This window comes from Lissotriton vulgaris, chromosome 11, assembly GCF_964263255.1.
Source record: "Lissotriton vulgaris chromosome 11, aLisVul1.2, whole genome shotgun sequence".
In the NCBI taxonomy this organism is placed as follows: domain Eukaryota; kingdom Metazoa; phylum Chordata; class Amphibia; order Caudata; family Salamandridae; genus Lissotriton; species Lissotriton vulgaris.
In genome coordinates this window covers 1,032,298,857-1,032,443,035 of record NC_141699.1, presented here as the reverse complement: position 1 = coordinate 1,032,443,035, position 144,179 = coordinate 1,032,298,857, and positions in this window count along the sequence as shown.

Genomic DNA, 144,179 nt, shown 5'->3' with positions numbered 1-144,179 from the left:
AAAATTAGTGAGAATGTTGTATTATGCAAAGAGTCCAGCAATTATGCTTAAACAATTATGTGCTGCTCTTTTGCATGGTTCTGAAATAGATGTGAAGAATATTTGTGAAGAAATTGAGTTTTGTTACTTTAGTAGTAAAGATGAGAATGTTCAAATTGACCCTGAAGTAGAGAGTAATGTGGAAGATAATGTACAGGTTTACAGTACAGATAATTTTCAGAAGGAAATTGCCACGTTTCAGATGAAATCAAGTGAGAGGCCTAATTTCACTTGTGTTTGTTGTCGACGGAATTATTATAAGAATCAGACTAAGGTAGTGGATTTATATGCAAAAAGTGAAAGGGAAAATAATAGTGAATGGAAGGATTTTGCCACATACTTGATGGTAGAAAATTATTTTGATTTGGGATCGGATCAACGTGTGTGTACTTATTGTTGTAATAAATTAAACCAAAACCAGATGCCTGCTAGGGCAGTTCATAATAATCTGGAATTGGTTGAGATTCCTTCTGAATTGAAGGATTTAAATACTTATGAATCTATTTTGATTCAAAGTATTCATCCCTTTCAGGCTATTGTAAGAATGGAGCCAAAGACAGGGAAGTTGCCTCCAGCAGATTTACAGAGAGGATTAAAGGGAAGAGTTGTTTATTTGCCTTTAGATTTGAATAAAAACATTAACACAATTGGAGTAGAAGAAGTGGAAGAGGAACCTCTGGTTATCTTGGTTAATGGGGTTCCGACAAAGAATAAGAAAATATGGCAAGATTTAGTGGATGTTAGGAAAGTCAAAAAGGCAACAGTGTATTTGAAGAAAAATAATAAGTATTATAAGAATGTGTATGTTGCAGAAGAGGAAGTAAGTGATGAAGAGGATAGCGATTTGTGTGCTGGGCAAATTGAGAAAGTAGAGGCCTCTAAAAGTGAAGAAATATATGAACATTATAGTGTTCATCCTTTGCATTCCAAGGAAGTCATGGGGAATGCTATTGAGTTGTTTCAAATGAAACAAGCCAAAGGGAGTCCCATTAGTGTTTGGGAGGAAAGTTTGGAAGCTCGGTGTTTCCCACAGCTATTTCCCACAGGTCGAGGAGGAAGATATGATGAGCGATCTCATCAAATTCCTGCGTCTGAATACCGGACTTTACGATTGTATGGAGAAGATCCTAGGTTTCGTCAATGCATTCCCTATTTGTTTCATCTCCTGTTTGAAAGCGATCTGTCTGGACTGTCATATGCAGTGAACCACATCTTGAAAAGTGGTATACAGATGCGAAATATCTCGGCAAGAGACTTTATGCATAAAGTTAATGTCCAAGATAGTATTTTGGATTCTCACCTAATTAATCTCATGGCGTGTCAGCGTGGTACTAATGAGTATTGGTATCGTCGTCATGGTGATTTAAAATGTATGCTGAGGAACTTAGGAACTCCGACATGGTTCCTCACTCTGAGCTGTGCCGAGTATGGCTGGGAAGACTTACTTGAATTTCTACGAGAAGCAAATGGAAATATTGAAAACATTGAATTCAAGACACCTGGAGAACTGTGTTCTTTGGATCCTGTGAATGTATGCAGGTACTTCAATCATAAATTTGAAGCTATGATGTCTTTCATCACAAATAAGAAGAATCCACCTCTTGGAGAGGTGTTGGATTTCTTTTGGAGAAAGGAGTACCAAGCAAGAGGTGCTCCTCATATACATATGTTGTTGTGGATCAAGGATGCTCCTAAATTTGGAACAGATCCCGATGACTTAGTGATGAATTTCATAGAACAGTATTCTACGTGTGCTGTTCCAAATGCAACGGAGAAGAAAAGCCTAAGAGAACAAGTTCTACGTTTCCAAAGCCATCGTTGTGGAAAGTACTGTCGTCGTAAATTCAGAAACAAGGACAAGTTCTACACCAAATGTCGTTTCAACTTTCCACGGCCGGTGATTTCTAAAGGAAAAGTGAACAGTTTGATGTCTTCACTACGACATAATGTGACGAGGAAATCACCCAAAAATACATACAATTTGAAAAGGAACGAAGAGTCCAAGTACATCAATGACTACAACCCAGTGATTTTGTCCATGTGGAATGCTAACATGGATATACAGTTTGTGGGTGACAACTGCATGGCTGTGGCTCGGTATGTGACATCTTACATCACCAAAAAAGAAAAGACAGAACTGAAGGATATGTGGGAGGACATATCCCATGAAAAGAGCCTCAGCAAGAAGTTGTATAGTTTCAGTCTGAAGATGTTGTCGCATCGAGAAATCGGAGCTTAAGAATGTTCAGATCGATTGTCTTCAGCAAGTCTCTATGCCAAATCTAGGAGTATCGTTTGGGCGAGTCTTGGTCTTGCTGCAACGCGAAATCGAGTTCTAAAACCTGTCCGGGAAATTGAGTATTTGGCGGAAAAGGAGCCAAACAGTACCGACATTTTGAAGACCAACATGTTGGATACATATTATCCAAATCGAAGCAGTCACCTTGAGAATGTTTGTCTATATGAGGTTCTCCAAAATTATATATTCAAGAGGAACATCAAAGAAGATATTGAGAAAGGAGTGTATGCTGTAATTGGAAGTGAGGGATGCCTGGTCAAGCAAAGAAAATGCCAATTAGTAAACCATCGAAAATTGAGTGGTGAATCTCCAGAAAGAAAGGAGTTTTTCTATTTAGCACTTTTGCAACTTTTCAAGCCTTGGCGTGCAGAAGAGGAACTGCTTGGAGATTTCCTCTGTTACGAAGACTCTTTTAATGCAGCCAAGGAGTCCATAGAATGTCCTGCTTTTCCTAAATATCAAGAAATGCTAACTTTGGAAATTGAGCAGGAAGCAACGATTGCAGCCGAGATTGCCAGAGACAGTTCTCAGGACAGTCAGAGTTCTGTTTCATTGAGTCAAGATCCACTTGGAGGACCTATTATCGAAAAGGAAGCTGCCACTGCTATGAATGAAGTGGAAAGAGCCATGGCACATGCTCAGGAGGATTCAGTTAACTTAGAAGACTTGGAAAAACAACTCAACGTTGAGCAGAGGAAAATATATGATGAAGTTACCAAGGAAATTGAGCATGGATTAAGTCATGAGAAGAAAGAGTGCTCATGTACGTCGTTGAAGCCTGTCCGACTGTACGTGAGTGGAGAAGCGGGAACTGGAAAGAGTTTCCTCATTAAAGCAATTTCTTGTTATTTGCAGGAAAGGACTAAGTCATCGCTGTCTTGTGTTGTCACCGCTCCTACTGGACTGGCAGCACATAACATTAAAGGTATTACTTTGCATCGTCTACTCATGCTGCCGGTGGAGCATGACAACAAATTACAATACAACAAGTTATCTGGAGATGCTTGCTGTGAAGTTTCAAGAGTCTTGAGGAAAATGAAACTACTTATCATTGACGAAGTAAGCATGGTTTCCAATGTCATGCTTGCCTTTGTGCATTTGAGAATGCAAGAAGTACTTAAAACTGAATATGATGTGTTATTTGGTGGCAAACACATCATTGTTTTCGGAGATCTTCTGCAGCTGACACCAGTAAAAGGTCAACCTGTGTTCAAAATACTCACACATGAAGATACCAGGAAGTGCCTAGGGAGCATTGGTAACGTCAATATATGGTTAAACTTCAATTATGCAGAACTGCATGAAAATATGCGTCAGGCAAAGGATGAAGATTACAAGAATATTCTACAAGATATTAGAATTGGAAAAGTGACCGAGCATGGGAGAGAAGCTTTAAATGCACGATTACTGTCAAATTTATATCCCAAACAAGAGATTGTGCCTGAGAATATTTTTCAGAAAATTACTGAGAAGAAGTCCGGGATATGTCTCATGCCAACTCTTGCAGAATGTGCCATCTTCAACAATAAAATGTTGAATTTAGAAAAGCAAGAGATTGTGAAACTTGAAGCTATCGACAAATTAGAGCACATGGGATCAACAATTATTTTGTCAGACAATTTGAAATCAAAATTGGATTCATTAGAGAAGACTATATCTAAAACAGCGGGTTTTGAAAAGACTTTGAATGTGTGTTTAAATTGCGGAATCATTTTGAGAAGGAATTTACATGTAGAAAGAGGTCTAGTAAATGGATCAATGGGTAATGTTGTTGATTTGGAGAAATACAAAAATAGAGATGGAATCGAATTTTTAAGAATTAAATTTGATGGCATTGAGGAAGTACAGCAAATTGGTCGTTGTTCTGCTAGGTTTTTGCTTGTTAAAGACTTATATGTTCGCCGTAAACAGTTTCCTGTTTGCTTGGCATATGCGGTGACAATCCATAAATCGCAAGGTTTAAGTGTAGACTGTGCATTGGTGAATATTGGCAGTTCTGTGTTCAAGGAGGGTATGGCATATGTGGCATTGTCACGAGTTAGAACTTTATCGGGATTGTACTTGATTGACTGTGATGTCACAAACATTTGTGCGGATCTAGATTGTGTTAAGGAATACAATAGGTTAAGAAGAGAGTATGCGCCACATTTGCCTCAATATCCTTTGTTTGAGAAACGTGTGGTAGGCCAGAAACGTAGAAATATCAGTAATAGTAGGGAGGTTGTTGCAAAAAGACTAAAAGTCAATGAACCGAAAGTTGTTAGCAGAAAGAAAGTGGATTCTGTTGAAGATGTTGTCGGTTTTCAATTTGAAAACAGTTCTGGTGTCAACTGCTATGCAAATGTAGTGGTTAATGTTCTCTTTTCACTAGAGAGTTTAAAAGAACAGATTGTGTTCAATTCGGAGCAAAGTTTATGCTGCTTGTTGAATTCTGTGTTAGAGAAATGTAGCACTGATCGAACAAAAGTAGAAAGTGTGTCTGAAGTTCGTTATCTGTTAGATGAATGTTCAGGTCAAACAGACTTCTCTGAAAATAATCAGCAAGATTGTCAGGAGTTTTTAATGTATATGCTTGATGTATTGCAAGATGAGGGTGTAGATGTAGATCACCTGTTTGGACTTTCTTATCAATGGCAGCATGACTGCGAGAACTGTATGGTATCAAGTACTACTAGTGTAGACTCAGAAAGATTTATATATTTAACTTTGCCAGACAGTAAATCAGTGTCCTTTAATAAGCTAGTAAATGCAGCGGATCACAACATGGAGTGTAGCCAATGTAAATGTGATATGATGTCAACATTATTTATACGTAGATATAGCCAGTATGTCATTTTAATGATCCAACGATGTAGGCCTGATGGATCAAAATTGTCAACTTTAATAAAAAAATTTGTGGCTTCTCAGCTGTCAATATCAGGGAGGACTTTTGTAACTGTAGCAATTATCTATCATGATGGTCCATCGACAACATCAGGACATTATACAGCTTACTTAAAGTCTGGAAACGGCTGGTCATTCTGTAATGATTCCGTTGTAACTTTCAAAAAAAAATTGCCGTTTGACCTTAAAAATTCTTACCTGGTGTTTTTAAAACCAAAATTTTAAGTAGAGGGAATGTAAGTCTGCAATGCTGTCTAGATTAAAAATCCAACTGTATAAACCTGATGCAAGTAAGTCTGCTTCATAGTAAGCAGTATCAGTGTCATAGGAAAAGGAGAACATGAGTGACAAAGAAGAGTAAGATATTAGTAGTCCAGGATTGTGAAAATAATCTCAAATATTTTATTTTTGAAAGTTGCGAAAATAGAAAATGTCGGGATTTGATTGGAAGAAATATAAGACTTGCGAATCGCGGCAACATGATTTGGCCTAGTGGAAACATGTGATAGAATGAGAGAAGTTTTTTTTTCTATGTAACATATTTTACGTATCGATGGAGGTTTTCTTTCAGAAAGTGGCGGGCTGAAAATATTTATAGCACAACAGAGTGGATGCTGTTTATAGGAGATCCTTCGACGTCATTGAAAGTAAGTCAATTTTAAGGAGTTTTGAAATCAGATTTCTTAGGTTGTATGGGTTTTTTAAACACAGTCATTTTGATTGTGTTTTTTTTTCCCCGCTGTTACATGATGAATACCTTCAAGTCACTGATTTAAGTGAAATTTGATACATTCTGAGAACAGCAAAAATAAACCATTTAACATGTATAATTAATGTTATGGTTTTTGTACTTATGATATACATTTAGAAATGTGAGGTACATATGGGTAAGCTGAGTCTTCTGTAAGTGTCAATTTTAATGCTTACAGTGCTGTACTTCTGGGTACTGTTTTTTTTTAAAAAAAAGAAAAGAGGCCTCACCTCAAAGAAAGCTCTTGAAAGCACACATCTTATTTGCATCCTAAAATAATCATTTTAAATGTTAGACACAATTTTATGATGGTTTCACATCTCTTTTGCGCTGTTATGGCATCACTATTGTGAGACATAAGCAATGCAAAAGAAGCATCATATTTCAAAATAGGCCTCATTTCATCAGCATGAAGATACTGTTTGTTGAAAATAAATATATTTAGGATTGTGTAGGGGTCGTAGAGAAGTAGAGGTTTCTATAAGTGTCAAAGTTGTTTAAAAAGTGTTTCTTCTTGAACCTTTTCCCTTCTTTTTTTCTAATTTTTAAATACATGTTTTAATATTTTTGGAAATGTTTGTTCTCTCTTTTACAGATTGAATGTATGAAAAATTTTCTTTAAAAATTAACAAGAATTATAAGGTAAATGTTTTCTACTTTTTTAACCTGCATTCCACTGCTGATGATGTCACTGACTATGTTATGAATGATGTAATAATTGGGCATATCTGTTATCTCGTTAAAAAAACGAACAGTAAGTTTAAGGATAGGAAACAGACAGTTATGTTACAAAAAAGACAGCTATAGGACGTAAACAAAAAAAACTGTTACTCGCAATCCACTGCTGATGATGTCACTGACTATGTGAAAAATAGTGTAATATATGACATGATCAGAAGTGAATTGCGGGTCACAGTATCTTTTCTTTACTCCCTATAGCTGTCTTTTTTGTAACATAGCTGTCTGTTTTCTTTCCTTATACTTACTGTTCCTTTTTTTTAAAAAAAAATTTTGGGTGCGCTCAAAGTTCGCGTACCGGAGTGCGAACTGGGAGCGAACTAATAGAAATAGAGCTTGGCAGAGTTCAAAGAATTCTACCAATTTTTTTTAATAATGGGGAGGTAGTTCTGAAAAGAACTTTTTTTTGTTTTTGTTGTTTTAAATTTTTTTTATTAATTTTCTGAACATTTTTTATATTTTTTTGTTTTTTTCTGAACATTTTGTATTTTTTTTTTTTTTGGGGGGAGGGGGGTAAACAAAAATGATTCATCGAAGAGGGCTCAACAGGAGCAACAAAAAAAAGAAGAATTTATTTTTGGGGGCGTTTTGGACATACATGATTTTTGATGGCTCTAATGATAAGAGTTATACTACTTTCGCGGTAGCATAATGTTTGATTGCACCTCACACAAACTTGTTTGACTTCCCCCATGTCCATTTGAATATTTGGGATCAGCTCCCTTGCTTCAGGTCCCGTAACTTCTGGCACAACCGATCTTCTGGCTATTGCTGGTGAATTCTGTTGTTCGTCTCGAAGCTGAGCTGCACTGTAGTTATTTGGGTGCCACCTGCTCATGTGTCTGTGCATAGTGAAATTCCCATAACTATATTTTTTATCCGTGCCTCTAGAAAGTCGTTCATCACAGATTCGGCAAAAGACATACCTGGCGTTCACTTTCTTTTGCCCTGGTGGAAATTTGAAAAATTGCCAAATGAAATTTTCCTTCCTGTTGTATTTCCTGGGCTCCTCAGGCAAATATTCAGACTCTTCCTCCTCTTCCCGCTCTTCCTCTTCTTGAAAGATTGGTTGAGTTGGTGGTCCTTTCTTTCCATGAGGAGGTGGAGGTGGTGGTGGGGGAACACTACCAGAAGCAACAATAGAAGCCATTTCCCTGGATTGTACAAAGGTCTTTCTCTCATCAAGATGAAAGTCAGAGTGAGGAAAGAAGGAGGGGTTTTCATCATTTGGGAAAAGCCAAAGTTCTGAACCAATGAAAAGTGTTAATTTTAGATCACATGACCTAGTATTACATCATTAGGAAACCAAAAGTGAAATGAACTAATGAAAAGTGTTATTATCGAGTCACATGTCCTGCTGTCTTTACGTTTCGCGCTTTGCGCCGCTATCCAATCCGCTTTCGAGTCCGCTAACTTGGCGCGTCGGATAACGTATTACGCGACAACGCAAAACGTCATGATAACGTAACAGTCACGCTTAAGGAGCGATTACCGGCTCGCGCACCAAGTCGCGGCTTTGAATTCAGCTAACGGGAAGCTGACCAGTTCGCGGACTAGGAGCGGAACAATTTTTTTTAAAAAAAAAATGTATAAAAAAAAGTACAATATATTTTATGATTTAAAGAAAAATACATTTTACAGATAGAAATATTAGCTTTCAAAAAACCATTGAAATTCAATGAAAAAACCATAGGTTATAGTCCATATATAGTTAGGAATTAGCATTTACAAAACCTTATTTTACTCGCATAAAACCATTGAAATTCCATATATAGTTAGATGCGCTAACTATATATCGCGCACCCGCAATCCACTGCTGATGATGTCACATATTACATCATTCATGACATGGTCAGTGACATCACTGATGACATCACTGATGACATCTCAAATGACATCTCAAATGACATCACTGATGACATCTCAAATGACATCACTGATGACATCACTGATGACATCTCATTTGACATGACTGATCACATCACTGATGATATCATTCATGTGATAATACGATGAACCTCTTCAGACTCTAATATAACCTTAGATACAATCAGTGTAAACAGACACCCACAGACTGCCACTCATCCATGGAGTTACTCAAACACCTAGTCAGTCATGCAAAGAATCAATCACACCTCCATTTCCTCAACTATACAGTTATACAAACTTTACTTATTCAAACATATACTAACACATATTTACTCTATTATACAATCCCTGATACAAGTTCACAATGATCCATACAGCCACTCACACATTCACTGGCTCTTATGCACAGTTATTTATATATGGCAACTCTCACATGTACTGTGTTTTACATATGTACTTACTTTGACATGTAGCACTAAGATATCCATTCACTCACCAATACACTCATGCACACAGTCAACCGCCCATACAGCTGTTTACACATGCACTTTTGAACCCATACATCTAGTGTATCAACTGCTCACACATCTATGCACAGAGTCATACATCTCCCAGCCACCCACACACACACTCAGTCTCCCATACATATACTTGGGCAACCAATCAATAATCCATATAGTTACTCATATAGCTACTGATCAACACATGCAGCAGTTTACAGAACAACAGACATAATGATGCACTTATTAAGACAGTTTAGTCACTAACCCGTGCACTCAGTGAGACACATTTAATCACTCACTCATACAGTCAGTCATGCACCCACTAAATCCTTCATCCAGACACTTATACATCCACTCATTCTTCAATATGTAAGACATGTTTTAACTATACAGAAACATACAGTCACTGGATGTTGTCATCAGTGATGTCATCAGTGATGTCACTGACCATGTCATGAATGATGTAATATGTGACATCATCAGCAGTGGATTGCGGGTGCGCGATATATAGTTAGCGCATCTAACTATATATGGAATTTCAATGGTTTTATGCGAGTAAAATAAGGTTTTGTAAATGCTAATTCCTAACTATATATGGACTATAACCTATGGTTTTTTCATTGAATATATATATATATATCCAAGTTCCTAGGTTGCTCCAAAGGGTTGCGGTCGGCCCCGTGGGAAGTGGCGTGAATGCCGGTAGAGCACGCCGGTAACTTCAAATGACAATACTTCGTCTCACAATTCACCACGCTCTCAGACACCAAGTAAACGCCAGAGATCAGCAGAGTCCAAGGGTGTTTATTGACACCTTACGACATGTTTCGGCTTGCGAGAAGCCTTGTTCACGTAAGTTTGTGCATCGCATCTGTACAGCGTAAATACTATACAACAACAGAGACAAAGGACTCAGGTCGCATGTCAGAGGACAAAAAGTGGTTCGGCCATATTGGAACGGTGAAATTATGCTGTTAATGCGTCTTAACCAACATAACAAATGCACATGTATATAATCAATGAGTCATGATCATGACAAAATATATATCTTGACAAATCAAATTAAATGCATATTATTGACATGTGCACAAAACGAGACAAGTGGAGTCTGTGCTGACACTCGCGTTAAATGGCCATGCTAGATCGTAAATGATGTATTGGAGGTGACCAACATGCATGGCACAGAGAGTAGAAGACTATCCAAATGGATGACAGTGTCTAAGCCAGTTACTAGGTGAAATACCTGGGTTCCCAGAGTGCCTACAGAGTTTTGCGGTAGGCGGCGAAGCGCCAAAGTTCTATCAGGCGGCCTGGTCATAAAAGTCAATGTCTGTGAAGTGAAGCCAGTGAAGGCGTGCTCTTATCTTATATCAGGAACGTGAAGGGAAGTTGACTGGTGCAGGTGCAGTGAAGGGTCTCAATCCCAGTGATGTTCCTGTGAATTTAAAAATAGCAGATGTTAAAATCTAACATGAAAAACAGCGTATGCATACCGTCAATAAACCTGATGGTAGGCGCTAGGAAGGGAAGATAAGGACATGAAGAGCATGTTATATCACAGTAAATTCAATGAGACAATAGCAGGGTGTTTAAACATAATCGTCCTTGAGATGAATTGCTAGTTCTTCATCATGGTTCAGCCCCCCCGGGGCCTTGGTTTGGAAATTGATTATGTGTCTAGATTCCCTCTGTCTCATTTTGAGGACACGGTTCCCACCCCTGGGATTTCTCTCTATTTGTTCCAGAATGAAAAATCTCATGAGGGTGGGGTCAGAGAAGTGAAATTCACTAAAGTGGCGTGCCACAGGGTATTTCGCATCCTTGTGGATGATAGCACGATAGTGCTCTAGGATGCGTTTCTTTGCATGGGCGGTGGTACTGCCAATATACCATAGTTCGCATGGGCAGACAATCACATATATAACAAACATGGTGTTACAAGTCAAGAATTGGGTGATCTCTTTCTTTAAGCCATTATATTCCACTTTTTTGACCAAAGTGCTACTCTTGCATGCTTTGCAATGCCCGCATGGGAAGTACCCCTTGAGGCCAAGGCCCTTGTTCTTGGAATAATCAGTGATGTCACTGCGGACACATATTTCCCTCAGGTTTTGGCTTTTTCTGTAGGTGATGCTGGGTCTTTCGGGGATCAGATTACCGATAATGCTGTCACTTTGCAGAATATGCCAGTTTTTGGTGATGATTTTCTGGATCTGCTTAGATTCCTTGTTAAAGGTGAGGATAAGGCGTGTGACACTGTCACTGGGTGAAATGTCCTCCTTGACAATGTTGCTGAGGGTGTCACAGCGTTTGACGGTGTCTGCTTTTTGTTTGGCCTTTTTGAGCACCCAGGCAGGGTAGTCACGCTGTTTGAATCTATCTAGCATGTCCTTAGCCACCGATTGGTAGCTGGCATCAGTGTTGCAATTTCTCCTTGCCCTCAGCAACTCCCCGTAGGGGATGCTCCACTTCAGTGGTTCAGGGTGGCCGCTGAGGGCCTATAGAATGCTATTGCCTGCGGTTTCTTTTCTGAATAGAGATGTGAGGATCTGATTGCTGACAATGTCAATTCTGACATCGAGATATTCAGCCATGTCTTTGCTTATATTGCTCGTCAATCTAATGTTCTTGTTATTAAGATTAAGACGATCAATAAAGCCAGAAGCCTGTTCTTCAGTGCCCTGCCATACCAGGAAGAGATCGTCGATGTATCTCCACCAGGTAATGACATAGATGAGATCAGCCATGTCATTACCTGGTGGAGATACCAGCTACCTGATCCCCGAAAGACCCAGCATCACCTACAGAAAAAGCCAAAACCTGAGGGACATATGTGTCCGCAGTGACATCACTGATTATTCCAAGAACAAGGGCCTTGGCCTCAAGGGGTACTTCCCATGTGGGCATTGCAAAGCATGCAAGAGTAGCACTTTGGTCAAAAAAGTGGAATATAATGGCTTAAAGAAAGAGATCACCCAATTCTTGACTTGTAACACCATGTTTGTTATATATGTGATTGTCTGCCCATGCGAACTATGGTATATTGGCAGTACCACCGCCCATGCAAAGAAACGCATCCTAGAGCACTATCGTGCTATCATCCACAAGGATGCGAAATACCCTGTGGCACGCCACTTTAGTGAATTTCACTTTTCTGACCCCACCCTCATGAGATTTTTCATTCTGGAACAAATAGAGAGAAATCCCAGGGGTGGGAACCGTGTCCTCAAAATGAGACAGAGGGAATCTAGACACATAATCAATTTCCAAACCAAGGCCCCGGGGGGGCTGAACCATGATGAAGAACTAGCAATTCATCTCAAGGACGATTATGTTTAAACACCCTGCTATTGTCTCATTGAATTTACTGTGATATAACATGCTCTTCATGTCCTTATCTTCCCTTCCTAGCGCCTACCATCAGGTTTATTGACGGTATGCATACGCTGTTTTTCATGTTAGATTTTAACATCTGCTATTTTTAAATTCACAGGAACATCACTGGGATTGAGACCCTTCACTGCACCTGCACCAGTCAACTTCCCTTCACGTTCCTGATATAAGATAAGAGCACGCCTTCACTGGCTTCACTTCACAGACATTGACTTTTATGACCAGGCCGCCTGATAGAACTTTGGTGCTTCGCCGCCTACCGCAAAACTCTGTAGGCACTCTGGGAACCCAGGTATTTCACCTAGTAACTGGCTTAGTCACTGTCATCCATTTGGATAGTCTTCTACTCTCTGTGCCATGCATGTTGGTCACCTCCAATACATCATTTACGATCTAGCATGGCCATTTAACGCGAGTGTCAGCACAGACTCCACTTGTCTCGTTTTGTGCACATGTCAATAATATGCATTTAATTTGATTTGTCATGATATATATTTTGTCATGATCATGACTCATTGATTATATACATGTGCATTTGTTATGTTGGTTAAGACGCATTAACAGCATAATTTGACCGTTCCAATATGGCCGAACCACTTTTTGTCCTCTGACATGCGACCTGAGTCCTTTGTCTCTGTTGTTGTATAGTATTTACGCTGTACAGATGCGATGCACAAACTTACGTGAACAAGGCTTCTCGCAAGCCAAAACATGTCGTAAGGTGTCAATAAACACCCTTGGACTCTGCTGATCTCTGGCGTTTACTTGGTGTCTGAGAGCGTGGTGAATTGTGAGACGAAGTATTGTCATATATATATATATATATATATATATATATATATATATATATATATATATATATATATATATATATATATATATATATATTTATTGCTCAGGATTCCCAGCAGGGAAATGAAAACGCACTCTCTCGTCTCGTTTTAGTTACAGCGGTTTATTCAGAAACCAGTACCCAACGCGTTTCGCTTCTTACAAAGCTTGTTCATGGGATGTTGAGCCAGTTTCTAAGTCCTCCTTTTACCGCACAGAGTCATGTGACTTCCTGTGTTATCAACAGATGCATGCTGGTTAATGTAGTGTCCACTACATTTTCATCACCAGTTTGCTCCATTGTATGTCCTTAATAAGTTCTTAAAGAAAAAGAGGGGGGGAGAGTGCATCTTATGGTATGCAGACCATATTGTTAACTCTTTAGTGAGTTGAATGATAGCTTATTTGTCTCTCCAATGAGACAATTAGATCGACAGTCTGGTGTCACTTGTCGTAGTTCGCAGTTGTTCTATTTGTCAACAATGTTGCCACAGAGTCAATTTTCGTACTTCTGTGTTTACCAGTTTTAGGTTTGTGGTGGTGTTATTCAGTTTAGAAAGTCTTACCTTGTGCGTCCAAAATAAGTAGCAAATCATCGATAAATCGAAGCCACAAGATGATTTTCGCATTCCATTGGTAGTTGCTGGTATGCCACGCCAGATGCTGTTCGAACCATCCCATAGTTAGGTTCGCATAGTTTATCGATGATTTGCTACTTATTTGGGACGGCACAAGGGAAGACTTTCTAACATACTTTGAAAAACTGAATAACCCCGCCACAAACCTAAAATTCACAATGGAAACCAGTCGAGAAAGGGTTACATTTCTGGATACAGAGATCTACATAAGAGATGGAACCATACAAACCACCTTGCATCGCAAACAAACAGCCACGAATGCCATTCTCCATGGAGAAAGTTTTCACAACAACAAACTTAAATGGAGTATTCCATATGGAGAATTCTTACGCCTCCGATGAAATTGTTCAGACAATGAAGAATTTCAGCGACATAGCAGAAATGCCATCAAAAGATTCAAGGCAAGGGGTTACCCAACCAAGGTGGTTGAACAAAGTCTGAACAGAGCATGTACACAGGATCGCAAAGAAATTCTGTACAAAACAGAAGAACAACAACGAAAAACCGACGTGATCCGATTAATAACTGCCCATAGTGCCGTAAACAACAAATTGTCCAAAATCATACAGAAGCACTGGCCAATCTTGAAGACTGATCCCACACTGGCACAAATCATAGTTGACCACCCCAACATAACATACAGAAGGGCAAAAAACCTGGGAGACCGACTAGTGAACAGCCACTATAAAGAAACACCAAAGATTGACTGGCTGCAACGAAAAGGCTTCTTCCCGTGCAGACACTGCAAAGTATGCAAAATTGCAAAACCAACGAAAAAATTGAAATCAGAAAAGGCATAAAATGTACAATACCCCAACACCTACCGTGCAAAAGCGCATATGTGATATATCTAATTGAATGCCCCTGCCAGAAAAAATACATAGGGAGCACAACCTTCGAAGCAAAGAAGAGTGATGTCACTGACCATGTCATGAATGATGTAATATGTGACATGATCAGCAGTGGATTGCGGGTGCGCGATATATAGTTAGTGGAACTAACTATATATGAAATTTCAATGGTTTTGTGTGAGTAAAATAAGGTTTTGTAAATGCTAATTCCTAACTATATATGGTCTATAACCTATGGTTTTTTCAGTGAATTTCAATGGTTTTTTAATAGCAAATATGAAAAGCTTTAAAATGTCAAGTACGTGGTAGGTAAAAACATTTTCGTGTCTATGCACGCTGATGTGCTTTGAACGCTGCCCCCCCCTTTTTTTCTTTTAGGAATATTCTCTCTTTGCAGATAGTGAAGGGTAGGTAACGCAGGCCTTTGCCCCCCTTGTAATCTGTCGTGCCTGCTTCTCTCTCCATTTGATTGATTGTTATCCAAGCATTTACTGTTTTAGAATTGGTTCTCTTTGGTTCATTCTCTAATAACAAACAAGCAAAGAGTCGCAGTACTCTGTTTATTCTTTGCAGATAGTGAAAAATCGTTTTAAAAAACAAAAGGAATCGAGCAAAATCAGTAGGCCACTAATGTGATCTCTTTTTGACCTCGCTAAAATAGAAACATTAGGAACAACCCCTCATGAGAAATACGAAACTAGTGAGAGGAACTGAGCTCAATGCCATGATGGCTGCAAGACAGCTCGGCTCCGCCACCCACCCCGTCCAAATTCTATCAGTTCCGGTGGAGCCCCAACGTGAACAGGTAGAGAAGAACTTACCCTCCCCTCTTTGACTGAAGGTTCTTGTTGCCTGTCCCTTCTGTTGTCATTTAACAGAACTTTTTGGACTACTGAAAGGGGTTGTGTTCCGACCGCTGGTTGGATGGAGACATTTTGACTATATTCTGGACCTGCGTTGTCGCGTAATGCGTCCGGAAGTACTCCGGTGCGCGAGGCGCAGCTTCCCGGAAGCGATCCAGAGTGCGGCGCGCAGCGCGTAACGTAAGCATAACAGGTCATGTGACTTGTTAATAAAACTTTTCATTGGTTCATTTTACTTTTGTTATTCTAATGATGAAAGGCTTGGTCATATGACCTAAAAATAACGCTTTTCATTGCTTTCGAACATTTTTTTTTCTTAAACATATATGTTATAATGTTCCAGGCTAATGTATTTTCCCGGAAAATTTACAACTGTCCTGCAAGTAAAATATATTCCTTTTTCGAGAAAAAGGGCGTTTCTTCGTCCCATGAGGGAGCCGTTGAGCAAAAGAGGCTCGGCCTGCTGTCTTAGTCGCTGATAGGCCTGAATATCAGATTCTTATCGATCACTTTATGTTGCAGGAGTAGAAAACACAACAGCCCTTGACCATTTATCTTTACTACGTTCCTGCGTATTATACCTTTTATCCGTCATGTAATTGGACTGCTTTATTTCACTTGCCTTTTACTGATTCGAAAACAGTGGCTATTATTCAAAACTTTACCAATGTAAGTACTACTACCATGTTTTGTTTTAAAAACATTTATTGTGAAAATGTCAGTATACAAATACGGGCCAATAACCACGTGGGCCGGCCACGGAGCAAACTGGAATCGTATATGATGAGGGAACATTTACACTGTAGAAGAACGTAACGGGCGACCCATTAGATTGCAAGAACTAAGGTGTCTAACAATAGCGGAATCGGTGGACGTACATTTTATAATTAAAGTACGACAGGGCCAGTTACAATAAAATTATCTAGATATACATTTGCGGGCAAGTACCATGGGTGACGTTAATTCGAACTTTCAATAGTACAGTAATCAATAACACATCAGAACTTAATATCAATAGGGATGTCAAAATGTTCAATCAATTCTCGTCCCCGCCCGCCATGTGCTTCAAAACTGCATACGTATCTCGTGATATCAAGGTTGGGCAACCAGTACACAACAAGGAGTTACGAGTCCCATTTATACCGGCGCCATTTTGGGCGAGGCCGGGCAGGTCCAGGATATAGTTAAAATGTCTCCACCAACCAGCGGTCGGACCAGAACCATTTTCGGCAGTCCAAAAATGTTCCGTTAAATGACAACAGAAGAAATAGGCAACAAGAACAATCAGTCAAAAGAGGGGACACTTTCGTGAATGGGGCCCATGCCCTAGCAGGCAAACGTCCGAGTTCCAAGGTGTCCCAGAGCCATTTTAGTGGACCAGGCCCAAATCCAAAGAGCTGGCCGCCATTTTGAGAGTCTTGTTGCAGCCGGCTATCGCTGCAGCACAAGAATAGCCGCAATTCAGCTAGATGGCGGGTGAGTCACTGTACCGCAAAAGCGGGCGGAACTCAGCTGAAAGGCGAGTGAAACGCTAAGTTTAAGTTTAAAGGAGTTTGTAAAGCGCCTGGTGACGCCTCCCGGCGTGTCCCCGCGCTGTGGAGAGAGTATATTATAAGGAGAGAGAAGGACCCAATCACAAAGTAAAGAGGCAAGTTTTCAACTTCTTTCTAAAAGAGGCCTCATTAATCTCTAGCCTAGTATCCAGGGGCAGGAGGTTCCAGTGCTTAGCTGCTAAAGTGCGGAATGATCTGCCTCCCATTCTGGCTTTTTTGGGACGGGCAGTTCTGAGCAGACCTATTCCTTTGGATCTGAGGGATCTGTTGGGTTCGTACAAGGATGCCAGATCCGACATATAGGCCGGTGCTCTATGATGGATTATCCTATGGCACCATAGCAGAGCTTTAAAAACAATCCTCTTGCTAATAGGTAACCAGTGGAGAGCTGCCAGAGAGGGTCGTGAAGGGGCTCTACGGGGAAGCCTTAGCACCAGGCGCGCTGCAGAATTTTGTAGAACCTGTAATTTCTTGATGTTTTTCTCTGATGTACCCAGGAGCAGTACATTCCCGTAATCAATCCGGGAAGTTATTAATGCCTGCGTCATGGTACGTCTGGAGTTGAGAGGCAGCAGGTCAAGGGTGCGATTGAGTGTTTTCATCACTCCAAAGCATTTGCCTACAGTTTTCTTTATGTGGCTATCAAAGGACAGCTTGTTGTCAACCCAGACGCCTAGATTCTTCGCCTCTCGGTTAGGAGGGGGCAAAGGACCCAAGCAACTGGGCCACCATTCTTTTGTCCATTTGGCCTCATTGCCTCCAATGATAAGGACCTCCGTTTTAGTTCCGTTTAGTTTTAAACAATGCTCTGTCATCCAAATGGCCAGCTTACTCATACAGGCATTAAAGTTATCAGCTTCCATGGAGGGGGCTTGAGTCAGAGATATAAGAAGTTGCGTATCGTCGGCGTAAGAGACAAGCTCCACGCCGAACGATTGCACCACCTCTGCCAGGGGGGCCATGTATAGATTAAACAGGGTGGGACTCAGGGCCGAGCCCTGAGGTACCCCCTGTTCAAGCAACACACTGTCTGAGAGGGAAGTCCCTCTTTGGACTTGAAAGCTCCTATTGATCAAAAAGGCTTTCAGCCATCCCAGTGCCTTATTGGTGACTCCGGCTTTGTTTAGACACTGTAGCAAGATGGAGTGTGCTACAGTGTCAAACGCGGCACTGAGATCGAGCATGATGAGGGCCATGGTCTTGCCCTCGTCTGCTCCCTCTAGTAGGGTTTCAGTGGCCCTCAGGAGAGCTGTCTCCGTGGAGAAATTAGATCAGAAACCCGACTGGGATTTATGGAAGACATTATGGGCTTCAAGGTGTTCCATGAGTTGAATCTTAGCAATTTTCTCAGCTAGCTTAGCCAAATAAGGTAGCAAGGATATTGGCCGGAGGTTATCCATTATGTCTTGGCTGAGGCACCCCACTGCAGATGAGGTGCCTCCACCTGGGGAGGAGGGAGAGGCCCGTTTGCGCTGCCTCCCCCCCCCCCGGGCACCCCACGCCGTCTTTCGGCGCAGCATTGTAGGATGGCCACACCAGTGAAACTTGCTGGACACCACCTCGGTGCCATCCGGATCTCGGCGCGTTCGAGTCACTGTACCGCAAGAGCGGGAGAAACTCAGCTGGACACGCCGTCTTTCGGCGCAGCATTGTAGGATGGCCACACCAGTGCGGCAACTTGCTGGACACCACCTCGGTGCCATCCGGATCTCGGCGCGTTGTGCTGCCTTCGGCGTACTGTAGCAGCAAGAGTGACCGCAACTCAGCTGGACACGCCGTCTTTCGGCACAGCATTGTAGGATGGCCACACCAGTGCGGCAACTTGCTGGACACCACCTCGGTGCCATCCGGATCTCGGCGCGTTCAAGTCACTGTACCGCAAGAGCGGGAGAAACTCAGCTGGACACGCCGTCTTTCGGGGCAGCATTGTAGGATGGCCACACCAGTGCGGCAACTTGCTGGACACCACCTCGGTGCCATCCGGATCTCGGCGCGTTGTGCTGCCTTTGGCGTACTGTAGCAGCAAGAGTGACCGCAACTCAGCTGGACACACCGTCTTTCGGCGCAGCATTGTAGGATGACCACACCAGTGTGGCAACTTGCTGGACACCACCTCGGTGCCATCCGGATCTCGGCGCGTTGTGCTGCCTTCGGCCTATTCGCACATCGGTCCGCTACTGACGCCGCCTCACAGGCCAACTGATTTTGTAGGCTTTTTATAGCCCAAAGCCGCATAACAGGTCATGTGACTTGTTTATAAAACTTTTCATTGGTTCATTTTACTTTTGGTTTCCTAATGATGAAATGCTTGATCATATGACCTAAAAATAACACTTTTCATTGGATTAAAACATTTTTTTTTCCCAAACGATGAAAGCCCCACCTTTTTTTTTCTCACTTGGCAATCCAAAAAGGTTCCGTTAGATGACAACAGAGGGGACAGGCAACAAGAACCATCACTCAAAAAAGGGGAGGGCAAGTTCTTCCCTACAGGGTCACGTTGGGGCTCCACTGGAACTCATCGAATTGATAGTCTACAGTGTTTCTGGATGTTTCAGACTGAAGCTGGCGTCAGCATGAGAGCACCACCATCTCGTAGCTCCGTCGTGGCCATTCCGCAAGCAATCATGGCAGCCGCTCCCCACCGGAAGCCTGCGGGAGTCGGGGGCCCCCAAGACTTTTGTAGAATCTTCAAGGCTGAGGGGACGCTTTAGAGAATGGGGCCCAAGCCCTAGCAGACAAGCGTCCGAGTTCCAAGGTGTCCCAGGGCCATTTTAGTGGACCAGGCCCAAATCCGAAGAGCCGGCCGCCATTTTAAGAGTCCTGTGGCAGCCGCCTATCGCTGCACCGCAAGAGTGGGCGCAACTCAACTAGATGGTGAGTGAGACGCTGTAGCCGCAAGAGCGGGCGGTAAACAGCTGAATGGCGGATGAGGCACAGTGTAGCAAAAGCGGGCGGAATGGCAACTGAAACGGTAAAGGGGCGCCCCACTACAGCAGACGAGCCTCCACCTGGGGAGGCCCGTTCACGCCGCCTCACCCCCACCCCCCCGGGGCGCCCCACGCCGTTTTTCGGAGCAGCATTGTAGGATGCCAAAACCAGTGCGGCAAGTAAAGAACATCACCTGGGTGCCGTCCAGATCTCAGCGCGTTCTGCTGCCTTGGGACTATTCGCACAACAGATCTCTACTGACGAGGCACAGTGCAGCAAAAGCGGGCGGAAAACCGCTGAATGGCAAGTGAAACGCTAAAGGGGCGCCCCACTACAGCAGACGAGCCTCCACCTGGGGAGGCCCGTTCACGCCGCCCAGATCACCCCCCCCCCCCCCCCCCCCGGGGCGCCCCAGGCGGTTTTTGGGAGCAGCATTGTAGGATACCAAAACCAGTGCGGCACCCAGGTGACATCACCTGGGTGCCGTCCAGAACTCAGCACGTTGTGCTGCCTTCGCACTATTCGCACAACAGACCGCTATTGACCATTGTTGCTTCTGTTTAAAAAATTTTTTTTAACATGTTTACTGTTTTTGTTGCGTTGTATATATTTATAAGTTATTAAAGTGTTATAATCCTACTACTTTGTCGTAGTGCTATATATTTTTAATGTGACACATAATTAATGCATGAGAGAGAGAGCGGGGGTGACCAGTGCGTGGGGGAGATGCTTGCGAGGGTGGGGAGCCATGCTGAGGATCGGCGGCGTGCAGACAGTGGGTTTGGTCAAGGCATCTAAAATGGCTGCTGTGCACGACAAAAGTGTGGCATTGGAAAAAAAGCAAGATGGCGCAGACAATGTTTATCAATACGAATTAATTTATAACAATTATTTTTAACAATATATTTACTCGCAGTGTCAAAATGGCGGTCAACACTTCCTGATTTCCTTCTAATCGAATGTTAACAGACGTCACGATCGCCGGCGTGCAGAGAGTGGGTCTGGTCAAGGCATCTAAAATGGCTGCCGTGCACGACAAAAGTGTGCCATTGGAAAAAAAGCAAGATGGTGCAGACAATGTTTATCAATACGGATTAATTTATAACAATTATATTTAACAATATATTTACTCGCAGTGTCAAAATGGCGGTCAACACTTCCTGATTTCCTTCTAATCAAACGTTAACAGACGTCACGCAGCAAAAAAAAAAAAACGCTCACGCGCAGCCGCTGGAAGACAAGTATCAACATATATGAGCATCCTCAGCCACCCTCAGAAAACATAGGGGGTCAGGATACGTCTCCCGTACCCCCTTATACCCATTTCTCACATTGTTTTTCCTCCATCTTGTAATTTAATTAAAACGAAACACAAAATGGCGAATTCCTGTTTCGCGTCCCGGTTCACTACCCGGTTTGCGAACCGGAAAGCGCTTCTACCACAAAAAATCAATATTTTTTATTTGCCCCACGGGACCCTTTAATAACCCCAACATCATTCCTAGGGGGTCAAGAAGGGTCTACCTTGCCCCCTTTCATTAAATTCCCCCTTCGTTTTTCTCCTCCTCTTGTCTCTCGATCCTACCGAGAGACAAGATGGCGGCCGCTCCGGACTGTTTAGAATGTTGGCAGACACCGGAGAGCCAATCAGCTTCGCTACGCAAAGTTCTGTTACGCAAAAAGTTCGGGAACCGGAGCGCTATCCGGGACGCTGTCACAGATATATCTGTTTTTTAAAATGTTAATTTCTCAAAATCCACTGGAGCACATATATTGCGACCCAGCAAAGGCACATCGGGCTAACAGTCCCTACAATTTTGCCAAGTTTCGTGCAAATCCATTCAGCCGTTCGAGCTAAAAGTGAGGCCAAACGCCCTATGGAAAACTCAATGTTACAAACGCGTTTTGGGACCCCCCTTTTTTCTCGGCCCCCCCTTGACGAAACCCCCCGAAATTTTCAGGGGCTGCTCAGAAACAAAATGTGCCATTTTACTGAAACTTTCAGCCGATTCCGTCCACAAACGCCAAAGTTATTAGACATAGAATTTTCAAAAGTCCCATTGAGAAAAAATCCTAACTATATATACCTAATGTGCTTCAGAACAACTATTTCGCCCTGAAGAAGTTCTGTTTTCAGAACGAAACGCGTTGGCTGTTTTTTTCCTAAAACGGATCATTAAATGAGCATTGAAAATTTACATCAAGACCCAGCGTCTGTGAGTGAAGCTACTAAGAGAGTTGTTTAGTCACTTCGATTTGGATGGGATTGACTTCACAAAGTGGTGCCTTTCCATATTGGATAAAAAATGTACTTTTTACCCCAGGTTTGGGTGATGCTCTTAGGACAGGGAGCATTTGGAAAGAGCACACTAGAATTTGAAGACTAATTTGTTTGGTGATTTCAGGATTGGTGCCTTTTTTCTCGATATGTCCACTGTCCGAAGTGTTGTTGCATAAATATATATATATGTATGTGAGCAAGAACACCCAGGGTTGTTCGAAACGCGTTGTTCTCGATCGCTTGCTGTGCCTGAATAAAGAACTTGAAAGGACTACAGGCTCGTCTGAATTCTTTGCTTACCAGAATTCTGCTGCTTCATATATATATATATATATATATATATATATATAGAGAGAGAGAGAGAGAGAGATAGAGAGAGAGAGAGAGAGAGAGAGAGAGAGAGAGAGAGAGAGATAGATATATATCTATATATCAATCAACAAAAAGGCTCGATTTTTGCTGCTCTTAGCAGCACTCTTTTCTGCGGTGCAATTCTCCTCGGCTGAGCCCAGCCGAATTTTATCAGCAAACGAATCCCTCCTCTGCAGAAAGGACACATGGAGCGCACTCATGAAAGGTTTTCTCAGCATTTATTAATCCAAATCACAAAAAAAGGTTAATCCACAGCCTCATACCAATGCTAAGATGTTTTGCTTTCCATGTATTGGTTTTTTTTGCCCTAATTTTAAAGTCACTCTTACTTTCAATTTTGTTTTTATTTATTGTACTAATTTTTTCACATCTTGCCACAATTAGCAAATCTGTATGAAATGATTCAAATAAGTCCACCAGAGAATATAGTACTGTAATAATTCCCACCAGAGGGCATTACTAACGAGCTGTAAAAATTTTAAATGAATTCAGCTCAATTGATCTCACTATATTAATTGAGGTGTTCAAAATTACCGGATTTGGTAAACCCCCTTAGAGGGGGGAAACATTAATGTTAGCCACAAATATATCAAGATAAATTGAGATCAAAAAAAGGGACTTGTCTAGAATCAGTAATCACAAGTTGCCAAGATAAAAACTACAGGGACCATAATGCTAATGGCCTTCACTTTTACAAAAAATGGTCATGTGACTTTTCAAATAAGTATGCCGGGTGGCTATTGAAAATCTAACCGTGATCAAGGTCTCATGGGGACCGAAACGCGTTGGTTTGAGACAGTGGATTAACCCTTTTTTGTGATTTGGATTAATAAAAGCTGAGAAAACCTTTCGTGAGTGCGCTCCGTGTGTCCCTTCTGCAGAGGAGGGATTTGTTTGCTTATATATATATATATATATATATATATATATATATATATATATATATATATATATATATATATATATATATATATATATATATATATATATATATATATGTAACAAAACCGTTATTCACAGTATTTTCCTCTCCAGAGAAGAATAACGCAGAGTAAGCCCAAAATTCGTGATAATTTCTCAGTGATTTATTTGTGCAAGTTGTTGCCAGCCATCCGCCATAGGATGTGTGTGGGAAATTGCTCCCACTCTCTGGGTGTGGACATTACATCTTTACATTTTCACTGCCCCTTGTCAAGCATTTTTAGCTGCTCCCCAAGTGCAGATGCAATGCTGGCTCCCTCTGGAAGTGGAGAGCTGGAAGGGACTGTGGGGTATTAAGGCTCCCCCAGCAGTCCCCAGCGCTGCAAAGTGGGTGCCCTGATTGGGTTTCAGGGCACCCAAGATCAAGTTGCTGTGCTCTGGGAGTGGTGTCCCTGGGGCCAAAATCACCCCAGGAGGGGGGCTGCATGTCCCCGTTCTTAAAAGTACAAATGATCCAAACTTCTAGTGCTTGGGGAATGCAAAGTAAGGATGCTTCTTCTTGTATTCCACATTAAAAAATTAAGTGAAATCCTTAATTAATAGAGGTGAATGCGTTGGTTATCTATTGGAGGGCAGTCTGATCGGTAGTGACTGTGACAAGTGGTTTCTTTCTTTTCATCTCCTGGTGAGAACCATGGTTCACACTTTTAATTACCCTGAGTTCAGTGGCAGCCACCGCAAAACGTAAGTGGGGGTTCGGTCGATTAGGGAAATAATTATAATATTAAAAACGTACCTGTTTTCGAACCTGCTGGCCGGGTTGATGCTCCTCTTCTCTCCTTGTGGTGTTTCACATCTAATGAGCTGCTCAATTCTACTACATGCATAGAATGTATCCAAATGTCTTATAAACAAACTCAATACTACAGAAAACTGTTTTGTTGTTTCCTAGGTATCTACTTACTTTGACACAAAAGATGTTAATGTAAATACTACATTTCCACCGATAAACAATGTTTCTTTTCTCAACAGGTCAATCTGGCACAGCACCTGGCCAGAACTGGGCCACTGAACAGGCTCCCACTCTACACCAGGATCAAGCCCTCAGTGATTACAACACTCCTAGAGATGTGGACATGGATGTCCTTCCAAGCATATCTGGTCAGCCTGGGCAGATGGCAACAGTGGGTCTCACTGTTCCCACAACACCTCCCACCCCAGCTTCAACAACTCAGCCAACCCCTGCCCTCCTAACTTGTGTACCTATCACAGTCACTAAGATCTTGTGCCCCAGTCCTAGATTCCGAGGTGACAATCATCAACCCAGTCACTGAGGAACTAGAACCCAGTGGGAGGGTGCAGCCTGGGCCAAGGGCACAGACTCATAGGGGTAGGGGTTGTGGGAGGGTAGCTATGGGCCCACTGAGTGAGGCCACTGGGGCCACTCACACCCAGGCAACAATCAATTAAGTCTTGGGAGCCTATTAGCACTCACAAGGTGTGATGGGCCAGGTACTAACAGAAATCCAGGAGATGAAGCAGCTTCAGAGGGACATACACCAGGAGCTGGCCACCCACAACACCAACATGGGCCAGCTCATTGGGTTCCTGCAGGACATCAACACCACCCTCTGTAGGGCTTTTCCATTACATTCTACCCCCGTCCTGTGGTCCAACTACATCTGGGCTATCTACATTGTAGCAGCCATAGAAAGGGAGGCACTGTTAGAGGAAGACATGTCTGCAGACACCCCTGTCTCAGCATCAGCAGATCCCCCCTTCCCCGCAGCAGGAGACATCCATCCATAAATCCAGGAGGTGTGGATGGTAAGTACCCACCACCACCAGTAAGAAAACCAGGGGCGTAGCTGGGGGAGGGGGGGCGGTGGGGGTGGTCCGCCCCAGGCCGCACTATTTTGGTGGCGGCCGGTGTTCCGTCGTTTCCATCTCCCCATCTGGCTGTGCTCCCCCCTCGTTTGTGCGCATGCTAATCAGTAAACGCATGTGCAGGATGCTCTTTTCCTAAATGCAGGTATTTTTGCACTCCCCCAGTGTTCTGTCGTTTTTGTGCACATGCGTGTCATTTCACACATGCGCACTAAGTAATTTGTCAGTCAGATTGTAATACCGTGGCAGCGTTACCACCACTACCAGTGATTGTGGCAGTTAACCAGCCTGTGAAGACACATAAAAAAATAGATTCAACATTATTGCTTAAAACAGTAATTGTTTGCCAACTTTACGCATGCCATAACAGTTTTTGGTCAGGAGCACGCACAAACAGCTGCAACGCTTTAGGGGAGGCATAGACATACGGCCAGGCACCAACATGCAGGTTATAGCTGTATTTATACCTCCCCCCTGACGTAGGGGGAGCACAAACCGACGAGGGAGCACATCTAGTTAGGTTATAGCTGTATTTGTAAGCTCCCCTCTGACATAGGGGGAGCCGAAAACTCTCCCATTGAAGGCCCTGGGAATCATTTTGGGCCAGCCCATACACTCTCACTGGTGCCATTAGGATTATGACATTCACTGCATCATCCTGAAGTACATTGCCTACCTGAAGGCCATACATTCAAGGTAGTATGATTGGGTGTGATGGCTGGGACAAGGAAGACTAAATGTAATGAAGGTTACTGTTAAGAAATTGGGCCATTTTCTCTACGCCCTTTGTCCTCATCCCAGTCTTTATTTATATGGAATACCAAAACAAGATCATAATTAGTCTTAAAATAAAGCAACCCTCAGAAAACCAAGGCCCAGATTTACTGTTCCTCATGAAACAGAGTGCTGCGTAAAAAACTGCCCCAGGTTCTTGAGAAATTGTTATAGATGACATACTTGTTAGAAGTATACGGTGTAACTGATATGGTATTCCAACTCTAGTCTACTGCAAACAGCAACAAAATCATTCACAACTCCAACTTTGAGTGCTCATGTATATTTATTAAAGAAACATAGTCCTATGTTGCTACATTGGTGTGCCCCCATCTTTTGATGTTTGTTTATGTATGACTGTTCCTTTTTGGTCATTTGTGTCACACCTGTGGGTAGCAGGGTGTTTGAATGGTGAGCACCACAACATTATGCAGACAATCCGTTCTATCAACCGTGCTTTTTTCTTACCAAACCCGTACTCTCTTTGAATGTGCAACTCGTGGCCCCACTACCATTATTATAGTTTGTACTGGCAGCGCCTCTCACTAAATCTACCGCTGTGGTATTTTCTGTTCTTTGTGCATTGTAGTGCTGCAGTTTTTTAGTGCTGGTGGGTCTTCATCAACTGAGACTTGACCTTTGAGGATTGCTCTATGCTTACGCCGCACCTTCACGCCCTTTCAAATGGAGTGGAGTAGAGAGTGGCGTGGTAACTTAAACCGTGCCAATCCACCCTTGCTGCTCGCCGTACTTTTTCCCCAGACCCTCCCTCCGCTGCCTGCCATGGGCGGCAATCTGAGGGATAGCCCTGGGCGCAAGAAGCTCTAGCTATGCCACTGAAGAAGCCTCACATCTAATTTCCTCCTGTGTGTCCAACACAATTACTTTGTGGACTATTTCTGGACACTGTTCCATTTATAATGCAGACAATTTGGCATCTACAACTTTGGTTTCATTCACCATGACTGACTTCTTCACTTAGAGGAAAATTATGGCAAAAGTTGTTTGGTATGGGCATAGATGTCCCCTTGGTCCACTTTCAAGCGCAATTGCCCTAGGATGTCATGGGCAGAGTAAAATATGGGGCGGATGGGGAACTTTCAGAACCAATTAGAATGAATAGTGGCGTCCGACAGGGGTGCGTGCTAACCCTCCTTCTTTTTTGTTAATATATAAACAATTTGGAGAGTTGCCTGATGAAGGGGCGATCGATGTGCCACAAGTGTGAGGGAGCGATCTCCCCCCACTATTGTATGCAGATGACTGTGTATTGATTTCAAGAACAGGCGTGGGCATGCAGACCCTCCTAAATAGATTTGATGATTTTATGAGTGGGTATGGCCTGCAGACCAACACCGCTAAGTCCCAGGTCATGGTGGTGGGGAAAGTCAAATGCAAAATGAGACCTTGCTTTAATAAAAATTAAAAACTAGCCCAGGTGTCAACGTGTTGCTACCTAGGCATTCCATTTGAGCAAAAAGGTTCTTGGACCCACCTCTTAGAGATGAAGAAAATGAGCTTTGATAGAACACTTGAGGCCCTATTTAGGTTTCCTAGGAAACTTGGTGGCAGACCGGCTGACTCCTTCATTAACATCTATACCCCCCAAAGCTCTGCTGTGATTCTGTACAGTGCTGGGGTGTGGGGGTTCTGCAATTCGTCCTCCCTACATAGAACTGAAAATGTATTTTCTTAGAAGATAATTGTCATCCCCTCCCCCACCAGCTTGCCTGCTAATATTTGTCACCGGGAATTGGGGCTAACCCCACTGACCGATGGCATAGGAAGCGTTCCTATTATGTTATGGCGCTTGATTTGGGTCAACGAAGAACTGTCCCTCAACTGGAAAATAATCCAAGATTGTTTAAACTTCAACCATGCTTTTAAAATACCATCGCTAATCTGTCTGGTGAGGAAGGATTTCTTTGAAACCCCCCAGCTTATTATCTCTGTGACAAAATCCCAACTAAAAAGAGATTTTTTTGAATATTCTAAGAGATCAAAGAGAATACAAGGGGCCTGATTCACAGAATCAAATTAAGACTCAATCCTAAACTTACTACTATTTTGGTATTCACAGAAAGCACTTACTCATTTCGGTATTCACAGAAGGCACTTACTCATTTCGGTATTCATAGAAGTTAGTAGTCCTAACTTTAGGACTCCTAAATGCCTTCTGTGAATACCGAAAGTCTTAAAATTAGGATTTTTCTCAGTTTAGTAGTAGTAAAGTTAGGACTCCTAACTTTAGAAATCCTAAATGCCTTCTGTGAATACCGAAAGTCTTAACATTAGGATTTTTCTCAATTTAGTAGTAGTAAAGTTAGAACTCCTAACTTTAGGACTCCTAAGCTGAGAAAAATCCTAATTTTAAGACACTTCTGTGCATGTACACCTGTGCCATGTGACACACAGACATTCCCTTAGGGCATGTGTGTGTGCCACATGGCACACAAGCCTGTACTTGGGGTGCTAGAAGGTGTCAAAGTGACACCCCCTGCACCCTTGCCGGATTCGGTATTTACCCATTTGGTAAATACCGAATCAGTATTTCCCATTGATTCATATGGGCTTCATGGCCCATAGGAATCAATTGGCAATACCGATTCGGTATTCACCAAATCGGTAAATACCGAATCATACAGATTCGGTAATTCTTAATTTAGAATTACCTACATCTGCCCCCTTCCTATTTACAGACTCTTAAATACCGAATCGGTAAAATTCGGTATTTAAGAGTCGGTAAATAGGAATTACCTACATCTGGCCCTAAATGTTGCTCATTTGAAAACTATAGGATCCTACAGTAGGACCTTCGCTATATAGTACCGGCAGGGTTCTGTTTCTATTTATACGAAACACTATTGCCCACTATCTTGCCGGTAATGATTTTGAAGATACCCCCTAGCGTCGGACTGGGAGGCCTTGAAATTAGTGGTGCGGGGAGAGTTTATAGCACTTGCAGCGACGTACTCTCGATTGCGCAAAGAGAAGTGCGTTGAGTTGGAGAAAGTGCCCCACACTGCTGAACAACCAAAAGCTTGAACGTACCCCCCACTATCCCTATTTGGGGGTCATGATAGATGATCAACTCAGTTGGAAGCAAGCAGTGAACACAAGGGCACTTCTATTTAGGAGATCAATTGCCGCTCTAATAACTTTCTCTCAGAGATTAGGCAAAAGACCACCAGTAGAGCTCCTCAAGATTTATAATGCCAAATGCCAGGCAATTGCAACATATGGTGCAGGAGTCTGGGGGTATACAGACATCAGCCCCATCCAGAAGGTGGAAAACACCTTCTTAAGATTTTTGTTAGCTACCCCCAAAGGCACCTCAACTTATGCAATGCACCTAGAATTAGCTATCCCTTACCTAGAGGATCTAATTAAAATAGAACCTCTGATGTTGTGGCGCCGCATTTGGAGGTCAAACAAAAATGCTCTGACACAAGCTATCATTGCAGACTCAATGAGTATGGACAATTCTGCAAAAATAAAGTGGCTTTTATATGTTAGGAATTTTTTTAATGATCTAGGCCTTGAGAATTACTATTTAGACCCGGCATCTATTACGGACATTTCAAAAAAAGATCTTAAACAGAAAGCACTAAGTCACCTGGAATCGTTAAGACTCGCATCCAATTCCTTAAAAACGGCAGTGATCCACGCAAACATGATCCAAGTAGCCTTCGTCATTCACCCGTACCTGGAACTCCAAATATCAACTTACGAGAGAATGTTAATCACAAGATTTAGGCTAAACACCTTTTTTAGAATGGTCACTTTTCCGTCACAAAATTGTTGGGACGCTATACTGCCGCCTTGTCCTTGTGACGGTTTATCAGCGCAGTCGAACTTGCATGTGATCCTGCTCTGCAAATACCATCAAGCCCATAGAAAGATCTGGCTTTTACCGATACTCAAATCTTGGGGATTGAGACAGTGCAGACCTGCTCTTTTAAGATTGCAAATGCTGGAAACAGTGAATGTCTGTTATTTCGTTAGTAGTTTCCTAAAGTGTATCATGAAACATAGAAAAAACCTCTAAAAAATATGTTATATCCATCACAAGCGGTACCTTGCACATTTTGATTAACCTTCTTTTTAATTATGAAATGAATTTTATCTGAAACGTTTGTAACATGTGTATTTTTACAGTGTATGATATTCTGTGTTCTTTTATGGTTTTTCCATTGTGAATAAGCCGAATAAAGATTTATATATATATACTATTTTGGTATTCACAGAATGCACTTACTCATTTCGGTATTCACAGAAGGCACTTACTCATTTCGGTATTCATAGAAGTTAGTAGTCCTAACTTTAGGACTCCTAAATGCCTTCTGTGAATACCGAAAGTCTTAAAATTAGGATTTTTCTCAGTTTAGTAGTAGTAAAGTTAGGACTCCTAACTTTAGAAATCCTAAATGCCTTCTGTGAATACCGAAAGTCTTAACATTAGGATTTTTCTCAATTTAGTAGTAGTAAAGTTAGAACTCCTAACTTTAGGACTCCTAAGCTGAGAAAAATCCTAATTTTAAGACACTTCTGTGCATGTACACCTGTGCCATGTGACACACAGACATTCCCTTAGGGCATGTGTGTGTGCCACATGGCACACAAGCCTGTACTTGGGGTGCTAGAGGGTGTCAAAGTGACACCCCCTGCACCCTTGCCGGATTCGGTATTTACCCATTTGGTAAATACCGAATCAGTATTTGCCATTGATTCATATGGGCTTCATGGCCCATAGGAATCAATTGGCAATACCGATTCGGTATTCACCAAATCGGTAAATACCGAATCATACAGATTCGGTAATTCTTAATTTAGAATTACCTACATCTGCCCCCTTCCTATTTACAGACTCTTAAATACCGAATCGGTAAAATTCGGTATTTAAGAGTCGGTAAATAGGAATTACCTACATCTGGCCCTAAATGTTGCTCATTTGAAAACTATAGGATCCTACAGTAGGACCTTCGCTATATAGTACCGGCAGGGTTCTGTTTCTATTTATACGAAACACTATTGCCCACTATCTTGCCGATAATGATTTTGAAGATACCCCCTAGCGTCGGACTGGGAGGCCTTGAAATTAGTGGTGCGGGGAGAGTTTATAGCACTTGCAGCGACGTACTCTCGATTGCGCAAAGAGAAGTGCGTTGAGTTGGAGAAAGAGGTTGGTGACTTAGAGGCGATACATAAGAGGACTGGCGCCCGAGGGTCTGGAGGGAGTTGGAGACGAAAAGACGCATGTTAAAGCATCTTGATCTCGACAGAGCTGCACATGCCCTACTGCGCTTGCAACACAAGTTTTACCTCAGTGGGGACAAGGGGGGAAGAATCTGGTGCATAGGTTGCGGGCGCAAACTCAGTTGACAACTATACAATCCGTTAGGGACCCTCAAGCAGTTGAGCAAGCCAATGAAGCCTCCATTGTGGACTCCTTTGGGCATTTTTATCAGACCCTATACAGGAGGGAGGACGCAGCCTCTGGGGTAATGGCAGACTATTTGGCGTCTTGTGGCATTACGCTCCTGCTTCAGACGTCGGCGGATGCTTTGGATTCAGCGATCCACATAGAGGAGATCATATCTACAATTGCGCTGCTAAGGTTAGCTAAATCCCCAGGGCCGGATGGCTTCTCTCCCATATTTTATAAAACTTACTGTGTGGTGCTGGGTCCTCTTTTAACACGTCTCTTTAACTCCTTTCTTGATACTGGAGCAGTGACTCCTTCCATGGCTGAAGCAGCGATTAGGGTCATTCTTAAGCCTGGGAAAGACCCTAAGGATTGCGGTTCGTACAGACCGATCTCGCTGCTCAATATTGATGCACAATTATTCGCGAGCGTGTTGGCTGGGAGGCTCAGCCCTTTAATGGATGGAGTCATTGATCTGGATCAAGCAGGGTTTATCCCAAAGCGGCAAGGGGGGATAATACCAAGCGGCTGCTCCACCTCATAGACTTGGTTCATCGCTCACGGACTCAGGCCTGCTTGCTTTCTATCGACGCAGAGAAGGCCTTTAACATGGTGGACTCGGACTACCTGTTTTGCTGTTCTGAAGGCCTTCCGGTGGGAGACAACTTCCTGCGCAGGGTTTGGTGCCTCTATGCGGCCCCTAGGGCGGCGGTGCGGGTGAATGGCTGTAAATCAGCCCTCTTCCCCATCACTAGAGGAACGCAAAAGGGATGTTCCCTATCCCCATTGCTTTTTGCGCTCTATATAGAGCCCTTCGCTCAGCGCATACAGTCCACCATAGGTATCACGGGGATTAAGTTTGGCGCTGACACCCACAAGATTAGCCTCTATGTGGACGATGTTATCCTGTCACTAACCCAACCTCATTCCTCCCTGCGGTGTCTTTCGGCGGAACTCCTCGAATTTCAAAAGGTAGGGGGCTTTAAAGTTAACTTCTCAAAATCACACATCCTTAATGTCTTCGTCCCTGATGCAGACGTACAGGAACTGCAGCAAGACTTTGCCTCTCAGTGGGTGCACTCCGATATTCCATACCTGGGTATCCGACTGTGCCCCTCTATTGCTAAAACGGTGTCCCTTAATTATAGGTTGCTCGCTGAACGAAAGGCCAAAGCCCTCTCTGACTGGTCCCGCCTCAATTTGGCCTGGTACGGGAGGTTGGCGGCGGTGAAAATGACTGTGCTCCAGCGGGTCCTTTACCTCTTCCAGATGCTACCTTTGAGTACCCCGCCGGGCGCTCTGCGGAAACTGCAGGGGCTTCTCAGTAGGTTTCTATGGAAGAATATGCGGCTGCGGCTAGTGATGTCCCTCGCTACTACCCCGAAAGCGGCAGGCGGGCTGGGTTTCCCCCTGTTGACGGCTTACTATCAGGCGACCTGTCTCCATTATATAGCAGAATGGATCAGGCCCTTGTTTAGCAAACATTGGAACTTTATGGACCAGACGGTGGTGGGTTGTAACATATGGCGGGAGTTGTGGTTGCCATGCAAACACAGAGCGTGGGGTCTTTACTCTTCTCCGGTGACCTCCCTGACCCTAAAGGCATGGGACCACTTGCACCAGCGCAGGGGGTGGACTACCTTTCCCTTCCCAATGACTCCTATTGTTGATAACCCGAACTTCCCGCCGGGATGCGTGTCCACAGCCTTCCATCGCTGGCGAGAGGAAGGCTATAAGAGGGTGGGCTCCCTCTTCGACCTGGATGGCCTGATTCCATTTGCCCAATTATGTAAAGGATACTTCCAGCTGCCAGAGTCTGATGCTTTCCACTATTCACAGTTAGCACACTGGGTAACCCAGCCAGCCAATCTCGCCCCTTGTCGGTGTTTAAAAAATGGTTAGTCTGCAAGAAGGATGACAGCAAGATCATCTCTGAGTTATACGCGATGATTCTACGCCATCCTAAGAAACAGAGTACGAAAGCGCAGGTCCGCTGGGAAAAAGAGTTGGGGCGTCCCTTGACGAGAAAGGAGTGGGGGCACAGCTATTACCGCATGCACCACACAGCTTCTAGCACTGTTGGTACAGAGTCGGCCTACAAAGTGGTTGCTTATTGGTACTTTACCCTGGCGCGAATCAAGGCGTGAAATGTAACGAAATCGGGTCTCTGCTGTCGGGGGTGTGGCCTTTCAGGGACTTTGGTGCACTTGTTGTGGCATTGCCCGAAGTTGGGGCGATATTGGAAAATGGTTTTGAATGAGCTAGATGATGCGTATCAGATTAGATTTCCCCGGGCACCTGAGCATGTGTTGTTGGTGCTTCCCCACCCCAAGTCCTTTCCCTTGCGCTCTATGAGGGGTAGACAGATTGCATTAGCTCTGCTAGTTGCAAGGCAGGTCCTCTTAGCACAGTGGGGTTCCCCGGTCATACCTGACCCTCTGGATTGGATTCAAAGGCTCTGGCACATTTTAGCTATGGAACGTCTCTCGCTGGGCATGGATGGAAAGGGCTCTGAATACGCAAAGCTCTGGGGTCTGTTCTTACAACTCCTTTCTAAAGATCTGTGAGAAGTGACATGCCCAAAATATCTACAAATTCTGCAACTTATTCCTTTAGAGCCTAGGGGGCTACGACTGCTGTCTGAATGGTGCTTTGATGAACCGGTGGGTCCTGGAGGTTGGGTGGTGGAGATAGAATCTGATGCGGAGCGGGGTGGGGGTGGGGGGGAAAAGGGGAGGGGTGTGTTTGTTGTCTTACTAAAAGTGGCGGCTATGGCGCTGGAGAGGCTGGTCTTAAAGCTCAAATCTCTTACACGCGGTCACCCTCCGGGTTGTAGGCCCAAACGCTGTGTCGTTGCCAATAGAGTACGCCCTGGCAGCAAGTTAATGTAGGCAGCTGGGCTGTGTACAAAGTTGCTTCCCCACACAATAAAAATGATTGACTCTAAAATTAATTTAAGTGGAATTTTGCATACACTTTGCACATAACGTATCTGCTAGTGCATGGCTTTCTGCATTGATGGGGCTAGGCTTAGTTACTCTGTTACCATGCTGCTATTTCCCAGATTGTACTTGAATAGGTTGATATCTACTCTCTTTTGTACATTTGCATATTTAGGAGATGCTTTGTTCCTTTTCTCGCATGGTAATTAATTTTAATATTTTTTTTATTTTAAATAGAATTTTGGGTTTTATATACCATAAGAACGGATAGCTATCTGATGTTTATGCACTTATTAGGATATTGTTTGTAATCTCATCCCTTATGCCGCAAACTTTTAACTCCATTTATAGCCAAATTGTTTACGTGTTGCTGTGGTAAATTTTATGATGTCATGTGGAGTAAGTCTTGTTATGTCTTTGTTATCTATAATATTATGCACGTGATCTTATGTGGACCTCCTTGGAGTTCCAAATCTTGAATAAAAATATTGAATTGAATTGAATTGAATGAACTATTTCAGAATATAGTTGCTTGTATATGTCATGCAGTTTGGCATTTATATGTACCTGTTAATCCAAGCCTAGTAATGAAAGGAACATCCTGTTCACTAAAGAAGGTACAGGCAGGCATTCAATTTTTTTGCATGTTTTTTGATAAGCCCGATTGCTGCACTTTAATTGTTTGTCTTCATTATTCCATCCATTATATGTCCTGCATAAACTGATAATTATTGTTTTAGAATGCTTTTAGTACTTTCTGGCACCAGATGCATCATTTCAAACAGTATCCTTCATATAAATGTATGTCAAAACAATGTTCATGTATAGTGGCAGACACAACATCATACCTGCCAACTTACAAAATATGCTCACCTTTGAGGAGGGGGTGGGGTATTTGAGGGGGCAGGGCCTGGTGTAGGGAGCTAATTAAGAGGCACTCTGGCCCTCACTGAGTCCCCTCACCCTCTCCCAACCCCTTCCCCCCAAAAATGGGTAATCGAGGCTGTTGCTGATGTATTGGGGTGTGTTTGCGGATTTTATGGATATCAGCTGCTTCCAGCCTCAAAAACGAGCTGTGAATCCACTATTTGCAGTGGTTTTCATCCTTTTTTCTCTGCCACATTGTGATTTCAGCTCCTCTCTGGGTGACCGTGTGAAGGGAGTCGAAATTGTGGGACACACGGTGACACTGTGTGAGTTGGCAGGACTACAACATAATAGTACCGGAAAGTTTGAAAAGGTACTAATACCTCTAAATTAACACATGCGCTCCAAGTGGTAAGGCAGAAAACATAAATGGTGACCAGCAATAAAGAGGAATGAGAATTCTGTGGAGTGTACAACAAATAATGTATTTTCTTCGTGTCATCATGACTGGTCTGAGTAGAGGGGGTGATGGGTCAGTGTTCCTTGTGGTACTATGAGGTCTATGTGTAGCCTTCAATATCATGGACCGTGAATTAATGGCCGGTGGGAAGTGGAGACAGCCAGTATTTAATTATTGCAACAAGAGTATGAAATACCTTCTTTGCCGACCACTTATATCTGATATCCAATTATTGGTCAATTAGGAGGAGAGGCAAGAAATGGGCAATTTTTGCGAAATCAGTGAACTTTTATTATTAAAGGGAATTTTGGACACCAGACCAAAAGTGGCTCATCCGGTGAATGATGTCACAATATATCCCAAAACCCCAGCTGACATCATCTAACAAAGTAACATTCTTCACTGAGAATGGTTGATGATTGTTAGAGAAGTCAGAATTGGAGAATTGAATCTATTCTCTAAAACAGGCAGCTCCTTTAACTTTTCTGGGTTCCAAGCTATTTATTCCTAAACTAAGAATAAAGTCGACACAGTCAAGGTTCAATATGTGAATGAACATGTGAGTCTCGAGATCTTAAGTTCTGGAAGAACAGCTTGAAAATGACAAAAATGCATGTTCTTCACTGATAACTGGCGCACACATGTTCGCATATAAATGCCATTGAAGGCCCTATTGTGAATGATGCATTTTAAAAGACATAGGGCCATATGTAGGTAATCTACATTTACCGATTCTAAAATTCCGAAGTTTACTCAACCACCACCTGCACCAACACCACAGGCAGCTGCACCACCAGAGCCAGCCACAACAGCAGAGCCAGCATCAACACTGCTGATTGAATCACCACCACAGCAGGCCTCACAAGAACAGTCAGCCTCACCAGCTTCAACATCACCGGTAGTGGTAAGGCTCAGGAGGCATGCTGTAGCCTCTCTCCATGTCATGGAGTTGTCCTCTGAGGAGACAAGGGAGGGTGATACGCCAACTGCTCCACTGGAGGAAACCAATGCTGGGCTGTAGTCCACCTCCGAGGGTGTGCACACAGGTGCAAGACGCTGCAGGGTCCGGGAGCGCAGCACAACTCAGCAAGGTGACCGGGTCTTCGGAGAGCTGGAGGCCAGTATGGTTGAAGTGCAGCGCCTGCAGGGGAAGGCCATACAATCAGTGCAAAGACAAATGCGGCACTTAAACCAAAACATGGGCAATATTGACAGGGGAATCAGCTCGAGGGCAGAGGCCATCGAGGAGATGGGAGAGGGAATGCGGAACATGTCCCAGTCCTTGATGATACTCTGTGACAAACTGGATGAGGACAGGGCAAGAAGGCGCAGTGAGAGGCAGTACATGGAGCAGCACACCAAGGCGGTGAACCGTCTGGCAACTGCCACTTCCCTGCTCTGCAGGCGCTCCGTGGCAATGCAGGAGGGCCTTATGCACTGCTGCACTGCTGTCACCAGGGGGATGGAGAAGGTGACAACCACACTGGAAGTGCTGCTGACCACCCAGTCAGCCAACGCTGGTGCACTAGTTGTGGGGGAGAGTGACGAGACCACCAGCAGGAGCAGCATTACCCCCCCTGTCCCAGACACACGGAGAAGCAGCAGGTGGCATGCTGCGGGCCCCGGCTCAGCAGAAAGTGAAGAAGGGCAGCTGCAGGCATCCAGCACTGTTGTGCGTGGGCGCAGACGTTAATGCTGCCCACACTTTTATGTACATATCTGGGGTGAAGTAACCCATGACTACCTATTAGGGTTGTCAGCATTTGGATTAGCCATTTGTTCTTTGTCATAGTGGCAAGTTATTAAAGTACGTCATGAACATGCAACGCCTGGCTGTGTCTCCTTACTTACTTACAAATAGTTGCGGATGATCTCTGCCCGTGTCTGTCTCCCATCTGTTGCTGGCGCCACTCCTGCTGTGTTGGGCTCAGGCTGTGCATCTTCATCATCATTGTCCTCAATATCTGTTAATTCTACTGCTGTTCCTTTCCTAGTGGCAAGGTTGTGCAGCATTGCGCAAGTTGCAATTATTTTCCAGCAGATGAGGGGTGAGTACTGACGTGTGCCACCGCTTTTGTGGAGGCAGCGGAACCTGCTTTTTAACAGCCCAAAGGTGCGCTCCACGACATTGCGAGTAGATTTGTGTGCCACATTGTATCGTCTCTCTCTTGGGGTTGATGGGTTCAGGTAGGGTGTCAGGATGAATGCGCGGACGGCATATGACCTATTGCCTATGTGGAAAGGAGAGAGCCATTAGTCACATGCACAACAACACCTACATCTGCAGTAACTATCAGGGTGTGTCAAAGTGTTTTACCTAGCAGGTATCCTTCTCCAAATTCCCCATCTGTCATGCGTGTGTAGATCACACTGTTCTGGAAGATGTAGGAGTCGTGGGTGCTTCCTGGGAATTTGGCCACGATGTCTGTGATTATGTTGGCAGCATCACAGATTACCTGCACATTTAAAGAGTGTATGGACTTTCTGTTCCTGTAGATGTACTCTGTGGCAGCAGGTGGGCAGATTGGGATGTGTATGCCATCAATGCAGCCGATTACATGTGGGAACTGTGCCATTTGGTAAAAGTCAGTCTTTGTCTTCAGCAGTTCCGCATGTGTGTCAGGGAAGCTGATGTAATGATGCATTCTCTGCATCATGGCCACCAGGAACTTCCTGAAGAAACGGGACAGGCAGCTCTGGGACACCCCACCTACCGCAGCTATCACCCCCTGGTAACTGCCAGATGCAAGCAGGTGTAGGCTACAGAGCACCTGCACATGTAGTGGTATGGCGTGCGCCATTGGTGTTGGGTGCTCCAGGAGTGGATGCAGGTCCCTTATCAAGTCCAGGATGGTGTAAGAGTGTAGCCTGTACCTTTCATGGATATCTACCTCAGTAAGTTGGAAGAGTGTGATCCACTATCTGTAGACTTGCTCCTCCCGTCTCCAGTGCCTCTCTCCTGCTGCCTGTAGCCGTAGCCGCCTTGCTATCACATAGAATGCTGCCATTCTGGTCACACTGTTGCATTTTGGGGCCTGTTTTATGGCCTGCACCTGGTTACCACCTGCTTTCACTCCATGGTAATTACCGACTCTTAAATACCGAATTTCATGAAATTCTGTATTTTCCAAATTGCCTACATCTCTGTTCTGACCGACTTTTTGCCCCTTTTCTTGAGTGAAGGTGATTGAAGGTGACTTTAGTCTGCTATCATTCTAATAGGAGGACTAGAACCTTAGACAGGGCCTATTTACAAGGCGTTTGCTGCAATCCCCTACCCTTCTTTTCAGTTCAGGGCTTATAAATCTATGTTAAGGGATAGATTCCTTAGTATTAGTAGTAATCCATCCTTTTATAAGAGTACTAGTATATTTCTGATGGAGTTATGCTTATTTCGAGCCTTGTAGGCCTCAAACGGGAGAGACTCCATCTTTCTTTCTGCCTCGGCAGCTTGAGATGCTTTTAGGTCAAATGTAATGTTTTAGTTATGAGGTATTGTTCGCTTGGAGAGAACCGGCTCAGGCTGGCCCTTATCGAAAGACTGTATTTTTCTTCGTGTCGAAGACATAACATCAGGCCGGCCGGCTGAGAACGTGTCCTTGATACCTGGAGGTGCAAGAATTTGGTGGGCGGCAGGTTACTGGCCGTAACTTTCCATGCATGAACAAGGTTCCATATTAGCGAAAGCAGGAGGTCGTTCGTGAGTCAGTTCGTAGGCGGCAGCTAGCCGTTAGCATCATTGCAATTAATTATTTCAAGGCAGACAGTCGCCATCTTGAAGTCCGAGAAAGACCAAGAAGCTAATACTCTCTTAGAAAGATTGAAGTTATTTTAGTTGGAGCAGCTGGCGAGCTTTGATATTAAGATCAGAGCATACAGAGTGAAGCAGTTAGTTGAGAGAACGAATACCAGAGTGGTAGGAACTGATTTACAAGATCGAAGCTGAGAAGTGAAGACAGTCCGTGATTGAGAGGAGAGAGGAGTAGTGCAGAACAGCAAGAGAGCAGACAGAGAATAAGAGGAAGGTTCCAGTGACTTGGAGGGAAACGGAGGAGACAGAGCATAGCGGTGCAGACGTGTATCCGTGACTGCAGAGGTGATCCTAAGACGAGCCAAGGCACAGACGAGAAGGGAACCCAGATGACTGCTGAGTCCAGACTTCATATTCATAAGGTGACGTCGACCCTTTCTTATTAGTGTGCACACACATTCTGACCTTTCCTTTTGCTTTTCAGGCTATGTGTTATAGTGCAGTATTATATTGTTGATATTATGAATGAATAAAGATACCCCAGTTCTTAGTGAACTAGTGTGTACTTGTTATTTTCTTACGGTAAAGTTAACCTTTCTTCTAGTCAGATGCTGTTATGTGAACGGATGCGTTTCCCGTACAGGTAAATGGTAACTGAACAATGAGGGGGAGAGGAGCTCTTGAAATAGGGAATAACTCCTACACAGTGTAATTTGGCCATTCCTGTGTGATCCATAATATTGTAGTATTGTAATCCTAGTAGATGGAGAGAGATTTCCCAATATGGAGAGCTGAAGGTATTCATAGGAAAGTGATTGTTGTTGTGTAGCGGCGTTAGTGAGAGCATTGACTGTAGTCGATGTGTATACCCACAAGATTGTGGCTTGAGATAGAGAGCACCGGGGGGATACGGTGCGTAGTGAGATTGCCTCTAGGGAAAGCGGCGTTAATGAGAGCATTGACTGCGGTCAATGTGTATACCCACAAGATTGTGGCTTGTATTTGTATGAAATAGTGAGAGCACTGGGAGGATACAGTGCATATACCCAAAAGATTGTGGCTTGGGAGAGCACTGTTTCAGTGTGTAACGGTAAGTAATCGGAACTGCCTTGGGGTAGTTTAGTCTGGGCCCATATTGCCGCGAGACTATATGGTATGAGTGTGGTGTTTTAGAAGATCTAAGCTTGTATATTGCTAATTCCCCATCCTTAGGTAGAAACACAGATACCTGTTGTAAATAGGTCCTGAGGAGGGAGGTGGTTACGTTTCGGCTGGGTTAGTGGTGTCTTGGTGAGCTGATTCTATCTGGTCCGAAAATCCGGTCGTTACAATCTCCAATCTCATTTTTACCGTTTCTTATTTACTGATTCAGTAAATAAGGATTCGGTAAATACCGATTCAGTAATTTAGAATTAGGTAATGATGAATCGGTATTTACAGATTCATATTTACCGAATCCTAACTTTTGGCCTCCTACATCTCAAATGCCTAAATACCGGTCGGTAACGGCAATTTTACCGAATTTCGGCCGTTACCGACCGGTATTTAGCTACCTACATATGGCTCATAGTGAACAGGCCCAAGTATTCTTGGAATCCAAATCACAAAGCAAAATGTTTGTTAAACATATTATTTAAATCCCATACTTAGTGTATGTTCTAATGAGAAGTACTGATAACAAGCAAAGGAGGCTTTGGAGTTAAATACATTTTCCATTTCTTGCACAAGCATGATTGCATTTTTTCACAATATGAAAACTTCCAAAGAAGCCAAAAATGATGAAAGGTTTTGGATGGTTCTCACCAGTTTCACTAACAAAAAGAGGGACAAGGAGGGCTTTGTTAACTGGGTCCAGTGTACGTGCCCTGGCAACAGAGTATCAAAACGAAAGAGTACGCAGTTCCCCTGAATAAAAACATATTTCGACAGTTGAAACCAAAGTGAGTGAAGTCACACAGGAGGGGGATCCTCCTTTTCGGAACTAGAGTCCTCACACACCCAGCAAGCTAGGTGTCATGCTTCATCATATGGGCTCGCCCCTCGTCGTGTCGGCAGTGCAATACCCGACGGGCACCCATAAAGGGGCTCTTTGGCAGGGATCTTTTGTTCCTGCTGTTTGGTGCTGTGTGTGTGAGAGCCCTAGGGGACAACAGTGAAGGGTGTGGATGTATGTAGGTGATTTAAAAGAGGTTGGGGAACTGCGTACTCTTTTGTTTTGATACTCTCTCACCAGTATCACTTATGGTGATGGTAGTTCATTTCATGGCACGTTTACAAGTAGGCCAGAATGAGCATCAGCTCATTTAGATGCCATTTCTCAATGTAACTCTGCAATTGGCCAAGGGTCACTTTCTATGATGTTAGATCTTATGATCAATAAATTAGAAACACACTCTAATAATCTCACTCATGGACCAAGCTGTATAAAGGTAAGTGTGGTTAAGCGACATTGGAGTACTATGCAAATTATTATTGGATCATCTGAAGTAATATTCACCCCCGCAATAAGTTTAGAGTCAAACAAGAAGTTAGATTAAAGTCAGATTGTGAAGTTTAGGTTTGATGTAGGTTTAAGATTCCAAAGAAACACTACAGGTGCCAGTGAGATTTCTGAGCAAACATGAAAGTCACTAAGGGGACATGGCCAAGCACCGATGGCGTAGGGCGCACAAAATGGAGCTCCTGCCCAGCTAGCCCCTGCCAGTCGCATCCTGGCCCATCCTTTTGGCCCAGAGTGCACTTCATCTATTATAAGTGCCCTCTAACTCCATTGCATGCTTTGCAGTGATATTTGCAGCATTCCGAGTCTAGATGGCAGCCGTGCAGTAGTCGGAATGAGCTGTGCGAGGGTGCTCCCAAGATAGGGGACACCACTGCGGGGTCCTACCCAGGCTTGTCCTTAAAGTGTTACATGAAAGCAGAGGCCACAGACACTTCACCATCATGATTGTTGGGCACTTCAAGTGGTGAGCAACCCTGCTGGAGTGACTTCTCTTACGGCAGCTGTGGAGTGGGGAGAACAAGTGAGCTCGCACAGTGGGAACCTCGAGTTGGGCATCGGCTGGATTGCCTGGAGAGCAGTGCGGCTCCACACTGAGAAGGCCTGTCACCCCAACCACGCTGCTGAAGCTCTGGCTAGCAGCTTATACATGGAGGTTATTATAGCACTAAAGTTGTGACGGGCATTGGGGATACTGGGCCCCTGAGCTGCCCTGCCCCACGAGTCATGACAGGTTACTTAATAGTGTGGCTTAATAGAGCTGCACTCCTTACGGTGGGCCTAAGTGCCAAAACTTACTTGCAGCGCATTCGGCCTTCTCAACACTTCCCTTGATATATCCAGGGAGCTACAGCCACATTTTGCCTGGGTAGAGGGTTTGCCTAGTGACCTGGGTGTGAAATGGCACCATGAGGCAATTCAGTGCAAACAAGGATCCATTGCCCATTGAAGCACAGTGCTGATGCTTTTCCGTATTAAGCTGTATTGCCTCTGGATGTGTGTTCACCTTTTAAGCATGCACTTATGTTTGACTGACCTCAGATTTTTCTGATCTACTACTGACTCCTCCAATGGGCCTGGATGAGTACTGGGTGCCCCTTCAGAGCATGGCAGCCCAATCAAAGACTGACAACAAAATACAATTCTTGCTCTGAACCACTCATGCCCCCGATACTTATTTCCAGAACCCCTGAGAACCACTAAAGTCTCCATTATTGTCCGGTGTACAATGCTATTGTACTGGGTGCCATATTAGCGTAAAGGCAACCGCTGGTTGCACACACTGCTTTAGAAAAGGAGCGTCCTGGGTGCGCCACCTGGACGTTCAGTGCAGTACCCTAGACTCTTCCATTCTGGATGCTGATCACTAGCCTTCACATTCCTGAAGCTCTCTCCTATCCCTCACCAAAGTGACAATCTATTTGTGTTTTGCTACTGTGGTCAGGGCATCATACTTTACCTGCTTTTATCCCACAGACTCCACGGCACCATGGGGACAGAAGAAGGTGGATACTAGAGGTGAGACCACGGGAGATCCTGCCGAGCCTCCCACCTGAGGAAGGAGTTCCTGCCATATAGCCCGAACTTCCTGGATGACCTACTCTCAGCGATCTTCTACAGGCCATAAAGGCCTTCGTGTAGGTACTGGAATCACAGATTGACACTCTGGTGGCAGATATGGGGATCTTGAAAGGTTGTCACCGTTGACTGACGGAATGAGTCATGATGGTGGAGACAGAAGTGGTACTGGTCCCCTTAGTTCTACGGACCGTGAAAGAGTGACTCATCCATAATGAGGCCACGATTCGGACCCTAGAGACCAGGGAAAAAGATGCTGACATCACATCAAAATAACATGAGAGTGATTGGCCTACCAGAACACGTGGAAGGAGGTCACTTGCTAGATTATCTCAAACACTGCATACATGAGGAGGTGGTGAAGGACCGACTCTCCCTATTCTAAGCCTTAGAGATAGCACATAGAGTACCAGCGCTGCCTCCACCCCTTGGGAGCACCTCAACAACTGGCAGTGGCCAGACTGTTGCATTATAAATTATGGGACCATATTGTGAGCCAAGCCAGGCAAAAGGAAGAGCTCAAAGTGGAGAATAGCAAAGTCAGAGTATTCCTGGACTTCACCAGAGAAGTGCAGTAGCAGTTCTCCACCTTTTCAGAAGGGAAGCAGCACCTCCATCAACTAGGTCTTACTTACGCCATGACATTTACTGCCTGGCTAAGAGTCACGACACCGGATGGAGTACTATTTTCAAGACACTGCAGGAGGTAGGGAAATGGATTAACGCCCAAAACCCAGTTTAAGCCAGGGGACCCAGCGCAGGAAATCTGCAAGGCTGAGATCAAGGCTCAGAGCTACAAGTGACAGTAAAGCAGCTCCCTCCAGAGCAGCAGTTCAACAGGAGCAGCAGCGAGTATTGGAAGTGGTGGCAACATTGAGTAACAATGGAGTGAGCACCCCTTTTAAAGCGAAGGATGATGGTGCTCGAGACTCAGACTCTGACTTCAGATCCAGCTCGTATGGGTACTCGGGCATGGAACTGCCCCTAATGACGCCTGAGATTGCTGATGAGCCTATATAATACAGCTGCTCTGTCGATAGTGTTCTGCTCCTTGTTTGTGGTGTGATGTAGTGGAGGGTGGGGTTCTGAGGACTACTGGGCATTCATCTGGCCCTTTAGACTACTGAATCCCTTTTTTCATTTGCTGATGGGTGGTGGGAAACCTGACATTGAACTTCCGAACAGTCACAACCCCTTTGTTTGTAGTATGCGCAGGTGCACACAGGAGAGTTTGCAGTTCAACTGCGAGTTTGGATGGGGGAATAGGGGCCTGCTTCTCCTGGGGAGTGGCAGTTGGGTTGAATGTTGTTTACTGGTTGAGTGGGGTTTGGTGAGTCATAACCCATTGGTTCTCCAATTTATGTCCCAGCACAAGGTGTGTGCAATATGTTGTAGTGTTGGAATCAGATGATGGATTCAACTGATTGTCTGTATATGCATACAATGCCAACCACCATGAATTACAAATTCATATCCTGGAACATTAGGGAGATGAATAATATGACCAAGAGATATAAGTTGTTTTCATACATTAATAGACAGGGTATCCATATAGCACTTCTGCAAGAAACACACCTGACAACTAAGCAGGAACGGCACTTCAGAAGGGATGGTGGGGACAGGCCTACTGCACCACTATTCTTATGTGAGAGGGATATTTTTTTGGGTGCTCCCGGGTGTCCTGTTCCATCACACTGGAGACCTGATTGACCCAGAGGGCAGATTTGTGGTGGTAATGGGTTGACTAGCAGGTCAAGACATAGCAATCATTTATACCCCAATTTTGGACCAGAGGGTGTTTCTAGTTGACTTATCGAGGTCCTTGACCCATTACTTGGTGCGCTCACTCATTATGGGGGGTATTATAACTGTATAGGTGACCCCACTCTAGATCATTCTCACTCCACCACTGAGGGACTCACCAATTAACAGAACAGCTTGGTTATTTACGAACTGAAAGGCTACATGGGGCTAATTGACACCTGGTGCTGGACACATCCACTACCTAGGGTTTACTCCTTCTTTTCGCATCTCCATTTAGGCACGTTCCTCTCCACCCCTGATGTCTATGGTTTGGTACATGAGGTTGAATATCTTGCTAGAACCATTTCTGACCACAACCTGTTCCTCCTCCACTTGGGGTGAGAACGAAAGAGACCCTACATTCCTAGGTGGAGACTGAAACCAGAATTCTTAAAGGATCCAATCTTCCATGACACCATCAGTGATTGTATTCAGCAATACTACGAGGACAATACTGGCACAGCGTCTTCCCCTCAGATGGAGTGGTGGGCTTTTATGGAATATGACACTTTTCTCTGCACGCGTTTACAATGCGTGCCATTACCCCACATTTTTTACTCCACAAAATCTTTTACAACACAGGACTTGACAACACGATCCATTAGAGCCCTGCGCTGTAAAAGATTTTGCAGAGCAAAAAATGCGGGGTAATAGACTGCATTGTAACGCAGTCATTGTAAAGGATGTTTACTGCTTTTAAGCTGTGCTCCGGGGAAATTCATAGCGAAACCGGTGGTGTTGGATGCACTTTATTAAATGTGATCATGTCCTCTGAGGCGGAATTGAGGGACATGGAGAAGCGCAGACCTGGTTGCCCTGATTTACAACAGTCTTCGCTGGATGCCAGGGAGCACTTATCGGGGGAGGTTGAGAAGCTTTGATGCTTTGATTATAGAGCCTACATGCTACAAGCACATGCAGAGGACGACTGCACTTGTTCACTCTTTTTTTGTGAAAATCTTTTTTATTGATGTAAAACACATCAAAATACACCACACAAATCAAAACACATACAAAGCAAATCATCATCAAATAAGACATTAAAATATGAAGTAGTCCAATAAAATAATTGGGGACATTACCTAAAATATACCAGAATGGAGCCCAATTGGAGGAGTCGCATTCATAAATAATTCCAATGAAGCTCAATTACAAAGATTTGTTATCAACCGCAAACGGGGAGTCGGCATTAAAGGGGCCGCACTGCCAACCTCTGTTCTTATTCCAGGTGTCCCAAATTCTCATTCATTTACTAGGGAAACCTCTACTCTCGTATACCACTCTCTCAGCCTGCATGCACCAGTCCATATCGGACTCCTAATCAACGCATTTCAAATCAACCCCTCCTTTACAAGTTCTAGCTATGTTCCGCTTAGCCACCATGCATCCCAAAGTAATCCACAATCGCTCCGGTCTAGACAGATCAGTGTTCAAGAGACACAACCTCAGGGTATCCTCCACTTCTTTACAGCAAGTCTGAGATAAAACAGAGATTTCCTTCCCATTGATGCAAATAAGTACCAAATTTGCCGCAGCCACGGGGACACAACAAAGAGTCTGAAAGACCCATTTTAACCAATACGGAGCTGGTGTAATAGGCCCAATACTTAAAGTTGAATAAATTTAAACCAGGATCTAATTGCAACCTCACGGGGTGAAGCCAGGGCATCCCTCCATTCCTCGTCGGAGATCTCACCCACATCAGAGCAACATTTCGCACTGACTTTATCAAGGGGTTCAGGTGAGCTATTAAGGAGTTTACGATATGTGAGAGATATGACTTTGTTGGGGAGATAGTCGTCCAATAAACTATCCTCCAAAGGGGGAAGACACCAGCAAGTCCTCACCTCTAGAAAGCACCATGATCAGTACGTTGCATTCCTGAAGGTAGCGGAACGTTTCCCCCTGGATGTAGTTGGTATTGTTGCTGCAAATCACTGAAAGGCACCATACCGCCTCTAGCCCATAGGCCGCCCACCCTAGACAGGCCTATCAAATCCCATTTATCAAAAATGGGTTGCCGCCCAAGCATACCCAGGCGACAAGAGTCAAACAATGGAGTCGCCTGCGTAATTTTGCCCTTCCAGCCCAACCCTGAGTTTGCTAGGTGCCAGATGGAGACTGTCGTGGAGGTCGGGGGGAAGTTGGGCTCTTGTTTTGAACCAGCATACAAGGTCCTTAAGTAAGTGCCAGGTAGCATATTGTGTCTATCTATCCGATAGGCCGGATCCTCAATTGGTCGATGCATCCAGTGGTTAAGGACAATAAGTTGTGAGGCCCAGTAATATGATCTGATGGACGGCAAAGCTATTCCACCATCCTACCAGCTCCTAATAAGTGTGGTGAAGGCGATTTGGGATGCACCACCGTTCCACAAGAGGCTGGGAACTTCGGACTCAATAGAAGTCAAATACTGAGTTGGGACTAAGGGCCCGATGTAGGTAAATGGCATTTACCGATTCGTAAATACCGAATTTTACCGATTCGGTATTTACAAATCGGTAAATGCTATGTAGGTATTTTTACTGATTTTTTTACCGAGTCTGTAACATTCCGTAATTACCGAATCGGTATTTACCAAATCGGTAATTGCCATTGATTCCTATGGGCCTTGAGGCCCATAGGAACCAATGTCAATTACCGAATCGGTAAATACCGATTTGGTAAAATTACCGAATTTACAAAGGGGACAGGGTGTCACTTTGACACCCTGTTGCACCCCTGATTCAGGCTTGTGTGCCATGTGACACACATACATGCCCTCAGGGCATGTATGTGTGCCACATGGCACAAGTGTACATGCACAGATGTGCATGTACACAGGAATTCGTTATTTACCATGCAATAGTATTACATGGTAAATAACCAATTCCTAGGGGCCTGTGGCACTGTTTCCAGTGCCACCTACATATAGATTTACTGATTCGGTATATTTACTGATTCGGTATTTTACAGAATCGATAAATTTACCGAATCTGTAAATTTACCGATTCTGTAAAATATAGGCCCCCTACATCTCAATCACCAAAAACTGGTCGGTAACGGCCGAAATTGGCCGTTACCGACCGGTATTTGGTGACCTACATCTGGTCCCAGGTGTATTGTATTCTGCAATGCATTGAGGAAGCAAGGCAGCAGCATCTATTTACACAGCGCCACTCTCCCCAAGAGTGTAAGAGGGAAAGCCCTCCAATGTTGTACATCTACTTTAAGACATTGAAGGGGGGGCAGTAAATTGCGCTGACCTCCTCGTCTGTCGTGATGTAGATTCCTAGGTATTGGAAGCCATCAGTAACAATTTTAGCACCACAACCTGATGGGAGAAGGTGTCCACGCAGGATATATATCACGGATTTATCCCAGTTAATAGTAAAGCCGGAATTCTTTTGAAATAGGGTGAATACACGGAATACTTCAAGGATCGAAGATCGGGGCTTGGCAAGATAAAGCAAAATATCATCTGCGTAAAGGGACACTTTGTCCATCCACTCCGGTGACCAGTTTAGTCCCCAAATCCAGGGGACCTCCCTGAGCCATATAGCAAGAGGTTCAAGCGCTATGGCAAACAACAAAGGACACAGTGGGCATCCTTGTCGTGTGCCATTACCCAACTAAATAAAAAAAATGGCCGACCTACTTCAGTTCACTGCGATTCTCGCCAAGGGTTTCGCGTAGAGGAGACGTACCCACGACAGAAATCATCCACCAAAACCATATCTTTCCAGCATTACAAAAAGAAAAGGCCATTTGATCATGTTGAACGCCATTTTGGCATCCAAAGACATAATGACTGAGTCCTCTTGGATAGTGGAGGCCCGTCCCAAAAACCCAAATAAGCGACGCAGATTTGGTGCTGTGTTCTTGGTCGGCATAAAGCCGGACTGATCCGGATGAATCAATTTGTGAAGGAGTGGTGAGAGGCACAGAGCCAGTACCTTAGCCAAGATTTTGACCTCAGGGTCAAGGTGGGAAATGGGCCGGTAGGAGGAGCATTGGTTTGGGGGTTTGCCTTGCTTATGAATGATGACTATATTAGCCAAGCATTGCGTGGCTGGGAGAATGCCCTCTTGCACACTTGCATTGTACATTCTCAGCAGATAAGTGGCAATAAGGGAAATCACGGTCTTATATAGTTCAATTGGGAGTCCACTATGGCCCATGACCTTCCCAGACTGTAGGAAGGAGATGGCCTTAGAGATTAGCGACGTATCTAGTTCTGCGACCTCTTGGGACTCAAGACACAGTAGTGGCAAAATAGCAAGTAGCTCTGCCGCCTCCTCCTGAGTAGTGGAGGACATGGGGCAGTAAACCCCTTGCAAAATAAGTGGCAAAGTCATCTGCGATACCTATTCAATCATGATGATGAATGGCAGTATCATCCACAATTTCAGCGACCAATATCCCTGTACTCTTTCTGCGTAACGGCCAATTTATGCGAGTTCTCCGACCACCTCTCAGACACCAAGTCTTGGTAAAGGGCCATAATCTCACTTTCAATAGTCTCAAGTTGTTGCTGCTTTTCCTTCTTATGTCTTGCCACAGCCGCCACTCCACCTCCCTGTATCACAGTCTTGAATGCTTCCCATAATACGCTCCAAACTGGACCGAGCCCACCTTTTCTTCAAAATGACATTGGGTGGCCTCAGTCAGTTTGGAGCATATTTCTGGAATTCTAAGATACCAGGATTGAAGAATCATATCCTGTTGGCCGGCAGGGGGTCTGCCACAATAATATGTCACAATAGGTGAATTTTCGAAGATCCCCTTGGGAAGAAGGGATAATTTATAGAACATATGAAGCTGTGTAGCCTTACAAAAGAGGTAATCAATGTGCGACAGACTGCCAGGCACACCAGAATGAAAGGTATATTGTTAACTCCCAAAAAAAGAAATTCAGGGAGTGAAAATCTAGATGACAGTACAGGATTTACAAATGACCAGCCTGTGTGGGTCACAACGCTGGTGGCGAACCTTCAGACGCAAATGAGATCCATAGTCAAGGAAGAGCTCAGACCCCTACAAGCAAGGATAGATGGGCTGACTGTAATTCTTAATGAATGGATAAAATCTAGGGGGAAAACCAAGGATATTATTAGCCCTGATAGTATGACACGAGGCCAGGCCACTACGAGTAATCATTTGGTTAATCCCTGCCCAACGCTAAACAAAAAAGATCCACCATTAAATTCAGACCGGGAACAACAGGCTATGAAGCCTAATGAAGCTAGTGTGGCAAGGCCACCCCCGGTGCCAATAAACTTAGCAAATCATACTCCATCACTGCCTAAAAGTACAGAGGAACTACAAAAAAATTCTCTGCAGATGGAGGAAGGACCCCCTTTAAACTTAGAAGGTAATAACTATACCTACTCCCCTCCAATAATACATTTACCTCTTGCATCAACCCCATATGTCCTGATCCTCGCAGGTGTACCCGAACTAAGAAAGGGCCAATTAGAATCCCACCAAGAATTAAAGAGCAAATGTGTCCATTGGTTTGTGAACCATAGTAATTTTGGCTTTGAGAATCCTGGAGAGATTTTAACCACATGAAGCGTGGGTTGGATAGGCAGACGACATAAGGATATACAAGGAGACTGCATAGTAATTAATTTTAGAAATCCACGGATGACCCAAAGAGTTTTAGCTAGCGAGCATGGGAGGAATAATGGTAGTATTTTATTATTTCCCTTAGGCTACTTTTATCCCCCCAATAGGCCCCACCAGCATATTTGGCACCAGGAGCAGGGAAGGAGACCTGTCCTTAACAATCTTCTATCATTACATCTAGATCAGCATTGGCATAACCAATCTATCTTTAATATTCCTACTGGGAACAATTGTAGCCCCCTAGATGGAGCAGATTGACTGAAGGAAATCCCCCCAACTAATAAGGTGGAAACATGCAACTCACTTGTAGACACATTGACCCAGGGTAATGCTGCAGGGTCATATCTCTGGAGTGGGGAGGTTTCAGCCGGAGGTAGCATGAGCGGCTCACGAAGCAGCAACCACCATGATGGTGACCCAGCCCAGACTGAAAATTCCAAACAATCTATACCTGTAGGGTCAAATGTGAAGGATGACACTGGATTAACAAAGGTGTTAATGCAGCTGCCCCCCTTAGTACCTTTTAAACAGAATCCATCTAATTGCCCGATAACAAGGGTTCTATCATGGAATACTGTGGGTATAAGCAATAAGATAGATGATCCTGACTGGGAGTCTTTTACTAGTCAATTCGAGATCTGCATGTTCCAGGAAACTTGGGCAAGAGGGGAGGTCCCTAAGTCAGGTTATGCTTCTTTCAGCATTCCCGCTACTTCTGGGGGCAAAGGGAGACCATCTGGAGGCCTTACTAGATGGGTAGACGTCCATTTGGGATGTATGGCCGAGCATATTAACACAGGTTCAAACGATATTTTATGTACCATACTGCAGTTTCCATCTAATTCTCCTGTTGCCCTTTTAAATGTATATTCGAGACCTACCCCTATGGGCAAAGAGTCCACCACGTTGGAGGAATTAACTACATTTCTAGGCCCCATTGCTGCAAAACATATGGTGATCCTAGGTGGGGATTTTAACTGCTTTACAGTTTACATGACGAGGATAACTTCTGGGAAATCCCAGAGTCCAGATGCCCAATAGTTAACAAATGGTCCCCCCTGGTGATTCAGATGAATTGTCTCGTTCTGAAACACTCATTAAGAGCATGCAATAGGAGATCCCTGTCTGATACATCTACTGGTTACACGTTCCATAGTAAAGATCGTGTGTATTTATTAGACTATATTATAATCGACTCTAAATCCTGGGATAGGATGATTGATTTTAAAATTATCCCACGTCTAGACAGTGATCACTATGCGCTAGTAGTAGAACTAAAAGCATTAAACACTGGGAGTACGCACATCTTGGATAACCCTATTGATCCCACGCTGATAGTCTCGAACTGTAGGCAGAGAGTGAGATGGACTGATTTCAGTCAATCACAAGATAATCTGGGTAGTCTCTATGAAGCCTTACTCCCTGTCCTTGTGTCGGCTTCCACTTCAAATATACAAAACAGGGATGGTGTAGACCTAGTGCTGGTTGAGTCGAATCATGCTAGATTAGGAGAAGTTACATTGAACTTCTTCTATCCCAACAAAACTAATAGGCTGAGTAGGACCACGCCCCACCCTTGGTACAATGACCTCTGCCGTAAGGCTAAAAGACCGCTAGTAGCATCTATTAAAGCCAATGATCGCCCCAAAAATAAATATTGCAAGGAAGGCATATAAAGCGGTCATCTCAGAAGCTAAACTAGGGTGGGAAATGGAAAGGTGGGACACACTGAAAACCGCCTTAGGGGAAAGAGATATGAGGACTTTTTGGGGTGTGGTCAATACTGGCTTCTCCACCCCCAAATCATTGGTTGATTCGAACCTGGACAAAGAGGTCTGGCGGGATCATTTTGAATCCCTTTATGCTAAGGAAAAGACGCTCAAGGATGTGTTGTCCGAAGGATGTCACCTGGAGGCCGATTGCCCCCTAAACCAAGGGGAATTTAACCATCATGTTGACGGCAGAGCGAGCCCAAGTATACGTTTACATGAAATCAAGGGTGCATTAGCAAAAATAGCCCTGGGTAAAGCACCAGGCCTAGATAAGATTCCTGTGGATCTTTTTCGGAGTGGAGCATCCATCTGGGCTCCATATTTCTGGGTGCTATTTAATGCCATACTGCAAGGCATGAAGATTCCCTCCAGTTGGGATGGCGCGGAAATAATCCCGATCTTTAAAAAAGGTTTGCCGCTCCTCCCAACTAATTATAGACCCATCAGCCTGATAGATATTTCACAAAAAATATTTGCACGTATTTTGCTGCACAGGCTACACTTTTGGATGGAGGAAAAGGGAATACTGTCCCACTTACAGGCGGGGTTCAGGGAAAAATTCTCGACCCTGGACCAAGTGCTAAGATTACAACTGTTGTACTGGAAGACCCCCTGCCTGGAGGGGGGCAGTCTCTACTTAATATTTTTATACCTGAGGTCAGCTTTTGATTTGGTCCCTATTAAAAAACTGTGGTTAGTCCTTTCTGAGAGGGGGGTTCCTGTATATTTAATCTAACTCATGAAACGACTCCACGAGGACAACTACGCGCAAATCAGGTTTGACAAGGATGGAAAACTAACTGCACCCATTCCTATTAAACGTGGCGTTCGCCAGGGTTGCGTGCTTGCACCAACTCTATTTAGCTTATACATTATTGGCCTGATAGAATCTCTGTTAGCAGAAAAAGATCTAGATGCACCTAAGCTAGCCTCCCGTAAAATTCCAGCAATGATGTTTGCCGACGATACTCTTTTGGTGGCTAAATCACCTATGGGTATACAAAGGGTTCTTAATAAATTTGAAGTATTCTGTAGCGAAAGAGGACTAGAAAAAAATCTACAGAAAACCAAATTTATGGCGTTCAACAGTCCAAAAAAGTACACGCCCAAACCCTTCATTAAACGACAAACCCCTCGAAAGAGTTTCCTCTTTATTTATCTAGGTATTACCATCACAGAAACCATGGACTGGGGCGCTCACATTATCAAATCAACATTAAAATTAGCTCAATCGACAGGTGGCATCATGAAGGTGTTCTGCAAGTCTAGTCAGAGAGCAGTAAGCCCTGCAATAGAAATTTACAAGGCTCAAGCTCGAGGTGGCGCGCTATATGACGCAGAGCTATGGGGTCACTCCAAATTTGAGATCCTATCACAGGTCGAGAATCAATACCTCAGACAGCTGTTTAGACTACCACTGAGTACCCCATTAATCCCGCTCTGATTAGATACAGGGCTAATGGCGATTGCAGGAGTATCAAACCTTAAACCCCTAATGTACTGGCGTCGCCTGTGGACCACTCCCGAACTTTTACCATACAGGGAGGAACTGCTAGAAGTAATGAATGCACGGGGGGCTGACAAACTGCCTTGGTTAGCACATATCAAATATTTTCTAACCAGTATGGGGCTGGGGGATTGCTGGGCTGATCCTGAGTCTGCCTGCTCATTAATATCAAGGAAACAAATGAAGGTCCATTATGAGGAGTACAGAATGGCTCAACTTCATTGTTGTTCCCAAACAGGCAAACTAACATCAGCTTTTTTAGAAATAAAAGATAGTTTCTGCTTTGAGTTGGCCCTAGATGTTATCAAACCAGTAGCGGCAAGAAATCTCTATTTACAGTTTAGGCATAGGGTTCTTCCGCTTCGCTGTTTTATATCCAAATGGAGAGGTTTGCAAGTGGTGCATTGCCCGGCATGCGATTACCCCGAAGAATCAGTACTCCATGTTTTCTTTAGCTGCCCTGGCTTCTACAAAGCAAGGAAACGTTGGCTGGTGCAGATTTGTAGGAACCTTGGAAGTAGACATTGTTCTGAGATGTTCAGGATACTGAAGCATGACTCCAGTATCCCGATTGTCTACTCAGTTGCAGGATTCCTATATTCTATGTGGTGTACCCGAAGGGTCTTTATGAAATCAAACAAAGACGCACTGGACAATTCTTAGGGAGCAAAAATAATAACATCATAACCAGGTACAACACCCCTCCATGGCTTTTTTTATTATTCTAAATCTAGATAATGCCACTATGATTGGACCAGAGTGAATCTATCCACTTTCTTCAAATGTCGGGCCGCAGTGAACTGGTTGTCTGCTAATTGACATTGATAATCTTTCTAAAAACTCCTGCTTGGAAGTACCTGAGGATATGGGGAATGTCAGATTCTGGTCCTAATCAACTGAAACACTGGAACTTTGGTCATCCATTTTATGACTCTTTTTTACTTAACTTATTTATCTATTTACTTGCACTATGCACTTTCCGAAGCTAAAACATTGTCTCCTGCCTAGTAACACTCTCCAAGACTGTTGTTTTTATAATATTGTATGGAGTCACTCATGTATGCCAATAATGTCTATAATGATTTTCTTATATCTTTTTAAATTTGATGTTAGTATGTTTTGATGTAATTTTTTAAATGGCTTGTATGTATGTGCTTGTACTTTTTAGGTCATATTGACCACAATAAAGTTTATTGAACTGAACTGAACTGAACTGAAAGGTATATTGTGCACTGGCTCACTCTTAGCTTGGCTTGCTAACCCCACTAAACAGGGTACAGTCATTGTGGAGCCTTAGATGGATCAGGGAACCTGTCCCTATAGGCAAGCGGACAATACCTTGCAGGAGATCTGAGTGGCAATAAAGAATATGACACAATAAAAAAATCCCTGGAAAGGGCACACCATATGCTGACCTGTTAGCGCAAGATCTATACAAGACAGCTAGAGACACAGGCTGAGAGGTTCTAGTGGTGATATTGCTAAAACCAGGAAGACCTTTGCATGATTGTAAGGCATACAGATGGTTCTCGATCGTCAACATTGACTATAAATTCCTTAGCTGGGTCCTAGCAACCCAACTCCTCTCTTTCATGGCAATAATTATCCACCTAGATCAAGCAGGGTTTATCTCTGGCTGCAACACGGTGATTAACAGCAAGAGACTATTGTCATTGTTGAAGGCTGATACGTATGATCATGGGGAACCAGCTGTACATGCAGTAGATATAGAGAAAGCTTAGAATGGGACTTTCTCTATGGAGTGTTGGAGCGCCTATCTTTAGGGCGTGCCTTTATTGCTTGGACTAGACTGCTTTACATGAACCCCACAGCCAGAGTTCGAGCAGGACGTGTTATATGTGAGTACTACTCGGTGGGCCAAGGAACCAGGCAGGCATGTTCCTTCTCCCCCCTACTTTTTGCTCCTTGGCATAAGGGTCAGCAGGCATAAGTCAAGAGTGTTCCCAAAGCTTGCAAATCGCACATCCCCTGAAGGAATAAAGGTATTGCAGTGGGAACCCCTATGTATATAATATCTGGGAGTTAAGGTATTTCATGACCAAGCTGACTTGTTGGATGGGAATGTTGGGATGGCAGTTAGTGTGCTTAGACTGTGCATTGACTTCTGGAAGATGCCTCCCCTCTCAGTAGAGTGACATGCCACTCTGCTTAAAATGTTGCACTCACCCGCAGTTGTAGTTTGTAGTGCTTAGTATAAGGGTGCCTCAAACGCTGTTCCGGGAACTAGACTCGCTCATTACTGCTTTTACATGGAGGTCACTCTGTAGAAGAGTAGCTCTGACAATGATGCAGTGCCCTGTGGGAGAGGGGGGAATGGCTGTCCCTGAGTTTGAGACGTATTACATTGTGGCACAACTCCATGGGTTCGCGCATTGCTTGGCAGGTAGACATACCCCCGGGGAGGGAAATGGGACGGTTTATACATGACCTTCCCGGAGATAGGATAGTTTATACCTGACCTTCCCCAGTTGTTTGGAGTACTATTGAAGACAGGGTGCCCGCTTGCTGATGACACCACTGAATTTGAAGTACTGAAGGTGCTATTGAATTAAATGCTTGCAAAAGATACAAGTGCAAATTCCGTATTCGCTTGACATAGCCAGGGGTGTGTTACAGGTGCTGCTGCCTGGGGGAGACTGGCAGTGCTTAGTAGATTGGATATCTGCGGGGGCGACACGAGTGGGGGACGTGCCCTGAGTGGAAGAGCTCCTCCCATTTGAGGACTTTCCCTTGGACTTTGACTTACCTCAGGGGCATTTCCTGCTCCGCAGTGCTCTGACGGCTCGGATCTTTAGGCAACAGGTTGCAGGCATGTCAAAGCCATGACATCGTAAGAGCTATAAAAATATAATCACGTCCTCAGGCACTATAAAAGGGCTCGGTTGTACAGGGCAATTAGAGCCCCTAGACACCTTGTGAACTAGATGGGAGGAGGACCTGGGGATTTCGCAACTTTGTTAGAGAGAAACTTCAGGCTCTCTAGGAACACTAGTTCAAACTAATCAATTTCTATGTTTTACAATAGAGCATACCTAAACCCAGAGAAAATAAATAGGTGTTTCAACACAGTTGGGGCAGCATTCCCGAGATGTGGAATGGTGGGAGTGGAATTCTTACACATAATATGGAGCTGCCCATCACTAATGAGTTATTGGGAGGAGATAACAAACACTGATGTTACCATGAGAAAGGTCCCCTGCTCCCCGAGGCACTGTTTGTTGAGCTGGTTACGACACACCATCAAGACCAAGGTCACTAGCAGGTTCCAAGACTATTTTGTCAAAGAGGTAAATTACCAGAACTTGGAAGGCTCCCAGGGGACCCCGGTTGCAACTTGGCATAGGGAACTCGAGAGATGGACGGGGTATGAAAGTAGAGGGCTGCTCCTGGAAGCCAAATAGGGACATGGCTCATTGGACTTGGCTAGGGTCTATGAGGAATTAGTGGACTGCATGAAGGACCCAGATCACCGATCCAGGTAGCATCTTCTTGTACTGTATTAGCTCTAGCCCCGGATTATAGATGTTAATGTACTTGTGCTCCCACCATTTGCTGACTGAACCCCAATCGACTGTGAAAAGAAGTCTCTTACAAACACCGCCAGGTAATAGGTTTCTTTATTCGGTCCAGTTACAGCGGCTCCCCGGCAGCAACTGCCCAACTCGGAACCCCAAGGAATCGAACAATACAATAAACACTCCAAGGTAGAATGGAGCACGAGACCCAACACACCCCCCTTCCTTCATAACAATAGTTAAGAAACCAAAGTAAGAAAACCAGGAAAGCAAGAAAACAAGAGAAGGGAAAAAAAAGAGAAAACAAAGAAAGAAAGCATATGTAGGACAGAAAACAGTAACTGATTCGTGACATTATGTACTCAAAATAACATTTTATGCAGAAGACAGATTTATACCATTTTGCTCAAATTATAACATTTTATAATCTTGAAATTTGATTGGAACGGATTTCACTCTAGAAGCAGCTCCCCTTACAGGGATAAGGTTAGACCGTGAAACATTTCTTCCATAGATGCTGGTACACTCAACACAAGGAGGGGAAGAAGAAACAGCCAATCTGGTGTCATACTTAGCTTGGACAGCAGCCCTGACATCAGTTACCACAGCCAAACCCTCCGTATTCACAACTCTCCAAGACATCCATTCTTTGTTCAGCTTGGTTCCTGCAACTCTTCCTCGCAATAGAGTAAACGGAGCAACGCCAGTAGAAACATGAGGAGTAGTTCTCCCTGCCCACAACATATCACAAACAGCCCAGCGCCAATGCAAGCCATTCACCAAAGCGAGTTGGCGGTGTTCCTTAACAACACGGTTGAAGCGCTCAACCAAGCCATTGCTGCGGGGATGATAAAATGATGTGCGAACGTGTTTAATTCCAGCTTCCATGAAAAACTTAGGCATTTCAGAAGAAACAAACTGGAAACCGTTGTTGGACACAATTTCCTCCGGGAAACCCTCCCTAAGGAAAACGTCCTGTAAAAAATTGATAACCACAGAAGAATTTATATTGTCGACAAATCTTACTTCAGGCCATTTGGACATAGAATCAATTAAGACAAGGGCATACTTAGGAGAGGTACCGATAAGACCAAGTGGACCAGCAATGTCCGAAGCTAACTAGGACCAAGGAACATTTTTCACCACAACATGTTCCACAGGAGAAGGATGCGTCACTTGGGACTTGTCACTGGCAACACATGTACAACAATCATGGACAAAATGCTCAACATCCTTGTCAAGGGCCACCAAAAATCTTGTCTGACCCCACGTTTCATTGCACGGATACCAGGATGCCCCTCATGGGGAAGAGCTAAAACCCTCATATGAATAGAAGAAGGAACAACAAGCAAACCCCCCCTTCTCAAAATCCCATCCACAACAGATAATTTGTCTTTGACCCTCTTGTAGGGTACCAGCTCAGAGGGACAATCCTTATCACACGGCCACACACTGCCTATGAAATCCATAACTCTCACCATATCAGCATCAAGAGAAATACTTTCTAACCATTCACGTTCAGATAAAGCACTATCCACACAAAAATCCAAAGAACCCACAGCCCAAACAACTTCAAAATCATCACACTCGGTATCACCAACAACACTGGAGAGAGAAAGTCTGGGCAGACAATCAGCTACCAGGTTTTTCGCTCCGGGCACATATTCAAGCCGATAACGAAATTCCTGTAGCCTAAATTGCCATTTCGAGATCCGAGGGGTAGCTCTGCCTCCACCTTTGGTGGTAAATAGGTCAGCCAGGGGTTTGTGGTCGGTTCTAAAAATGAATTAGTTCCCCCACAAAAAATGTTTTAAATGCAGAACCCCCCACCACATGCCTAAGGCCTCCATCTCTTTAGTAGAATAAGTACTTTCAACACCTCTTAGAGTTCTGGAGAAAAAAGCTATAGTCTCTTCCCGACCATCACTCCTCCTTTGCAAAAGAACAGCCCCCAAACCCACATTACTTGCATCAGTGGATACTATACATAAGTCATTGATATTAAACAACTTTAAAGAGCGAGCTCATACAATATCTTGTTTCGTGGTTTCAAAATTTCTGTTACAGTCATCGTCCCACACAAATATGACATTTTTCTTTAGTAGATTTCGCCTAGCATCCCATCCTCATCACCAAAGAAAAGAAGTCTCTTACAAACACCGTCAGGTAAGAGGTTGCTTTATTCGATCCAGTTACAGCGGCTCCCCAGCAGTAACTGCCCAACTCGGAGCCCCAAGGAATCGAACCAATACAATAAACACTCCAAGGTAGAATGGAGCACAAGACCCAACAGACTGGTTTCCCTATGTGGATTATGCCTGCCTTCCACGCTTCAACTGCTGAGTGGGACACAAGTATTTGCTGTGTGGATTTCTGGCCGCAACTTGGGTAGGGGGTGGGAAGTTATGATTGGGGGACTGGTGGGATATCACACTTGAGTATGTATCAGTGTATTAGTGGCCTTGCTTTGTGCCCAATGTTTGATGCTGATTCGAAACTGAATAAAATTTGTTTTAAAGAAATATGAAAGTCACTAAGTTTATGGAGCATAATATCCCTAATGCACACAAGCTGGCGAGCCAAGCTCTTGGCTGTTCACCATTCAGGTCATTTACCATTAACCTGTGGGGGAGCCTCCATGTTAGTTGTTGCAAGTTGGAGAATTCTTAACACAAAACATTAAATTCTTCATTTGAAAATCAAGCTTGCAAAATTATACGGCAAAACTAAAATAGGCAGATGAACAACTAATCACGAATACACCAAAACAATACATAGTGGGCAGTTGAAGTACTAAATATATGTTTAGAACACAATAATTGTATCCCACAATACTGTTAGACTCTACTGGGCAGTATGTAGGACATAATATTTCTACCAGATGATATTTTTGTTTGTATATCCTGGTACCATAATAACACTTTACCTAGCCAGACTACACTTATGGCAAAAGAACATTGTATAGTCACAGGTCAGAAACATTCTCAAATTTCAAAAGCTCTGTAAATTACAGGCTATTGATATCAGCATTTTGTGTGTTGAACATCATATATACTCTAAGTATACCACCTAGTGGGGCAACTTTACTCAGTCATGGCCGGTATGTCTCGCGGGTGGGGAGGAGGCGGCGAGGGCGCACAGGGAGGTGGTGGCGCAGAAGAGGGGGTAGTTTAATAAAATAAAAAAATTAAACTTATCATCTCTACCTATCCCATTTTGCGTCTCCTCTCTCCCCTCCATACAGGAAGCAGTCAGCCTCCCTCCCCTCAGCCAATCACAATGCTGCATGCATTCTATATAGAAAAAAAGCAGAGTACGTATGACTGGTTTGGTGGGGACTGGGGCTGGCCAAACAGTAAGCGCACTAAGAGTGGGCAAGCCACTTCTCTCCTGGACCTCTTCAGGACCTCCCACCCGCCCGCTGCCAACCAGGCATACCCTTATGCGAGAAGCAGAAACATAAAATGGTATTCAAAATACCATTTTATGTTTCTGCTTCTCGCACTGCGAGAATGCAGTGGGGCCCACGTGGAGGGCCCACGTGGAGGAGCCGCCCCTGACTTTACTGACAAACAAATTGTTGGGTGTTTCTTGCATGGCCTATTGTAGTTTTATCTGTGTTGGCCCAATGGTGTATGTTGTAGGCCGCATTTCTTTTGCACATGTTACTATATAACACATAGTCAGCTGACTGCCATGATAGCCCGCTCCTGGGCATTCCGCCCTTTATTCATCAGAAGTATGCTTTAGAGAACCAGACTACTTGTAACAAATCACTGTCCTCTATTTATTATAAAACGCCCTGAGGAAGCCCTAGGCCAGAAGGACAGTTAAAGGGGCGAAACACGTGTTGGCTGTTACCTCTTGTTACTCACCTGAGAGGAAGTCTCAGCTTCTAAAAACTGCATATATATATAAAATAGAAAATACTGCACATGATCAAACGTTTTTGGGAATTTTTCCGTGCTGAACCACAATTTTCCTGAAATTTGTCCTGACACTCTCTTGGAACGTTCTTGTTGCCTGTGGGATGGGGTCCCCCACTGTCAAGGACAAATACTTCACTCATATTTCACTCAATACCACGGCCAGTAAGGGATTGGGACCTTTTTTCCCCCCTTTTTGACCTAAAGGGAAAACAACAATGCCTTTTGTTATTCTCTCTGGTCAGACACTTGCAGTTAAACATCACAAAAGAATGCAGCTGCTATTTGTGATCACACATATCTTGTCATATAACTGAGGACAGGGCTTCTGAAAAACACACACTGAGCAAAGGTCCTGAAGCAAGATTGCTGCATCAGCCAAGATGTAGAACATCCAGCTATGTATGCTAAGATGCGGAGTCCACCACTAATCCCAGAGATCTTTGACATATAATCATTTAGCTTCAGTAGAAGGGGGGTTAGGCTGATCTATTTTATAACATGATATGGATTTTTGTGGTACAGGCTTTGTTAACTATGCGAATGACATTTTTGATATTCATTTGTTGTCTAATTGTAGCACAAACACTGCATCTTAGAAAATGATGGTTTAAATAAATATTATTAACTTGCTTCGTGTCTCTTGTTTATCCTTTTGTGGACAAGTCAGCATGAGAGAGCGAAAGGGGGTGTCCTGTTACTGCAATCCCTGAGAGGATGAGAATGTTCTGTTCTGGGGTGACAACTCAATGGTTTCTCTGGAAAGGTTAGGAGGGCAAGTGAGGCACTATAGCTAGTCAGACTCTGGCTCATAGATACTGAGGTGGTATGGTGATTTAGTCCCTACATTCTGAAGTTCTATGGTCCCAAGCATAGTTCTGTTCCTGAGCAGAATCCCTGCAACAAGTGACGACCTGTTTTGAAGGATCACTGACACAATATTGAGACAAATATTATGTCAAAATAATATTTCCCAAAATATCTTAGAATGGCAAGTATAAAAATATTGGAAATAACATATTCAGCCTTAAGCACGGGGTGCGCCAGGGCTGCATCTTGGCCCCTATGATGTTCATCTTCTATATTAATGATCTCTGCCCTCGCCTGATTTCTGCTCGAGTAGACATCTCAAGAGTGACAGATGCTCAGGTGCCTTAACTTTACTATGTGGACAGTGCGGTCCTGTTGGCCTGGGACCCCTAATGTTCTGCATGTGCTGGTGGACCACTTTGTCCAGTTTAAGGATAGTTTAGATCTAGTCACCAAAAATGGCACACCGCATATCATGGCCTGCAGACCAGAAAGAATCAACACCCGCAGATTTCTTATAAAGGGACAGTCCTTGTATTGTGTTAAGGATTTTGCCTATCTGGGTGCTATTTTAAACTCAGTGGGTTCCTGGCAGCCTCAACTGCCCAGCTCTAGTCTTAAACTTAGCAGGTCAGTAGGAGCCATCTTCAATCTTTGTAGCGCAAGTGAATGGGGATGATTCTACTTCTTTTAAAAATCTATAATAACCAATGTGTCCCGGCTGCCACATATGGGGCAGGGATATGTCGTTTTCACAAGAGTTCCCCCGTTTAATGTGAGGAAGATCGCATATGTAGAAGTATTTTGCAGCTTCCCCCTTCAGCGTCTAGTTTTATCCTGCATACAGAGCTTAAGCAATGCTTTATCGAGAATAGGGACCAAATAGCACCCTTGCTTCTTTGGGTCAGTATAATGAGAAATCCGTAAGCTACACTCTGTAGAGACATCATCTCAGATTGTCTTCTTTTGGTTGATTGGGGCTCTATTCTGTGGTTGAAATAAATTTCTCTTGTCTTTCAGGGGCTGGGGTTGTCTTTGCTGTTTCTGTCTCCTGTTGGTTTAAAGAAAGGAGACAGATCATGGGTAAAAAGCCTCTTTTTAGAACATCGTGCTGAGGAAAGATTGCAGAAGGAGTTGGTAAAGAGCCTATTACTGCCTTTTATCTGACCCTTGCCAGTCCAGAGCCCATTGTTTACGTCTCTCTTGCATTAGTGCAATGGGAAAGGTCTCTCCTTTTTTAATTTAGATCAAGCCCAATATGGCGGCTCATGAGCTTCAGAGTGCCAGCTGATGCCTGGGGAGGGTCTACCTGGGTCTGTCCCTGTGACGGGGTTTCTTCAAAATCACTAATGCTCCACATCTTTTTTTGTAACTACTTTAGCTATGCGTGAAGACTTTTTCTTAAACCCCTTTTAAAATATTTGAGACATAGAAGATGTGTACAACGTTTGAACAACCTGCAATTACTAAATACCTCAATTATTTGTGCCAGGGTGAGTGCCTTTCCTAAAGCTGCTATGCGAGCCAGGAACAATAATAATGCCAGCCTCAGAAGATAATCACTTTAGTCTTAGATATTTATTGTCTTTGATCAGGCTATATTTTATAGATGCACTATGCACTTCATATGCAAACAGTTTTTAATGGATTTATGTGCTTTAGTTTTTACCTCACTGAGCGTAAACTATTGTGTTGTATGGTTATTGTGTTGTTTGTTTCTAATGTCTAGTAACTATGCAGTGCACAATCGAGTTATTTTAAATTTGTTTTATGACTACTTAACTGTTATTTATTGCTTTTATATTTCATGGCCACATATGGCTGAATAAAGGTTAAATTGATTGAAATAGCATATCAATTAAAAAATACAAAAATGTCAGTTTTTACACACACACACACACATATATATATCTTTATATATGTATGTATATATATATATATATATATATATACAGTTTAAAGTGGTAAATCTTAAATATTTTAATATATAAAATTAGTATAGTATAAAATAAACAAATTCCACAAATACTTAAAACTATATATAAATATATACCTACATGCACACATACACTTATATATGCATGTGTGTGTGTGTACATATGTATATATATGTATATATATTCACATATAAATATATGTAGTGTAACACTACTATTAACAATCGCAAATGCTAAATCTGATTGGGAAGCAGATAGATGGCAGGCCATCAAGAAGGCTCTGGATCTAAAAGATAGTAGGAGCTTCTGGAACCTCGTTCACTCAGGGAATTTGATGGGCAGGACTACCCTTGACCCAAATATTGATGAAGAAGCCTGGCACCTATACTTCAAGGAATTATACTCAAGCTCTTCTATAAATCCAAGTGCTAGTAAGACCCTAGGGTGTTATTCCAGTTCTGAACCCTTATGGGATATACCACCAAGTACTATGGCTGAGGTTATAGCCACCTTGGTTAAACTACAACCCAATAAAGCACCAGGCTTGCACAGAATCCCTGGGGATTTGTTTAAAAATGAACAGACAGTGTGGGCCCCATATTTACTATCACTTTTTAATGCAATTCTAGATGGCCTTCCAGCCCCACCCACGTGGGCTGGTGCTGAGATCATCTTAATCTACAAAAAAGGGTCCCCGATTGACCCAGCTAACTATAGGCCAATTAGCCTTATCGATGTCTCCCAAAACATTTTTGGGAGGGTGTTTTTAGGTAGATTACAGGATTGGATGGCAGCTCGTGATGTATTAACCCAGTTGCAAGCAGGCTTCAGAGCTAAGATCTCAACTGTAGATCAGCTATTTAGTCTCCAGCTATTATACTGGAAGCACGTTGTCCTTGAAGGGAGGAGCCTGTATCTTACCTTCGTGGATTTGAAATCTGCCTTTGATATGGTAGATCGTGACCAGTTGTGCAGCATCCGGTTTGATAAGGGAGTTCCACCCTACCTTTGTTTACAACTCAAACGCCTCCATGAGGGTACTTATGCTAGAGTAAGATACGGCAAAAATGGTCAATTGACAGCCCCCTTCCCAATTGGAAAGGGAGTGAGGCAGGGCTGCGTTCTCGCGCCTACCCTCTTTTCCCTTTTCCTAAATGGTTTAATTGACAACCTACTTGCCGCGAAGGACCTGGATTCCCCCAAGATATCATCCTGCAAATTTCCCGCATTAATGTTTGCGGATGACACCCTGCTCCTCTCGAAGTCACTCATGGGGATGCAGCGAGTGTTAAAGGAATTCAGCCATTTTTTTTAAAAGAGGAACCTTCTAGTTAACATTAACAAAACTAAATATATGGTCTTCAACACCAATCCTATCAACAGCCCACACCCAATGATGGACAAAAGGCTGCTTGAGCGGGTCCACACTTTTGATTATCTGGGCCTCTCCTTAAATGACAAGATGGGATGGGGCAACCAAACGAATAAGGCTAATTTGAAGTTAATTCAGGCAATAGGGGAAGCATAGCAAGTCCATAAGAGTTACGTTTCAAAGGTTATAAGCCCACCGCAAGAAATATAAAGAGTACAAGCGCAGTCAGCTTCTTTATATGGGGCTGAAATTTGGGGCCTCTGTTCAACTAACGCTCTGACCCTCACCGAAAACATGTTCATTAGACAAATTCTGGCTTTGCCAATAAACACACCCCTGGTACCACTTAGGATGGATTTGGGTATCCTCCCAGTGGTGGACTTAATCTCGACCCGACCACTGCTGTACTGGCGACGGTTGTGGAGCACACCTGAGCTGAGACACTACAGGGAGGAATTGAAAGCAGTAATGTCATTACTGTGGGCTGTGGGCAGTATACCTTGGCGATCCTTTGTCAGGGACTTATGGGTAGAGAGGACCTGTGGGTTACTCCCGAAGAATCCTGTGCTGCTATTCCCAAAAAAACTCTAGCCAAAGTAGTAAAAGAGTTTAAACTGACCATCCTGATCCAGGCAGTCAAAGCTACGAGTTTAACACATGGGTTCTTGGATTTTAAGTCACATTACCAATTTGAGCAGGTGCTAGAATCAATCCACCCACCATTGGCGAGGAAGTTGTTTCTGCAATTCAGATATGGGACTCTCCCATTCTTTGAAATAACTAATATGTGGTCGGGCGATACCCATTGTCTTTGCCCTGGATGCCTAGCGGAGGAGGAAACAGTCATAAATGTACTGTTCTTCTGCCCGGCATACAAACAGGCCAGGTGTAAATGGATTATACAATTGTGCAGAAATTTGGGTATTAGGGATTTCCGCATATTCTTTAGGATCTTAAAATCTGATACTGATCCAGTCTATGTTGTTGTAATTTCGAATTATCTTCATGCTATGTGGACTAAACGAAGGCAACTGTTAAAGACTGGCTCCTAGCCAACTGTGAACACACATCTTGCTATAATTATTCTACCAGTTAGACACTGGGAGCTAGCTCTGTGTGAGGGCAAAATTATCTGTTTGCCAGCGGGTTCATTGACCATGAATGTTTTAGACCTATTGAACGTGTTTAGTACTGCTTTTAAGAGTTTTTATTTTAAAATATGGTTTTAAATCAATCTTTATTTTCCATAATTTTATTTACAATGATGAAGTTCTAGCGTCATATAATCAATGAGGCCTGTGCATCCCCACACATGCATATACGTGTTTTCTACGATCTTGTATTTTTGTCTACTGTCCTGGATTACATTTTAATTGTTCTGTAAATATAAATGTGCTTTTATGGCTGTAATAGCCGCAATAAAGTATTTTGATGATGATGATGATAAAAAATATATATTTTACATTATATAATTTTTTTACTACTATCAAATGCATATATACATATAAACATGTATACATATATATGTATATATATATGTCTATGAACTGATAATTTTGTATGCATATCAATAAAATAAAACCTAAAAATCTCAACATTTCAATTCCAAAATATTAAATAAATGTTTATATAAATAAAATAAAAAAATGTTTAAAACAAAGAAGAAATTTAGCAAACATATTATAGAAATTAAAAATATGTATATGAACAGATAATATAAAGTAAAAAAATAATCATATAATATTACAAAATATATTTAAGCACTATTAGGAAATGATTTGGAGTCTGAGAATTGGAGATATACTATTTCCATTCAAGTTTATGCAGCTGTCGGAAAGTGTAGGATTTAGGAGGGGTTAAATTTACAATTCTCACTCTAAACAGCGCTATAGGAGCGAAAGTGTTTTAACTTCAGAAGGGTTAAAATGACTATTTCCACTCCAACCAATGCAACAGTACTGAAAGTGTCAGACTTCGGAGGGGTTAAACTTCCCATCCCTACTACAATCAATGCAACAATAGGGAAACTGTAGGTCTTTGAGGGATTAGATTTTTCATTACTACCACAGTTCGGTGGGGTTACATTTTTTATTCCTACTCCAGTCTATGCAAAGGTAGAGAATGTGCTGGACTTCAGAGAGAATCATTTTACTATTCCCACTCCAAACAGCGCAAAAGTAAGGAAAGTGTTGAATTTTAAGGGATTTACATTTATTATTCCAACTCTAAACAGCACAACAGTGGGTAAAGTATTGGACATCGTAGGGGTTAGATTTACTATTCCCACTCGAGTCTAAGAAATAGTAAGGAAAGCGTTAGATTTTGGAGGAGTTACATTTGCTAACACCACTCCAGTGTGCGCAACAATAGATAAAGTGTAGGACGTTTAAGGCTTTTAAATGTACTATTTGTACTCCGAACAGCACAACAGTCTGTGCAACACCAGGGAAAGTTCTTAACTTGAAACACATTACATTTATAAATAACCCTGTTATTAAGAAAAATATTAAACTTTTAATATAAAAAGTATTAATTAATATGAAAAATATGGATGTATTAAAAAAATAAAAAGCAATTAAACAATTTACATAATTAATTAAATAATACATTATGAACTAATAATTCATTGGTAAATATGTATTCATTAATTACCTTCCCACCCTATACCCTTACAAACCTAGCAACCCGGACCTAAAATATAGCTAATCTATGTAAGTATTACAAAATTTACAGAATTATTTATCACTTCATAAATTGTTAGTTCAGTATTACTTAATTAACTTCCCACCCAAAGCCCCTACAAACCTAGCAATACCTAAAATGTAACTAAACTGAAACAGTATTACATATTTACCTAATGAATATCAATCAAATAATTAAAATGTATTCATTAATGAATCATAAATTATTATGTAACTTCCCACCCTATCCCCTCCAAACCAAACAATGTACTACTACAATATAAATTACTATTTACAGGTAAATATAAAATTCTAAATCACTTGACATTACAAACTATATTTAAAAAAATTAATAAATATGCAAACAATAGTAACATTTAAAATATTGAATTATAACACATTCGAATAATTACATAACAATAGTTTTACAGCTATACCACTTAAAACAATATTAAAAACATTGATATTCTTGAAAACGATATTACTAAACCTAAAAAAAATATTCTTAACAACAATGGTTTTACAGTACAGTAGAAGGTGGGTCCCAGTAGAACAATTCTAGAGAACACACACAGTTAAATACCAACAGAGATGTATTCCCTTTGTAAACAATAATTCTTTGTTCAATATTAGTTAATCATATTGAACATCATAAGATGTTCACAAACCAGCAAATAATCTGGAAAAACGTACCACAAAAGTGTGCCCCACGCAAAGGAGAAAAGAGGGGGGAGAAGGTTGTGTACATCAAGTGAAGGTTGGAAAAGTGAAAGGAAAGGTAGTGACAATATATCTATTACACCATTATTTACAATAAAAAATGGCTTTTCTTAGCCACACAGTTGAATGCTAACAAATTCATATCCATTGTTTGGAATACACTGTCACAGTGAAGAAGCACTGTTGACCAAACTGCCTTGTAAATATTGCCTGTGCCAGTTGGCACAATGTATATGTGTGATTACTATCTGATGTGTTTTGAGAATACAAAGGCTATTTTTGATATACCTTGTGTGGAGTTCTTTTTGTAGTGTGCCTGGGATGTTGTTGCTGTGTACGTGCACAAATGCTTTACACATTGCCTCCGGGATAAGCCTGACTGCTCATGCCAAGCTACCAAGGGGGTGAGCAGGGGTTATCTTTGGTGTGTAACTCCCATGCCCTGACTAGAGTGGTGGTTTCTGCCTGGTTTTGGCGCAAGGCTTAGCCAACCAGAAATCCCAGTTCTAACAGTACCGGTTGGAGTCCCAATGGAGTGCGGGCTATAAGGACGGCATCATCTGTTTACATTAATGCGGTATGGTGTGTTTGTCCACCAATGGAAGGTCCTGGAAATCCTCCTGTAATACCTGCCCTAAATTATTTATGTACAAAGTAAAAATCAAGGATGCCAGTACACATCCTTGCCTCACACCTCTCTTAATATCTAATAGCTTTGTGCACTCCCCCTACCCCATAGCCCACTCTTGCCTTTGCCTCAAAATAGAGCTGCTTCAAAAATAATAAAAGTGGTTTTCCAACCCCAATCCCTCTAAAATATTCCAGAGCTTCTTGTGAATGATGCAATCAAAAGCCGCTGTTAAATCAACAAATGCTACCCATTCCTTTATGAAAGTAGTATTGTAGGTCACTTATAATAGATTTTTTGTTGGCCCAATCTTGTAATCTATTTAGGATAATTCGGCCCACAATTGACTGTAGAGTCCAGTAAGGAAATTGGCCTGTAGCACGTCAGGATTTCTCTATTCCCTTTTTTGAATATCGGTACCAATGTCGACGCTGCCCGGGATGATGGGAAGTAGGTCAAGCAACTTGCATTAATAACGAGTTAAAAATGGTCCCCATAATGGAATATTAGATTTAAAAAGATCCACAGGAATGCCTTCGGGCCCGGGGGCTTTCCCTCCTGTACTTAACTCAATAGCTCAATTAATTTCAACAGATCAAAATGCAAGTCAGACCTGGTTAGCACTTGCACTAGTTCATCTGTTACTTCAGTATTTTCTGGCTATATCGCCAACTGGCTCACTATACAGCTTAACAAAGTGGTCTACCCATGCTGTCTCGGTAATGGCTATCTTCAGCTTTGCTGAATCTTTATTGGCCAAGAAGGGTGCGTTAACCACTTTCCAGAAAGCAGAAGAATCTCTGGTGTCTGAAGCTAAATGTAGGGCTTGCCAGGCCTCATCTTTAAATGCATCTTTCCGTTCCTTCAGTGCAGACTGATAATCCTTTCTGGCCTTTTTATTTCATCTTGGTTTTTCTTTGTATTATGTAAGACAAATTTTAATTTTGAGTAGGACTTAGAGCACTTAGAGTCAAGCCATCCTTTTTTCTGTATTGTCTTTTTTATTGACCTTAACAAAGAGAGCTTTTTTAATGTACTCTGAGATTATGCTAAAACTTTTTATAACCTCATTATGGGAAGTAGACTCTGCAAGACACGCCTACATAGCGTCCATACAGTGTACCACAACCTTTCTGTTAAAGTCAACAGGACCCTCTTTTTCCCACCTGAGTGCATGCCCATTTAGCCTGCTCAGAGTTATGTTATCCACAATATGAGTTTGGCTATCTCCTATATTGATCGTATTGCTAGATACTGTTAAACTTATATTCAGAGGGAAATGGTCCCTCAGAGAAATTGAATGAGTACAAAAGTCATGAACTCCAGTAGGGTGTCTATTTGAGATTAAAATAAAATCAATAGTTGAGAATGTGCCTCAACAGTTAAAAGTAGGGATAAAAGAAATAGAAGGTATAAATAGCTTGTTTGCAAATTCCAGGTCCACAGTGAAAATGAGTTCATTTGAATGATCCCCGAAGGTCTTATGAGAGAAATCTGATAAACCTGAATCTTCCTCTAAAAGAATCCCACAAACACCCTTTTCCACATGTGGACATAAAGTCAAGTTAAAGTCCAAAAAAGGTTGAGTTATTTCACTGTTTTAGGAGATAGCCTTTCTTTTACTGACTTTACTTTGTCTTGTTAATGTGAAGTGGTTGTTTCAAAATACTAAATCCCGGGAAGATGACTTCAGCAACTTCAAAGATACTCTTCTCTAACTTGGCAAACAAGAAATGTTGATTCAACATAGGGAAAACCTCTTAAACAGGAATGAAGAGCCTCTGGTTGTAATATGCAGCAGGTTAACAGAAGATCCTGGTTCAACCCTTGCTTAGGGATGTCGTGGAGCTCTTGACGCAGTCAAGAAAAGGCTACAGTCTGCTTTTTTTTTTACAATTGATCTTAGAATTGTGTTTTTACAAACATTAGGTTCCTAATATCACCTCAAATATGGGAGAATTAATGTGATCTAACGGAATAGTTTCCATATGGCTATTCTCTTGAGTCCTCACTATCTCTAAAGTCTCCGAACATACTTCTTTGGACAGAAAGAATTTGCCATCTATTCCAATTATGGGTTCAGGAATTTCTTTTGCGCTTTATGGGAGTTCATGAAGAGCATGAAGAGTTTGATCCATGAAGCAGCCTGATGCCCAACAATCTATCAAAGCATGAACACTTAAACGCCTAGTCCTAGTTAACACCTGAATCAGTAGTTGAAAGTGAGTGTTCAAAATCTTCAGTCATGGAGATGAAGAGTTTTGTTGGAAGAGAACTCGACCAGAGTCTATTATTTACAGCCGATATCTGAAGTTTTACAACAGCTTTGGACTATTTTTTACAAAATATCTTGCAGTTCAACAGTTGAGACACAACCAATTTTTATGTCCTCTTTCCTTTTCCACAGCCGTAAGAGACCTGCAAATACTTCCTAACTGCTTTGGTTCTTCTGGCAGGTTTTTCTCACCTTTCAACGGTGACTGGATGAAAATATATCTCTGGAGATAGAAGGGTCTCTCTTGGCCCCTTTGTTTCTCAAGTGCATCGATCTGTAGAGTCTAGTCTATGAGGGAAGAAAAGGTTGTGGCACAAAAAATAGTGTGTCCTTTAAATCCTCCAGGACGCCCTTATGGAATGCAGGCTCTGCCAATGCGGCCACCGATTGTTGATAAAGGCTGATGTAAGTAATTATATCTTTGGAATCTTCTGGAACGGTATGTATTGCTTCATGAGCCATCTTAGTTTGCTCCTTTCCAATGGTGGGTCGTAGACTATTGTATAAAACACAGAAAAATTAGACAGGCAAGGATGCTGATTTAAGATTAAAGGGGTTGTCCATGCTAGGCATCCTCATTTCAATACAAAATGATAAATGTTAATTTATATTGCTCGGAGATCAATGATCGATTGCCAAAAAATATAAATTATATTGGGCCATACATACTTTAAATTGATGAGGTCATACTAAAATCTTTCAGGCGGTGCAACTCTGGGAAAACTCAGTGGGTAAGAGAAACGCCTGGTATGGAATTTCCTATTCTCTTATCTCAAGTGATATTAGAACTATTAACCAGTGCCATGGCTGTGACACCACTTTTAGATGTGAACGAAATATTTAACTCAGCTCTTTGATTATTTTTTCTAATAAGTAGTATCATTGTTACCACGCTATGCATAGATCTTCTTGTATCTTATTTATTGCCTGTGCCATCATTGGCAAAGGAATGCCTCTGTACCCATTTAAGTGGTCTGGCAATCTGTCAGGAACTTGATAGACTAGGAATCTGGGAACCAAGGCCAACCTACCTTTCTCCATGAAGGAAATTTAGGACCAGGGGAAACGTCGTCGGGGATGAGAGAGAGGGAGACAGAGAATCCTTTTGCCAGCACTGCAACATACATATTTAACCCAAATACATGTTGAAATACAGAATGAATGATGATAATTACTATACCTGATACAAAGGAAGCAAGCATATATCCAAAACCTGCGGCTTACCCAGTGACCCATAGAATTTCACTTGACTAGCCATCAGAAAAACCAGTGACCTTCCCCAAGAACTATAGATAGACAAACTCCATAGGACCTGGCAGGATAATCATGTTCCCATATCAAGACAGGACACATAAGTGAAGACAAAGGGCGTAAAGGATACTGCCACCCACAAGTTAGAAACACTAGAACATAGTCACAGAGGACAAGGTAATGGGAATAGGAGGGAAACACAATAAATGTGTGTGAATGAAAACAGGTACAAAATAATGCAAAAGTGAGGAGTCAGAAAAACTGCTGTTGCCAGACGCCCACTCTCAGTTCCAACAGACAGACTGATTTAGAGTTTGACGGATAGGTGTGTACTGTGTCAGGAAGAGGAAGTAAAGTCTGACTGTGTAACCTCTGCCACGAGTGCGGAGGCCCTTTGTGAATCAATCTCTCAGCTTTTGAGTGTGCACATATTTGTGAAACTTATCCTCCACAATCTACCCTGAGCCACTTTCCACAACTGCCCACAGCAGCTGACCTATATTAAAAGAGGTGGGGACTGAAGATTGCACCACTATACACAGACCATTACAGTAGATGAGTCACAAGGGGGGTCTTACATGACAGAAGAGATAAAAAAAAATGAGAAACGGAAGTGAAAGGTGTGTAGAGCTCATCATTGAGTCCAGCACACTTTCTCTTTTATGTCACCCTTTTGCTAGGCTCATCTTTTCTTTCAATCACTTTTTAACTACATATTCCAAGAAGTAGATTGTCCGCAGGTTACAAAAACCATCAGCTTTAACTCAGACCTATATCCAAAACTTTCTTTCTTCAGTTGACATTTAGCTGAGGACAAACTATTTAAAGCTTAATACAGATAACACAGGGGTGCTGGTGGTAGGAAGTCCCACCTACTCGTCGTCAACCAACAGGTAGCCTCAAGATACTGGCTATCCAGTTCCAGTGAACTTGGTGTGAAACATGTGTTTTTCTTTGGTCTAGTCAGGTTTCCCTGACTACACATGTTAGCAATGTGGCATGGACTTCTTTCTATTACATAAGAATGCTGTGGAAATTGTTTCTCCTTTCTTCATCTAGTAATTCAAGCTATCATTCTGTCTCACTTAGAACACACTGCATCTCAGGCTTCTGTCTCTCTTACATCTAGGCTGCATTGCATAAACTTCCTATTCCAAACCTTGTCTGCACTGTAAGGCTAACATGATGACCCCCCCATCAGCTCTGGACTTTGTATTCATAGATAAGCATTTTATCCAAGAGGTTTGGACCTAGATACCACACTAAAAACTAAAAAGGACCACTCTATCTCTAAAGTAGATTTTGATGTTAGCCTACAAGAGTTCTGAGACCCACCACTGCTCATTTATTTATCTTCCTGAGCATCTCTAAAGGGTTCTTCAAGCACATATGATGGGTCATGCTTTCTCCTCCTTCACTGTCAACTATGGAATAGTTTCTTAATTCTAATACAACCTCAGTGATATGAGAACACTAATATTAGTGAGGGGTCATCTACCAGTAGATTTCACTAGCCCCCAAAAGAGAAAAGGATAAGGTAAAAGCCATCCCTACTTCTGGGGTTATACTTTCAAAAGTGAAAGAGGTTTTAGAATCTACAGAATCTCTAGAATATACAGGTAAAAAATGTGGCATGGGGAACTTCAAATCTATAAAGCCATTAACATACATGCCTTTATATTTTATTATGATATCACAATGACAAATATCTCATTAACTAACAATCTTAAAAAAGTGAATAAAAGATGCATTAATATGCATATAGGTCTGAGGTACAAACTTAAAATTGCCAATGCATATAAAGAGAGCTGCATGCAGCATCAAAACAAACACTTGCTCGTCTGAAAATATTGAAAAACAAAGCTCTTTCTAGTCCTATTTTAGTTAAGCCTAATTCTGAATGTTTGTCATCCCTAATACTAGCTAGCCCCTGAGGTCATCATGGGGTTTATGAGTGCACAACCAATCAATAAACTAATTAACTTGATTGCATACAGTCTCTTTTTTTCAAAAATATACTTTATTTAGGTCTAGGTGTTTTTAAGAGACCCGGAGAAGAAAAATGCTGGGTTCTATTAAAACTTTATTTAAAGTGTCACTGGTTCTAAAAAACAGTTAAAGCCCCAAAATTGCACCTCTAAGAAACAAGGTAAGCCAGTAGTTAAATGTAGCATGCTTGGACAAGAAGAATGAACTCGGACACCATATTGGGCAGAAATCAAAGAATATAACAACAAAATAAAAATATCATAATAAGAAAGAAGGCATCTTTCATAAATTCAGGCTTAGAGTGGAGACATGAATACAATAAATGAAATGAAACGAAATTCTGGTGATTAACAGGGGAGGAGACTGGAAAAATGACTAAGACTGCTAGGGGAGTAATGTAACTAGTTCAACCTGATATTTTCAGCCAGCCATGTCACACAACACACATTAGACACCACAAAATAAATCCTCAAGTTAAAATGTGTCTAGAAAAATAGAAAAGCAGTTGACAACCAACTAATTGAGGGCAAAAAAGTAAACCCTTAAAAGCACATGGATCACATATGCTGCAAACTCCTGTAATTAGTGGTGAGAACCTACATTTCTTTACTGATTCTAGAAAATAATGTGATCTACTCATGCACTTTCAGCATTGTTCTTCAAGCAAGCAAAAGCAAAGCTATTAGTTTCACCATTTGACTTTGTCAGCATTTTGTATTGATGCTAACTGAATCTCAACCTCTTTATACTGCGTCTGTTCTACTATAATTTTAATGTGTTCAATTATAATGATTAATTCATGTGAAAGTGAAGCCCGTTTGCCGTATTGGTAGTAGCCATGTCAATATTGGTATCAATGAATTTGAAACTTAAAATATAATAGAAAGGAAGCCCAAGCTGGTGTTTGGCTACAACCAGAATTGTAAGCTGTAATAATTCTGTCATGATGTTCTTAGTCACAATACACACTTGAATTATTTATTTGTATTGCAATGATTATTTCTCTTCTAAATCATTACGTTTCATAAATTTCCATATATCAATTCAAACATTTCCCAAAGTTTCTCCTGAAAACAAGTTAAAATGTACATTTACTACAATTATTTGCAGTAATGTAGCAGATCTTGATACAGTTCTATAATAAACTTCATATTATCATCTATCATTCTTTCAAATATATGGACATCTCCTCATCAATGTTTAAGCCAATAAGTAGTTCTGTATCCACTGTGGTGACATATCTAGATTCTAACTTTCACAAATTGAGTTCCCAACGCAGATGCATTCATCTTCTAATAGTCAGTTGCGGTCCCTGGACCATCGGGGAAGTCTACTCCTACAGTAACAGTAGTGTTTGGCCTCACCACTTGAAGGGGGGGCCAGGATCTTACAATCACAGAGGAAATGTTGGATGGCTAACTGATGTTGTTTATGGTTGTTGATTCAAGTTTTTTGCCAAATGAACCATACAGGAATACTAGAGGGACCCTCTCTCAGTTCAGATGTGCCCCTTGCACAGTCTTGCACGAGTCAGATTTATCTGGGTGTTCCTCATACGTGGAACATAGGGCCACATCACAATGCTGAGTGGAACGACCATCCGACCGCCGTCTTCGTGAGCCCTTTCCAACCACAGAGTCTAGAGGGACCCTCTTTCAGTTCAGATAAGCGTCAGGCCCATTCCTGCACAAGTCAGATTTAGCTGGGTGTTCCTCATACATTGAACATAGGGCCTAATTACAATGCTGATCAGAACGACCATCCAACCTCCGTCTTGGTGAGCCTTTCCAACCACTGAGTCTGGGAAGCTTCCCCCCTCCGTAATATGATGCAACTGCTGCTACCATGGCGGTTGCAGCCATGGCAGACCACATATCCTCAAATATGTTGCTGCAAATGGTACAAAACTCACTCACAAGAAACATGTGATATGGACACACATGCATAACGTATGTGGGGATATGCCTTGTGCACCCTGCACCCCATTGCTGGAATGTGGCAGAATGTGCACAGTCCAGTCAATGGGAATGCATTCTGAATAAGGACTTACCTGGATTCTGGCACCCACAGGATTGATGTCATTGAGGTTCAACTTCTGAGGTGTAGGGGGACCTGGAGGAAAGGATCCACGGCAGAGACTGCTGGCGAGAAGCGGATTGGGGTGAGCATGCACCCTGAATCCTTTGTTTCCAATGACTCAAGACAGCCAGTTGGACTGCCATGGACCCTGGAAACCCACATCAGAAACCGGACTGGGGTCGGAGATCCCATTAAAGTTCTATGGATTCAGTTTGTCTCCGACCACCATCTCAGTGGTCAGGGAAACGGTGTCAGTATTGGCAGTCGTTCAAAGATGGGTTGGAGTACACGATGCATGCATTGTAATCCGGTGGTCAGAATGACCGCTTCTCAAGCGACCTTTGACAGTCAGACTGCCTCCGACAGGACCACAGAAGCCAGTCCAACTGTAATCAGGCCCATAGTTGAGTTTATTCTCCTGGAAAGTCTGTGCTCCTGCAGGGTCAGGCACTTTATTTCCCTCTCTGAGCAGGCGGATAGTCTTTTAGGTGCTAGGCAGAGACACAACGTCTCCAGTAAGCTGCACAGTGTTCAAGTGATCTCCCCTCACTTCTGGGGGTCTGTCTAAAAGATCAATATTAGCCCTGGTTGCACAGAGGCTCTTCAAGTACAATGTATAGCACCCCTTTCTTTTCTTGGTCAAGAAGAAGACAGCAGGCAGGGGAAGGATACAGCAGCTGTCTACAGCCCACACTGTTCCAATCTAAACTGCAGGTCCAGTTTGTTCATGTTCAGAAAACATCAGTGAATCTAAAATGGCTCCCAAGGTGGCCACTCTGACACCAGTCCTGGTCACTCTTAATGAGGATCCTTTGATACTTCAAGACTAGGTTTGATATTGAGACCACTGCAGTCCAATATGAACACAGCTTGCCATGAAGTCTACATTGTCACACATTTGATTTTAAGATATGAATAATGACAGTAGAATAATTATTTCCTTTTATTGTTAAAAATTTCCACTACACACACACAATAATTTCAAACGTGCTAATTGCCAGCTATTTAAGTACTTCTAAAAATGCACTAATCTAACATTTGTAGGTAGCTTGAAGTATCATATGCAATAATAGTTTTGTTCTGTTAATATTCTTTTCATGTCTTAATTTAGTCTTTTTTTTCTTAACAGCCAAAACAAAGCATTTGCTTTAAGAGCCCAAGACCCTCCCTTGAACCAGAGTGGATTACAGGGAGGTATTATCTGCACAACGTATAGATGAAAAGGCTAATTTCAGGCAGTTAAGAGGTTACCGTCTTTAGGGCATCCGTGATTTCAAAGACTGCAGGCTGAACAGAATCCCTTTCATTTTTGCAGCCACACATCTTGTTTTTAATAAGAACCATGATAATTGTCGACAGACAGTAACAGGGCAGAGCATTGTAATGTGATGTAAATGTGAGTCATATTTTTGAGCCATGAATATGCAAAACAAACCTAAATATTTCGCAAAATTCGCACTTTGAGAGAAAAAAATCAATCTCTTAAAAAACAGCCAGAGAGGACTTTATGTTTTATTATTTAGTGTCCTGCAAGAAAATGTGAGCATGTGGTTCCTTACAACACATCCATGTTACTAAATGTTTTAATATGCATTTAAACTGTTGTAAAGAAACATCACAAGGACGGTGCAATCTATACCTATAAAAACAACAGGCAGTGGCAAAGCCAAACCTCACAGCCACGTACTGGCAATAAAAAAAGTTAATTAAAAAAATAATAACCATTTGATATAATTTTAATATAATACAGGTAGGTTCTAGCAGGCAGGTTCACATAGAACAGGTACAGAAAGCTTTTTTCATTTTTAATGCAAATTGCAGAAAAATATGATTCACAATAGGGCAAAGTAAAGGTATTGTTGACTTTGAGTTACTGTGACCTGAAGACATATTTTAAACACACAAGAAATAACCAACATTTTTTTTAAAAAAGGACAAAGATGGAGTTGAAAAGCACTTTTCTTTACGTGAATGTATGCATGTGATCAAACTAAATGCTGAATCAGCGCGCGAGAGCCAATGGCTAAAGTAAGCTTATCCATTGTCCTTGATTGGATGAGGTGGGGAAGGAAACCAAAAATGAGTGACTGTGGAGCAGACCAATTGATGAAGAGGGCTACCCCAATCCTCCTACCAGTATGTATTTGTCAGCCGGGGGCTGTGCATGTAAGAGCCGTTGAGCCGGGTGGGGGGGTTTCGACAGACGAAGGAAACTTCATTAATTATTTATTCCCCCCCCCCCCCCGGTCGTCTGTTGAATACCCTTTAACCCCGCCCCACTGCATGGCCCGCGGCTGGAATAAATATATATGTATGCACTTTTACTAATTCTTTTTTTATTAGATGATGCTGGTGCGACAGATAAAGTGACCTCTAGATCAGATCTACTAAATGATAAGCATTACTTTTGTATTTTGAGCAGAAATGTGGCAGCTCACTTGTCAGACAACTTTATTCCCTAACCACTGTTTTTCCAAGATAAATTATCACGGTGTCTGAAGGAGTGCTGTCTGTCAATTTAAGCTATCCTTCCTATAGTGTATTGTGTGCAACGTTCCTTGATAAAAAAAAGAAAGTTGTTGTAATTAAAACCCAGGGCATTATTGGAAATGTAATCATTTTCTTGTTCACTAAATATACTTTTCTGAAGCCAAAGTCAGTCTTCATTGTACCATCTATGGTGACTTGCCGGGTGTATTGCCTTTGAGGAAAAAATGGTGCCATTGTTGAGCAGATAAGTAAAGAAACACTTTTCTTGAATAATTGTTACACATACAGAGCATACTTACAAAACAGGGTTCCTATGTCCTTATTTCACCTTTAAATTAAACCAGCCAACAAAGCACTCTGATGCCATAATACAGGTGATGGCAGCTATAGAGATAGTCTCTTTTTCTGGTTTGAGACACATAATCCCTCCACCCACACCACCAGGCCCTACAGTACAAAGAAGCCCTATTGCATATCATGCTTGTATGTCATAATAAAAAGTAATTCCATATATGATAGCACTATATTTGTCTTTGAAATCCTAAATACTGCCAAATACGAGGAAGGGAACCCTGGCAGATGCCTTAGGTTTGGCAAAAATAAAGAGTATTTGCTTTTGCAATGTTTGGATAAAGTTCTGTGGTTGCTTCCAAAATAGAAGAAGGCCAGGATTTTTCATACTATGCAAAATGTTCAGATATATTATTTAAATATTTCAGAGACTAGATGACAAAAGAACACCTGAAACTACATATGAGAGGATTTTAACTTTTGTTGCTAATACTGCCAATCCTGCAACCTTAGATAGCACTGACAAAGATTATTTGCTAATAATTGGTTGATATGTGCGTTGATCCCAGCTGTCAAAACTATTTTACAAGAAAGCTGGGGGTTACCTATGATATTTAAAACTTGAAGAATGTCCCCAGGGTTCCCTTTTCTCAATGCCTTCTTTACCTGAAAAAAGGATCTACCATGTATTGAACTTCGGAAACAAATATCAATCTCAAAGTATTTGCTTTGGTTAAGAAACGCAGTTTTTCGTCTGTGCTGCTTCTGAACAAAATCAATGTCCTCCTTATTTTTTATTTACTTGTGTAACTAACAGGCACATGCATCAAGCGATTTGGGAATCGCAAACGGTGCGAATCGCAAAATTCGGCCGTTTGCGATTCCCAAATCACTATTTGGTATGCATCAACCTAAAAGTGAAGAAATCGCTATTTTAGCGATTTTTTAAAGTGCGATTGCTTTTAAGGAATCGCAATTTTACGATTCCTTAAAAGCAATGCATGAAACTTAAAAAAATTGCGATTTCGCAATTAGAGAGAAAAAATTACCATGAGGTTGGACCTCATGGTAATTTTGCGAAAAGTTAGAAATATGTAATTTTGTTCATATTTTTAACTTTCATGTTGTGCACACACATGCCCTTAGGGCATGTGTGTACACAACATATGTGCATTGTTTGATTTCAGGGGTGCAACAGGGTGTCCTTTGGACACCCCTGCACCCTTGAAATCGCAATCTCAATTGGCGATTAGCTAATTGCGAATCGCAAATTGGGATTGTCTTCCCATTCATTCCTATGGGCCTCTAGGCCCATAGGAATGAATGGGAAGGGATTCCTTAATTGCGATTCGCAAAATGCTAATCGCAAATAAGGAATTCTAAGGAATCGCAATTTATTTAGCGATTTCTTGATGCATAGGCATTTGCGATTCCTTAATTGCGATTCCTTAAAAATCGCAATTAAGGAATCGCAAATGCCGAGATTGATGCACGTGCCTGTAAGGGTTTTTGATAACTATGCTACCTGATAAAGTTGGATGAACCATAAATACCTCATACCCTCAGAACATAGGGGTTCTTTAAAAACCCTAAGCCTGATTTACATCATTTTGACGTTGACGTTAATTGAGCCAGTTTTTTTCAATACGGAATGATATCCTTCATTTCTAGGTAGCAACCATTTAATCAGCCATACCTTCTCTAGAGAGACAATTATAGTTATGGCGTTATGTGCACATTAAACCATGAAGAAACACTAACTTACAAGAAAGGCATCCTATTAAACTGGGCCTTAAGCCCAACCTCAAACAAATTGGAAGCTTTAAAACCAAAAGCTTGCCTTCAAAAAGATCCTTCTAGGAAGCTCAGCTAGTGCTACATGGATTATTAAGGAAAGTTACGTCAGAGGAAGTCTTCTTCAGGGCTATCCTCGAACAACCTTCCTACAACTAATTGCATCTATTCAGCTTGTCATCAAGTTGGTTTTATACCATTCTCTGCTTAGAACATTAATACCTTTGACATATGTTGGTAAAAAGATGTAATTATCAGGGCTAGTAAGTCTACAAACATAACAGATTCCCTGTGTATTTTTAGGGATCACTTTCTTTTTGATAAATATGATTGATTGATATAAAGAGAATGCATTGTGATTGTGCAGGTGAATCACAACGCCTGTTCAGCACATCATGCCAGGTATGACTCTGTGAACATATTCAGGAAAATAATGTCTAGGTCTACCAGACAGCGCAGAGGGACGTTGGGAGACACCGACAGACAGACCGGTGATCCTCTTACTTGAGCAGCAGCCAGGTGGGGTGATGCGTTATCCCCATACCTATTTGTGATGTGGTGGATTAATTTAATTAGAACAACCTGGAATTAACAGGTGATATAATTATTTTTTTATTCTCACAATTTGTGCAGTAGCAAACCCTCTGGTCCTGATGAAAGCAGTGGCATAATTGTCACGCATGCTGAAACATGTCGACCCCTATTGCAAACGAATATTATGTTAAATCTGTTGGTATGTCACACATTTTTTAAGATTTGGAAGAACTGAGAGAAATTATTAAAATTCATCTTCTACTCAGTCCTTTCCAATTTTAATACTTTTCACGTTCACTTTGCACTGCTATTCAGTTACCCACCCACAATATAATTTACTGTACCACCCACTTTGAACACATACTCATCAATGGTTAAGTTCCAGTCACGACAACATCTGTAGGCTGTGGACATTTTCTCCTGGGTAAGGAGAACCCACATGATGTAAAAGGGCGGTATAGAGTGGCAACCGATGGGAATATTTTTCCCATACCCTTGAGATTTGTCTATTGATTTGTCACACATACACACACTTATTGGGTTCTTTCCAGTTTGTTAGTAATTAGTTGTGTCTCGGATGGTTCACACAGTCGAGTTCCTTTCCCTTTTGACCCCTAGACATTGTTTGTTGTTAGTAGGTCTACAAGTCCCATTCAGATGCAGCCAGGGTGTAACATGGGTACACGAAACACTGATACAAGCAAGGAAAATGAGGCTTCCTATCCAGGATTAGGTAGTAAAATGGAGCCATAATTGTGGTAATGTAGGACCCCAATAACCCCTGAATATGGTGACACTGCACCTGCTGTTCTAATTATAGCTTTGTCCCTAACTCCAGATTCACTCCCAATAGCAAAGAACATCTAGACCTACAGTTGTCCCATCCATTGTTTATGAATAATTGAAAAATTCCCATCCTTCAATTTTTGTCTTGGGAAATGTGTCTTAATATGTTAAAGGGGTTCGCCTACATAAGAGTCCCTAACGTATTGCATTATAGGGACCCAATTTTCACCGTACTTTTGAAATCTAACATAATTGAAAAGTGTATACAGTTGTTTGTAATCACAATCCGGGTACATGTAGAAGTTCAGGTTAGGTTTCCCGTGAGGGGGTGAATGGAAAATAACTTTAAACATAATGATAAATCAAGTATTATAAATATTTGTGGAGCAGTTTATATACACACATTCTCCAATAACCCCAAAATAATTTCACACTAATCTATAAGTGGGGGAATCGGACGCCAATCCAAAGCAAACCATACCTGTTGGAACGCCTGAGTGTTAAGAGGCTGTTGACGGGCAGAGGAGGACGAGAAAGCCGGAGTACCACGCTAACACCGCCACCAGTCGCGCCGCCGCCCCGGGACTGCATATCCTGGCAGCCTCAGCGGCGGCGCATTCCCTCACGCGTCACACGCGCCGGGAGGGGCCAATAAAATCTGTGAGCCCTCGGTGGAGCGGGGGGAATCGGACGCCAATCCAAAGCAAACCATACCTGTTGGAACGCCTGAGTGTTAAGAGGCTGTTGACGGGCAGAGGAGGACGAGAAAGCCGGAGTACCACGCTAACACCGCCACCAGTCGCGCCGCCACCCCGGGACTGCATATCCCGGCAGCCTCAGCGGCGGCGCGTTCCCTGACGCGTCACACACGCCGGGAGGGGCCAATAAAATCTGTGAGCCCTCGGTGGAGCGGGGGGAATCGGACGCCAATCCAAAGCAAACCATACCTGTTGGAACGCCTGAGTGTTAAGAGGCTGTTGACGGGCAGAGGAGGACGAGAAAGCCGGAGTACCACGCTAACACCGCCACCAGTCGCGCCGCCGCCCCGGGACTGCATATCCCGGCAGCCTCAGCAGCGGCGCGTTCCCTGACGCGTCACACGCGCCGGGAGGTGCCAATAAAATCTGTGAGCCCTCCGCGTCGCGGGACGCGAGCGGGACATCCGGGGTTAAGCCCGGGCAAAGGGAGGGCCCTCTACGGCCCTCAGCGGCCTGATAAGGCCGGGCTGGGCCACCCCCATTACGTGTGTAACAGTTTACTACACCCTTTTGACTTACGATCATGGCTAAATCGGGTATAGATGCCCAAACAAATGCAGAAGGTAGTTCTATCCTGGGACCTTTGGATAAATTCTTTTTCAAAGCTACCGCCGAAATAGATAGAGATCTGACCCTGGCAGAGCGTCGTATCGCACGTCGACAATCCATAGAGCAACTTAAAAACACCATTTTAGATCCATGTCTCACACTTACCCCCGAGCCTCTTCCTCTAAATTCGACCTTGGAAAATACAGATGATGACCCATTAAATACGGATAATGTTCCTTTACTGTTTCAATCCTATTTCCCCCCGAAAAATGGTTCACCTGTTCCATCCCCACTAAAACCAGCTACTAATACAATTACTGCATCTACTGATCTTATCGATATTGTCACCCCAAACTTGCCAAAGATCGCAGAGTTTGTTGCTCCTGATATAATAGAAGTTCCTTCCTCTTTGGGGACCCAAAGGTTAACTATGTTTCAACCACCACCCCTTGTACTAAGGCTAGATAAATCTTCACATTCCATAAATCAACCTAAAAGCAAACAGGCCATTATTCGATCACCTCCTAAAAAACGCCGAAAAAGAGGCCCAGTAAAAGTTAACTTTCAAACCCAAAAATCTGCTAAGGACCTACTTACTAAGGAACTGTTACAAATAGTAGAAGGCACATCCACCTTACCTCGGGAAACACTGACCTCTTGTGTCCCTCCCTCAATTAAAGAATTTGTGGACGCAATGGAACACCTTATGAAGGCACTATTAATTCCAATTCTCGAGAGAGTGAAGAGAATAGGTAGCCAGGTGGATACCCTTATAGGAACTTTGACCCAAAACCAAGCAGGCAAAAGAGCCCAAGATGATGTTTCTAGCTCAAAAAACGGAGAGAAATCCCATAACACAATAAAAACCACCATGGCCATAGCAGATCCCACAACTTCTACAGATGGAGCGAAAACGTCCAACATAGAAAAAACGACCACGGCCCAAAAAATTAGGAAGGACTTGAGATCTTCAAATCAACAAACAACCCAACAAACAGATTCAACAAAGAAGAGGGCAGTAAATCAAAATCCAGTTCCCCCTCCAAAAGCGCCTCTTAATACCCAGGCGCAATCGGTACAAATAAACTCCCTCATAGCTTCTGCAAAAATGGGCAACACACAAACCATATCAGATAAGACTAAGACTGCCCCTCCGTATGAAAAACGGCCATGCGAAAGGTATGCTGATCTACCCCCCGCTGCATCACAGAACTTTATTGTATTAACGGGGGTCCTACCATTATCTGCTACAGGAGGTTATGAAAATCACCATAGCCTAAAAAACAAGGTGATTTTTTGGCTCAGAGAAAACAGACCTTTACCTCCCCACATAAATGGCGATATATTAATGGTAAGAAGAACAAATTGGGTCGGAATTCGCCCTAAAGATATAGAGGGTGATGTAGTAATTGTTACCTTCAAGGATCCAAGAGTCACTACACATATCACAGATTGGTTCTCAGGTCTAAACAGGGGACCAATATCACCAAAACCACTGGCTTACTTTTATCCTGAAGCTTTAATGCCCCCAAAGCCACATCAATCCAAATCATATTTTGACAAATTCTCATTGGAACAGCCCAGAAGACCAATCCAAGATAAATATCCCCCAAGGTATGGAGTAAGGGATCAGACATTTTTTCATTACAATGATTACACGCGATTGCCGACACCACGACATAACCTTGTGGGATATGCTCAAGCTCCTCCATTTATAACTCCGTCTTGGAACTTTGCTTGTCACAATTATTATGAGCCACTCTACGGTCTTGATGACGTAGAATGACTCTCTCAAAGCAAAGTAGATAACCAGGGTAGCGGGAAATCTGTGAGTACAATCATCAATATTTCTGCCATTCAGGACCATCCGGAGGATGGGTCTGTTAAATACCCTTTAGATAACGGGGCGAGAAAAAGAGAAAAAACTAATGAATGGGGAAGAACTAAAAGAGCGCCACGATTAGGCCCAAAACCCACTGATAACATACCCCCCACCCAAAAGGGAAATAAGAATAAAACATCCAAATTGCAGTTCCTTTCATGGAACTTGGCTGGACTTTCCTCGAAAATTACACAACCAGACTGGATAGATGTGGTTAATCATTATTCTATCCTGTGTTTCCAGGAAACTTGGGTGATCTCCCCTATCCATCTACAGGGTTTTCAGACATTTCACTCACCGGCGTCTGTGAGTAATCAGGGTAGACACAAAGGGGGACTTTGTACGTATATCAGTGTTACAGTTGGCCACAGGATCAGAAAAACGCTACTCAGGGATTCATTTCAAATAATTGTTATGGACATTGGCCCATCCCTCCTATAGTTGATTGTCAACTTTCACAATAATTTGACCTTAGAACAGCTGGAGAAAGCTGTGGACGACCTACAACAAGCCCTGCAAACATTCAAAGAAATCTCTGGGGGAGAGTGTGCAATAGTTTTTATGGGCGATTTTAATTGTCACATCTGCCCAAACACCCTGAAAGATGCTTTTGATATTTATGAGACACATGAATTAGATTCCGATGATGCTATCTACAGTCATTTCCAACACTCAAAATCAGGGGACCTGCTAAATAATTTTTTGACCTCGCTTAATCTATATTTCGTAAATGAGCTACTCTACACCCCAAGATCTTTCAAACCAACCTTTCATGGTAGAGGAACGAACTCTCTTATAGACTTTATACTTTTTTCAAAAAATCATGCCCCGTTAATACTCTGCTGGGACACTCTCGACCATCTATATAGTGATCATTATCCTTTGTCCTTAACTGTCGAACTACCTTCTCCAACCACTAGTCAAAATAGCCCAAAGGTTAATTATGAACAACCTATCAAAATGGGGGCTACAAACGGATACTCTGTCAAATGGGACAAAATCAACCCAAATAACCTTCTGAAAAATTTAGTGAACAAGAGGAGGGAGGAGGTATATATTTGTCTGTCTAACAATGAAAAACCCCATGCCATCTGCGAAGCTTTCATTAAAATACAGGCCACCTTAAAAGAATTACTGACGCGACAATTTAAATCAGGACCCATTGTCTCAAAAGGGTGGTTTGACACAAAATGTTCCATGGCTTTAAAGTCTTTAAAGAATTTGTTGCGTGTCACACCAAAACCACTTACAGAAATACGCCAGGCCAGAATTCAATACCGTCTAGCCATTAAAAATAGAAAAAAGGCACTGAAAGCGGAAGCATGGCAGAATTTGGTGACAACATCTGAAAACCGGGACATGTCAGCTTTTTGGAAACTCATTAATACCCCCTTGCCGTGGGTAAAAATGCCCGAGAGGAGTTTGGACATGGCAATTAATGGCGAGATGTGGGCGGCCCATTTTCAAAAGTTATATAGTAATCCCACATCCTCAAAAAACTCTACATTAGAGCTCATTCCTCCATCAATTTTAAGTCCATCCTGGGAGAGCCATTGCAAAATTGTCTTCTCGCATGAGGAGGTTGAACTGGCTATCAAGGAAAGTCCTTCTGGGAAGGCACCAGGCCCGGATGCCATCCCAGCAGATGTGTATAAGGCAGAAACTGAATTTTGGGCCCCCCTACTGACCTCTGTTTTAAACTCTGTAAATACTTTTGATCTTTTTCCATCATGGGCCGAGGCAATAGTAATACCTATTTACAAAAAAGGAGATAGGCACTCGCCATCGTGCTATAGACCCATATCCCTGCTCGATACCCTAATGAAGATCGTTGGGTGCATCATCTTGAAACGCATAACCAAATGGACGGAAGCTGAGAATATACTCTCAAATTTACAATATGGTTTTCGGTCAGGCAGAGGAACAATAGAACAGACCCTCAATTTACATCTGATCATGTCCAAATATGTCGATATCAAGAAGCGAAGCCTGTACATAACGTACATAGACTTAACCTCAGCATTCGATTGCGTCCTTCATGATCAATTATGGGATACTCTAAAACAACTGGGGATAGATCCATCAATCCTCCTTTTCATTAAGGCCTTGTACAGAGATGCCGGAGCCAGAGTCAGATTTGGCCCAAAGGGAGAGTGCTCGCCACGCTTTAACATCAATAGAGGGGTCAGGCAGGGGTGCATTTTAGCTCCCCTGCTTTTCTCGCTTTACATAAACGCCATTGGCGAACATCTTAAAAACATCGAATGTGACTTCCCTAAAATAGGAGGTCAATCTATCCCAATCCTGCTATACGCAGATGATGCGGCAATTCTCTCTCAGACAAGAGTGGGTCTACAAAAAGCTGTTACGGCATTTACTGCCTTCATGAATGATAGGGGCTTGAAAGTGAACATAGGAAAAACTCATACAATGCTATGTAACAAAAAGTACAAAAAAATCCCATGCCCCGTATTCATTGAGGGCCGAAGATTGGAGACAGTGGAGGCTTTCACATACTTGGGTATTTGTCTACACAAAAAAGTAGTATGGCAACCGGCAGTTGAGAAGAGGAAAATCGCGTTTGTTAGAGCCATTGGCGGGAATCGAGACTTTGCGGGAAAAATAAGGGGAAGGCCGGTAAAACAACTAATAACTATATACAAAGCAAAATGTGCCTCAACTGCCATTTATGGGGCTGGCCTTTGGGGAATTGATAAAAACATTACATCGATACAAAAAGTGGAAAATCAATTTGTAAGGTACCTTCTGGCCACAACAAAAGCAACTTCTGTGTATATGACGCACATTGAATTGGACCTGCCGTACATATCAGACATAATTAAAGTTGAGCCCCTTCTTCTCTGGCACAAAATCTGGACCACCCCCGAGACTGCATTGAATAGAGAAGTGATACTAGACATTTTAAAGCTGGAGGGGGCCAAAAACGCGAACCAATCTAAATGGCTGGCTTATGTCAAGAACTTCTTTGAGGAAATTGGGCATCCGGAGTGGTTCACAGATCCTTTATTACTGGAAAATATCTCAAGGAAAATCCTAAGAAAGACCCTAATGGCCCACCTGGAAACAATCAGATGGAATAAGCAAAAACAACATAAAAATATCCAGGCATACCAAAGGGTGACATCCCATAAGGGTCTACAATTATATCTTTCCACGGATTTCTCGTGTTACTCTAGGATGTTGCTTACCAGATTTAGACTGGGTTCCTTCTTTCGACTTGTAACATTCCCTATATGTAACGATTGGACTCGGATTCTCTGTCCCTGCCCATGTGACGATATGTCATTACAATCCAATATCCATACCATCCTATTTTGTAGATATTACGTGACTTTGAGGAAAGCCCTATTGAAACCACTACTCAAGAGATGGGGTGTCAGGTCCTGTAAAATCGCCTTTGAGCGTCTACAAGAACTTGAAGATAGGGATGTGATATCTATAATGGAACAGTTTTTAAAACTATTGATTAAGTTTAGGAAATCTCTAGAATGGCCTATGTGATATTGATGCTGTTTTTAATGTTCCCTTTTTCCCCTCCTATTTGTGCATTTTAATTTTTAGCTGTGTAATTGATGATTTTAAACCGAAATTCTATGTTTTTTATCACTGATACAACTTTTTAAAAAACGTTATAACTATGTATGCTTATATGATATTTCTTTTTGAATATCGAATAAAGCTTATTTTGAACCTTTTGAACCTATAAGTACTGATTTATTATAAAGCAGCAATGAATTCAAAAACATAGGTTCTGCCACTAAACCAATTTCTTGCCATCAAACATTTAAAGATATACCTGATTCTAACATCTCAATTATGTTGACACTTGGTGCTCAATTGCTACAATTGTAGAAATCAGATTCAAGTTGCTGATTCATAGAAAGTGATTTTACGCTTGTAAATTAATATTTGAACTTGTGACAGTAAACTCGTGTTTGTATTATTTTAAGTGTGAGTAATTCTCGCAGTGGTGGCTAGAGGGTGCTCCAAGTTTGAGACACTTGGCTAAAGCAGTAACCCATTAACCAGCATGATTGTGATAAACTCTTAAGTATTTAAATGCTTTTTCCCACCATGAATACATTGGTGGATTTTAACATATAAAGGACAGTACTAAACCTGTTCTTGGGATGGGAATGGAAAGGGACACTCCCAAAATTGCTTTTGGTGTAAGGGGTGGGGTTTCTACATGGGAAAAAAATTGAATGGGGGAATCAAGAAAAATCATTTATGCAGGTAAACATCTGTGCTACATATATATAAATACATATAGAATGCCTAAAATCATAAAACTGCTCAATTTAAAAAGAATAAAGTTTTGCACGTGTGAATCTTCCTTGGCATCTGCACTCATGGCCAGACTGACCATTGGGCAACACTGGAATTTTAAAGATGGGTTACAGGCTAGGGGGCTGTATTCACAAAAGATGAGTTGCCATAACCCAACCATGCTCCCAACGGTCCCATTCTAGTCGTAGTCTCTGGCAGTGTGGATGGATGTACATTTTTGTCCCATGGTTTATTCTTGGATTACAATCCAGCCCTCTCTGTGACAGTCAATTCCCAGAGAGCACTCTTGTACTTTTACTTGAATCTTAGAAATATGTTGAAAATCTAGAAATAACCCTATGGGCACACATTTTTTAAAATTTCTCTATGAATCAGGCTCTTTTGTGTGAAATACGTCACATACACACAAGGCTCTCCACGACCTGGGCCCCAAGTATCTCAACGACCTCATGACCTTCTACACGCCCACCCGCCAGCTACGATCGACCAGCCACGCACTCGCCACCGTACCACGCATCCGCAGAGCCACCGGAGGAAGATCCTTCTCCTACCTGGCAGCCAAGACTTGGAACTCCCTCCCCACCCACCTTTGGCGAACCCAAGACCATCTCTCCTTCAGGAAACAGCTCAAGACCTGGCTGTTCGAGCAGTAACATACCCCTCTCCCCCAGCATTTTGAGACCCTCCCGGGTGAGTAGCGCACTCTATAAATGCCGTGATTGATTGATTGATTGATACATCAAGAATTATCTACTGCTACTTGGAATTAGGCTCATACTATATGCCATGGAGGTTGGCCCATCCCCCTGGCAGTCATTTATAAAGCATTGTCAGGAACCAATGTCCCGGCACATCCTGTCAATGCATATCACTGTTTGGTGAAGCATGACCCAACCCTGCACCAAAAAGTTTAATTATTTTAATCTTTGAAACATAAAATGCCAAAACAGGATTTTATTTTTCAAAATAAAAAAACATTGCTCCCCTTGCCTTGGGAGCCCTATTCCGTGATGGGGGAGCATTATTTACATTTTACTGTCCCTCACCGCCAAGTTGCTTGGCAGTCGAGGACAGTAAAAAAAATGGCTTTACATGCAACTAACTCCCAAGATGCTAAACACAAGTAGGACTTATGTGATGATTTTCAGTTATAGGGTTAACTGAAAATCAGATATGAACCTGCGCTTAGAAAAACATAGTTGGTTTTTCCTATGCATGATTGTTGTACATGTCAGCATAACCATGACCTTCTGTCCTTCCATATATACCTCCAAGGAGAAGAGATGCGCTCAGCACAAGCACTTTCTGATTTATTCTCCTACTTTCTTGTTGCAAAGGCCAGGGCTGGTCCTAGTTGAAGCATATTCTCTCTCTATTTTGATGGTAATATTGTTTGCCATGGCTCCGGCGCAGAGATGTACAAATAAGCAATGGTTTAAACAAATGTATTATTTATTTATTTATTTATTTATTTATTTATTTATTTATTTATTATATTTCTAAAGAGCACTGTCACCTTGCAGGCCTCCTGGCGCTACCCACTTTCAGAGAAGCGCAACTGTAAGGCTACGCAGTAACAGACAAACATGTGGTCTGTTGTACAATGTGTATATGTTTTCATTGAAAAGGACTTTCTCCTTTGTAAAGTCTAGCTATCCAGTTAAGTCATTGAGAAATCAAGTACATGGTGTCACGTGCCCACTGTCAAAATGACCCACATCATCAGTGACCTTCTGACCTTAGCCAAATACCTTTGTACCTTCTGCCACAAACAACTGTAATTAGGTGGCATACTTCTCATTGCTCCACCCAAAAAAACAAAAGTTCAGAAAGAAATTGGAGGATATCGGAAAGATATGTAAAACTTCTGTACTATTCCTTGATTCGTTTATTTTAAACTTTTTTAGACACATTCTCCATTATAAATTACCTATATAAACCACATAATTTTCTTGCCGTGATCTAGTCAACATCTTGTGAGATTTTTGTGATAACCAGTTCTGATTCTTTTCTCAAGAATCTTCTCAAGAAGGAACTCCCTGGTGATACAGTCAGACTACAACGGTAGTCCTTAATAGTGGGAAGGAGTCCCTAAAAGTGATCAGTGGCAGAGAGAGGATTGACACCGGAGTCGCTCTTATGGGTAGGCATGCTGCACATACTGTAAGCGAGTGCTTTACAGGGCTTTAAAAGATAGGACTGTACATGGAATTCTACCTTGGGAAAGATAGTCACCGTCAGTTACTTGTAGACATACACCAACAAATTAAGCCACCAAAAATATTTTACATTTTAGTTCTCCTTTAATATTTAAAATATTAATATACTACAAATTTATGTTCATTCTTGAAAATATCTTTCTATATCAAAACTGCCTCTAAGCCAACACGTTTCGCGACGCTTAACATACACTTTAGTTCCTTCTTCAGGTCCTGGTATAATCCGAATACTCTCTCTGTGTGATCATTAGCTTTGACTGGCTGTAAGTGATTATCACATCACTTTTCTAGTGCAAATAGAAACTGCTGCATACAAATTGCATTGCAAAAGTCAATTTAACGAAGGGAGAAATAGTGCTTGATTGAATTCTCACAATTATTTTGGGTATGTTTACACTTTTTCTCTTTGAAAATAGATCAATTTGAAAATATGTGCGGCCTCCGACTGGCCGGCTGGCTCCTAAAGCCTGTTGGAAGCCAGCCCGATGGACCGGCCGGCTTGAATTCCAACTGCTGTATTACGATTAGGGCGGTAGGAATTGAAACCAAGGATGTCTGTCAGTAAGCCTCCGACGAGCGGTCAGAGGCTTACCAACCGACATCCTATTTAGGGCCTTAGTGTAAATCCTTAGAAAAAGCACGCTTTTACTTTGAAACTAGACCGAGATATCTCTTTCCCTGCAAACCCACTATTTTTGGGGCCTCCCCTTCGCAAACCCAATCTAGGTAGGAGCTCAGTCCTGCCCTTGGTGACTGCAAATCTCTCAGTGAATCCAGTTTTGGAAGGTACGTACAAAGTTTTGTGCATACCCACAAACTCACCATCGTTTTAAACTACCCCCACTCTAAACAGTCACTCCCCGCTGAAGTGAGATTTCACCACTTAGGTGTAATTTTACGTATAAGTATTTACATTTTGCAAATTTAACGTCATGTTTGTTCATATAAATCATGCATTTAGAGTTGTATAACAGTCCAGTCATAGGTGCAGCTAGGTTCCAGTAAGATGCACAAATGCCTTTGAGACTTAGGCCCTAAATTTAGCTCAAAACTAATAGTAAAAAAAAATGGTGGCCAGCACAGCACTTGCTCTGACAAAGATCTTACCATAACAAAAAATACAAACACCACCTATGGTGAAATTTCTTTCAAGTATGGTGAAAACAGTTTCATTTTGTCATTGGCTTTTAATGCTTAATGCATCATAAATTGTATTGTAATTCTGTGATTATTTGACTTGCTTTATACGAAGCAATCCCACAAAAATTGAAGTTGGTATATTTTTACTTGTGGGGTTGTTTAAAAAACATACTTTTTCTGAAGGCCTTGAAGAAAATGCTAATTTTTTTAATTCGACCAGCATCCCTGTTTGTAAAATTCATATTTTTTAAGGTATGCCGGTAGACGCTCTGCCCCTTCAGATGTCAGGTACATTAGGAACATTCTTGTCTGCCTTCTAAATGCTATAATGCAATGCAGGCTTGCATAGACAGGAAGGTCTGGAGTGCCTGAGTAGGACGGGGTGATTCACTGATGGTGTTTTTAGATATTAGCATGCATCTTACTTTGCTTTGCACGAAGGCCCGCGTCCTGTCCCTCATGCTCTGCAAACAAAATAGCATTTTATGTTTTGAAGATAAAAGCATGTGTTCACTTCATTAATGAGCCCAGGGGACTAATGGAATAGGACAAAAAAAAAAAACTCATATCTTCCCTCAAAGTCTGTCCTGCCCAGCAGAGCATTGGCCGATTGCTCGTTGACCACGGCAATTGGGGGGTTTCTCTTAATTTTCCAAAACATTTTAGGATTTTGCGCGTTGTCAAAACAAATCTTTAGCATGATTAATTTTTAAAGTGTGACAATGTGTGTATCAAATTAGGCTGTCAGCGCGCGCGGTGAAATGAAGAAAAATGAGATGCAACACCAGAAAAAAAAACTGAGTTGTACTAACAGGTTCGTCAGCGCAAGGTGACCTGGGAGCCGAGAACCTAGCGTTTTGTTCATTCTTTCCCAGTTATGTTAGATGTCAAGCATACTATTAGAGACACACGTGTCATCCGCACCGTCACCCAACATATCATTGCTGTTTCAGGCTGTTGCGGAGCTGTTGACACAGAATATTGTGTCTTTCGACAGCTCCAATTAGTTGGCGTGTCTGACTGGTGACAGCGCAGTCTACTTTTGTTTATGACGGTGGTGTGAGCGGGATCTCCCTCTCGCCGCCTCCATGTGGCAGACAGATGGATGGAACTATGTAATCATCGGCGGAAGGATGAGAATGTTTCATCTTCACAAATCATCGCGCGCGCGCCCAACCAACCGCCTTTTGTCTGGGTGCGCAACTGACGGCAAGGGCCTGTCCATCTGTCAAGATATAAGCCAGAATAAGTAAAAAAAAAAAAAAGCCGCGGAAATGTCGTGCTTTTTAGGGTGGGGCCAATATTCTCCAGCTTTGGGCATGTAACATGTAAAAGAACGTAAAAACGTTTCTCTTCCATCAATTTGACAAATATATATTCACATAGAAACGTTGTTTTATTTGGGTGTCTGATATCCATGAAATAGCTTGAATTCCATTTTCCATATGCTCGTTTGTAATGATAATTACTTTTAATTTTATTAATTGTATTTTTATAAATCATGGAAAAGTCCAAGGGCATTGTCAACGTACTGCAGTATTTTACCGTCTCGGGATACTTCGATTATTATTTTGAAATCACTATGTACAAGATAATCAAACAACAGTTCTAAAATCCACTCAGAAATAAATCTTTCTTCCTTCAAAGTTTCATTCGGTTCCTTTATAGGAAAGCAATAGAAATGAAATATACAACTATAAATGAACTTAAAAATGACGTGTACATGTTATCATTATTGTCTTGTCAACATGTTATCATTATTGTCTTGTCAGTGGCCACCCAGGTAACCTTTTTCCTCAAACTGAAAATATAAAGGGCCAATAAACAAGATATATTCTTAAATTTCTTTTTTATATATAAGTTACAGGTTTATTTTCAGTCATATACGGAATAGACAAATAAGAAATTAGTGAAAAGTGCATGATTTCATCTGAAAATCTATCTGACTATCAAGCCCTTGGTCGTGTTAAAAGAATAAACATTTTGCATAGGAAGCATTAAAGTTAGAGTATAAAAAATACTAAAGATTTGTCACCCACCGCTCAGAAGGTTAACAAATGTTAGCACAACAAAACCATGTGAGCAGTAAGGCTACAAGCACCCATGTCCAATCTAAACCAACACAGTAACACAACCAGGTCATCACTCCCAGTCTTGTCTGGTCCACACTCTTACTTAATTTAGATTCTATTCAGGCAACAATATGTATTAGAACATTGTTAGCATTCTGATTGGGTGATCAAAACCAATATTCCATACTCTGTGCTCATCAAATGGATCTACGTGTGAAGTGACTATTTTTTAGAACCATGGTGAATACAGGATTAAACACAATCAGAAAAGACTGGGATAAATGTAGACAATATTTCATGGAATTCCTTTTTGTGATGAATTTAACATAGCCTTGGTGACAAGAATTTTTCTGATAGAAGATAGCACACTGAGTGGCATCATTCTAACAATTTGTTTTGGATATTTGGGATCGAGGCTGTGCCACACCTCTCTTTATGACCACGAACACTGGGGCATATTACCAACAACTAGCGATAATTATCGCTATGTTGGCTTAGCGGCAATATTTTTATCGCCGAGCTGCGGCGATTTTTATCGCTTAGGAACCTTGCTATTATCAAGGTTTATCTCCTAAGCGATAAAAATCGGCCGAAATGCATGAATATCGCTGAAAAGTCAGCGATATTCATGCATTACCGAGCTAATGCTCTTAGCCATGTTATCCACCTACCATTGGATAACATGGCTAAGAACTGCTCAGGGGCAGGTGTTAGCTTTTGGAGATAATCGCGCTTAGCGCGAATATCTCCAAAAGTTGGTAATAGGAGATAGCGATGTTAGCGACTGTTTCCAGTCGCTAACATCTTGGCACCCCCACTTTTCATGTCATTAGTGATAAATTTCACTGACATGCAAAGCGGGGCCCAAGATGGTCGCTATCTACTACTAGCTGTCGCTAACTGGTGTTAGCGACAGCTAGGTAATAGGGAGATAATTTTATCTTCGCTTTCTTGGCTTTTAAAGTAAAAAAAGCGGAGATAAACCCCCTTGATAATATGCCACACTGTGTCTAGGGGTGTGCAAAGTTTACGTCATTTGCTGTAGTGAAATTATGTGAAATTTTTGCAAAACTACCAAAATTAGGCACAGATATGCAAAATGTAAAACTGATATTTGACTCTAATTTGCTTTTGTGTAATTATGCAAAGTTTGGTAAAATGACAAATTACACATACATATGCAAAACTGACATTTGGCTCTGTATTTTAGTGTGAAATGCACACATGCAAAGATGCATTATGCTCTAAAAAATACTGGAAAAATACAAAAGCACTGCAAACAACTGCTACTCAGGTTCCTTCGTTTGCATTGTTCTCATGCTTTTTGCTGTAAATTGTTGCCACTAACTACGCATTTGCAGTACATTTTTTCCATGGATTACGTGTGCTTCCACGGTGTGGTACGATAGCGTAATTTCAGGAATTTCATATAACAGGAGTAAAATGCATATTTAGCAACTTACTCTGTTTCTCTGTCACTATTAAAATTAAAAATGAATAATAATAGAAAACGTATATCAAGTTTAAATCTAGAGATAGTAAAAAGATGTTGCTGATAAAAAAAGATAGAACAAACACAATGGTCCAGTGGGTCAAATTTATCCAAAGGGCTACTACACCAAAAACAACTAGTCTCCTATGGGTATAGTAGTAAATCATTAAATGATTCGTAAGGCCCAGTTCAATTCGCAAATGAAGTGCATTATTACATCAATATAAAGCAGCATAAGTCAAAATCTAGCCCAAACAGCGCAGGGTGTCAAAAAGGCTCAGTGCATGATATATATATATATATATATATATATATATATATATACATATATATATATATATATATATAACAACAATCTTCCTGTATACCCTCTCGGGTTCAGAAAGGGTCGGGACACTCCAGGATGCTTAAAGTTCCTTTATTTCAGCAACAACAGTTACAAAAGCCGACGCGTTTCGCCGTAAGGCTTGATCACGGGAGCACTGTCATGGGAGCACTGTCCCGCCAGCCCTGGGTGGTGGTAGTCCCCAGGGCCATTTAAGGCTTCAGGAAGGTGGCTGCGAGGCCCTCTCCCATCTTTGAAATAGCCCTGGGGAGTTGGCAGTCCACAGGGCCATGTGAGGGAGCTGGATCCCCCCACACCTAATTGTAAATATAGTCCCGGGGAGGTGGCGGTCCCTGGGGTCCTTGCGTGGCCCGCATTAAAAAAAACTAGTCCTGGCGGTCCTCGGGATGCGTGGGGGTCACAAGCCCCCCCACATTCTAATTAAATGTAGCTCCAAGGAGGTGGCGGTCCCCAGGGCTCCGGGGGCTACGTGTCACCCCGCATTTCAAAAAATTAGCCCTTGGGAAGTGGCAGTACTCTGCGCTGCGGAGGGCCACGTGGGGTCCCCTGGTTTGAGAGCTCTAGGCGGGCACATGCATCTATATTTATTATTGCCCCCTGGACCTGACCCACCTGGGGGCCTAAATTAAACAAAGCCCACGTGCCTGCACTCTTTTTTTAAAAACATTCTGCCAAATTCAAGAATCCACTGCAAATCCTGCAATAATAAAACAAAATCTTTTTTTGGGACCCCCGGAACAGGCCCAGGGGGTCAGGGGGTTTCTACCCTTTCTCCTTTTCTTTTTTTCCATTTTTTTGCTTGTGGCTTGGTTCAACCGACTCACAAGATGGCTGCCAACATTTCCTGGTTTGAAGTGTTAGCAGCCAATCAGATCTCAGGCACGAGATCGTGAGTGTTTGCGGAAACATCGATTCCACAGTTGTATATCTGAGAAATGTTTAAATTTCTCAGGAAAAACTGACCGGATTTACACCATTTAACAAAAATAGTGCTTCCTGGGCCAAGAGCTACCTTTTTGCCAAATGTGGTGTAATTCAGTTCAGCAGTTCAGGCTGTAGTAGTGTCTAAAACTTCCTATGGAAATTAACATGGAGAAAAAGTGTTTTGGACCCCCCTTTTTCTCAGCCTCCGCTTGACAGATCTCTCCAAAATTTTCAACAGAGCAGCTGAAGTGAGGGGCCTGGGCGTAATTTCAATTACACCCGAGTAATTGGAGTGAGTAATTATGGTAATTCCACTTTATCCTTTGACGTGAAATTGCCAAGAATTACGCGATTACTCCTTCTTGTGTAATTAGGAGTACTGTGAGGGAAAAATCCTAATGCGGTAGCAGCACTCGCTATTTTTGTTCCACTGTATTTAGCGCTGTTTCATTTTATTTTGGATGCAAGTGTGCATTTAGCGCTAAGAAAATAGTGTCTGTCTCACATTTAGGAGCCAAGATGGCGATGTGCACGGACGTGTAGTCTCTCGGCTCCCCGATCCTTTGTTCCTCTCGACGAAATCCTGTCCTATCTCCTGTCATGGAACGCTAGCGAGAGGACGGGAAACGTGAGCTGAGTTGGATGGTGCTCTCCCGAGGTCCCTGCCTGCCTGAAAATCCACCGGATTGCCGAGTAATCTGCGGCGTCCGTCCTTACCCCCGTGACTGTGACCCGAGCCGGGAGGCGGACATGGCGGCTGCCGGAACAACGAGGAGCTGTGACTGCGGACTGACCCTGGCGCCCTGACGGGTGCTACCATCTGCTGCTGCCCGCGCCTGCCTTTCACTTGCTCACTGAGAGCCTGCCGACCGGGAGTTTTTCGCGGGTGCCTCCGCACCGGGACCCTCAAGTAAGACAAGCTGCGCCACCTCCATGATGGCGGACACTTGAATGCTACGAGTCCCCCACAAGCCTGCTCCCGCTCCGCTGTTATCATCGCGGGGCTTTTATTGCGCGCTATCCACTGCTTGCAGGTCCGCCCTGGCATAGCGACCTGTGTCCTCGCTGTTTTGGTGGTACCTGTGCCTCTGCGCCCCCGTGTTTCCCCTGGTGGAGCCGATGCAATGGTGGATCTGACCGCGCTTAATGCCAATCCTGCCTCGGACTATAACTGGACTCTGCTGCAGCGCCCCGGGCGCTATCCTGCCATGAGTGCCGCGCCTGTGACCGGGGCGAAGATGGAACCCCCGGCCGCTCTGACCTATGGCTCTATTCTTGACGCGATTCGCGACCTGCGAGCAGAAGCGCGTGTGGGCTTTCTTTTGCTGTGCGATAAACTTGAGGCTGCTACGCCCGGGGCGGATTACACACCACCGGTCTGTCTCCCTCGTTGTGACGCTATGTCTATCCTGACTCCAGACCGGGCTACAATGTTGCCGCAAGCGCCCATTAACTTCGCCAGCGCTACACTGTTACCGCCTTCATCGGAGCCCATGGTCTTTGCCGAGACTTTGCTGCCTCTGGGACTGACGCCACGCACCCCTCAACCACCTAATCTCCTTGCCCATGCTTTTTTGACTCAGCTTGTGACTTTCCTTCTTTTCTCACTTTGGGAGAACCTGCTGGCGCTACTCCGTGGGGTCAATGGAACTGATCGAGGATGGACCCGTCCATTTTGTATTGAAACACCATCTCCCTGCCGGGAGCGGCCATCTTGTCCCTTTGTTCTGCCAGTGGGGATCGCCCTGCGTGGACTTTGGCCGAAGGGTCGAGTGCGGACTGGCCAGGGTTAGCTGATTCCTCCTGAAGGACTGCACATTCCTGGCTAGCGTGGGTTCGATTTGGCGCTCCTTCACTGTGTTCTAGTGTGACTCTCCTTGTTTTATATGATGTTCGCAATACATTGTTTTTCGCTGGCACGCATGAGGGGATGTGACGAATTGACTTGAATGGCGGGTGGGGTCTCGGGAAGGGCCACCCTTTCATTGAGGGCTGTTATGGAACTTGAGATCTCTCCCTATTCTTATTTCGTATTACATATTCTCTATTCGCTTTGAGACATAGGGGGAGGGACTTCCTGTATGGTTGGGGTGTCCGAGAGACTTAGGATTCGTTTGGCTCCTCCCCCCATTTTTTCTTAATTGGGAGGTATAGATTAGATTTCTCTATTCTTCCTCCCTATATCACAGGAGTTATACTTCATTTTTCTTTTTCTTCTTTATTAGGGATTATTCCCTCTTTTCCTCTTTTCTTTGTCTATATTTCGGGTTCTTTAGCGGGCGACAGACACTTTGCTGGGGGGGGGGGGGGGTAGGCCGTAGCCTCCGCAATGGTGTAGGGTGGGGGGAGACTTTTAGTTTTATACATTGGTTTCTATGGGCCTTATTTTTTCATCTCTCTGCGCTTTCTTATCTAATTTCTGTTCTGGGTCTGATATAGGGATTAGGAGGAAATGGGCTGAGCTGTAAATGGCGTAAAATTACTGCATGATGATCTTGTTGTTTTCCTCTGACCCGCCATACTGCCTGGGTAGTAACTTTCACGGATGGTTTCATGTTATGCTCCTGCCTGATCATGTTGTGAGATAATCGTACGGACTCAGTTCTCCTTGGTTTCTATTCTTCATTGCCTTATATTTACGTCCAAAAAAATTTAAAACTAACCTTCATTACTACTGTTTCTCGGCGACACTAATTTACTCAGTGTACGGTTAATTGATTGTTGCTTATCAACCCTGATGCCGCTGAGAAATTATATTGCTTGCTTCTGTGCTCAAAAGTCTTGTGGCCGGCCTGATGGTTGTAGGCCCGTATTTGTTCTCTTTTCATGCACAATAAAGGTTTCCAAAAATAAAAAAAATAAAAAAAAGAAAATAGTGTCTAATGTCAGTAGTAAGTTGGAGGAAAATCCTACCTGAAGAGTGCATTTAGCAAGAACGAGCGGACGCTTGTGCGTGCTATGCATATACTGTTGCGTTTACCTCTATTTCTTGGTGCAAAATGCATCCTCAAGTCCATTTTGGATGCGAGGTGGCTTTTTTGCGCTGCAAAATAGTGCTCAATGCAGAATTATTTTTCTAGTGCAATTCAAGCGTAATCTCACACAATTGTTAGGCAATTCCACATTATCATGCTACACTGAATTACACAAATGATGCCCACCCCTAGGATCCACATGAAGCAACCCATATTATTAATATTAATACATCACAGTCTTGGCTCGATGACAACCTGTACATAAGACGAAGTTTCAAACCCAAATGGAATTAAGTCGTGGATCTCTTCAGGACAGCACTGTCTGTCCAGTGTCCTGCAAATTGAACAATAGGACCCACAATATCATGCATCTGCAGTCTCAATACAGGACATCATGGTGTAATTACACTACATACCTCAATTGCATTTAGGCTTCTTCCCTGCCACTGCATGTCAAACCGTACATCAATCACAGTTTTGTTCTAAAATCAAATCCACTTACCGATAAGACCAGGGGTACCAAAATGTAATCTATTGTGTTGTACTATCACACCAGGTGTGATGCCAACCAGGGTGTCATGAATATGTCCAGTTAAAAGGTGCTATCATTTGGCCAACAAGCATGAGTAACGGTGCCATACTATGGTCAACCCAGTTAGAGATACAACTGCCGCTTTACCAAAAATTCAACCCATGGATAGGGGCAAACTGCCTGGTGACCTCTGTAGGTGCATTCACATGCAGGGTACTGTAATGTGGCCTCGTGCTTTCCAAGCTTGCTAATGTGTAAACAATTTCACAGTCTAACACTGCAATGAGATGGAAAATGTACCCATTGCCGCACACTGTCTGCATGCAATCCAAATAGGTACACTTGAACCACCATGGTGAAAGTGCTCATGGTATATATTGGTTGATGTACCAAGAAAGGTGCTCACCTTCAATGCACAAAAATTGGGTAGTCACTCAATAAGGGCCACCTGGCACCGAAAAAATGATGTATCTGAATCCTTCCTTGGTGGGATAAGTGGAAAGATTCCATGCCTCGCAGTTCCCGGAAAAGCAATCAAAAGGGTCAAACAACTAGAATGGAGATGCCCAATGCCATCTTAGGAGTAATTGTGTGTCATTGTACATGCAAGGGACAAGTGTGGCCAGTGTGTGAGGGAATGACAGGAAACTGCATCCATGTTTTCTCTTCTTTCCACATGCACTCATGCACAAACACATTGGGCCCAATTCCGATCCGGTAAAATTACCGTCCGAACGACTCGCATCTGGAGCCGTCTCCGTACGACTCGTACACACGCCGTACGACCCGGCAAGTACGATCCAGACCGGGGTATCAGGGCGCGAGTCGTACGGTCCACGTCAGGTAAGGGCAATTCGTGCGGAAAAGCGCACAAACACATACACATCGTATGGCGCGTACCCACCTGCGACCATGAGGCGTATGCACCGTACACCCAGCGTACAAGGGGTACTGTGCGTACCCCATGTATGCTGGGTATACGGTGCGTACCCCCCATGATCGCAGGGTTACGCGCCGTACCCCTGCGATCATGGGGGGTACGCTCCGTACCCGGGGGCCATTCCGTACCTGTTTCGGGGCGAACTCTGCTTTTACGGCTGTTTTCAGCTCCCGTAGAAAAAGGGTTGTACAGTGCGTACCCGACACGAATCGTACTTGCCGGGTCAGAAATAGCAGCCGCGAACCGTACAGATGTCGCGTACAGCGGGTTCCGAGTGAGCCTCGTATGGAGATTAGAGTCGTACGGTCTCTGTACGATTCATACGGAGTCCAACTCCTGGTACGAATCGTACTTCTTCGTACGTATGGGGGACGTTGCAGGGTACGATTCGTATGGGAAAAACGCTCCAAACGGCTATTCGGAGCGCATTTTACCGGATCGGAATCGGCCCCCTAGTGTATGATACAATATAATACTCATGCATATTCCTATGCAGTTATAAAGTAGCAGAACCAATGTATGTGCTTCCAACACATAAAAATGGAAGGCCACAATGTACCAGAAAAATCTGCTACATTCAAAAACAACAAAGAATCAATAATTTTCAGACAATTGACATACACCCACTAAATATACAAACCATGTTCCGGATAAGGAAAGTCATCCACCATGTTGAGTTCCTTAAGGTAAGAAAGTACAAGACTTCTATGGACCCCACAAATGTCATGAAAATGTAATAAAGTCCGACAGGACAATAGATGCAAAATCAAGAGTCAAATGAAGCCGGAGTTTTAAGTTCTCCCTTGTCATTAAGCCCCAGTTCTGTGGCTCTTAGTCAGTTTATCCAGTGGCACTCAATTCTTGTCAGTAGGTTGGTGATGTTACCACTAGGGGAGTCCAGTTTACCTATTTTGACAACTTGCAAATCTAACCTATCTGCATCATGCCCAACTTCCGGGGTAATGTTTGACGAGTGGCGACCTCTGAACCTTACATCGGATCGTGCTCCGCTTGCCCCCTCAACCTTACACCGTAGCCTGCCCCAGTGCTGACTGATGTTTTTGTTTGATCATATGGGCTGCCTAGCCGATATAAATCTCCTACACAGACATGTGATGGCATATATAAAAAAAATTGTATTACAGTTTGAATGGTCAGTTCATTTGTAAGACATGTTACCTACTTTCAAAATTAAAGTTTCCTTACTTGAGCTGATGAAATTGGTACATGCAGACTCATCCCCTGGCATATGAGGGCAATGGCATTAAGAAAGGAGTTACTTGGGGAAAATGGTAAAGTGAAAAGCAAACTACAAACATACAGCAGTCAATGCAAAAAATATTATAATTTGGAAAGGTTTTTGAAAAATGAGAAAAATGTTAAACAAACATGAGAAGTTCTGTAAAATGCCACACAAAACAACACATTGAGTTCTAACATATATTAGAAATTTAAAAATATCTGTATGCGCCTTCAGGATATTTATAAATATATTACGTATAGAAAATTGTACTAACAATATTTATAAATGCTGTTTTTTTTTATTTTTATGTTCAGAAATAAGTTTAATTATGTTTTTTGTTTGTATCTATTCTACGTTTTATCTATTTATTATTTTAATTCAGTAAAAATTTTCTACTGACATGAATATAGTGAAAAAATGGTGGATGGAGCGGTTAAGATTTACTATTCCAAGTCTACTTCCACAAACAATGGGGGAAGTGTATAAGTGGGCCCGGTGGCAAATATACTTTTCTAACTCCAGTCCCACAAATATTTTGACATAAACTGCAAGAATTGTGGGGCCATAAGATTTATTCTTCTATCACCAGCTCTGCAAAAATATGGGTAAGTGCAGAAACTGAGGGACTAAAGTACACAAACATCTCATGTCCAATATCTCATGAACATTGGCGAACATTAGTAAATGTGTTGGCAACTAATATTGTAACTGCAGTCCCATAGCATTGAGAAAAGGAAACATTTGAGGGAGATCACAATTTACTAATCTATGTCCGGTCCCTAAAATGGTAAACAGACAAAATATGGACTTCAAAATATCGAATGGACAAAATATGGACTTCAAAATATAGAATGGACAAAATATCGAATGGACAGAATATAGTCATCAAAAATATCGTTTTTAAGGTAAGTAATGTAATATCGAATTTTAAAAATATAGAAAGTCAAAATATCAAAGTATATAATATAGGTTATTAAAATGATCGAATTTTTAATAATATCGAATTTTTTATAGTGTTTTTTATGTTATTATATGTGTGAAAAGTGTGTATTTATGTTATAATTTATTTTAATAATTGAATTTTATGTTATTTCATTTTTGAGTAATTTAATTCTGTAGCGGGTTGTGAGTTTATAGGGGAATAGAGTGGGAAGTAATTTAATTATAATTAATTAAATATGTAAATTTATTTATTGGTATTTATTTTGAATTAATTGGTAATTAATTTATATTTGGTAATTAATTATATTTTAATTGCCAATTAATTTTATTTAATTGATTAATTGATAGTTATGTTAATTTTACTAATTTATTTTCTGTAGCGGGTTGTGGTTTTATAGGGGAATAGGGTGGGAAGTAATTTAATTATAATTAATTAAATATGTAAATTTATTTATTGGTATTTTTTATTAATTGTTAAATAATTTTTATTCGGTAATTAATTAAATTTTAATTCCAATTAATTTTATTTAATTGATAATTATGGTAATTTTAGGGGAATACATGGCGGCAGCCTGCTGAGCTGCCGCGGTGCTCCGCATCCGAGCTCCCGTTTTGAACAGCTCCGTCCGCCTGATGAGGGTGATATGGCATGATATGGCCTGAATGTACAATTGGGTGTGCTTCGTATTGATTTTGTGCCAGAATGGTAAAAATTGTAAAGCCGTTTTTGAGTCTTGTAAGGCGCGGGCGGCATCTTCGATTATCTCCTGCACACGGAGTCTGTCTTCTCTCCACATGCCTGACCTGATTAGCGGATTTCGCAGCTCTGTGCTTTTTCGATCCCGGTTCTCTGGAACGTCTCCCGCTCCGTTCCCGACTCTGTTGGGTTTGCGGCTTTGGTCAACGGCCACCCTACAGTTAAGAAGGGGGAGGAAGGCAAGAAGCCTCGTGCGTGCTCCCTGTGGCAGCGACTACCTTGGGAAACATCGGTACGAGGTGGACGAGGTGGAGGTGAGAGCAACCCAGCCAGTCTTTGGCGCAGTTGTGGAGGGAAGTGGGGAGGCAGATTCAGCAAATAGCGGCAAGGAGGGGGTTGAGGATTCACTTGTGCAGTTGGAGTCTATCCACCCTCCCCAATGTCCCAGCCGCCCCAGCCCTTCCAGCCCTCCTTGCACCAAATTAAACCAAAAAACAAACGTGGGTGGAAAAAGAAAGAGGTGTTAGTTAAGGCTGCTCCTGTAACCAAATAATCTGCTGTAGACCTTGAGAGCCCTGAACCTGTAAGGAAGAAGCCCTCATCATATTTATTTAATGAGGTGAAGTCAAAAAAGGCGAGATCATCTAAACCTACTAAGAACCTCAAAGTGGTGCTGAGTTTGGGGCCTAAAATAACTCCTTCTCTCCGCTCTTACCTCAAAGCTATTCCACAGGTTCTTGATCTTACAGAGGATCGGGCGATGTCAATCCCAGTAAGTGCCTCTACTGGTCTTTCCCCCGCCCTCAATTCTATTTCTGTTCCTTCTGGTTATAATGGTACTAATGTCGAGCCATTGTTGGATTTACCAGGTCCAGCCTTTACAACCATCTTAGAAAAGGCTGTGTTATTGCCAGATCCACCTGTAACCGTTGCGCAGCCGGTTGGTACTTCGATTGTAGGGCTGTAGGGCGCTTTAGGGGGTCCGGAAGGGGCCGAGGCGCGGGATGATTTACAGGGGCGCCAACAGGGGGTGCTTACTATGCCCTCTAGTTCTGTTTCTAAGCCTCTTGAAGCTGGCATTTCTGTTGCCTCACTGGAAGCAATGTTTTCCTCCTTGTCGCTTGACATAAAAAAGGGCTTTGACGAATCTTCTGCCAACCAGATCGAGATCAGGAATTATTGTGAATCCCTGGATAGCAAAATAGACGGTCTTACCTCAAGAACAGGGAAATTGGAGGAGACAGTAGCGGTACTATCTATCCACTTGGATCAGGCTAAAGAAGATATCACCAAGCTCAGAAAGGCGGATGCGGACTTGTCCGACTGGATGGAAACCTTAGAGAACAACGCAAGATGGAGTAATATCCGTATCCTTAATGTTCCTGAAGGATCAGAGGGGTCGGATACTAAGCAATTTATTACCCATCTATTGAAGGAGTCACTGTGTCTGGATCAATCTGCGGAAGAACTGGCTGTGGATATCCAGCGGGTCCATAGAAACCCATTTAGACGTAATCCCCAAAGGTCTAAACCACGTAAAATTCTGGTGAACTTTCATACATATCATTGAAAGAACACATCCTCAATTTGGTCCTGAAACAGAAGTCTTTGGCGGGGAAGGGTTTTACTTTCCAAATAAGGTCTGAGCTTTCGAGGGTCACCTTAGAGAAGCAGTGGGAGCTTGGGATACGTTTAGATGCCTTTAGGAAGCTAGGTGCTAAAGCACAACTTATGTTTCCAGCTGCCCTAAAAATCATGCACAATAACAAGATGTTTAATATAAGATCGGTGCAGGCGGCTGATGAGTTATTGTTGGAGCTTGGCAGTAAGGGCTCTTCAGAGTAGGCTTGTATTTGGGTAACATTGGCTTGGTTTCTACGTCTTTGCTTCCGGTTCTAGTGTATTGAAGCTGAGGTTTTTAACCAAATAAAAGAAAGGAAAAGAAGTGGAAGTGAAGGAAAGAAAAGGGAAAAGAAAGAAAAAAAAAGTAAAATATATATAAAGATTAATCTAAAAATAAATGAATTAAAGGTTTAAATAAATAGAAAAGGGAGAAGAAGGAAAAGGGAGGAAGGAAAGGAAAGGGAAAAAAAAATACACACGTATAACAGAAAGGAAAATAGACTCCAAACCTACTTTACTCACCCCATGTCATTAGATTTTTACTAGTGGGAGTCTAGGCTCTTGCTATATCTCCTTGAAGATACTTGGTGGGGTCTTTTTTTTCAGTACACTTGGTCACTACATGTTATATGGAGAGTTAGTGACAAAGAGGTTTTTGTAGGAGCTCGGGGAGGGGTGCTATCTACTGGGCTTGTTCTGGTTAGATAGAGCAAGGGTTTTCCGTGCGGTGGGCGGAGGGAGGAGGGGAGGGCACAGGGGTAGGAGAAGGGGTGGGTGGTGGGAAAAAGCTAAACATTTCCTCATTTTTCATTTGAATTCTGTCGGGTATGGAATGATGCTGGTTATATTTAACAAAGTACTCTTTCAGTTAAGGCATAATATTGTTATCCTCTTCCTGCAGGGGCACTCAGGTGGAGTCTGGGTCATAGTATAGGGGGTGTTTTATAGTCATTTTCTGGAATGTTAATGGCCTGTGCACTAAACCAAGAGCTGATAGAACCCTGCAGTATTTGCGGGATTCCGATGCACAGGTCATTATACTCCAGGAGACCCATTTGACGCAGACTGAATCCCTGGCCTTAGTGAAGAAAAATAGGTGGATTGACTTTGCGGTGTCCTCATCACAAACTATGAATTTTAGAGGTGTGTCTATCATTTTTAAAAAACAGCGCAAATCCAGGTTAGTCTCTCAGATGGTAGACCCAGGTGGCAGATGGGTCATCACTACGGTTACTATTTCTGGCGCACAATTTACAATCTTGGGATATTACGGGCCTAACATTGATGACCCCTCTACATTAGAGTCTATATTTTCACATCTTTTGTCTTTTCCTGAACCAATCATCTGGTCGGGGGACTTTAACATAGTATTGGACCCACTCTTAGATAAATCGCCCAATGGTCGTCCCCTTGTCCTTTCTAAATCTAGGACCTTTTTGCTTAATTCCATGAAGCAATATGGGTATGTGGACATCTGGAGAGTAAGGTCAGGACAGCAACAAGGTATTTCTTTCCGGAATAATAAATACCATCACAAGTCTAGAATAGACTTTGTTTTAATTAGTCAGAGACTGATAGATTCCGTTAAGAGTATAAGTTACCTTCCTCTACATTTGTCTGACCACTCAGCCGTGTTCTTGGAACTTGAAGGGTCCCCCTAGAAGCTGGTCATTTGATCGTTCTCTTCTTTCACACCCAGATGATATTTCCTTTCTTAGATGTGAAGCTCAAAGTTTTATGATCATAAATACTGGTTCAGCGGAATCTGGAGTGGTGTGGGACTCCTTTAAGGCCTTTTTAAAGGGGCTTATTACTGGCAAAGTGTCTTTTCGTCTGAAACAGCACAAGGAGGAAGTTGTATCTATCGAAGCAGACATTGCTAAAGTGCAATTAGATATTGATGCTAATGAGGCTTCCATAGATTCAACTTTAAAATATCTCCATAATAAATTACTCTCCTTGAAGGGGCAGTTGAGCTCGGCTCTAGGTAAGAGAGTTCAGCAGAAATGGGAGGCCAGTAAGTTAGCCCATTTCCAGTATGGTGAAGGGGCAGGGAAGTTGCTGGCCTGGAAGGCCAAAACAGATCAAGCACGTAATAATATTGAGCTAATAATGATTCAGATGAGGATATAAGACGAACTTTTAGAGAGTTCTTTCAGGAGATCTATCATGAGGATAAAAACATCATCCCAGAGATAATTAAGGACTGGCTGAGTAGAATTTCCCTCCCGGCCCTCTCGGTTGAGCTTTATAAACAATGGGGTTGACCCTGTGTCCCTCAGAACCTGGGTAATCTGTAGTTTAAAAAAATTAAAGGTTCTGTCGACCTAAGTGTTACTCTATATTTTCTTTATATATCGTTTTCTGAATCAAAAAGTCATTTCTATACATTATATACAAGTAACTGTCATTATATCAAATATAGTGCAAAAACAAAGTGTATGATTTCTTTCAAGTTTGTTAGTGGCACATAAACTCGGAGCCCCTAACAAACTTGAAAGAAATCATAAGGTTCCCAGATTGTATCATTAGATGGCCTTATGAAATGATATTCTGTATATACATGTACAGTTTTTTTACATGAAATTTGGATATATTTTGTTTGTCACAAGTACACCATTTACTGATGTCACTTTGTTTTTGCACTATATTTGATATAATGACAGTTACTTGTATATAATGTATAGAAATGACTTTTTGATTCAGAAAACAATATAAAGAAAATATAGAGTAACACTTAGGTCGTCCTTCTTTATTTAATATAAGTATTTGTTACAGTACTTTGGAGGTGTTATGTTGGTTCTATGAGGAGCAGCAAAAACTGTTTGGATAAATCACTTTGTTGCTTAAACCCGACAGAACCTCTCGGTTGAGCAGCATACATTCCTCGATAGTGAGATTTCAGAGGAAGAGGTCAGGTTAGCCATTCGAAGTGGTAAGAAAGGGAAAGCCGCAGGGCCTGACGATTTACCGGCAGACATTTTTAAAGTGTTAGAATAGGAAATAACATCACCTCTTACCACTCTATTTAATCAAATTCTACTGGATGGCCAGCACCCCCCTGAATCTTGGAACAGTGCTTCTATCACTCTGATCCTGAACCCTGGTAAGCCAGCCTCCTGCTGTGGGTCCTATAGACCGATTTCAATCTTAAACGTAGATTACAAAATTTTTGCTACAGTTCTTGCAAGGAGGCTGGCTGCGGTGGCCCCTGATGTTTTACATCAGGATCAGAAGGGCTTTGTTAAGGGGCGCCAACTTTACGAGCTAACATGCGACCTAATAGGTGCTATAGGTATGGCTTCAGCTGAGTCCCTTCCCTTGGTTGCTTTGACATTGGATGCTACAAAGGCCTTCGACAGGGTAAACTGGTTATACCTGTCAGAGGCCATGGCTAAGTTTAACATCGGGGGAGGCTTTCGGCGTGCCATTAACCTTTTGTATCAGTGTCTTACTGCTCGTGTCTTGGTCAACGGCGCAGTATCGGAACCCCTTCAATATCACTAGGGGGACGCGACAGGGCTGCCCGCTCTCCCCTCTCCTATTTGATTTGTATATTGAGCCTTTTGCTCAACGTTTGAGGGATGATACCAATATTAAACCTTTTACTTATAGGGGATGGGAGAGGAAGGTAGCCCTCTACGCGGATGATGTGCTTATTTTTTCTTCGGATGCACATACCGCATTTCCAGTGGTACTTAATGCTGCGCAAGAATTTGGAGAAGTCTCTCGGTACGAGGTGAATACCTCAAAAACCGAGTTAATAATCTGGAATGACGATCAATTTGAAATTAGTACACAGCCAGGGTCATCCATGCGCTATCTTGGCCTTAACATAATGAAGGACATCAATCAATTAGTAGCATCCAATTTTTCAGCTGTCGCAAAGGTCTGTCATAAGCTTATGCGATCTTGGGCACAACTTCCGTTATCTCCACTAGGGAGAGTAAACTTGATCAAAATGACCATTTTACCCAAAATTTATTTTTTATTTAACACTATTCCTCTTCATTTTGATTCCTCTTTAATAGCGAAATTGCAAGCGGATATTACTTCCTTTATTTGGAATAAGCATCTTCCAAGGATTGCTTGGAAGAAACTTAGGAGGTGTAGGGAGAAGAGTGGGTTGGCTGCTCCAGGTCTGCAGGTGTATGCTTGGCCTTTTTTTAACTGTCCCATGCCCGAATGCTCCTAAAGATGTCTGTAGATTTTGGAGTTGGTTCCTTATTTTCAGCTCTACTTAAATGGGAAGGCCTTAGGCAGTCAGGTTTTTTGTTAAAACTTGGCAACCCAAAGTTTTTTAAGAAGATCAAATTGAAGATCCTGCAGGGGTTTAAAAAAACTTGGGCCAAATTAATGGTAGCCATAAAAGTTAGTTATTACGGCAATAGGGCACCCGTTTAGGGTCTTCCTGAGAGCCCTCTCTGGTTGTGTGATAGCTTAGTTGTTCCATTAAAGGAAGCAGGGCTGGAGGTTGGGGGGACATATTTATGGAAGGGAGCCTACTCCCGTGGGAGTGTCTGAGAGGTAGGATTGGTCCCAACCTTTCAAGGTTTAAATATATGCAAATGGTTGGTTGGACTCACTCCTCTCTCGCCCTGCCGTCCCTAGGAAATAGGTTTCCTATTGGGGGCCACAGCCATTTAGTATCCCTACTGGTAGATAATCCACCGGCCAAAAAGGAAATGTCCCAATGGTATAACTTGATTTTGGAAGAAGTGGATGGTGAATTTCAGCTTCCGGATCTGCTTTGGGGATCTACCATGTTAGGATGTAACATGGAGGACTTGTGGAGTACTTTGTGTAAAGTTTTGTGGGACATCGTTAAGCCAGCAGGGTTGCGTAGGAATCATCTGTTTACGCTCCATATAGCATATTATTCCCCCCTCAGACTTTCAAAGTTCTCTCAAGGGAACCCTGTTGTCTGTGCTAAATGTGGATTGGCTGCTGCATCGGATGCCCACATGTTCTTCGAATGCCCCTGCCTGGTTCCTTTTTGGGATGCTATAAGCAATATACTTTCTGCATCATTGGGCGTGCACATAGTTCTGGACCTCCTTGTTGTCATCTTTGGGATCATGGCCGGGGTCCAGGGGCAAGAAAAAAATTGCTGTTCTATTCCATCCTACTTGCCCGAAGAGAGATTTGCAGAAAATGGAAAGACCCTATACCTCCTTCATTTACCGACTGGCAGGCCTCAGTTTTGCAAATTTCCAGATTAGATCTAGCAAGAACTGGCAATCAAGCTAAGAGAGTATTTTGGCATTTACTGGTTTGGGGCCATTGAGTTGGCCAGGGTTTTTTTTTTCCCCCGGTCCAATGATTATACACCTGTGGTCTCACTCAACCTGCAAAGCCCTGAACTGTATGGAAGTTTGGGAATCAATGGTTGTACTTCCACCTATATCTTACTAAATCGTGGTTTACCCACTTTCTGGTTTCTTTGGTGTTCGTCTCTGAGGGAACAATATGTCTGAGGGATCTTGGTAGTTTTGCTCAACCACGCCCTGCCAGTCCTTTAAACTGTGATAGATTGTTGTATTCCCAACTGCAGCTACACCCGAAGCCATGGTGGTAAATGAGGACCAAAAACAAAATAAAAAAGATAATTATGGTAATTTTACTAATTTATTTTCTGTAACGGGTTGTGGATTTATAGTGGAATAGGGTGGGAAGTAATTTAATTATAATTAATTAAATATTTTAATGTATTTATTTGTATTTATTTTGAATTAATTGTTAATTAATTTTTAAATGCTAATTAATTAATTGTTAATTTGTAATTAATTTGTATTAATAGGTAACTAATTGTAATAATTAATTTTAAGTTGAATTTTTACTTGATTAATTATTATATTATATTAAATTGGTAATTACTTTTATAAATTTTTTTATAGATGTTAATATATTTTTTTTTTAAATAATATATGAAGTATTTACTTTCCCTAATGTTGCACTCACTGGAGTGGGAATAGTAATTTTTACCGCTACGCTATCCAATGCTTTCCCTACTGTTGTACTCTCTGGAGTGGGAATACTAATTTTTATCCCTACGCTATCCAACGCTTTCCCTATTGTTGCACTCACTGGAGTGGGAATAGTAATGTTTACCCCTACGCTATCCAACACTTTCCCTATTGTTGCACTCACTGGTGTGGGAATAGTAATTTTTACCCCTACGCTATCCAACGCTTTCCCTACTGTTGCACTCACTGGAGTGGGAATAGTAATTTTTACCCCTACGCTTTCCAACACTTTCCCTATTGTTGCACTCACTGGAATGGGAATAGTAATATTTACCCCTACGCTATCCAACGCTTTCCCTACTGTTGCACTATCTGGAGTGGGAATAGTAATTTTTACACTCCCGCTATCCTACGGTAATAATATTGTATCTTTTTTAATAAGATGTTAATAAATATATATATGTTTTAACAAATAAAATTGTATTTATTAATTAATAATTTTAAGGTTATTTAAGTATTATTAAGTATATTTCAGTTTTTTTTAAATTTAATTTTACATTATTTTTAAGAAATTCGATATTTTTACAAAGTATATATTTTCAAACGATATTTTGGAGTTGATATTTTTGTACTTACCTGTTTGTAGATAGGATTTCGATATTTTGTCTGTCGATATTTTGGCATCGATATTTTTAGTAGTCTATATTTTGTCCCTCAATATTATGTCAGTGATCCCCCTAAAACAATGGGGAACATGCATATTTGAAGGGGATATATATCCTACTCTAACTTTGCCCAACAAACATTGAGTGCAAAAATTAAGAGGGGCTATAAGATATGCTCTTCTATCAGCGACGGCTCGTGGAGGGAGTTACGGTGGGGCAGGAGAGTGGGGAGGGGGAGGGGCAGGGCGGAGGTTGCTAAAAACCGGCATATGGATAATTGCAGGTAAGTAAACAATTTAATTAATAAAACGAATTTCGTAGCTCGCACTGCATTGCATTTTGCGATGCAAGGCGCACTACGAAATTTGTTTTATTAATTAAATTGTTTACTTACCTGCAATTATCCATATGCCGGTTTTTGCCAACCTCCGCCCTGCCCCTCCCGCTCCCCACCCTCCTGCCCCACCGTAACTCCCTCCACGAGCCGTTGCTGTCTTCTATCAGCAGCCCCACAGGCATTGGGGAAAGTGCATAAATTGTATGCATTAGTAAAATGTATTAATTATCAATGCTTTAAACATTGGAACAAGCCCAAATGTTGGGGGTGGACACAAAGATTTACTATGATAACTACAGCCCCACAAACAATGGAGAATGCTTATAAATGTGAGGGCAAGAATAACATTTTAACTACAGACTCACAAAAATTGAGGAAAATACAAAAAAGAGTAAAGGTTAAGTGCTGCTATTCTAAGTTGATTCCATGAACACTCAGATTTGGCTTAATTGTTGGGACAAATATACTAATATTGCCCCATACCTCGAATTTGGTAAGAATGTAAATGGGCAAAGAAAAGTATTTTTAGCTTGGGTCCTGTGTAAATTGTTATGGACTGCATCAGGGTTGGATTGGCATCACAATATGGCCCGGGCACGCTAAAAAAAGTGGCCCACATTTGCGGGTTGCCTTTCTGCAAACCCTTGCTTCTGCAAAGTTTTATGAAAAGATGGGGCGGGGGTCTCTGGCAGAGGAATGTTTTCTTAACTTAAAAAATGCATGGATTAGTTCACAATGGTGAACCACTCATGAATACAAGTGAGAACAATTCTGCTCAGGTCCTCTGCCCCTCAATCTGCATATATTAATGGGCCGACCCAGCATGAAAAAGGGAGTGAAACCTCCGCCCGTTGGTAAAACTGAGGTAACAGAGCCCCATCTGCCTCCAGAAAGGCCACTCAGGCACCCACTGGACCGCTGGCGGCATCCGAACAGCACAGACACCACCCAAATGTGCTCCCAGGCTGCCTAAAAAAGCGTCCTACTGGAACTCGTATACTGTCCCCTTGGCCATTGCCCGATTGCCAGCCTTACCAATTCGACCCTGGACTGCATTCTGATTAATCTAATTATTTGTCCAAGTCTCAGGATTTGAATGTTGTGCTAAAAGCAATTACACTTTTCTAGAATGTGATTTAACTGGTGCAAAAGGTTTTATATTTATGGTAAACTTTAGAATCGAGCTATATAGGAAAGTGTTGTCACTGGCTGTTTCTGTCGTGTAATCCCAACCTTTTGCCTTTCTACTTCCTTTTTTGCTGAATTCATTTTTGTTGGCTATAGGACTCTGGGCACAATACCACTGCTAACCAGTGCTTAAGTACATATGCTCTGTACTCAAAACATGGTAACATTGGCATATTTAATTTATTTCTAATCTTTGGTAAGCTGCACTACATGTGCCTAAGGCTTGTAAATTAAATGCTACTAGGGCGCCTACAGCACTGATTGTGCCACCCACTTAAGTAGGACTTTAAACACGGCTCAGGCATGCCACTGCAGAGCCTTTGTGTGCAGTTTAAACTGCAATTTCGACCTGACAAGTTAACCTATTTGTCAGGCCTGAACCTTCCTGTTAAATACATGCAAGTCACCCCTAAGGTAGAGCATAGGTAGCTCCAAGGACAGGCTTCAGTGTATACTTAAACAGCTGGACATGTATGTTTGAGTTTTACATGTCCTGGTAGTGAAATACTCTTATATTCTTTTCTCACTACTACAAGACCTATCTCTCTCATAAGTTAACATGTTAACTGCCTTGTAACTTTTTATAAGTGTAGTTTCCCATTGGGACAAGATAGGGAAATTACATTTGGTGTCTCTGGACTCACAATTGAAAAACACAACTTATGGTGAAGTTGTTTTTTAAATTGCAGTTCTGAAAATGCCACTTTTATAAAGTTATTTACAACAAGGGGTGGTGAGGGACAGAGTCTCTGAATTAAGCAGAAAGCTCTCACCCAGTCAAGAGATCAGGGCTAGATCCAACACCGTTTTTTAGCTCACTGCACCATCCCAGTTTCAGAACCTGGCTGTCTGCAAATTAGTCTGTTCCTGTCCCAGTGCATGATGGGAACAGGGCAAACCAAACTACAAAAGCCAATTCTTACACTGGGAAGGAAACAAGCTCCCGGGGACCGGTTTCTGGCATTACAGCCGTCTTCGGCCCGGTTTGCTTGAATCCTGATGGTGCAATGAGCAAGGGTCTCACATCTGAGAATACCCTTCCACGCTTAGGGTGGACAAAAATATTTACAACAAGGGGTGGTGAGGGACAGAGTCTCTGAATTAAGCAGAAAGCTCTCACCCAGTCAAGAGATCAGGGCTAGATCCAACACCGTTTTTTAGCTCACTGCACCATCCCAGTTTCAGAACCTGGCTGTCTGCAAATTAGTCTGTTCCTGTCCCAGTGCATGATGGGAACAGGGCAAACCAAACTACAAAAGCCAATTCTTACACTGGGAAGGAAACAAGCTCCCGGGGACCGGTTTCTGGCATTACAGCCGTCTTCGGCCCGGTTTGCTTGAATCCTGATGGTGCAATGAGCAAGGGTCTCACATCTGAGAATACCCTTCCACGCTTAGGGTGGACAAAAATATTTACAACAAGGGGTGGTGAGGGACAGAGTCTCTGAATTAAGCAGAAAGCTCTCACCCAGTCAAGAGATCAGGGCTAGATCCAACACCGTTTTTTTAGCTCACTGCACCATCCCAGTTTCAGAACCTGGCTGTCTGCAAATTAGTCTGTTCCTGTCCCAGTGCATGATGGGAACAGGGCAAACCAAACTACAAAAGCCGGTCCCCGGGAGCTTGTTTCCTTCCCAGTGTAAGAATTGGCTTTTGTAGTTTGGTTTGCCCTGTTCCCATCATGCACTGGGACAGGAACAGACTAATTTGCATACAGCCAGGTTCTGAAACTGGGATGGTGCAGTGAGCTAAAAAACGGTGTTGGATCTAGCCCGGATCTCTTGACTGGGTGAGAGCTTTCTGCTTAATTCAGAGACTCTGTCCCTCACCACCCCTTGTTGTAAATACTTTTATAAAGTTGGAATTTTCATACTTAAACCATTTGAGGTCTTCTGCCTATTTGCATATTACCCACCTGGGTTGAGTCACAGCTAGGCTTTGTGCATTCATCTAGACAGCCACACAAAGGGAGCTAGAGTGTGACATTTGCTTCCTGATGGCCCATCACCAGGATGTTAGGCCTTCCTGAGGTAAATTCATAGGGAGGATATGACACTTGTACCTGAATAGGGCTGTGCCTGTCCCCACACAAAGAGCTGCATACCCCCTGTAGTAAGTCTGGAGCCAGGGCAGGAAAGGCAGGGACATTGCGATCTTCAAAGGCCTTTTTGAAGTCCCCTCACTTCAAAGGCACAACTGTGTATAAAACTGGATCCCTGACACTGCCAGATTAGAACTTTGCTGGAACCAAGGTCATTTTGTGTGCAAGAAGAGCTGCTGTTCTGCAGGAGGGACTACCACTTTGCTAACTGCTTTGCTGTGTTGGCCTGCTGCATCTTGCCTGAGAGTGAGAAGGACTGGACCTGCTCTCTACATCCTTGAACCCAAGTTTTTCCAATGGCTTGCTGACTTGCCTCCTTTTCTTGACGTCTCAAGACCATCAAACACTTTCTTCGACCCTGCTTCAGTTGCTGGACTCTGCTATCTGTGAGCATTACTTTGATGCATCGACCCAGTGCATTAATCGAAACAGACGCATTGAGCCTTCGATGCTGATGCTTGCTCCATCCAAGATACTTTTTCAGCAGGCCCTGCGTGGATCCTGTAGCCGTCCTGCCCTCCATCATGGTGGGTCAGAACTTTGGATTTACCCCGCACTAGCATGACCTCAAGTAACCTTTTCATGCTATTGACTTCTAAGCTTTTTTGGGGAATTTACTCTTTGAAAATTCATATCTCAACTTCTACAAATTAGATTTTTGTTGTATGTGTCTTGCTTTACTCAGATTAAGCATGGGCGGAAAATCCGTTTCGCTCGCGGATTTTGCGGATTTTCGGTAAATTCGCAATCCGCGAGATTCGCGAATCTCCCGCAAAATCCGCAAATCCGCGAGCAGCGGATTTTGCTCGCACTGTTCGCGTGAGTTCGCGGCTTCCCAGTACAACTTCGCGCCCCGCGAATAAGCGCTAAATTGCAGAAATACGATCTTAGCAAAACTGAAACTACTTACCAGGTTCAAAAGTTCAGGCTCATCATTAGTAGCCATTTCCTGTAGTGCTTCCTGAGGTGCCCCTCCAGAGTTCAGTTGCCTACTTGCAACTATTATGTGACCCTGCTCTGAACCTCAGAATAGTTACACATATGCCACAAAGGTCCTGAATTACAGCTAAGGGAGACAAGCAGGAGCCAGGCTGGAAGTTCAAATACATTAATCAGCCCCTAATTCATTATTGTCAGTTGTGGCAGGGCAGGTGTTGTAACTAATTTTGCAACAATGAAAGCACTTAGCAAGTGCAAAAGATCACTAATCAGGAAGCACTAAGGAAGCAGGTGCCAGCTAAAAAAATATTCTGTGACAAATTAATCAGCCCCAAATTAATTCAGGTCACTTGAGGCAGGGAAGGTGTGCTTTGCTTTGCCACAATAATGTACACTGACTGGACAACCAGAGGGTGCTGTGATGAAACAGAGGGTGGCATGGGTGGGCCAGAGGGTGGCATGAGTAATCAGAGAGTGGCAGTGGTGACAGAGAGTGGCAGTGATGAAGAAGAGTGTCCCAAACAGGCTGGACACGTAGAAACAACAAGTTCGCAAAACTTGCGAGTCGACAGGTAAGTTCGCGTTTGCGAAATTGTGCAAAACCCTCGCGAACTGGCAGAAACCCGCGCGAACACACAAAAAAAATCTGCAAATTCGCGAGAATTCGCGGATTTTGCGAATTGCGAGTTCGCAAATCCGTAAAATTTGCGAACGCGAGATTCGCAAAATTCGCCCATGCTTAACTCAGATAAATATTATCTTTGTTAATAACTGGTTTGGAGTCTTTTTGTGGTTTTATTCACTGTGCTTATGTAATTAAAATGTGCACTAATACTGTAACCATTAACTCTTAAGTGAAACCTGACTGCTCTGTGCCAAGCTACCAGAGGGTAAGCATAGGTTAATTTAGGCTGTGTATCTGGATTACCATGACCAGATTTGGCCCTGCTTGGACAGGGTGTATACTCTGCCAACCAGAAACCTCAAATTCTAATAGAAAGGAAAGTACAATACTGCCACAGACAGAATATAAATGTAGAGTTTCATTTACAACTTAAATTCATTGAATAGTGTCATTTTTCCCCTATATGTCTTGCACAATACAACGAATACCACTATTTAGACATTGGGGAAACACTCATAATGTACGTATATATTGCCCTGCAATAGGCACAGCAGGCAGACTATGAGGTCATTTGTTGGCTTAGCACAATGTTCCTCTCCTTCAGAACGTAACCAAGCAATAATACACCAGTACTGTCCCACTTTGAATATCACAACAGAGCACTCACAGTGCACCATACACTGATTAGGTTCTTGTACTGATTTTGTAGTACTGAGACAGCAGTCTCACATTCTAACAGAATACATTTTACATTGCATTACTGGTACAGTCACTAATCACTCTCAAACCAGCTCTATTTAACATAACATAACGTGTATTTGTAAAGGGCACGTTCACCCAGAGGCATCTTGGCACTGAATAACAGATGTTTATTGTTACCCAACTCAATGGTACTAATTTTATCGACCTCAGATCGATGAAAGGCTGAGTGGACCCACCACGATATGAACCTGTCAAACACAGGCCCCTGCAGTGGGTGCATTAGTCCACCAAGCCACCAGGCCTGGCTTACAGTATATGTTAAGACACTGGCTCTGCTCTTAAAAATCAATTTGCCCCTCTTTGATGCAGAACAGCAGGTGGGTTACAAATGCATGCTGCCAAGTTGTGCTTTACCTCAATGTTCACATCTTCAAATTCCAGAAGGGTGGTCTCAATATTTTTATCTTTTCACGCCTAAAAAATGAGTTTCACCAACTTTTGTAATTAAAGTTGTTATTAATGGGTCTCTTTTTGAGTTGTAAAATCAAGCCCTTTCTTAAGCCACTACACACGTATTTAAGTTTTGAGGTCTTTGTGTGCTGTTTAAAAAGTGAAGGAAAGTGATTGTTAAACTCTGTAGAGAAATGCCATGGCATGATTTACCCTTTAGTTGAACGACCACAAAGCCATAGAAATTGACTCTTTTTAGGGAACCTTTTTTATGAAAAATACCAGGCACACGTTTAGTACCTTGGCTAAAAAGCAAGAAAAACTTCAGGGAAAATAAACATGCTGTACATATTATTTGCAACACCACCCGAAACAATGCTATAGTTAAGAAATAAACTGCCCATAACAATTTATTTCAAATGAGAAAAGTGAACATTTAAAATGGAACATACATGATAAAAATTAGATGTACAGATTGAGAGTTCTAAAACCAAAAAACATTTGACAGTAAATTTCAAATTACTCTTGATCTATTTGATGCGGAAGGCTGCACCTAGCACTTTCCACAGCTGACCAGTGATAGAACGTGGGCACAAAAGAGTTGGTGTTTCATCAGTTTTCTAAGTTTTAGCGTCTGTTTATGGACATTCCTGGAGGTCAGAAATGTTCGTCCGAGCAAGGCTTGAACCTTTAGTGGAGCAGGAGTCGACAATGGCGGATTCTACTTTTTTGCAGAGTGGCAAAAGTCTTAGGGCCCGATTACGAGTTTAGGAGTCCATAGGACCACAAAACTCCTGTTCGAGGTCCCTTGGTGGTCTTGTATTACGAGTACAGCAGTCGGACCCCAATTGGACCACTGCGATGCAACTGCCAAAGATCCGCCATCCCTGGTGGTGGTGCGGTGGTCTGAAGGCCGCAATAAGCTGGTAGTGCCGCTGCAATCAATCAATGGAATGTAAATACTACCTGTATGCAATATTGACAATAATATGTTTAACTCAAACTGTACATTAATGAAGTGTAGTATATTTATATATTTTTTCAAAATACACCATGAATGTTGTTTATATTTTGAGCAATTGGTCATTAGCTGGGGAGGTAGTGCTCGTGACGACCGTTGGCCAACGGCAGCAGTTAAAGCGTTAGGATTCACATATTGTGGGCCTTAATTGAATTGGTAAAGGAGTTGCTATGTAAATATTTCCTCAAGGAATATTGTTATGTATTATTAGTACTGTACCCAATTCCTTGGGGTAGATTGGGTTGCCCTATTTTGTAATTTGGTAGTACCGCTGGGGCACCGCCAAGCATATTACTAGTTTCCTCACATCCACCCTTTTATGACAGTGAGCCTGTCATGAAAAGGGTGGCAGTGAGGAAACGAAGGTGCCCTACAGGGCCCGCTGTTCCCTCAGGATTATGGAATGCATGCATAGGGGCACATGGTGTACCCCCCTGTCTGCATGCCCCCCTTTCCTGCATGACATGGACTTTACAGTCAATACTGTGCTGGAACAGGCTTTGGTGCTCCCATTGCCTGTATTTTTAATAGGCATCGCCAAAGGACCGCCCGCCATACCACAATATAACTCGTAATCTGGCGGGTGGCCGGCAGTGATGTTTTGCAGTGTGGGAGCAGGGTGGTGGCATGGCGACGCACTCCCACACCACCAGACACATAATTAGGCGAAAAACTTCATGAACAAAAACTAAAACATAACTTGGAGCTTGAGTCTTTTTCAAGTAAGTAGGGCACCTTGTCTCAATCTTCTAGAGATAAAAACTTTAAAGTAAAAAGCACAAGATTGGGAATACTACACAGCACACTTCCCAGCCCTCAAAGCCAGGTTCAGGTCAAGATTGTAGTTCTTCAGAGTTGACTTCACATGATGATCCACTTGTTGTTTGACAGAGACTAAGGCGACCAGGCGCCCGCATTTGCCGGGATAGTCCCATTTTCTTATGAGCTGTCCTAGAAGAAGTTGACAAATTTGCCAAGTCTCGCTTTTCAGAGAGGGTAGACTGAAAACAGTGGGTGGCAGGATTTAATGCGTTCCAAGGCAGGACTAGTTAGCAGCTCTTATGAGAAAGCAACTTAATGAATACACATCATACAAGATTTAAAAGCTGTACCTAATTTATTCACATGTTGCCTCGTTCTCTGTGTCCCTTTGTTGATGAATGCTGTCATTTAAATAATTATGTGTCCCTCGGTTGATGTAAAACTGTAGTCCTTCTTCTGTTTTTTGTGAAAAGTCCTGGATTTTGTTTTTCAAAATCTGGTCACCCTGAACAAGACATCTTCAGGCATTGGGAAACAACCCACAAGATTGCACGCCACGACCGCAGCAACGCCGCCCACCACCACCCTCCGCGCCTGGACCCCGGTTAACACCGAAGACACCGTCCGCATGATGAACTCCGTCCACTCCGGATCTCCGACCGACCCCTGCCCTCACCACGTCTTCAACAAAGCCGACGCTGTCATCGCACCCCACCTGCGGGACATTATCAACACCTCATTCGACACCGCCACCTTCCCCGAGAGCTGGAAGCACGCCGAACTCAGCGCTCTACTCAAGAAACCTATAGCAGACCCCACCGAAATCAAGAATTACCGCCCCATCTCTCTACTCCCGTTTCCAGCCAAAATCATCGAGAAGATCGTCAACAAACAGCTGGCCGCCTTCCTCGAGACGAATGGATCCCTCGACCCATCGCAGTCCGGATTCCGTGCCAACCACAGCACCGAGACCGCCCTCATCGCCGCCACCGACGACATCCGAGCCCTGATGGACAACGGAGAAACAGCGGCCCTCATCCTCCTAGACCTCTCCGCGGCTTTCGACACTGTCTGCCACCGCACCCTAGTGCAGCGCCTCAGCAACGTCGGAATCCAGGAGAAGGCACTGGAATGGATCGTCTCCTTCCTCGACGGAAGAACACAGAGAGTCCGCCTACCACCGTACAAGTCAGAGGCCACCGAAGTCATCTGCGGCGTCCCTCAAGGATCCTCGCTGAGCCCTACTCTCTTCAACGTCTACATGAGCCCCCTCGCGGCCATCGCACGCCAACACAACCTCAACATAATCTCCTACGCCGACGACACCCAGCTGATCCTCTCCCTGACCAACGACCCCGCCGCCGCCAGAGCCAACCTGCACGAAGGGATGAAAGAGGTAGCCGAGTGGATGACGACGAGCCGCCTGAAACTGAACTCAGATAAGACGGAGGTCCTCATCCTGGGCTCCTCGCCCTCCGCCTGGGACGACTCCTGGTGGCCCCCCGCCCTGGGCACCGCACCCAAACCGACGAACCACGCACGCAACCTGGGCTTCATCCTGGGCTCCTCCCTCTCCATGACCAGGCAAGTCAACGCCGTCTCCTCGTCGTGCTTCAACATCCTGCGCATGCTTCGGAAGATCTTCTGGTGGATCCCTATGGAGACCAGGAAGACCGTCACCCAGGCCCTCGTCACCAGCCGACTGGACTACGGCAACGCACTCTACGCCGGAACCACCGCCAAGATCCAGAAGAGACTCCAGCGCATCCAGAACGCCTCAGCCAGACTCATCCTCGACATCCCACGACACAGCCACATCTCTGGACACCTAAGAGACCTGCACTGGCTCCCGGTCAACAAGAGAATCACCTTCCGTCTCCTTACCCACGCACACAAAGCTCTCCACGATCAAGGCCCGAGCTACCTCAACCACCGCATCAACTTCTACGCTCCCAAACGCCACCTCCGATCTGCCAGCCACGCCCTCGCCGCCATCCCACGCATCCGTAGAGCCACGACAAGAGGAAGGTCCTTCTCCTACCTGGCCGCCAAGATCTGGAACTCCCTCCCGGCCGACCTGCGCCTGACCCAAGACCACCTCTCCTTCAGGAAGAAGCTCAAGACCTGGCTGTTCGAGCAGTAGCGGCACCCCCCCCCCCCCAAGCGCCTTGAGACCCTACGGGTAGGTAGTGCGCTCTATAAATGTCTTTGATTGATTGATTGATTGATTGATTGATTGATTGAAGATTGCTCAGATTGGACTGATCCTGAACATCAGCCAGCAGAGCCAACCAATCAAGATTTCAGGCCAAGCCCCCCTGAACCAACCGAATGGCACAAAAGAAACAGGAGAATTGTGATGCAAGTCTGCCTTTTATGTCTGCTGAGATGTGGGAGTGGCCGAGAGGGCGTGCTCGCAGTGAAAGGGTGAGAATAAAGGTGAAAAGGGGAAAACATAGTGAGATTGGATATTTGTCTGCATTAGTCAGAACCACTTCTATACGTACATTGTGGGGGTGAATGAGTGCGATTTGGAATAATGCTGAAGACTGGTGAATAATCCATGCCTCATTCTGCATAATAAACGGATTTACAAGGCTCTTGCGTGACTTTTGTGCCGCCGTTGCGGCACTTTTGTGACACAGCCGCGGAGTAAATGTTGCAGCCCATTTACAAAGTGACGCATCTAGGGAGATGCGTCACATTTTAAAGCCCTGCGTCCATTATACCTGCGTCAAGTATAATGTATGCAGGATGGGCATTCCCATGCAGAAAGCAATGTAGAACTGACGCAGTGAAATCTACAAGTTTTCACTGTGTCTCTCTACGCCTTAACTGTGTCAAAACCCCTACGCCTGGTGAGACCAGGCGTAAGGAATGACGCAGGGGTTTTTGAATGTGACACACCCATCTATTGTGGTGCATTGCTGGAGTTGCGTCACTTTCATGAGCGTATCCAGCAATGCGTCACTTTTGCGCCAACAGATGCATCAGAATTTCTGCCGCATCTGTTAATCCTTGCACCATGGAGCACTGTATTGTAAACACAGCGCATACATAGTGGCGCATGGACATCCGGCGCTGACGTAAGGAAACTGACGCATCTATGCAGATGCGTCAGTTCCTTATAAAGCTACCCCTCTATATTTTTCTAGTGTGTAGATGTTGCTGGACGTTAAGTAGAACTAGCAATTCATTACAAACATTTTCTACTTAGTGGCAGATTGCCTGAGTTATAGCTAATTTTGAATTTGAAATGCAACGTTTGGCACAAGTGGAAGCGGAAATGCCCAGGACACGCTTTCATAAAACCGAGATCAGAAGAGAGATTTAATAGATCAGAAATCTCCTATCTAAATTAGTTTGTTTACTTTTGGTCCATTGCATTCGCCTTTGCTCTGTGATTTTTTTTTTACAGAAAAGTGTGTCTGCTGGAGCAAAAAAAAAAAAACCCTCCCGCTTCTCCGCGTTTGTTTCTGTGTTGCATTGTCGTGTAACAAAGTATCTTGACGCTAATCTATTAATTGAATAATTGAATAAACGTGTTCCCCTTGCAGCGAAAGCATATTGTTTGCACACAGTGTCATCTCGGGCCCTCCAGCTACCGGAACAGTGCCAGATATGTTTTTTAAACCCCCGGCGCTTGGAATCAGCACAGAAAACTGTCATCGAAAGCAATGGGAAAGTGCCTATCGCAGCTGGGGATCTGCTGTTATGAATAAACGAAGAGTTTGTGGTACAGTTATGAGATGTAAAGAGAAAAGGCTTCCCTATTGTGTAAATGTGTTGTAACCCTCAGGCGAGAAGAACTATTGAAATGTTGCTGGCAGTACAATATAATTATTGAGTTAGCAATAGCTAAGTCTGTGGCCTTTCCAAGGTAAAGTCTGAGATAATTTCGCTCGGAGGATGCGTCGGGCGGTGCTTTTTTTCGGTCTCTTGTCTCTGTCGTGTTTATTTTGCGGCTTTTCAAGTTACTTTACCCTGAACTTGTCATGATGATTATATTGTTCTGAATGGAGGAAAAATAAACTTGCAAGGTGAATTCTTCGCGAGGACGCATATTATGGGCACGTGCCACACAGAGTCGTTGGAGGCAAGCTAAAGGAGGGCGGGATGTGGCCTAGCTCGAGAGATGGCATCTTTGCCTTTGGGGAACCAGGTTCGAATCCCGGTCTCGGCTCAACCTCAATATCCTGTGATTGTGGGCAAATCACTTAACCGCCACGTGATAAAACAAATGTGACATCTGGTTCTCATGTAACGCCTCTAATGCTCTTGGCCAAAGTTAATACTGTATACAACTGCAAAATAAAAAGAGATATTGTGCCTAACAGATATGAGTGACTTGTTTCTAAGGATTTTCCATCCCTAAACCCGATTAACACCTGAAAAAATTGTAAGTTATTTGTTTTGTAAAGTGCTAGCTTGTGACACGTGCTTGAAGTGCTAGATGCAGTCATATGTGAGTGAGTTTTGTATGCCTGATTAGCAAAATGAAAAATTACATACATTCACTGGTATGTCTTTATTTAGTTTAGACCACTAGACACTAACAGAGGGAGCAGGGAAATAGAAAACAAGTAACATGATCACACTATCCAGAGGCATAATTCATGTTCCTGTGACATTGTATAATGCATTTCTGCACACACTCATCTACACAGCTGCCTCGCACCTGAACAGTTTGCAAAAAAGTAGAAAAACCAGTGGTTAATTTGTAAAAAAAACCCAAAAAAAACCAATATGCTGGTGCTCTCGTCGGGAGGCACCTTGCACCAGCCCATATCTCCTGTTAGTGCTGCCTAAAACAGAATCAACTACTAACCATGTGAGGAGAGGATGTGGCGTAATGGCCAGAGAGAGCTGCCGACTTCGGAGCTGGGGAACCTAGGTTCAAGATTCGGCGTCGGTTCCATATCTTGTGATTCCAGGCAAATCATTTACTCTCCCTGTGCCTACCATAAATGAATGTGTCCTTAACTGGTGCTTGTTAAAAGCGCCGGCGTTAATTGAATGTCGATGCTGAGCACTGGAAACCACGGCTCAAATTAAGCAATGAGAATAGTAAAACCATAATGCACAAATAGGCATAAATACATACATGCGCAGGGTATAAAAAGGTTGGTCATAAATGACTCATAAAATGATCCTATCTACTCACACCTCTTGTATACCCCTCTAGAGGTACTACTGTGCATTGCCCAAGCTACACATAAATAGGGTAAGGAAATATATGCAATTGAACATTCCAGGCATTGTGCAAGCTACACATAGATAGGGTAAGGAAATATATGCAATTGAACATTCTGGCATTGTGCAAGCTACACATAGATAGGGTAAGGAAATATATGCAATTGAACATTCCAGGCATTGTGCAAGATACACATAGATAGGGTAAGGAAATATATGCAATTGAACATTCCCGTCATTGTGCAAGCTACACATAGATAGGGTAAGGAAATATATGCAATTGAACATTCCCGTCATTGTGCAAGCTACACATAGATAGGGTTATGAAATATATGCAATTGAACATTCCGGGCATTGTGCAAGCTACACATAGATAGAGTAAGGAAATATATGCAATTGAACATTCCAGGCATTGTGCAAGCTACACATAGATAGGGTAAAGTAATATATGCAATTGAACATTCCGGTCATTGGCAAGCTACACATAGATAGGGTTATGAAATATATGCAATTGAACATTCCGGGCATTGTGCAAGCTACACATAGATAGAGTAAGGAAATATATGCAATTGAACATTCCGGGCATTGTGCAAGCTACACATAGATAGAGTAAGGAAATATATGCAATTGAACATTCCGGTCATTGTGCAAGCTACGCATAGATAGGGTTATGAAATATATGCAATTGAACATTCCAGGCATTGTGCAAGCTACGCATAGATAGGGTTATGAAATATATGCAATTGAACATTCCAGGCATTGTGCAAGCTACGCATAGATAGGGTTATGAAATATATGCAATTGAACATTCCAGGCATTGTGCAAGCTACACATAGATAGGGTTATGAAATATATGCAATTGAACATTCCGGGCATTGTGCAAGCTACACATAAATAGAGTAAGGAAATATATGCAATTGAACATTCCGGTCATTGTGCAAGCTACGCATAGATAGGGTTATGAAATATATGCAATTGAACATTCCAGGCATTGTGCAAGCTACGCATAGATAGGGTTATGAAATATATGCAATTGAACATTCCAGGCATTGTGCAAGCTACGCATAGATAGGGTTATGAAATATATGCAATTGAACATTCCAGGCATTGTGCAAGCTACGCATAGATAGGGTTATGAAATATATGCAATTGAACATTCCAGGCATTGTGCAAGCTACGCATAGATAGGGTTATGAAATATATGCAATTGAACATTCCAGGCATTGTGCAAGCTACACATAGATAGGGTTATGAAATATATGCAATTGAACATTCCGGGCATTGTGCAAGCTACACATAAATAGAGTAAGGAAATATATGCAATTGAACATTCCGCTTCATTCTTTTTTAACATAAATATTTTAATTGAAATGTATTTCTGTCCCACTCACAGTATGGGACACGTTTACAAAGTTTTTTTACACAACACAATGCAGCAAGACAACCTGACGTGGTGCTCTGCATCAAAAGGAGAGGGCAGGAATATGCCATATCTACAAAGATATGGCACATCCGTGGTTTCTCCTTGTGCTGGTGCACTGAGTGCTGCGTAGCGCCAACACAGGCACCCTTGCACCATGGTGCACAGGTGTCAGAGCGACTGCCAGGATTGGTTTTGTGTAAGAAGGGACGTCTTCCTGCACAAAAAACTGTTCTCTGAGGCATTTTCCTCTTTGTGTGCTGCAGTATGTAGCTCACGTAGAAAAGGGTAATAACAAGGAGAAATAAACATATTTCTCCTCGTTACGACTCACCTGGTAACGAGTGGCCTTTTGATGCCCCATGTTTACTATTGTAAGTAAATCTGTGAAGGCACGAAAAAACATTCGCATTCTCAGTGTAGATTAATGGTGTGTGTGAATGAGTTAGGTCCTCCTCTGGTGAAATCCTTATACCTACAATTTAGATATGGGGTTCTACAGATAAAAGCATACACCTACAAGTGGGGGGGCAATAAGGACACTGATTTGTGTACTCTTTGTTCGCAAATGGTGAAGGAAGATAATGTTCATTTACTTTTCTTTTGCCCGGTATACAAATCCCCTAGGGCTCGATGGATTAGATCTTTATGTAAAAATATGGGTGTTAGGTCCTTTAAAGAGGCTGAACGTATATTCAAGTTTGACAATTCACAACCGGTAGTGTTCTGCACAAGCAGGTTTCTATTTAATGTGTACCTGATTAGGAAGAAGCTTGGTTTAAAGCTACAGTATGATTAACCTGATTTTAGTGTCCGCCATCTTTGCACATTTGTATATAGTATGTTTTAAAAGATCAAATTTTTATTCTGGCTATTAAATTACATTTTACTGTATTTATGTACTTAGATTGTAAGTTTTAGGGCGAAAATTGTAAATATGGATTAATTGTATATTTATTTCTGTTCCAACTCATTGTTGCCTGCTCACTTGGATATTGTCTGTAAAATGTTTTTATAATGTTGCTTTTATGGCTAAGAGATAGCCGAAATAAAGTGGAACGAACGATGTGCCCTGCTGCACTTTCTACTGCACTTACACCTTACACCGTAGTCTACCAAATGTATGCTTGATATATGTGAGGGAAATGCTTTGATTAAACTGTGAATGTGCTCAAACTTATGAATTAGTGGGTGTTGAAGCCATTGGTATTGCATTTTTTTGACCACTCTTAGGACACTACTGTGGCGTCCCCCACTTCACATCTGGGGGAAATTAGAAATGTGTAATAATATATATATATAGATATATATATATATTAACTAAATTACACACCAGCAGTTGATACTCCTACATGAACAGTTTTAGGCATTATCCTTTTGTGAATCACCACTGATTTATGCCTCAGTCAGTGACCACCTTTTAAGTAATCCTCACTAACATTTGCTTTTGAATTTGCCCATATGTGGTAAAGGACATCAATGAAGAGTGTAGGAAGGCACAACATTTAAATTAAACCCATTTTATGAAAAAACAAAAGTTCAATCAAAAGCAAAAAGTGAAATTCCACACTTCATACGCCTGGATATGCAGATTGATAAGTGCTTAATTTGTATAAGAATAAGTGTTGCGCTAAATGTTTTGTGCAGAAGATAGCAGTCAACGCTTTCAAAAGTTGGGGTGCCAAATATCAAAGTTGTGCAGTCTTGATTCCATTTCATGCCTCTTTAATCCAGCACAAGAGATTCGCTGCCACTTTATCTCTCTTGTGTGCATTCTTTTTCTATCCTGCTTTCTCCCTTTGTCAATGTTTTTCCCTCGTTCTCATCCCTTTAGTTTATCTCTTTGGTGTTTTACTCTCTTGGTTTGGATCAAAACTTGTTGAGCAAAAATAAGTGGTTGTCCCCAAAAATGAGTACCAACGGACCCCACTTGCAATCACCCATTCAAAATAAGCACTGCAGACTGTACACAACAGGTCCTACTTACAAATCCATTTTACACTGGTACCACTGTGCTACAAGAGCAAATATCATGATTTACTACTGCAAAATATTATTAGCTCATGGCAGAGTAACATGCAGGAGTACATCCTACACAGGAGGTGAATAATGGGCATTCAGGGTGTGCCCATCCTTGTTAGTTAATGTCAAGTCAAGTCAAGTCAAGTCAGAGAATGTATATAGCGCACTACATACCCAGAGGGTCTCAAGGCGCTAAGGAGGGGAGGGGGGGGGGGAGGATTACTTGTCAAATATCCACGTTTTGAGTTGCTTTCTGAAAGCTAGGTGGTTCTGGGTAAGGCGAAGGTGAGTGGGGAGTGAGTTCCATGTTTTAGCAGCCAGGTAAGAGAAGGATCTGCCTCCCATGGTGGTCTTGTTGATGCGAGGTACAGTGGCGAGGGCTTGGCTGGAGGAACGTAGTTGGCGGGAGGGGGTGTAGAAGGACAGTCTTGAGTTGAGGCATTCTGGTCCGATGTCGTAGAGTGATTTGTGTGCGTGGGTTAGCAGTCGGAAAGTGATTCTCTTATTGACGGGTAGCCAGTGGAGGTCTTTCAGGTGACCAGAGATGTGTTCGTTGCGTGGGATGTCTAATATGATTCTGGCTGAGGCGTTTTGGATTCGTTGGAGTTTCTTTTGGAGTTTAGCGGTCGTGCCTGCGTAGAGGGTGTTTCCGTAGTCCAGTCGGCTCGTGACCAAGGTATGGGTGACTGTTTTCCTGGTTTCGGTGGGGATCCATCGAAATGTTTTTTTGAGCATGCGAAGGATGTTGAAGCAAGATGAGGATACGGCGCTGACTTGTCTGTTCATTGAAAGGGAAGAATCCAGGATAACGCCTAGGTTCCGTGCGTGGTCTGTCGGGATGGGTGCTTTATCCCCAAACACCCCTCAAACCCTTTTCCACCCATGAAATGTTCTGAGATGTACTCCTAACGACCACAGGTTTAAATCCCGTTCTCAAGAGGGCAGGGTCATGGAACTCCTTCTACCTAAATGGGGTGTCTTGTAAGTGGTTTCACATGACAGTGCACCAAAGTGTTGTCATTTGACAGTATACAATTTGACCTGGCATACAATTGAACATTTTTAATTAAACGTTTCCAAGGATTACTCCTGGAAAGCAACAATGGGGTCAGCTTTGCCAGTGTAAGATGTGCTAAAAAGTGTGAAATTATGCCCATGCAGGAGAGTAAATCACTGCACATACCTTTAACATTTTCTTTGCAAATCAGCTGCAATATGCGGCCTACTCAAGTCTATGAAAAAGGTTTCTCTACGAATTCCTTCTATTTACTCAGGAATGTTATGACAATTGTAAATGACCTATTACCCCCAGGTCCCCCTTGTCCTCAGAACCTTCATCACAAGTGAGAGATCACTACCTCGCCGTACAGAAAAAAAAACAGAGGAATTCTAGTATCTACTGCCCCACCCCCTCCTACTGGGGGATACATAAGCATTACCTACCCAGCATTCCTCCTGTTCTTTTTCTGTCTAGGTCAACAACATGAAGAGAACGAGGATGGGGGTGCTCCTGCGTAGCATGGGCAACCCGGTGATTTGTTTCATCCTGGCCGGCTTTCCAGCTGGGCGGGAGGACGGCCAAAGTTGTTTTGCATCTCCCTTCCTGCAGGGTTTGTGGGGATATGCGTAGAGTATTGGAAGGAAGGGGCAAGGATTCTGTGAAATATTTTCGTGATCGGCATTCGATGAACCATTGTGCTTCCGGGTGTGGATCTGCACGTGCACGGCTATGAGGGAAGGGTGTGCATGCACGAGCCGACTCGTTTGTCACCAGTTTGGTAGGGAGAGCATCTATGGCAGAGGATGCAGTTATCCGAGTCTCTGTAGATAAGAAGATTAATGCTGCTTTGTGTAAGGTGTATGCGAGGCCACATCTAGCCCGTGGCAGGTATACATGGAACATGTGTGAATCAGTCTTGGATCTCAAATATTAAGGGCCTGATTCAGATCCTGGTGGGACTCCCGTCATCCCTCTGTGGAGGAGTTTACAAATACTCTGTTGAGCTGATGGAGTCCCGCCCGCCGCATTTAGATGTGGGTTGGCTGATCCACCGTCCACTTTGACAGACTGTTTTCCATCTTGCAAACGGTTCACCTCTGTCGACGTGGCGGACTACTCTGCTGGCTAACATTACTCTGTTGCCGTCAGGGAGACGGGATTGCTCTGAGCATATTTAGATTTCACAGTTGGGCTGGCGCTGTTCTAGCGGCGCTCTGCCAACGTAGTGATTCCGTTGTGGGATGCTTTCAAAATTATACTATTCCTGTGACTTTTGGAGGGATGCTAGCATCTCACATCTGATGTGCTTCGGCTAATGGTTTCCACCTGAATGCCACACTATCAAAACATACTCCCTTTCAGACCATGATCCTTAGCCATTCCACTGCAGCAGAACTTTGTTCCTGAGCATTTTTCAGTGAAGTCAGTTGTATTTTTTGTATTTGTTTCTTGTTCATTTTGTTGTTCTATTTTTTATATATCTTTTGGATTATTACAATCTTTTACGCTTTTCATTTCATAAAGACAGGGAGGAGAAATCCACGTTTTACTGAGGGAGGATTGTCAGTCATGGTGGATGAAATTATAAGAGTAGAGCCACAATTGTTTGGAGCCCAAGTGCAAAAAACAACTATAGCTCAGAAAAGAAAAATGGGGGCCAAAAAAAGTTGATTGAGTGAATGCTGTAGCAACAATCTGGGCACACAGGAGGAAATAAGGAAGATGTGGAATGCCCTGTGGGGGAGTTGGCATTTCTTGGCCTCCAAGCATCACCTAGAGACCCAGATTACTCGTGGTGGTTCACCCTGCCCCACCGTACAACTTTTTCCCTGGGAGGAGAAGGTCTTGAAGATTCTGAAGGCTTGACAGGAATCCCTGGTGGAGAGGGGACTGGTAAGTTATACTTTTGAATGTATTACTAAACCTAAATCTCCTTTTAGATTTTAATTTAGCTGTTGCTAAGGTGTTTTGTACCTTTTTTTAAACATAACAATCCATACATAAATGTTTTTCTTTCATTTTTTTAGGAGTTTTGTAGCAATAGTGTAATTTATGTAATTTTACTAATTTTTAATATGTGATGTCAGTATGTGTGTTTTTCTTCATGTTACATTTTTATTTTTTGCCTTGTTTCTCTGTTTGTTAGACTCTATTTTGTTGTACTTAAGATTATAGGTTTCAGGGGGGAGGAGCTACGCTGGCAAACAAGATGGCTGCTTAGGCTCCCGGCTCCGCCGACCTCCGTATCCTGCCACAAGATCCTGTGCATTATCCTGTTTTTACGCCCTGCCTCTGTGTGGATGAACTGCTCCGCACTCCAAAAGTGAAATCCTGAAACATTTACCGGCTTGTTTGACGGAGTTACATCGAGTTGAAGTTTGTGGCCTAGTCCAGCGGGGAAGCCGGGGCCTCGAGTATCTGCATGGCCGGGTTGCAGTTCAACAACATCGGCCGAGTGATCCAGGCAGGGCCCGGTCAATTGAAGTGGAGGCTATTTTTATTCCCGAATTTGGCGGCGATCGTTTCCATTGCTCAGCATCGAGGGAGGAGTAACTTGGCTTGCTATTGACTGTGGGTGGGGGTCCCCGTCCCGCGGACCCGGTATTGGCCCCCGCCGGGGTTCGGTGGGTCGGGGTCCCGGCCTGCGGTGTTGACGCGGGGTCCGTGGCCGCAGATAAAGATTAGTCACCCTCCGCAGCTGCCCGTTCGTGATCCTGTTTGTTTTCCGGAGATACCAGATTCACCGGGGGAGGTGATTATGATTGGTACCGGGCGAGAAATTATGGATCGAGCGGAGCATGAGCCATCGCTGAGGACAATATTGGTAGAGATCGGGGCGTTTCCTTCGTACATGGATGCCTTGATGCACAAACTGGATATAAGCCTATCTGAGATGTTGTTTGTGGAACCGGACCCTGCCCCATTGTTGCAACTGCAATCTGCAGCGATTTAAGCTACGGCCATTTTGATTCTGGGCGAGGACCCCGTGAGGAAACAAGCGTCGAAACCCTCAGATGGTGCTCTGGAGGACTTTATTCCCGAGATCGTGAGCGTATCGCTAAGCCTTCCATCACTATTGACTTTGGATGTATTGAAAGACGTTCCCCTCCCGGAGACTTTTGTTGTTGACTCTTCTTCCATCTTGTGGTCGTCTTCTCCCTCCTTGGTGATTATACTATTCCAGGAAAAGATACATTGGGACTATCCATCTAGGAGGGAGCGTTTTTGTGCGGCTGAAGTTCTCGTGGACTCGCTGACTAGGAATAGTAACAGACTGATTTTTGACGAATTCATTTTCCTCTATGAGTCCTTTGTATGCATATTGGTCTTGCTGGGAGGGGTTCGCGTGATGGTTCGGAGGGGTCAAGGTTGAGATTAATTAGACCGGGGCGGTTGGAGTGGCTTACATGGGTGTTCGACCTGCAACGGTTGGACTTACGTGAGGCAGGGCAGTGTATTACGGTGCCCCCTAATTTTCTTCAATTACGGTTTTTGGCAAGCATGTATCTTTATGATAGGAGGTGCCTGTTTCTGGTGGGGGGAGTAAGGGGGCTGGGAGCCCATATGGATATGCCCTCCTCCATTCTTTCTCTTTTCCCATCTTTGGAACTTAGTTAGTTGGGGCGACAGGCACGCTGCTAGTTGGGGTTAGGCGACAGCCATATGCAGGGGTGCAGTGTGGGGGGATGGGCTTATTATTTTCTTTGTTTGTTTCCCTCTCTTGGTTTCTCTTTTCTTAATCTTTCTTGGTCTTTTCTTCTCGTTATTGTCGGTAACATATCCTGTTATCTTCTAATTTCCAATGTCCGGTGGTCACGCTTCTTCTATTATCCTGATCAGGTGTGTGGGCGGGATTGGATGGATTGTGCTTCAACTGTGTTCCAATTGTTTTGTTGCAATGGCTATTTTGAATCTACCAACGCAGGCGCGTCGGGGATTCTTCGGCTGCGCCAAGTCTATCCTGTTAAAGTATCTGTCCAATCTGTTAGTTGTTTATGAATGTATGACGCCGGATGTGTCTATTTCCTTTCTTGTTTGAATTAAATAAAAAGATATATATATATATAAAAAAATTATAGGTTTCAATCTACATTTAATTTCACATGACGTGATGGTGCATGTAAGTGTTTTATGATAACATATTTCATCTATGTGTTTCATATTGTAAATGTCTGTTAATTTCCACTGCATATATTCTACTAGGTATGTTCAACTTATAGTTTTGCAAGTGTTGTTAATGTGCAACTGAAATGACTACTATGAATCCTTGTTTTTGTTTTGTGAAAATAATATTGCAATGTTATTATAGTCATTCACTTCTACAAATTATTTTAATATTTTCAACTATGTTACAATGTTATGTAGATATCAATCTCTATTTTATGCAATGTTTTAAAATGTCAGTTTTTGTTTAACATTGTACGTTGTGACTTCCTTAATTTTTTTTTAATTGATGTGATTTGTTTCAGAAATCAAAGTAGATTGTCTAAATAATGTAAATGTATGTTATGTTGTATGCTTTTTATAAGTTGTTTTGATGATAAATGTACTTTGCAATATTTATATGATGACTAATGTTCCTAAGATGTCTAATAATCAGATATTTACCCTGCTAGGCCTTGGAATGGTTTATTTTACATTTCACAGCTCTACTGTGTTGTGTTAAATGTTGGTTACATATATGTATACATCCTCATTTATTCTTCATTTCAGGGCATCATTTTGCCTGCTTTTTAGAAGTAGTTTTGTGTGTAATGTAAACTGTTTTTGAAATTCATTACAATACTACTGAAAGGTATATTCATATATATAAATTCAATTTTTCCTTTTAGTTAGCTTCATTTTTAGCTTCTAAATCATTTGATGTATAATCCAGACTTTTTACATCTTTGTTATTGTCATTTATGATAGATCCAACATCCAGTGTACATGAACAACCATCTGCCACTGCTGCTGAGGACACCTCCATTCCAGACTAGGAACACGCCTTCAGTGAGGAACCCACTCCAGCAAGTCTGGATGATGAGGAGCAAGCGGGTCCATATGGTCCGCCTGAGCAGACAGCTACAGTAAGTCTCACTTGGCCCAGACCTGCACCTCCCACCCCAGCTGTTACCACAACTTAGCCTCTGAATGCCTCCACTTCCTGTGTCCAAAGGAACATCACCCCAATTGTGTACCCTCCATTCAAGGCTGCTGTTGATCCAACACCACCATCACCTCTAGTTCAGCTAGAAACCAGTGGGATGGGCCACACTGGGTCAAGGGGATAGGGTAGTTGGGGTAGGGGTAGCAGGAGAAAATCTGTGGGCCAGCAAAGTGAGGCCACTGGGTTCGTTGTCATCCAGGCCACCACCTACCAAGTCTTGGGTCCCTTAATCAGTTCCAAGATATGATGGACCAGGTCCTTACAGAGCTCCAGGAGATAAAGCAATTGCAGAGGGAGCACACTGTTCAGATGGAAAATCTAAATTCAAATTTGGGCTCCCTGACTGGAGTCCTGCAGGATTGTTTTACCCATATGTGCAGGGCTATTGCATCAACATCTTCCTCTTTCTGTGGGTCACCAATATCCTGTCTACTACATCAGCCTGAGCCACTGAAAGGGAGGCCCTGCCATAAGAGGAAACACCTGCACCGACCACAGTCCCTGCAACTGTGGATCCAGTAGTCCCCCTAATTGCATTAGACTTGCTTTCTGTTGATTGTTGCCACCAAGGCAATATGTGCTGCTTAACTTGCCACACCCACATGGTGTAAATATCTCCCTTCACATTGGAAAATCATCAGTTCATGGAAACTGTATGAAGCTGTTGATGTATCTCAACATTGCAGAAAGACGGTCTTGTAGCACGGCAATGAAAGTTGGTTGTAACATTCCACCAGATCTTGCAACCATGTACTAGAATGATCCTGTGGCCACAAAATGGAGTACTGCCACTAATTTCACTATTGGTGTATTGTGGGGCAGAAGATCTGGCTCCAACTGATGAAATGAATAAAGAATAGTTTGCCTATTTAATCAGAAGTCTTTGATTATATCCCATTCTTCCATGGTGACAAGGTCTTGAAATGTTCTCAGAACTTGAGACTCCCATCTTCTCACTCTCTATGGGTTCATATGTCTGCAATTAAAAGTAAAAAAGTATGGTATGAATTTTTGATAACAGATTTTTTAAATAAAATGCACATTTCATTTAGTTTTTGAAAGACAAAAACTCATAATTTAACACAACATACATTTTTTTCTAAATGTACATATTAAATATATTTTTCACACATTTTTTCTTTAGATATTTTATTTTCAAAAAATCCTTCAGCGAAAGTGTATACAAAACCACACATTTAACTACAGCAACACAATACATTATACTCTTTTTGCCAAACCAAATAGATAGCATTAGCCTTTTGTATATGTATACAAACTAGCCACCATTTTGAGTGCTAGTGATGCACATAACATTCACAATCACACTATTTCACGATCAAAAATCGCGGACGGCTGACCTTGCCATCTGGATATTTCCAGTCAGTGGGAGTGTCCGTCTCCTTTGACAATCATGTAGATGTACATGCATTTCAAAATAAGCTCACTTGCCTCCTAACACTGCAACCAACAACACCTCCCCAAGGTTTGCTGTTGTTTCCGTCCTCTGTGAGCCACAATAAGAAGAAAAACAGGAGACATTGTCCCAAACGTCTCGCCAGAGAAACTGGAGTTGCTAGCTACTGAAGTCCCTGTTCAGCCAGCTGTATGTCTCACCAGAGGAATAGGTAAATGTTTGTGATGAAAATGTAATATTGACTAACTTTTTCATTTAACTATTAAATTCATTAAATGATTAAAAACATACTACAAATGTTTTTAATACAAAATACTATTTAATTTATGTTAAAAGTGACAGATTTGCATGATGTCTTTCTTGTAAAATGAATGTGAACACATTGATGAAAGAGTAAATCATACCCAGATTCATTATTTTGATATTCTTTGTTATGTCAAGATGATAAATCAATAATGAACACAAAAGATTATTTAAAGGGATGTTTGCAGATGGAATGCCCCGTTACATATATGTTGGAGTAACCCATCTGGAAATCTCAATATCAGGCACAAAAGATGAGTCATTAGAATTTTGTTTAAATGCATCAAGCTCTAATCTTTTTAATATTTTGAATTGCATTTTAACTGTGACCAAATGGTTTCTGAAGAAGTTTCCCACATGCAGGAGATAATGACAAAAATAAACCAAAGCTTAAAAGCTTTGAAGCAGGTGAAATTTGAAAATGTGGAATATATTTTGGGAAAGGAATCATGATTTGTTATATTTACACAGATTTCAATAAAACTATTGTCTATGTTTTTACAGCATCTTCAGGAGCAGGCACAGGGGACATGGCCCAAGTAGGCGGGGAAGCAACTGGCTGTGTTTCGGGTATTGAAACATCTGACACCAATGGACGCAGTGGCATGAAGGGTGAGTGGACTGGAATGGAGGCCACCACTCATCATCATCTTTGGAGGCCTCCACAAGTGACCAGTCCCTAGTAATGGTGGCTCCTACAGGAACTGTACCAACGTTATCCTTGGCCCCACCCAGAGACCCATCTCCATGCACTCTCTTGGTGCCCCAACCAGTTGGGCAAACCCAGCCCCCTAAAAGGGCTGGGTTCTCCTTTGCCACAGGCACCTCACTCCCTGCCCCTGTCACCCTTGCTACGCTGAGTGAGGAGGGTATTGACCCATTACGCAGCATCTCTGTAGGCTAGTCTGTGATAGTGAATGGCATCCAGGGCTAAATGCAACAAATGGTTGAATTCCTGAATGGCATGCCCAGTTCAATGTCTGGCATGCATAGATCACTTAGAAATATAGCCTCCCTATTCACCACAGCCTCCCTACCAGCCCTTCCTGTTGTCCCAACTCAGGTCCCTTCCTCAAACCAAATCCCAACTCCCACCTCAAGCACACTCACCTCTTTGCAAGCCTCTGCTCCAATAGACATACATAAAAACAAACACACAAAAAACATAACAACATACACACAATATTGAGACTACACCCACAACCACCACCACACCCACAAGCACCACAACCACCACCACACCCACAACCACCACAACCACCAGCACACCCACAACCACCACTTCATCCACAAGCATCACAACCACCATCACACCCACAACCACCAGTACACCCACAAGCACCACAACCACCATCACACTCAGAACCACCACCACACCCACAACCACCAAACCACACCAACAACCTCAACAGCACATTCATAAAAACAAACACACTGACACAAAAACACACACACCCAAAACAACATCAACAAAAACCAATTGTGCACACTCACCTGAATATCAAACACCACCCAGAAACACACATACACAACACACACAAGCCCCACATGCAACTGCCAAACATACAAACACATGCACATCATGCACTCCTGCTCCCTCTATCTCCAAAATCCAATCATCTCCCAACTCTCCTATCCTTTCTCCTCCTCCCGAATTCACCTCTTTCCTATCCTTAATCCCTGTCAAGCCCAAACCCACTCCTCCGAAGAAAGATCCTTGAGGTGCCTGGTCTGTGCCCAATAGATGCCCGTTCCTGTGGAGGTTACTCTTTGGCAGGTTATTTAGGAGACAAGTTGGACTTGGAAATCCTTTAGTTCTCTTTTTATGTTATTTTTTGGAATAAAACTTTGAGCAAATTATCTCATTTTTGAATAGAAACATTTCAATTTGACTACTTGTGTCCTAACATTTTTATTCATTTACAAGCCATTGATTATTTAAAATGTTAATGATGAAAATGTGAAAAGCATTATCTTACTTACAATTAATATAGAAAATACTAAAGGGTTTTTTTAATTCCATATTTTTACAGTTCAAACATTAGTGATACAAATGTTGTAATGTATATAAAAATGTTGGTGCAAGTATTCATTATGATGATGGACACTTACACAAAAATAAACCCATATGATTCTATATTTAAAGTGATAAAACAGCTGTGATTATTTCAACTTGATAAGTGATAAGAATTAAAACATATACATTAGACCTTAAAAAAATAAAGAGAAAATTGAAACGGAATAAAATACAGAAAATGAACTAGACAAGGGAAAATGTTACATTTATAAATATGTGAAATGATTTAAGATTAGAGCTAACATTGATTTTACATTTATTTTAAAAACAAAACATTTTACCTCATCTAGTGCAATTTCTACATTATACTAAATTTAAATTATTCCAATAATGTGTAATGCATATGTTTGTAATTTCCAGTTTACGAAAAATAATTGAGCACACTTGTATGGACACATTTAGAAATTTTAATTAATGTTGCATTTTGTTTAAGTGTCCATTATCATGAAGGCAGCTTGCACCAAATTTGAAATTAAAAAAACATTATACAGGTGTGTTTCTTTTAATTTCTTAAATAACAACATTGCACACCTCTGCATTACACATTAGTTAAATAGTGTTTGGAAGAGACATTTCAAAATGTACAAATCATAAACTAATGCAAACAGGCAATGCAAAAGAAAGCAAGTAAAAAAGAAGCTTTCCTTCGATTCCGGCAACAACTGGGTTTATTCGCTTCGTGGTGAACTGGTTACAGCAAAGAAAGGACTTGGATGATAGGGTTCATGTCGGAAATAGAAGTATAAAAAGAAAAAAGGGTACTGGATTGAATTTCTGGATCTGCCACATCCATCACGTACCAGGCCCACTCCTTGGCCTCCGAGGGGGAAAAAAGGTTTGCCCTTCCTCAAGGCATTTATCTCTTCTTCAGAAGGCTGCAGTCTTGGAAGTTCCTCAGACGGAGTGGGGCATGAGTGTTTATTCAATCATCTTTCTAGTGGAAAAGTCCAAGGGGTTTTCCGGATTGAGTTGGCCCTCAAAAAATGTGTGCAGACCTGGCCTTCAATATGGAAACACTGCAGAGGATAATTCCGTTGGTAGTCAAGGGACATCTGATGTGTATATTAGATCTGCATGATGCACTTTATTATTTCCTGACTTATCCTCAGCACCAGCAGTACCTCAGGTTTTGCATCAGGGAGAGGCACTTTTAGTTCTGGATCTTGGCGTTCGGGCTGAAGTCGGTATCCCTAATGTTCATGAATGTGATGGGGCCTTTGGTGGCTTCAAATCATGTTAGGAATTCATCTATAACTGTACCTGGACGAATGGCTTCTTCATACTCGCACAAGGTCACAGTTCCTTCGTGATCTGGCCTTGTTCTGTTGTCAGATTTAGTCACAGGGGTTTCTGCTAAATCATGGGAAGTACCAATTGATTCCTACAAGGGATCTGATGCGAATGATGGGATGCAACTCCCTCCCAGTTTTTCAGTAATTGAGATTTCTGGGACACATTGCAGCAGCAGTTTTCAAAGTGCCCTTTGTCCACTGTGGTCCCATCTTCATTCTTTCTGGCATCCAAAGTCAGGGAATTTTGAATGTGTGTTTCCAGTGACTGCTGGGGTCATCAAGGTACTGAGTTACTAGACTCTGCAAGACTCTCTTTCCAAGGGCATGGTGCTTCAGCAAGATCCTCCAATGGTTCTCATAATGAATGTCAGCTAATTTGGGTGGGGAGCCTTCCTGGAGGGCAGGTGGGTGCAGCCGAGAGTTCTCTACAGGAGGGCAGTGCTCCTCTGATTGCTGGAAACTCATGGCTGTGTACAGGGCAATGATGGGATTCTAGCAGCTTCTTGTGGGTTTCAATCTGGTGGTCAGGTCAGACACTCAGGTTGCTGTGGCCTACTTGAAAAATCAGGGGGGATCCGGTACAGTTCCCTGAATTCTGTTACTATCCTATTTTCCCAGTGGGGAAAGTTCACTTGCAGTCTCTGGTGGCAGTCCATATCAGAGAGGTGGACAATTGTGTAGCAGATTTCCCCAGCCAGTCCAGTTCTTTCCTTCTTCCCAAGAAATGTCTCTAACCAGGCCAGTTTTTCTTCAGCTGTGTGAGCGATTTGGAGTGCCCTTTCTAGACCTCTTTGCTTTCCGGCTCAATTTGCAAGTTCCCAGGTTCAGTTCTCACAATCCACAGGAGGAGGCATGGGGGTGGACGTATTGACCATCCCATGGTGAGATCAGGTGGGATATGCATTTCTGCCAGTTCCTCTGATTCCCAATTTTCTGACCAGGTTGTTGGGGAAGTAAGAGTGATGGTGGTTGTGGCCTGTTTTGGCCCAGGTGCTCATAATTCCCCTGGCTCTTTCAATCCGGGATCCATGGATGATTCCATGTTCTCCCTCCCCTCTCAGGTCCTCCCCTTCCTCTTCCTACTGAGAATAGGTTTTTCAGTTTGGAAGTTGAGAGGAGGGGTTACAGAGTAATGGACTGCCCGGCATTTTGCAGAAGAAATTCAGCAGTCACATAAGCCATCGACCTTAATATCATACGAGCCACATTGGGGTAGTT